The sequence below is a fragment of the Trichoplusia ni genome, chromosome 2, assembly GCF_003590095.1.
Source record: "Trichoplusia ni isolate ovarian cell line Hi5 chromosome 2, tn1, whole genome shotgun sequence".
NCBI classification, from domain to species: Eukaryota; Metazoa; Arthropoda; class Insecta; order Lepidoptera; family Noctuidae; genus Trichoplusia; species Trichoplusia ni.
In genome coordinates this window covers 19,966,869-20,111,047 of record NC_039479.1, presented here as the reverse complement: position 1 = coordinate 20,111,047, position 144,179 = coordinate 19,966,869, and the positions used below count along the sequence as shown (strand labels likewise).

Here is a 144,179-nt window from a genome sequence, read left to right as displayed (position 1 = left end):
TTGAACTGGAGAAGTCTTGCTTTAACACTTATATGGACAAAGTAGAATCATCTATTATAAGGAACCCAAAGTCTTTTTGGTCGTACATTAAAAGTAAAAAGAATACCAACACTTTTCCTAATGTTATGCGATATGGAGATGAGACTGCATCTACTGGAGAAGGTATTAGTAATTTATTCGCTACATTTTTTAGTTCTACTTATAAAGAACCAGACCCATTAACACTCATGGATTTCTCAGAATTTAGTTTAGGTGAGTGCTCAACATGTATAAGCTCTATTGAGATAAGTTATACTGAAGTGTTGGAGTTACTGAAGTCTTTGGACCTTTCCAAGGCAGGCGGACCTGACCAGATACCTCCTATTTTTATTGTTAGCTGTGCAAAAAGTATTGCTGTACCGATATATATTCTTTTCAAGCGATCATTGACAGAAGGTGTAGTTCCAAACATATGGAAATCAGCTTTTGTAACTCCCATCTTTAAAAAAGGAGACAAGTCAGATGTGGCCAACTATCGCCCTATATCAAAAATATGTTTGTTTGCTAAAATACTTGAACGAATTGTGCATAATAATGTATACACAGCACTAAAGTCTAAACTTGGTGAAGAGCAGCATGGTTTTATCCGAAAGCGATCTACTACAACTAACCTAATATTGTCGCATGAATACATTACGAAAGGCATGGATCAGCAGGCACAGGTAGATGTTATATATACTGATTATAGTAAGTGTTTCGATCGTATAGATCACAGAGTTCTTTTGGATAAGTTAATGAAAGCCGGTATACACGGGAGTTTATTCCGTTGGTTCTCTTCTTATGTAGAAAATCGTACACAGGCGGTGGTGCTTCGGGGATATAGTTCAGATTGGGTTTCTATTCCTTCAGGAGTACCACAAGGATCCATTTTGGGGCCACTTCTATTCACGATATTCATTACCGACGTTAAACTTTGCTTCCAACAGTCCTATGTCCTGCTGTATGCAGATGATATGAAAATACATAAAGTTGTGCGGGACCTAGGAGACGTCACATGTCTACAATCCGATCTCGAACGGTTTGAGGAATACTGTAGGTTTAATAAGTTACAACTTAATGTGTCCAAATGCTTTCACATAACCTTTTCTAGGCGAAAGACAATAATAGGTGCTGGATTTAAACTTTACCAACAAAATATTAATAAAGTTAGCAGCATAAGAGACTTAGGAATCATACAAGATAGTAAGCTCGTATTTGATCAACATATAGACGTTATTGTTAAGAAAGCGGCGAAAGCGCTGGGATTCATAATTAGAAATACCGCTGACTTCCGTACTCTTAAGCCAGTTAAGATTTTATACTGTTCCTTCGTACGCAGCCACTTGGAGTATGCCTCACAGGTTTGGAGCCCTCAATATTAGGTATACACGTCTCGTATTGAGGGTATCCAAAAGAAATTCTTGCGTTATCTCGACTACAAGGCAAAACTATGGTCTGAAGATTACATACATCGTTGCAAAAGGTATCATTTCCTTCCGTTGGAAATTAGGCGTCAGATCAATGATGTATGTCTTCTATTAAATATTGCTAATGGTACAGTCGATTGTTCAGAACTTGTAGCTAACTTATCTCTTAAAACAAATCTAGTTGGTTTCCGTCAACGATCACTCTTACATGTACCTTTTGCAACGACAAACTACAGACGTAATGCTTTTCTATTAAGGGCAGCTCGGAGCTTCAACGTAATACCACGTGATTTAAATATTGATCTGTTTTGCACAAGTGCAGGCACAGCAAGGCGTCTACTAGCCAAATCTTTTTTCGATGCTTGAATTATTTAAATATTCTTCTGAGTCTTATGTATTGTATTTTACTGTACTTAATATGTGGGGGCTTGTTATTAGCAACTAGTTAAAATTATAGTTAGTATCTAAATGATGTTATTAGTCTGTAAGCCTTCCTTGAATAAATAAATAAATAAATAAATAAATAAAATTGCCACAACTGCTGTCGATGTAGAAGGGAGATGCCACAACGCTTTGTGTGTTATAGGGCCTCTTACTAACTATTTTATTCTTTTACGACTTCTGTATTAACTAATTTTATTCTTGTGTCACGGGGGGCTTCGCAAACATTTGAGTCACAGGCACGAAGCCACCCAGAGTGGACCACACGAATGCTTGTCTGACGCGGAGATTGAACATGTCGCTCTCCGTGGGTTTTGCGTGGTGATCTCAACCATTTGGCTACCCGTACTAGGCTAGTCGATATGGTATGGTTGAAGGTGACATTGGCGTAATATTTTAAATTAAGGAATATGGCAAAATCATTACAGATTAACTTAAAAACCTCATCAAAATAACCAGACACCTATTTTGTCATTTTCAACAAATAAATCAATTTCGCATTATTCCCGAAAGACACTCATTAATATCAGAAATGCAATTAAAACTATACTCAAAATAGAGCTTTATGATTTTTCGATTAAAACCTCAGAGCGTTGAATAAAAGGTGCTGAACAAAGGCCGGGCGTCGTTTTGCTGCGGTTTCATAATTTCCTTATTTGCAGATGTCGAGTGACTTCTTTTATTATTTTTAATGCCACCGCAAAGCAAGGGGTTTGAGGACTCCACAATATTTACATCGAAAACAAAGGTTTGTGTAGTTTCATTGTCTTTAAGAATAGGTACTTTGATTTGAATGTTAGTGTAATTGAACTATTGAGTTTAGATTTATAATATCTTGATTTTGATACATAATATGGTAAATTGTCATTGAAACTTAGGTAAAAACAGAAAGCATAATAAAATTATGCTATGTCTTTGTAACTAATATTATAAAAGCAATTTTAACCATTTGAGTTCAATTACGTTTAGTGTTGACTTTTATCTAGTGAAGAATTTAAACAAAAAACTATTTGCAATATATTTCAAAATGTATACAGTATTGAACACAAAATCGTTCTATTTAAAGCAAAAACTCTTCCAATACTGACCTTCTAGATCAAATCCAAAACAACAAAGACCTACATTACCTAGATCGGTCCTTTGAAAAGTCCTTTCAAATAAACGCGTTAACTTAAAAACCAATGCGAGGGATCTATTTGTGTCTCAGAATAAATCTACTTTACGACTATCAGTCTTGACTATCTGGCAATACCAAAATGGACTGGGCAAATACGACAACGAACGAAATTGAATTTGTTCTGTGGCGGTTGCAGTTGCGACGGCGCCCGACGTCCCTCGGGTGACTTCGGGCGTTCCCGTCGAGAATACGATTCGTGACGCGTTTGACCGAACTGCCCCGATTTGGAGTACCGTCGTTTGTGATGGGGATTGTGAGTGGTTGAATGTGAGATAATCTTTTGATGCTCAAATTATGTGAAAGCAAAAGAAATTAAAAAATTGCGGAATGGTTAACAAAATATTACTCTCAAATAATAATAAATGGCGTGCAATTGGGGAGGCCTATGTCTAGCAGTTGAAGTATATGGGCTGATGATGATTAACAAATTCGTAACTACACTCGGATTTGCATTAACAGAAATATGAAAAGCTGAGTTCGAGACTTTATTTATTTTCTTTAAAGTATAAATTTCCCTTTAGAATGTGGATATAAAAAAAGTTTAAGACATTTAGGGCACTATATTTTGATAGTAACTGTCGTGAGAATGATTCATTATTAAATGATGTAACAGTTTACTCACGCGTATTTATCGGGGTAGCCCGACTAGTTTCGGACCCAACCGGAGTCCTTAATCATGGCGGGATCGCGAGTCGATTCGGGATCGAATCATGAGCAGACGCGGCGGGTTCGACTCGCGCGCTAATAATTTAGGGCACTAGCCAATTTTCTGTATAAAAAAAGTTATCACACAATTCTCTAATAGTTGCATGACATAACAAATGCTACATAGAAATGGTTATATTTGCTGAAATACTTTTTGAAAGCAAACGGTCCAGTGCATTGCCCGTAAGTATACTTGAAAGCCATTTCTACTTGATACGCTTATGCGATTTACAATAGTCGTTTTGTATATTTACAGCGCTTTTACGAAATATAAAGGACGTTATTTCATATTCTGCATATGGCATTATACTATTAAACAATGGCAGTACACAAAATTTGCAAATATTATATTCAAATTATAAGTATACGATAACAATGAAAAGAATTTCTCTTTAAGTTAGCAATAGAAATCAAATTTTCGTAGCACCGCGTAGTTCGTAACTGCTACGACAAGTGTCAATATGAAAGAACAATGATTAAGGTAGGCAAAATTTCCAATAGCTATATATGTGCACCATTTCGTTAATAATAAATAGTTTTATTTAGGAATGTAGAGTCACTTAACCAAAAATAAAACCAAAATCAAAAAAAAATGGGTCCTGAAAATAGTTGGTTAGACTACTGAAACGTGTTTCATATTCGAAATTGCATTGAAACTGTCAAACATAGTTTTGATCAAACAACTCGACACACGTATTCCAAACGGTTTTATTGGCCAAATATTGCTGCCCCGACGACACAGTTTGTAGTAATGTTTTCCACGATTTTGTTATTTAACTATGCAGTCAATTTACATAAATGTTTGTGAATAATAAGAATTTTATTTGTGATTTAATAAAATATAGGTATTTAAAAAAATGTTTTTGGATAGCAATCGTCAATAAATCATAATGTCAAAAGATAAAGGCAGATTATTCAAGCCAGCTTATACAGCAGTATATAATTATGTAGTTTTCACTGTATTTCTAGCAAAAACTCACGTTTTGAATAAAGAAAATTTATCGTTTTGTATTAATTTATAGTATTATTTAGCACATTTGACTATGAAATAAACAGAATATTGTACGAATGTAACCAAAAGACATAATATTTATCCATTTGATAATTGCTCGTATTAAAATCTTAACCTCTTAGCAGTAAAAGCAAATTCTCAAAACTTACCACTACATAACATACCACGTAGGTATCTATAGGTAATATAACATCTTTAAGTGTCTCCTTAGAACGGTGTGACGTCATCTCCCCTCTTTTGTCAAAGCAATCGGAATTCCCCGCACGCTCGAACAATGCTGTAACGAGTGACGCTACATTCTGTCATTAAATGGGAGTCGAACTCGAGACATATTGGGCATTAGGAGAGACATATAGGCGCTGTGTTACGAAGATTGGAGGTGAACAATCTTATTACTACAATTTATTTGAGGCGTCGCCCTTATTTAGAATGTAGGTTATTTAAATGTTTTATATTTTTGATGTCAGGAAAATATATTTTTTGGTAATTTGATGCATGTTAAATGACGAAGCCTGAAAATACAAAATGAGAAATGGTTTTTTTTAATGAATTCTACAGCATTATTTCTAAGATACTATATAATTTGCTTTCATTTCAATGTTTATTTCCATGAAAAAATATGTCTAAATAAAACATCACACGTACTGTATCAAAAATCGATTACGTTATGGAGTCACAGTCTTATGAAAATATTTCATTGTATACTTGGAACAATATTTAGAATATTTGACTCTATGACATACATTAATCTATGACATTAATTTGGCTTCGAAGCAATTTTAGATGCCTGGAATTATTTAAATACTTATATCATTATAATATTGAAGCGGAGACAATTTCAATAAATCTTGGCATAATGCTCATTCCCTCTGGTCAGTTAAAGTACCAGCTGGCCGAACTAATAGATAACAGGCCACAACTTAGTGCCTCATACTCTGTTGCATCGTTAATTACACTACAGTACTTTGGTACAGGTTCTCAAACTATCATGTATTTAATATGCAAATGAGTATTTCTCGGAATGATTCACTTACCAGTAGGTACTTAGAACAACGTAAGAAGGTTAATATTATTAAAAATAAGTGTTTCGCCATTCATTTCACATATGTTTATAAGTATAAAATATTAGCTGTTACCAAAGGTCCAGCAAGCTACACATCGAAAACACGGGAACATAAAATCGGAATAAAACTATCATAATGAGTTCATACTGAATATTACTATTTGTGTACTAAGTTTCGTCCCAATCCGGTCAGTGGTTTTTGTGTGAAATAGGAACAACATGAAAACTTTCCCGTGTTTAATATTAGTAGGATATGTAACTGCAAGAAAAAATATTCCCGATAGGACCTATTATAATTGTTTTGCATCTTTTTTACCACCAATTAGTGTAAATTTTGGTTTGTTATAAACAAATTGATTTGATTTGCTAGATTTCGAGCACGACTATATAAATAACATTAGATATACCTAACTCAAAATAATCAACCAATAAATGCAAACAAGACAAAACAAAGAAACCTTGAGAACCGCTGATCTAAGGTATGCACTGGCCCGTCCATGCACTATTACGTTAAGCACATACTTTATTTGCCCCGACTTTATTGCACAAAGCTAACAGCTCTGAGACTCGCCTAAAGGAATCCTCAAGGGAAATTTATGTGTTTGATTAAATTAAGGTATTAGAGCGATTCCTGGTTAAGTTTAATGCCTTGATCAAGGTTAAACAACATTAACTTAGGTCAGATCTAAATGGATTATCATATTACCTACTAACATGCATTCGTTCCTCAAAATGTGTTTGCGTATGATTTAAAACTGATATTATTTTGTAGTAGTCACAAATACCTGTCTATCCAAGGAGTAGTTGACTTTAAGGAACAGTGTTCGTAATTGAAGTTCTACTTCATGTACCCAAAGTTGAATTCATATTTTTCGTCTAAAAAGAGACAAATAGTTGTGAAAAGTCTACAATATTTTTGTAGTGTGTGACATTAATTTGGCTGCAATTCGATGTCGTAAGTTTGTCTTTCTATTTCTATTGTATAGTCTACCTAAGATAGTACTATTTCCTCTGTTTTATTCTATTAATGGTAATTCCAGACCAAGTTATTATGATCAAATTAATTCTAATTTTGTATTTACACATCTTTTGTGTGATTTGTCTTTAATATTGACTGGTACTAAGGAAGTGCAACGTATTAATTAAGCTGCAAACTGAAGTCTCTCGTCGTCGGATCACAACATAAGGCATAGAGGAAATACTGTGCTTGCAGTTCTAAGAGAAATTTTGAATAAGGATTTGGTTTTTCAATGGTCAGAAATAGTTGAATATTAATTCAATAATTGGCAAGGCATATTTTGCTTAATATAATGAGTAGTAAATGAGATTGTTTAATTTATGTATATAAAAAGATATAATTTTAAATTTACTCATATTTTTTTCTGTCTTTCTGAATATTGAGATAGTGAAAAAGGTACATGTATTCTCACTCCGCCATTTTCAAAATTTATTATAACGTGTTCCCCCCGACACAAACTTAATTTGATACCTTAGAATAAGAACACACACCTTCCATCCCAGTTCAAATACAGAAGGATTACTTCGAAACCAGAACTAGCAGAACAAACACCATCTAACTTCACTACCAAAACTTACCAAAATTTCCCAGTTCACGTGCAAATAGCAAATCAGCAGAATCGCAAAAGTACCACTTACAACGCACTACGTACTTCGTTCGAAGGTTTGACGGCACAAGCACGTTTGCTTTACGACTTTATCAAAAACCATTGAATTATTTCGATGCAACTTTGGCAGGAATGTAACAACCTCACTTTATTAGTCCCACGTTTGTAATAAAAGTCGTCGCGTAAAAAATACTTTATGGGGTCACCAAAATATGGTACCCCACGTTTTATAGCGAAGTATCAGTGGCCAGGTCTAGCCTTTAAGGATTTTACGTAAAGCCGTATTTTGTGTATCCACAAAAGTAATTTAGTCTTGTAATAGACTAGGTTTATGCTGTTGTGTATAGGTGTTAGCTATAAACTTTTTTCGTAAAGGGATTGTTTTAACATAACGTTGCAAAATTCTTATCCTGGACGAATACGTAGTTGTGTTAAAGATTAATTGAATGCAGAACCAAAGTACCTATAGGTGAATTTATTCGTATTTTAATTGCTCCGACTTAGCAAGATTTTTATTTAAATGTCCTTCTATAATTATAATCTATGCATCCCCTTGAGAGTGTTTTATATGACATTAAAATTCAATAAAAATGTATTATTTTATTTTACAAATGATACATTTAATTAATATTTACCTCAATTATACACTTTAAAATGATATTAAATTGAAATGTTTACTATATACAGTAGACTACTACTTCATAAAGAGCCATGTCTTGAGCACTCCAAAATATAATAATTTATCAGTTTTATTATGTTTCAGCGTTTTTATAGTTTCTAAGGCTTCAACATCGCCCGGCGAGAATGCAGAACTTAAAACAAGAAAACAATACAAGTCAGTGTATCATACAAACAAACGTACATTCTAGAAAGAACTGCTACTTACGTATAAATTGATCGCCTTGATGACATTTTTTTAAAATACTGGATCTTTATTTAATGTATAACTAAGGCTCAATAACATTTTGCATAAAACTTTGTTTAAACTATAAACATAATTACATTCCACGTAACCTGACCCCGTTATCTGTAACGTAAATACGTTCAGAATTAGAGGTTTGAGTATATTTAGCGCAGGCTCTACAATTCCCATGGTATTACCATGTTGCCGATGTTTCTAATACTAACGCGTATCTGTAATCCATTAACGAACATGTAGGTGATGCATTGCAGGGATAATATTATGACGTTGTTTACTGATTCTGGGTAAGGCCTCTTTTTTCGGAACCTGTATTTAGGAGGATTCCTTTTTGAAAGACTGTAAAAGCTGGAAAAAGGGAAAATGAAGAATTATAAAGAATCCTTAACTTTGTTTTGTATTAATTATTATACTATTTATTTTCAATAATATACATATAATTAATAATTGTCTAACAAAGGGTGAATCAGAATTAAAAAATAAAACAGTTAATGTTTTGCTTCACATGAATACAAGCCATGCTCAAATATTCAAGTGAATCCTTTATTAATAATTACAAATTTTATATTAAAAATAAACAAAATATGACATTAACACAATATGGAAAAATATAAAACGTATTTTGAGTTCATAAATTGTTTTCATTAGTAGGCAGAGCATTTCAACTGTAAATTACTTGACAAAAAAACAAAACAGAAAATTAAAAAGGACAGAATAAATTCTCAATTAAAAATACAATGTTGTAAAACAGACCCACACATTCGAGGCATACTTTATCATCCCCAAAATGAAAATATTGAGGCATACGTATATCAAAATTTAAATTTTCGATCACGAGTATAATGTTGGTTGTACGTTTAAATTCTAAAATGCAATTTGTGCCAGAACAGGGCAAGCCGGGTGAGGTCTGAACTCCATTAGAATTTATGATACATGTAGGGGTCGAGAGTAATTAAAAGAGCCCGTAGAGGGAAATAACACACTGAAATGTTCAGAAGTTATGGTATAATACTACTTTGATAACTGGACTTGTTTGTTGCTAGGAGCTCGGGCAACTTTTAATAGAACAATTTTTGATGATCATTGCGTTAAATGTGGTTATTATGCTGTAATATAATTAGGTTTGAAACTCATTTTCCTCCTACACGTCAAACAGTTTTGTTCTAAAGGTTAAAATATTTTTTCTTTTGTCTGAGAACACTAAATGCAAAAGGTAATTATTTTACAAAATTCGCAATGATTGGATGAAATTACAACAATATTATTAAACCTAGCAGCACCTTGTAATTTCATCCACATTGCTTGCATTCCCGTGCGAATACGAGGGAAACGGAAGTCTGTGTTACTCGCTACATCCTGGTGACCTTACGGTTCTATGCCCGAGGTGCAGGTTTGAACCTAACTCAGGAAAAGTAAAACTGTGACTTTTAAAAGACATATATAGGTATTTCCTTTCAGCCACTGACAAACGGTCAAGCAAAACATCGTGAAGAAACCTGAATTCCAAATATTGGAACTTGAAAAAATCTGCTCTTATTATTATTTGTTGCTCGACTAAACCTTCGATAAATAAATTAGTTTTTAGAATCAGTCCAGGGATCTGAAATTTCACCAAAAAAATACGTCATATTGGCATCTTAAAGTATTAGTTACGATAAGCGATTTGAGAAGTTAAGCTTCTCAAATCTGCTTGAGTATAAACTAAGCATAATTCACCCAAAATATCATAACTTACCTTGTAATAAGGTTGAAATAAGATAGTAAAGCCAATTTCTAACCTAACCTTTGTATTCAGTCAGTAAAACTGTATTCTTATACATGTTTAATTTCTGTTGTTAAAAGTGGACAATGAGTTGAACCACCTGTAAGAATTTCTTATTTAATCTAAGCACCTATTGTCGACCACTCAAGTTTAGATATAGAAGGAGTAACAGTTTGAAGAATCACTGAGCAAACGTGTCCAAACTTAAACGAATACTTTAAGTGAATGTTCACGTTTCGTGTCTTCTGAACTTACGAATGATAATACTTAGAACGTTCTACCTCTTTAGGGCAATTTCACCAACTATATTGAAAACTGAGTTTATAGAAAACAAGTTCTGGATAATCGCGTTTAAAGTTTAATAAAAAAACGATCTTGACCCACATAGTAATGATATATCCTATCATCAGACAGCTGGGCATAAACTTCTTTCTTTTAACCCTCCGTACCGTTCATAAATGCAGACGTTTAAAATGTCAATAGACCTTTACTGTCAGTTTGTCGAATGCAAATTCTAGTATTGAACTCTATTGAAAGGGTACCGCGACCAAGTCTAGCTAATCGCGTTCAAATGCTCCTGTGAAATCCGCTCTTTGTGGTGTTCTGTTAAATCGTTTAAGCTTAGAATTTAAGATTCGAACGCTGTATCGGTAATGAGATTCAGATCTCATTGAGATTGTTGGTTTTTAAGCGTCATCTAAACAAGGTTCTTTAGAAGTTATATTTTGATGTTTTTGTACCATATTATGTTGAGTTAATAAGAAACTAAAACACTTTTTTCCTGAAGTCGGTTAAGTTATTTTTATTCACACACTAGACATTTGGCAATGTGGATTTTTAAAGATATCATCATCACCCTCATCATCACAGACAGCTGTCCACTGCTGAACATAGGCCTCTCCGTTCCGGTTCATTTCCAAACATATGTCTAAAATAAATTAATAAGTAAAGGATGGAAAATATAGCAATAAAATAAAGGCACCTGCAAACGTTACCACTAAAAAAAGTACATATAACTATATAGTTGCTCTCGCCTCGTCTGTTTGGAATCCTAACTCTGTTCATTAGTGATACATTTACAGCGGCATTCCTTTATTTAATTTTCATTAAAATTATATCTCGTATGTGTAATTTTCATAATACTCTCATCTGAGGCAAAATTTTCAAATTATTGTTTCGTCGAAAGAAATCTGGTCTGTAGCACTTCTATACGCAATTAAGAGGCCTTTATAGGCAGCCGTATGGCCTTTTTATTACAGAACGTTTAAATAATTTTATGAGATTGCGTTCCCGAAATTACCCTATTAACTTTTTTAAACAATCTCATTTTGAATTTAGCTCTCCCATGATTTTTTGCGGGATCGCAAATAGTTGGTGGATTACGTATGTAATTAAAACTCTAATTTATCATTCTCTTTCGGCTTTATAATGTAAAGCGCAAAAAGGGAACAATCAACTGAGTCAGTCTCATTTCCAAGCTACTGGATTTACAAATAATAATCTCTGAGTCTATAACAACATTTTCTGAAAATCTGCATTAAAAACGTATTATTCAACTATGGGGTATCTCACACATTTTTTATATTTTCTCAGACAGATTTAAAAAAAATATTGAATACCTGCGTGCCGAATAAAACAGATTTCTTGAAATAATAAATCGCAAGTTATCAAAGTTAGCAACCCATTTATGTATTTTGAAATTGACAATAAAAAAAATCTTATAAAAATGAACATGAAACATTTTACTCCGTAGTAAATTATTATCTGTGTATTTCTTCAAGTTTCGTTCTGTATTTTTTACACAAAGAACCTGTTGAAATAAATTAATGAGAGCGTCGATAACGCCTCGCCCTCTCACGAATCGAAACATTTCATTAATGATGAAAATTTTAATGACGAGTAGTGTTTTCTTTTTATTATTATTTGAAAGAACAAAAATGGGTGTTGGAGGTAGCACTGTAATTAATTATTGTTGATTTTGCCGAATACAACGCTATTAAATTTCATTTTCCTTTTAATGTACTGTGCATACTTATACTTGTACTTCACTCACACACAAATAATATTTCTTTAACTAATTGAAGTGTTGTGTCAGAAAATTGACGTTTTAATGATCCAGGGTTTAAGTTGTATTTTTATACTTTAAATATTAGATTTTTCACATTTATTTTTCATATTTAAAAAAAAATAAGATATCAAAATATAATTATCTCATAACTCGTGTGGCATCAGTCCAGTCAGTACACTACATACAGACAAGTGATGTTATGAAGTACAAGTATCATTGTTTTTCTACTTCACCACGTGACACAAAAACCAAAACGAAGAGCTCTTCCTCTATACTAGTTAGAGTTAGAGCTATCCTCATATACTAGTACCGTCCTATCCAATCCTCAAAAACCCTCATAATTTGTTTAAGAGTTTAAACGCTCCATAAACTAGCAAAAAAGGAATAGAAACGAAAGTATAGCCGATATTGCGGTTCCGCACAATCGTAAGGAGGCACACATGACGATCGTAAAAAATGTGAAAGGCATATTGAAATATTTCCTCGCGACCTTTTTCTGGGCAATTTTCCTCGAGACTCGACGTAACACCGAAATAAATCTGACTCGCAGCCCGTTACTGCTTCTATTTGTGTGTTTATGAGGAGATCGGGGTTCCGTTCCCAGTAATGTTTGAATCGAAATGTGCTCTACCTGATGTATTATCTTGGATTCTTATCATGTATTGTATCGACGTTTTTGACCTTAGCGGAGCTTACTATTTAGGTCTAAAATCGATCTAAATGTAGCTGTTGAGAATTGGTTTGAGTGATTTACGTATATATAGGCCTATATGCTATTTTCTTTTTTTCACTCTTTAAGAAGCTTTTTTCATTGCTACGAAAACGTAAACTATTTCACGTTATTTCTCACATCATTACAAAAAATATCTCGACTATTTTTTTCGTTACATTCTTAAAATAAATTTACAAAAATATCAATACATTATTATCTTATGGATCCCGTAGCACGATACCAATCTATTTCAATCCATTTCACAAAGCTTTATTTCAACTGTGTCCGTCCAAGATATTTTATTTTGTAGCAACGCGACGGTATATGAGAGAAATTTTGCATTTTATACAATTGCATTTCACCGGAGTCCAGTACTTTATGAATTTGATTTGTTTCACAATTGAAAGAAATAAATCATGGATCCTTCTGAATACGTTATAAGAATTGTTAACCTAGTTTGTTTGAAACACTATAATACGCTGTTCCTTTTTGTTGAATGAAAAATTAAAATGAAAATGAAGAAGAAATTATTGATTTTGTTTTCTATTATTATACTTTTTGTAATGAGTTCTACATTGTTTAGACAAGATTATTTTGCTTGCAGCTGATGAAGCCAAATTAGAACCAAAGAACATGTGAATTAATAATTACGTATTGAAGGATACAAACTTTTATATTATTGTTCGATGCGCTTAAAATCTGGTTTGATATCAATTGGCAAATTACTTGAAGTTCGTTCTCTTCCACCTGCAACTCAAAATAAGAAGACTGAAAAAAGTCCACGCAAAAATATCAAATAACAAAAAGGAACTCCAATTCACACTTAAACAAAAAGAAATCGCATTTTAAAACACCGGGCTTAAAATTTTGATCAAAGTTGAACTTCTTCCAGCGTTCTAACTATTCGAAGAGATTGCCCGGTTGGCATGATTGTCGCTGTGATACGAATTTTTATGCAGCCTCATTGTTTGACCTATAATACGTGGCGTGCTAATGCAAAGTTTACCGTCCCAAAAATGTTAATGTGACTAGAAAACGTTCCCGAGAAGTGACTATTTTTATTACTAAGTTTTTATAGTGGTACTAAACTATAATCGGATTTCTATACCGCATTTATAGTCCAAATTTGAATAAAATCCAGAAGTTTATAGAACTTTTTTATATAATACCTTTCCCTCATTCTGAAGTAATTTTATTGAAGAGAATCTCATAAAAATTAAAATTAAAAAGTAAATATTGACTACTATAATTTAGCGGTGTATTTAGCTTTTTTTCTCAAACTCAATTTAGTAAGAGAAAAATAACAAGAACGCAATAAATGCCTTGAAAAATTTTTCAGTGAAAAGTTTTTGATTAGGCGTTTTCTCATGTTTCAAAACGGTATTATTTGAACTAAGATTTAGAAGTCTGTTGATATTTAAACGCTTTGACTATGAACGTTAAATAAGAACGTCAAATATATCTATTAAGGCTAGTTTAGACTCTCACCGTGTATCACATTAACTCTATTTTTAAATCTCCCGGTAAGTGGTCAAAATTCAATTTAATGCTTATTTATGTCAGTGACCACTTAGCCGAATATTTTGTGATGTTGTCAACTAACAACAGTCGTGGTTCAACAGAAAATCCAAGTGACCGAAAAATCTCGGGGTTCCTCATTCTCATGACCCCATAGCAGGTTGTACATCCTATGATTCTACAATATTGCCTCGTCTACTCCACAGGGACGAAGATCTTTTCACACTCTACAAAAGTAATTTTCGCAACTTCGTAACTTCCTTCCATTAAACCAGCCCTAACAGAGGTGAGTGAGATGCGTAATCTTTAAAACAATGACCACAGCTTTAGAAGAAGAATCTTTTTGTTTTTATTTGTTGTGGAATACAATGGGAAGCCGTTAATAACAGTGTTTAGACATGATTACCGGCAGCTTTATGTTTTATATAAGGCCCATTATTCTAGTGGCTTGCTTTGTAATATATGGCCTTGAAATAATCTTTTTGGTTTTGCGAATTGCGGTTTCTGTAACAGTTTTCGTTTGTTTGGGAATTAAGTATATCAGAATATACTTTAAGGATCAGAATTGTTTGTACCTTCACGAGACAACGTATGTCTTTGAAACCCAATGACTTTAGTTTACAACGACGAGTGCCGGTGTACGAACATCTTAGAGTTTGGATGGAGATTGGAGTTTCTTGGATACTAAAATCTTCGGGTATCGGAGAGTTGTCGTGTCATTTAGGATATTGGAGACTTGAGACGTATTGTGTATGCTATGGTCTGTCATATGAGGTAATAAACATAACATTCAGAGAAAGTTTAATAAAGGGCATCTTAAAAGGTTATGACACTTTTTCATGTCTCAAAGTTATTTAAGTAAGTACGAACAGTCAACAGGCAAACAATTTTACGTCCCATATTAGTACAGGAACAAGAAGCACGAAAATGCTTTTATCCCTTGCAAGGCGAAAACTATCCGCAATTAACTTTCGATTGCTCGCAGGATAAATGCCCCAGTAACAGTCCATCGTTAAATTGACGGGGCGTATGTATCAATTACCTAAATGGATCTCACGGGTCCGCTACCGTGCCACGAGATTGCCAAATCGAACTGGAGAGATCAGTATTCAGAGGCGGCCAATTATATTTTTTGTTTCCAAATGTAAAATCGTTCTTTTTTCATTTTTTTTATTACCTCGTATCGTGATTCCAAAGTTAATTATTTTACAACCAACCTTTTTAAATTTTTAAAGTGCCAATTACATTGGTACGTTTGGATTTGGAATTGTAGTGAAAGGATTAGCCAATCAGCTTGGGAGCGTCGTTGATTGCCCAAGGCGCTGCAGACGTAACAAGAATACAAATACATCAATGAAGATTCCTTTGTAGAGTAGAAAATGAAGTGCAGTTTCTGAAGACCGGATTTCACTGCAGTTGGTCTATAAATCAAAGTTTTTGAGAGTGCTATCGGCTTAACCCTCCCTAAACTGGTTGTGCCAACGGACAGTCGTGTACAGAGATGCTGATTCGTGCTCAATCCAACTGGAATTGGCTCCGTCGACAGTGCGGATCATGTAGACTAAACTGGTATCGAGTGAACTTGGAAATTGAACGTTTCAAGCTAGAGGTACATTTCCTTGTCATGCAGTAACTTCTTGTATAAGGTAAAGGGCATTTGATATTTCAGTTTAGGTAGGCTAAAGTTTAAGAATGAAATGTTTTACCTAAATGCCTAGTTTGTTCAGTTTAAATTCCGGTTTAAAATGAAATACAAAATGAATCTACATAATAAGCAAATTCCCTTTACCGCAAGTTACGTCTGTGGGTGACAGCATGACCACATTAAATACCTATGCTAATTCTTCGGGCGTAGTACAAACCAGCAGTTTAGTGACGATTAATGTTGAATAGCTGCAAAAACTAAATTTGTGTGACGTAGCTTTTGTCTTGCTGTGCAAATATCATTGTTAATGCTATTTTCTTTTTTACTATATTGATTGCTAAATCTTTAATTTCAGCAATTCTGGTTTAAAGTTCATTCGGAAGAAAAACTTTTGGAATCATTATCAAAATTGTCATCCTTTCCACAAAACGTTTCAGCTGCCTGTTCAAAATGTTCACATAAAAACACAAACTCTAAACAGTTCGTGTGAAAAATGTGATGTTAAAATACGTTCCGTTCTCACCGTTTACGTGTGGCGTTAAATTGAAGGGAAAAGCACATCAATTACATATGCACACAGGCCCAGAGGTCGGGGCACGCAACGCTGCCACCTAGACCGTTAACTAATTCGAGCAAAACTGGTTGAAGCGAGATATTACTGGTCGGAACCGGTTTGCGTCGGTTATTACAAGATCGCACCGGACGAAAGCGGAGACCCGGGGCGTTTTTGCGCTTGAACGACTGCCGTTTGAGGAACGCGGCTGATTGCTTTCGAATTTTGAATTGGATCGTTTCAATCGCTTAGATAAAGAGAGGGATTAGTTCGTTTCTGTCTTTTGTTTTTATTGGAAATTGTGTACGTAATTTGGTGGGAGTTACTTTTTTCAGTTCATTGTCTTTTTTGTTTGGAATTTTATTCTGGAGCTCAATGATTATCTTTGCAACAATACGACCTAATCAACTTTCTTTTGCCAGTAAAACTTAACTTTTATTCAGAATCTTATTCACCCTTTATGGAGTTCATTGTTTTTACGCTGTCGTTTGTTTTCTTCTTCACAGTTTGGTACACATCGTTATCAGTATTCGCAACGCACAAAAAGGACCAAGTTTGTAGCTCTGAAACAACTGTCATTACGCATGTTTTTCTTTTTCTACAATGCCTAGAATAAAGAACCATTGTCAGAACACAAATATCTCGAATACAAATTAAAGCGTTCGAGTCAATAATTCTATTGATCATTTTCTATTACATGGACATCATGTTGTCTCATACAAATCCAGAGAATTCTTCTTCCCCGCTGTCAATTCAGGCTTTTTCACTTACCTTATTGTTGGATGGAACAAAAGCTTTTGCTCCTCTTGTTTTTGTTTCCTAGTCTATTGTGACAGAACCTTATCGACGAGCTGTGTGAGAGACTTATTGTGGACCTTTTAATTATTATTTCGTACGTAAGCGATTGTGTTGTACTTACGATGTCTGGCCGTGACGTTTTGATGGGCAATCTTTAGTGTGTGTACAAATTCTAACACTATTTTGGGTGTTTTACTTTTGACGAAAATGTTTCAAAATTTTCCACAGTCTATGGAAGATTGGATAAAGTATAATTATTTTCAGCGTTTTGAAACCACAACAATAACTCTTCACACGTTTCATGAATAAAAAGTGTGTGCATTTTTTTCTATCATTTCGTAGTGTTTATGTCAGTTTTTATACCAATACATTTTTTAATTTGGAATATTTTTTTGTTGAAACCATCACCGCACTAAGTAATTCTACAGTTATGTCGCGAGAATGTCACATGCACAAAGACATTCAAAGACAAAAAATAGGTTTGTTTGCTATTAAAATACATAACAAAACAGTATTCTTAAATTAACAGCGGTTTTTTCTTTTTGTTTGATCTCAACAAAATATACTTTTGATTCCGGTCTTGTCTGATATGGCGATTTCGGGAACTTGATGTAACTTTAGTGACTTAGTACTTCTTATAGTATCTTAAGTCGAATCACATGACGATGTGCGTAGGCGTATTATATTCCAAAGATTTACCATCTCTACGAAAAATGTGGAGAGTTTCAATAAAGTTTCAAGGTCCACTAAATCACACTGATCTTTTTTGAGGGTCCGTACCCAAAGCGTAAAATGAAACCCTTTTATTTAGCCTACGCTGATTGTCCGTATGGATATCAGTTCATCTGTCCGTCCGTTTGTCATCGTGCTGTATCTCATGAAGCATTATTGTCTATCGACAAACGAATGTTAATTTTAAAGATTATGTTGTTTTTTTATCCGCTAAAACAACAAATAATAAATTTAGAAATCGAGTTGAAGCGATGGTTATAAATAGTAATAAATAATAGAAATAATGATGGGTAAGGAACATTCAGTGTTGCGAGAGCAACCTTCACTTGACCGGGTTCATTTTTATTTTTCTTCGCGACCTTCAATTTCTTTTTCTCACATAAAGTATTGGAACTGATAACAAATATACTAAATCTGTCGTATCGAGTCGCAATTAAGGTTTCTTAATGAAAAAGTGTTCACAATAAATCTAGTCTTTTAATCCTGATTTATTTCTGGCTCATTTTCCACAAAACACCTCCCATGGTCTTTGCTACTTCTAAGATAAAGGCGCTATTTATAAAATTTATTAATCCTTGTGTATTACGAACTGGTCAAATGCGAGAACAAAGAGTTCCGTCTAAATGAGTTCAAGAACAAGACATTTGCAAATAAAATGTTAACCCATCAAATTTATGACCGTTAGATGGATACCTTGCTTAACGGTTGAAGACCCTCGATTTTCATTTTTGTTCTATTTTAGCTTGATGACAGACAGGGAGACAGCGAAGCCTTAAGAATAAGGTCCTTTCACCTCTTGGGTACGGAACTCTCAATACTCAGAAACAGCTATGTTTTTGTTTCCAGAATCTTGAAGGTGACGAAAATAACTATCGGGTGTGAAGTAAAAATAATCGTGATTCCGATTAGAGCACATGTTATTTTCAGTTAATTCCTATTTTTGTAACACCTTTTAAACAGACTGTGCCATGTAATGAAAGTGGTATATGTTTTAACTATTTTTTCCAATAACATATTGATTATCTATTAATAAGTAATTGGGTAAATTGCAATCGAGTTTTATCCGAAAAAAAACACTATTTTCACATTTTTTTTTGTACCAATTTTATTTTTTTTATTCTGTTACAAACATATTTCGGTTTTATAACCAGCCATTTATACATAAAGTTGACAAACACATTTTAAATTTCAAATATCGTGCTCTTTTATAGATTGAATTTGATCAAAGCGTGTCCCCCTTACTGAGGTGTAGGCAGTCAACCAAAAAGACTGTTTGCAGAAGGGCACCTAAACCGTCCGATTACGCCCAATCACTGGGACAGTCGACCTGATTGAAGCGTGCGCTACCTGCTGTTTACATTGCTTGTTTTTTCTATAAACAGAGCGCCGTGTTTAACTATAAACGTTCAATGTATTTCGCGTTGGGATAATAGTTGTTAGAATTTTGTAGTAAATATTAAATTCGGGTCAGATATTGGTGTTTTTTGCACCGGCTTAATAGCGTCGTGGTTATTCTCTTTGTAAACGACTTAATTTTTTTAATAAAGATGTAAAGGTATGTATGTAAAAAGTAGAAAAGTTGAGATAAAAATTAGTCTAGTAGTAGTTAGTTAGTCTTAGTTAGACTAATTTTTTATTTTTATAGGTGTTTAGTTTAAATTTTTAACTTAATTTTTCAAGTTTTAAATTCTGTATATTTCGACTTAATAAATCAGCTCAACTTCGGTCCGAAACTAGTCGGGAAATCTCAATAAATGCACGTGAGTAAACCGTTCGTAAATAATTACTGTTAATACTGGTAGAGTAATATCGAATCTCTACATTTTATATTGACCTAAGCCTCCAGGGTTTACGGCATCAACGGAATTCATTTAACCTGATCGCCTGGCCTGTGTACATATTGAATCGCTCACATTCTGCTCCGATTAACACTGAAATTAGCATACTGCGTCCAGGAAACTTGAGTCTCGGTAAATGACCATAAAGTTCCGTATGCAGAGATTATTCAGCTAACAAAATTCTCTATTGGTTATAATTATGAAGGTAAGGCAATCTAGGTTTGAATAAAATACTGTATGCAGTGTACTTTTTAGTATCCCCCAAAGGTTTGAAACTACAACAATTTTCAGAAGTTTCAAAGTTTCAGCTCGGTAAGACATAAATATCTTGTACCATTCATTTTTATACAGAACTGCTAAAGGATGATCCTTAGCATTTGATATTGAATGTCAAAAAAAGACAAAGATCACAATCTAAAAATAAAATTCAATCGCAAATCTATCAGGAACTATTAACGGAAAATCGATATTTCTTAGTGATACCTTATTCTTTCCGAGAAGAAAAACAAACTGACACTATCAAAGAACTTATCACAAATCCGTGGGTGGAGCTAGGGAAGTTTAATTTAGAATAAATCGATTAGAAAGCCAGATCAAATAACATTGAACAATTATCGAGAACGGATCGCGATTGGCAAATATTTGCCGCTGTCGTATTAAACGCACACAGATGCATTCGCTAGATGGTCAACATTAATTTGCAGGAATGATTCGACGTTACAGTAATCTACTGTAATGGTCGATAGTAATAATCCGATTTTATTTTGTTTGTCAGATTTTTAGTTTCGAGCAAAATTTGTTATTCTTCTTTGACTAATGTAAAACAATGGCAACTGAAAAATAAAAACATGAGACTGCTAATCAGTTTGACATTCGCAGGTATGATGCGTAAGTTAGTAAAATTAGCTCCTAATTTGTCTTAAAAAAGACATGGATAGCATTTTCGAGTACTTTGTGGGTCTATTGTGCGTTGTGTAGTTTTAGGAAATCAATCCAGCCAGTCCCAAATCCATACAGATGTACAGAAGTCTCCTAAGACATTCACAGGCACTGAGGAAAGGGAGCTAAGTGTTGCGAGAGTTCTTGCTCGGTTGTTTGCAACTCTAGTGCTTTCGAAAAGCACGTGACAAGTATGTTTCGAAATCAAAATACAAAGTAACTCACCCCACGCTTGCATATGCAGCCCATAAACCCTTTTACCCTCATAACAGTATAAAAACAAGCAACACCATCCAATGTTGTGTTCCAGCAAAATTTCCGAATCGCATACAAATGAGGCGTTCAGACGATCACAGGATCCCGTCTAATCCAACATCTTGAATATTCAAGTGGCAATTACGTTAATGGCAGATACCTAAAGCAACGGTGCATGGTATTTCATACGGAACACCTTTGGATAAGGATTAGTTTGAAACAACGGTTTTGTGTTGAAATGAGAGCTTATTGTAACGTGTTTTGCTTTTAATATTCAAAAGGTTCGAGCCAATGTTCGGCCGTATAGGGATTTTAAATTTGAATATTTTGTTCGGGTTTGTAGTCGAAAGTGATTAGGTATGCTTTGTAGCTAGACCGTGAATTTTGACATGTTTTGATTGCTGGTCTAAATTCACAAATATGGTAAAAGTATTTTTGGCAGGCTTTTTTTGCACTTCCTGTTAGTTTCAGATTTTTTTTTAAATAGATCCAGTCATGTGCCAAGAGTCAGAATGGTGACATTGACGGTTTCGTACAATAAGGCTAAGCAAATTCAAGTTCAACCATGATGATCAGTCATCAAATTAATGACCATACCAGCGTTGGTTGTAAGCTATTTTTGAATTGTTTGTAGTTAAAGCGGCTATGGAAATACATGATATGTGATGCAACTGCCTAGCTATCATTATTCATGAGATACAGACTGGTAAAAGTCGGATCGCCAGACTTCGAAACCTTAATAATAGGATTTTTACCTTTTGAATTCCAATCCCTAAAAATTCACACTTTCTATGATGAATTAAATAAAATGAAAATTAATTTTCAGTAATAAAAGTCATCGAAATTTTGAATTGTAAACAGCTCAGTTTGTTTTAAATATAAACTTAACTAGCAGTTTGATCTGAAAACCAAAACTAAACACCCCAAGAAGACTAACAAACCAATCAACTTTTAATTTAACTTTCTAAACAACTTGCAAAGAAAACAAATTAGTTTTCGATTAAAATTAAGACAAGAAGTTTTCTTTACAATTTCTAATATGATTTAGCAACAGAAAATTTTCCTAAAATATTTCAAACTTAGTAACAATAATCGAAACTAATTCTTACACATCAAAAGATATCAAAGCATCCCTAATCCCAAAAGCAAAATACTAAACAAAATCTCAACAATATACGTAGAAGAAATTAGCGAGACATCCAAACTCTACAGAATGGGCGACAGTTGAATAAATAAGTTGTGAACGTCTGAAGAACTAAGATAACACGGCTAAACGGTAAACTAAGTTAGGGACTTAATTGAAGCAACGCCCCCGAATAACTTGGGAATATTAATATTTGTCAAGGGCGAGGGCAGAACAAATACATTTCTCTATAATAACGTTTATTTCCACGCAAAAGTTCTACACGAGAGTCGAGTTTGCTGGGAGCTTTCATTAGAACTCTATCAAAATTCAAATTAAAGAAACACCCGTTGGCTTGGCGTGGAACTGTTATTGTCCGTTTTACTGAATACTTAAGATAATGTCGGATTAAAGGAAATGTGATCACCGACCTTCTTGGTTGGGGGTCCCGCGCTGTAAAGCCGATAGACGTTGACAGCTCTTTGTGGTAATTATGAATTTGATAGTTATTTTTGTGAGATTAAACTTTTGGCTGTGATGTTAATAAGGTTCAGTAATAATATTGCATTTTATGTTATGCATCGACTCTTTTTTTTTTACTTAACTATTAGGTACTATTAGGTTGATTCTAACTGGGTTAAATCTATTATATTAAAGTGTTCCCACACCATAAGACTTTGCTGAAACGAAATTTAAATTTTGAAATAACAGTAAATCTTCTTGCCAATGCCCGTCTTACTGTCAATGTCTTACTGCGCTTTTCTGCATTTTATATGCTGATAAGTATGTATATTACGATTATTTCCAAGTGTGATCATGCCAATTAATCCTAAGTACAAAATAATTCTGTTCATTGTTATTTGAACCCAAATACGTTAAGGATTAAATTTATAGCACAATATTTTGAATTATCCGCCCGATTAGATGAAAATGCATAAACTGTGTTACGAGAGTAGAGGGGAATGATTCTATGCTTAAAATTACTGAAACTTTTCAACTTAACTGTCCATTATTATTTTGATTTATTCAGTAGTTATAGACATACCACATTTTTCTAAATTTTCAAAATATTACTCATTTTATTGTTATTACTAAATCCGAGTGGAATAGATTTAGGTAAATAAAATACTTTATCAATAAACACAAATGTTCAGAACTAAAAACAGCCTGTCAAATGAGAAAACGTCTCAAAACCGACTGAGACTTAAGAAAAGAAAAAAAACATTTGCTACGAAATATAAAACCGTTCATAAACGTGCATCCGCATAAGCTCGCTAACACCGGCCATTCCACATTTCACCTCATATCCTTAACAAACACGCACATAATAAACTACTTCATTCAAAGGGAGCATCCCAGCTCCCTAACGATCTCAAGACTGTAATGTTTCATAGTCGTAACAGTATGAATTTCTTTATATTCCCCGGTAATACTATGTATGATCTGTCACCATCAGGGGAAATCCCAGCAACTTTACAAGAGAACACCCACCTTGTACGTAACAAGGAAAAATGATGATATTCAACGGAGCTGTAACGTAACACAAGCTCCTTTGAACTGAGCGAGTGAGCGAGAAGATGTTTATACCTCGCGGGATGGTATTATCAGCTCTAAATATACCTATGTAAATACAAGTTAGGTATATTGTAGTTTGTAAATGGAATATGTTATTGGCTTTTGTTGTTTTGCCCGATATTTTTTTTGGGAGAGAGGTCAACTTAATTTGCCTATTTCATCTCATATCTATTTCATCTCATCAAAACGAAAATCTTATCAGACATAGACCTGATTTGGTAAATCATATAAATAACAGTTATCCTTATCATGACGTTTAATAAAGTATTTTTTTATTAAGTACTTTTCTGGCCAAGTGACAGGCATCTCAACAAAAAAAAAAACACTGTAATGTCAAATTTTCCGATTAGTCATGTGTCTTCGATATGACATCTTCATACATACCAGCGATCCGAGATTGTCGAAATGTGATTTAGCAACACGGGCAGGCTTTCCCGATCGCCCCGCAGTCGTATCGTACACTCTAAAGCGCTGACACTGTAGGAACAAATAGCCATGTCAACCACAATGCGTGCTACGTCACGGTCTTCAGTCCATCATGTTCACTACAGGTTTTGATTTTCCACGCGAATTGTGCTGTAATCGATTACCTTTGGAAACTCGTATCGATTGTGGCATACTAGAGATGTGGCTTGTCGATCAGTTAATGGGATGTTTTGTATAAAACAGATTGAAATTTTGATAGGAATTATGTTTACGTGTGAGAGGGAATGTGTTTATCAACTTTTTAGACTTGATTTTCTCTGAAACTCAACGTGATATAATTTTTAACATTTAAATGAACCTTAGAATATATTCTTCAGATTTCGCCATTTTTTACTAATTTAACTTAAATTACATTTACGGATTTTTTCACGGTTTAATGTTATATTTTATTTCCCGACGTTTCGACACCGTTACAGATGCGACTGCCCGTGATCATGATACCTGCAAAGGTTACCTGCAAATCCGTAAAAGTAGTTTTATTTCAATGTGTAATATTCGCGTAAACCTAAGAAATCACTATAATTTAACTTATTCCTAAAAAAATCATTCGTCATAAAGAGATTGATAATGTTACTTTTTATTAACGAAACCAAAAGGCCTTAAAAAACCATTAGGCGTCTATTAATTAGGCTTTTAGGTCCATAGAACCAATAACCAGTCCCAAACAATTCTCAACCCCTCCAATTATTCGACTATAATTATGTAAGTCAACATTATTCGGCAACAACAAGCCAAAACAAAAAACGGGAGATTCAAAGAGATAATTGGGCTGATATTTCAGCCTGATTAATTGCATTTATAAATCAGGAGAGAATCTGGGGGTTTTAAAATAAAAAGGTAAAACAAAACCGGCTCGATTTGCCTTGTGACGCAATCCAAAGTTAGTTAGTTTTAATGTTGGCAATTAAAAATTAAGCGCAGTGGTTAGTAGGTGAAGTTGAAGTTGTAACGTTTTAGAACTAGTATTATGTACTGTTTTAACTTAAATATGTAATTTGTTTGACCTAGTTTTTTTTTTTATATGTTTAAGTTGCGGATGTGTTTGAAAATATGGATTTTCAATTATTTTGTTTTCGTTAAAAACGATCTAGGTCATTATTCAATTTATCAAAGGGTATATTATATATTGATCCTACAGTACCTATACGTTGCTAACAGGTGCACTTTCTACTTCCAAGCTCTCGTAGCTTGATTAAACGGCAACCCAACCCGAATGAATATATCAGGTGTCGGCGAAAGACCAACAACTTTAAGTGCTTTCAAATATACGTGGGAGTGGCTTCCCATCTCATCATCAGGGGCAGTTAGGTACTAAAAGTACTGATATCTAGCGACCTAAATAGGTATCTCGTGGTAATTGGTGCCTATAGCCTAGTGGTGTGACCGCTAGACTGCTAGGTTCAAATCGCGGCACGGAACAATATCGTTTTTGATTAGTAAGCGAATTACAAAATAAAGTATAAACCACTTGTGGTTAAAAAAAACGTCATGAGGAATAAAACACAACTGAGATTTTCCAAAAAATAAAGTTAGCTCAAACTCCAGGTTAAACGAGAACCAGGCATAAAAAGGAGGTACCAGACATAAGTAAAAGTGATGTAAGTAGTAAGTTCACAGTGCATGCGGGGGACGAGAGAGAGAATGTTGTGGTCCTATTTGGGCCAGGCCTAGATCAAATGGTGAAAGCAATAATGAGAGTTGAAGAGATAAAATCACAGCTACGACTTTAAGACACAAATACAATTGGTACTATATCTTCTCTCAAGTTGACTATTGTTCTGTAAACTGAACTGTGACGTAATAATGACCTTTAAGGGTGTCTGTATGTAAAAACAAAAACCCCGCAAAAAAGCAATTACTTTAATTAATATTAAAGTTAATTGTCTGTCCATATTAATTAACCGCCGGCAAAGTATGGTGTTATTGGCATTACACGGTCAAAAACTCGTATTAAATTACCAGTAGGTAATAAACAATAATTAATAGACATTAAACTTGAATGTTAAATTAATTTTGAAATCGTATTGGGAACCTACCACCGCATCGGTGATTCACTATCGAACCGTGACAAATTGGAATTGTTTCGCTTACATTTCCGTTTTTGCTTAAATATCGCAACACCAGAATTTAATTTACAAATATATTAATCAATGTATTTGATTTTGTGTGCTCTCGACTGATTGATGTAGTTTTTATTCAGCCAATCAATACAAATGCGACGATATGTTTTGTGATTATTGCAATGTTTGTATTAGGTTTTGTGTGCGGTTATTATTGAGCAATATTATATATAATATTGAAGGTTCTAATAATTCTCCTTTTCAATCTGTGAAAATTGATAATGTCCTTTTTACAATGCATGCATCTTTTCAAATCAACCTAAGCGAAAGTTACGTTCATTCTTCTTCGTAAACAATTATCACGCAGTGGAAGCTAGACGCTGTTACGCGTGTAGTGCGAGTTGTCACTTGTGCTTGTATACATCCTGTATTTTCTGAGCATGTCATCGATTTTTATTAGCCCAATAGGTTCCTATGTCCCTTTATTTATAAAATTACTTTCAACAAAAGAATAAAAAGTTTAGTTGAAATCAAACTCGTGACACTGAGGGTTCCGTAGGTGTTGGGTAATCCGATTATTATTTTTTGTAGTTTAAAATTACATAACAATTACAGTTATCTCAGTTCCTCCGGTACAGCGTGCTCACAAACGGATAAACATACATCGGAGTCTTCGTATTCTATTACATATTTACCGTTGTTGTTGTACCTCGTAAACGAATATCAAAACTGATTTCATAAAATACTTAAATAGAAATACGTCTTCAAAAGTTTTGAAGTTTTAAAAATGCTTTTTGAACACACCGCTATACTGTACAGCGTTTAGGTTAAACCATAAATAAATGAAGAACATTACCTGTGTCTGTTGTCAAAGTATTTACATAAAATGCGGATCTAACATCTAGACCAGGTCGTATTAAAATATATCACATTCTTGAATAACATTACATTATTGTTATTTATAACGAGGAAAATTTTGTGTCATGTAATGTAATATTATTTTCTTTAAGTGCTTCTTACTGTTTGACTTTAAGCATTCATGATTTCAATTTTTTCTTTAAAAATAAACAAATCGATTTTAGTTCAAGCTCTGCCCAAAAATCCTTATGATGTCTAAGACATTATGACATCGCATGCTATATTAATATTTAATATCGTCTGACAACATCAGTAGGTAACCTAAAACCACTCCTGTTTCCTTACTTCAGTTTTCCTGAGCAGAATATTTATATACATGATTAACAAATTGTGAAAACATTCCCAGAATTAATAAAAGAAATACAAACAACCTTTAAATTGAAACCAGAACGAATACTTGACAGAGGTAAATAAATCGGAAAACTACGAGCACTTCATTTCAACAAAGAACCGAATGGTACACTCAAAAACAAAACAGAAACACGAATAATATTAGTTGTTTTGTGTATCGGTAACAACTTTCCACCACTAAGTTTGGCAATTAAAATTAATCACCGAAACGGTATACGTTTTTGCCTGTACACGGTGCAGTTTCGGGTTCCGTGCAACTTCAGGAACGCTGATTGCTATCTGAGTGCAGAATGTGGTGATTTACAGAATGCGTTGCGTCCGGCATTATTTGTTCAGAAACTCGTTACTGTTCGGTATTTGTCTGAAAAACTAATAGTGGATATCTCGTCATGAACGCTTGTTTATCGTGTAACAGTTGCTTTTGTATTACCGTTTAGCTATCGTTGAGGTGTTTGTTTGTTTTCGTTTTAATGAATTCAACATTCAAGCGGAAAATTGTTTATTTCAAATAGGAAATAAATTAGTTTCTAGGAAAAATCGTTTTGTTTTACCTACTCTTGGGCAGATGTGTGGACCTGATATTTTTGAAAATGTTTTGAATTACTCTTGAAAGTTAGTAAAAATAATTATCTACTTACCTAACTATAGCTTATTTATACGATAAGTTTTAAGCCTTAAAGCAGTAAGCTGCTACTAAGCAGCAAGGATTAAGAGAGAGATTAAAACGGGTCAAATGCGAATCGTATTCAAGACACTCAAGGTTCCGCACTACAAGCTATCGAAAATCAAAATTTACAAAAATGAATTTTCCTAACAAATCCATGATATTTTTGAACGTGTCAACCGCCGATTAACAAAAATACAGTCTATATAGTAACAACCTATCACAGTTCATGATACAAAACCTGGCAACAGACAAAGCTTTGCTATAGAGTTTTGCTTTTACCATTTCGGTACGAAACTTGAAAATGCAAGAAACAGGAATCCAATGTTTTAAAGGTAGCAATCTCAAGTGACGCGAAAGCATACACTCTCACTGAATATAAAAAATACATTATATTTAGTAGAAAGCTAGTTTTTACTACTTTATCTTAAGCTGAACTAGAATACTACCAGTAGTTACGCCGTTTATGGCAAATAAAGAGGTTTGTTTGCTCTTACTATTTTATGACGAACTGCGGGCTAGTGGTGTTTTGAATTTACAAGTTGAAGCTTCGCTCAAACGATACATTGAATCGGTTTTGAATAAATTTGCCTTTTACTGGGAGTCCTATCTGGTAAATGTAAAGAGAATTGGAGATATGGTTAGGTAATAGTATTGAAACAAGACAACAGTGAAATAATATTGAAAAAAGTTTATGTATTGTATTTTATTTATTTTTTTTATTTTATTTATATATTTTATTTATTTAGTTTAGATGCTTTGTTTAAGAGTGTCCGCATTATTGATTTCTGACCTTATGTAGACATTTGTGACATTATAAATAACCTGTGGAATAATTTAGATTTGGAAAAGTCGGAAATTTTGAATAAAACATTACCACATTGTTTTGTTGCCCCAATATCCTAACTATAGCACACGTTTAGCTGTTGTTTCTTTATATACAAGGTTAACATTAATCCTGAACTATTTTATTACCAAGACATTCGAACATTCACAGCTCAGTGGGACAGTAAAACAAAAATAATGCCAGAAAGCCGGCCTTATTAGTCGTCAGTAAGTTATGTCGGCATCTTTATCCAGGGTCTATCCAGGGCCTCTCGCGTGACTCGTAACCCTTACATTAGGGGCCAAAACTTATCTTTTTGCTGTGAGTCGGTGACGTCAATGTAATCGAAACGGGTACCGGGACCAGAATGGTCGCCAGGGGAACTGGGGATCAGGGCTAGGGAGACTGGATGTGGCATGGTATTGAAGATGATGAATGATTTAAAATCAACGATAGACAACACGCCGAAAATGGTAGGCAAAGTTGACAACTGTCACTTTTGCTTTATATACTCCTTAAACAATAATACAATAATATACTAACCTAGATACTTGTTAATGCGTTTGGTGGCAAAACGATAGCCTAATATTTCAAATCTAAGATTTCAAATACATGTTAAATTATGATCGCAATAGCCGGAACAGAGCAGTATAATGCTTTGTTGACAACCTACTTCCATTACAGATAAATCATTGTATTGGTTTGTTTAGCGCCTAGTTACTTGTTTATATTATCACTCTAGATTTTTTGTTCGGGTCCGTCTGCGTCGACGTCGTTGATTGCGAGAAAAGAAGGGTGTGTTCTTTTTCTTTTATTTAAACAACTAAACTTATTATGCTATCTTTGTAAATAAAAAAGTCAGGTTCGATACATCACTCAAGAATAACTCAAAATTAGGAGAGTATTTCTTATTTTTCCTTGACCTAAGACTATGAAAAATTACGCATACATTGTTTTTAGAAACTGAACATTGCCACAAAAACTTCGCTGGTATAGCCGTGTATCCTGTTAAATAAACTTCTCGAAAATCTTGTTTCAAATGTCACTTCTAGCATAAATATATCCTTTCATCGAACAAGAATAGAGAGGTAGAAGGCTCGGGAATAAATTCAACAAATCCCGAGCACGGCCACCGTTGATCTACATCGGGATAAACTGCACCAATACGTCGTTGAAGCTTACTTGTCAGTGTTAAAGGCTGCACGCGATTAACGCGTTCCGAACGCGTTCAATTGCGTTATTTACAACCAGTTATTCTCAACGAGTTCTCTCTTTGAAAGTAGCGGTTGAAGTAGAATGGATGTTTAGATGGTGTTTATTGGATTTTGTTGGTAACAAAGATAAGTCAACGTGTTTTCAATCGGGTCTGCTAAAACTTGATTTTAGATGTGTCCGTTCTTTTTGTATAACGAAATGTATAAAAACAGTTATTTCAATTTTAAGTAGTTAAAAATTATTTCAATTCATTCCAGATGGATTTTTGAAGTCGATCAATGATCAGAAAAAAAATATGATTCTCAAAAAATATGGAAGTTCTACCTATGTGACAACAGTAATAGTGGTTGCCAATGTATTTCCTGTCCAAACCAAATTCAATGTTTCAATGAATGTATGAAAGACACAAGCAATTGTTTCAACGTACTTTCCGAGGTAAGAAACAAACTAAAAAAAGTGTATTAAGTTTTCATTTGTTTCGTTCCATCAATTAAGCCGTGACATGGTCTTAGTTCAAAATTCACTGAACCCGAACTTAATTACCTTTAAATTAGTTTTTCTTTTTATTTTACAATCCCTTGATAATAAATAATAGCAATCATTCAACGTCAAAGAGAATTTAATAACAGACGACAGATAAAACACCAATTATTCTTTCTTTTTAAATTCAAGTTTGGTATGTCAATTTGCTGAAAAAAAAGATGGCTTTTCAACTCCGTTTCGTTACAATGGTTTTTGACCTCGCCACGCCAAATTTTAATGAGGCCGAATCATACAAATATTATTTTTAAAGATAAAAGAAAATAATTGTATTTTTTATTAATTGCATAAATTGTTGATGATTGTATTTAAGAATTATAATTTTATTTGAAAACTAAATTTCTCATTAAAAGTCAGGAACATGCCTCATTCAATATAATTATGATATTTTGTTTCACCATAATTTGAGTAAGTGCACAATAAATTATAGAAATAATTGGAGTACAAATTAAGATATTCTTAGATTAAGTTACAAATATTAATAGTAATATTTAAATTCTATATTTTATAACATTCATCAGAAATAGCTTTTACTATTAATTAATAATATACTTTTTAGTCTTGTGAACTAATCAAATCAATTCATCCAATTATTTATTCGGTTCAGCGTAATTCATAAAGCGCAACTTACTATTTCGCCCAAGCCCTATACTTTCATGTTCTGCATATATGAATGTAAATTAAAAACATTAAAAGCGTATACCTTGCCCTCACAAATTAACACCAAATTATTAATGTCGTTCACAACAATATGATGAATTAAAATAACAGCAAATTAAGCGCTATCACTCACTTAAATGCTTAATTAAAGCGCTGTTGGTTTGGTGCGAATTACGAAGCTTGAAATGCTATTTCTGTGTTACTGTTAAACAAAGTTTGAAGCAGCCATAAAGCATGAACTAATTTGTCAAAGTTCTCAGTACCAGCGCCCAGAGCAGATCATTGTTTTGTTATGGACACCGCATTTGACTCTCGAGATGTGTGAAGCAGTTGCAGTCATTACTTATAGTTGGTAGTTATAATCGGTAGGTAGAAATCAATTGATCGTTAAGTTGTGTAGAAAATTGTCGTTTTAATTTATGAGTTAGTCTTCAGACTTCCAAATTTCAGATGAAATATCATAAAATAGTCCTGGCTTTTTGGAGGAGTTGGTAACAAATATTATGACATATTTTATATCGCAAGTAGCAACGTATGCAATTTATGAAAAAATAACTTGATTAAATTATTAAATTTCATGAACGAACAGAAATATCATGTAGAGACTAAATAATTTCATTAAAACTGTCACTGTGTTTTCTTTTACAATTTTACTCTCATATCCCGAATTCCATGAAAGACAGCAACATACAAAACTAAAATTAAATTCGCACTCCAATCCAAAACTTCATCAAGGAGTTCTAAAAACAAATGACAAACAGTGGGAACTGTATTAAAAGCGAAATCGTTACAGGGAACGCCCGCGGACTCAACGATAGTGCGAAGTAGCAAATTGTACAAACTTGTGCAATTGAAACTCCAATATTATAATTTGGGTTGCAACGGCGTTGTTTTTGCCACAGCCCGGCCATTAAACGGCTGTATCTTGGTCGAACACTCACTGAACTCGGCATTTATAAAGTCTACGCCAGTCGCCAGGGAAAGTAGGAAACTGTTCAAGGACGCTGGCTTTGATATTTGTTTTCATTATTTGCAGAAGTATCGCTCAAAATTATTACGTTGCCATTGAACTTAGTTGGTATCATTTTTATAGGAGACATCGATAGAATTTTTCAAAATCAATATTGATGTGACATGACTTAAGTAATCAAAAAAGTTTAATGTATTCCTAAGTGGTATATAGTTCACCGCGCCAAAACCACTACGGTGCGACGTATTGTGCAGTCGATCACCGCGTAGGACAATTATTTGTGAGACGCACAAAATATTGTTCTTTGTCTGGATATATTTGTTAATGCAAATATCTGTATAAAACCCGCACGATACAACGATTAAATTCCTTATTGTGTACCTAAGTCACTTTAAAAAACAAACATTTCTAATTCAACTCGTAATTAATGCACGCATCATAATGTGTTACAACAATAAAGTCGTCAGCATGTTCACCTAATTTCCACTCAAATTCAAATTACGTAAATTGCGTCTTTTTCTCGGAATTACGATCATATTATTACGAGTATCTAATTTTCTAAATTTAAATGGTAATGAATCTGCTATTATACTGTGTCTATCTAGTTACTAAATCCGTTTCATAGAAAATGATAATGCGATTCGCTGAAACGTTCATATAATTACCTCCCACGCAATTTGTCAGCTGTTAATAATTGTGATTTGTGGATTTAAATAGAAGTTTGTTACAGTCTGATTTGTTTTAACGGTTGTATGTTTATGGTAATCAACATTTTGACCCTTTGAGTATATATTTTTAATTGCCGGAAGTACAGAGTATATACGAAAAAATAAACATATTAGAATCTAAACACACCGTTTATGACTGCACGGATAGCTCTATGATTGAGGTGGCCAAGCCAAACTCACTGAGCGCGACGTGTCGCGCGTTCGATCCCAGCGTTGGACAAGTATTTGTGTAATCTACGAATACTTTTCCTGAGTCTGGGAGTCTTTGTGCATGTGATTTGAATGTTTATGACCCCCGCAAAACATGGACTAAGTTTTTTTTAAAACAAAAAAGAGTCGTTTTTTTTAAAACCACAAAAAAAATCTGTAGGTACTTATGATTCAAAAGTATAATATATTTCAAAACTTAATGATAAAACCTTGGTGTAATGCCACACATTCACTCACGCACACATATCTATCCATCTTACACTAACCCAACACACACACACTCAATGAGTCATTTAAATCAAGATTAATAGGACAGCTTGAAGCGGTGTCGTCGAGTGCATAACAGCCGGCCTGCAGCTACTCCCACCGCACTTGACAGGCCCGAACAAATCAAACGTACCGCTAAACGACCTCAGCTGACCAGCTTCTGTTAACTGAGCAATTTATACTCTTCGTATTAAGTGATCGTGTGTTTAAGTATTATTTTAGTAGATTTTTAAAACATACTTGAGAGTACTCGAAGTGATTTCGTTTAAGATTTTTGTATTCGTTCTCATGAAATGATTAAAACATGGGTGTGAAAAATATTGTTTTTATAGACACTGTTGTATATTCGAAAATGATGTTTTGTCGAACGTCGTTATTTTGTCAAAATTAATGTGAAAAACCTTTAAGACTTCAAATCACTTAAATCCATAGGACATATCTAACTATAACGACTGTAGAAACAATTATTTGAATTAAAATATCACAGCATAATACTTGTAAGACTATCTTTAAGTAGTTTAAAAAGAAACACGATTATACTCTTTTTCTAAATTAATAATGCCACCACTTTCTCTATAAAAAGTGGACTTAATTTTCTGAAAAACGCTCTTAAGAAAATGGGGACCCGCACTTACGTAAATTACGCTTTATGGGTTAAAAAAATATAAGCGATTGTGGAAAGGCTCTTAGGAGACGAAAACAAAAAGGTGTATACTATTTAAGAAACATTTATTTTGTAGATAAATTAAAAAATAAAAATTATTTCTTGGACATTGGGGCACTCTCTGTTTCCTTACTCTCGTATCCCGGTGGGACGGCAATCAGACTTAAGAGATATCAGATCAGTCCCACGTTTTTCATTCTTCCGCTTCCTTGATGACCATGTATCCCTAAGTTAACGTAAAAAAATAAGTTTCTGAAAAAACAATAGTGTGTTTTGTAAGAGTAGTATTGTATAATGAGAGTTAAATTATTTTTCAATTACACAAAGCTGTTAATTGAGATTTTTATTCGAAATTCATCACCTTCGAAAAAAAATCTCGTACCTCGGATTTTAGTATTTTTTATAGTTTCTTTCAGGACACGAAACGTCGTCACAAAGCGTTTATGAAAATGTTCCTGTTGAAATTCCGAACTTTTCACATTATGCCAAAGAAGTGAAGTGACAGCTACGACGTAATAACTTTCTGCGAAAAAATGTTCTCAGTACAAGAAAGCGAGATCTTCGGTATTGAATATAAAAGTATCTCAGTTCTTTTTGAGTTCATTTTGTATAACTACACGTTTTTACGAATTATGACAAAAATTTGATGAAGGACTTTTTTTACTTACTTGCCCTAAAGAATTTAATCTTTATGCCACTGGGATTTCACTACATTCAAGTCGCTTTCACAAATTCACCCAGACTTAAGACAAGGATACGTGAATCACACGCACTGCGCAGGGATCGAACCTCAACCACTCGGTTATCCGTGTAGCTTTTTATAGGTCCTATTGGTACTTACTTGCGACAAGATCGAACTTGCATCTCGTTCATGCATACGCTGTGAGTCCACCACGACATTGATACTTATCACCCTCCAATTAAAATACATATTCATTTGGGACCTGACGACCGCTGTCAATGGTTGTCATTCTTTTGTTTAACCATTTACAATTGTTTTATGCAGATTTTTCGACAGCCTATCTAGAAAATTAGTTCGAAATGAAATAAAATCATTTATTCTGCAAGTGGGATATATCATCACTTTGACATGAATTTTTTGAGAAAGCTGGAGTCTGCATTTCCTATAATTTCGACTAGATACCATGAGATGAAAAGTCGAAACAAACTCAGGGGTCGTAGTCTCTTTTAAAGACTAGACAAATTTAAATGAGTATAATAAAGTTCCAGAAATATACTAATTTAAAATTTATATTCAGTAGATAACCTATAAAATGTAATGTTTGATATATTTCGCTTTGAAAATGTACCCTATTTACGTACAGTGCAATTCAGAGCGCTTAACAAAATGCCCTAATTACTGATGCTGTGATAATAGCAATTTTCTTGAATACCTATTGTTGGAATGGAATATTTCAGCTGAAAAGAGAAGGGCTGCAGTTTGTATTGAACCATGACATTGAACATATTATAATATAATAAAAGGACTAATATTATTGATTTAGATATTTAATTATTTTACATTGAAAAGAAACCTAACTTAGAAAGTAGATCTCAATTTTAAGAAACGATTTGTAATTAAATACCTACAAATGATATCAATTCCAGATCTCAGACAGGATTCGAACCTACGACTACTGGCTAAATAGACCAGTCGCTTCACCAACTAACCTAACCTAACCTAACAAAATCTGCCAATTACATGGTGTCACATTTAACAGTGGTCTTCTAAACCCATATTATGCACTTCGCCAGGTATAAAGAAAGAGGAAAATAAGAAAAACACACTCAAATGATTTGCCGATAAGCAAATTTATTTCAAGAAGTATTACACATATCTTAATCATTACGATATGTCAAGAAGTCTTTGAAAAATCACCAAAATTATACACGTAACAATACATTGTTTTATTTAAATATATTATGGCAACACACAAATAAATATAACTCTTTCTTAAAAACATTGTCAGGGTAACATTTCGTTTTAATTGTTGACAGCATTTTCGTTAAAGTTCCGCTTTTTGGAAACATTTTACTTTCCGTTTTAATAAAGAGGAAATGATTTTCACGAGTTTTAAAATTTCAACCTGCTCGTGATGTCACTGAAACCGCATTATGATTTCAGAAAACAAACCAGCAGTTTATAAATTACATTTTTAATTTACAAAAAATAATAATAATTGAAGCCTCTTTAAGTAAACAATATATTTTGTGTTACAATGACAATAATTTTCATTATCATAACATTGTTTTAATATATTATTATATATGTAAACATTTGTTTTCTGCATCTGAAATGGACAGGCTTTTTTTTATTTTTCGTTATGATTTATTTTATTTCCCATCACACTTACTTTACTTTTTGTCTAAAGTTACTACAAAATGTTACCCATTATAGCTTAAAACAGTATAATATATTATTCGCAATAAAACCAACAACTTTAATCAACAAACTCTTCAACGTATTAAAATGACCTCGACTTTAATTAGAAAACATCGCAACAAAAGGAGCAGAGTTGATTAACATTCAATATTTTTCTTATTATTTCTTCACATATATTAATATTATATACAATACACAAAAAATCTAAAGTATTTTACTAGGGCATCTTACCCTAGAACTGACAACACCACCATAATTATAATATTTACACTTATACAATTATGAATGTCATTCATAATTTAGAGAATTATAAATTTTATAGCATCACAGTGTATTCATTTTCATTTAACTTTATTATAGTAATTCAAAGTTTATTTATTAAATTATTAATTTTATAGCTAATTATATTCAAGTTGGAATGTAGGGCGCCATTGTCTAACTAAACTGCCAATTAATTAGTTTCTTAGTCCGGTTCTAACACTAAAATATAATAAATTAAAACTGTAATGTTAGCTAGAAGGAAAACACAACTGTAAAAGGTTTTTTACTATCTGTAAAAGGTTTTTTTTACTATTTTTAACTCTACGGAGGGGTTAAACAATAAATTAGTCAGTAAGACACGTCGTTAACTGTTAAACAGCCCCCTTACTGATTAGTTAACTGATAGAAAGGGAAAATATCGCTTAGGCCCAATTAACTAGAACCATTTAACAAACGGTCGAAGTAATTAATTATTATAGCGAATTCTGTTAGATGGCTACGATATTAACGTGAAGGTAAAAAACTTAAATACGATGTACAGTAATAAAAAAAATGGCATTATGTAAAAATTAAGAAATACCTTTTAGTAAACCTTTACAATAATTATCGTGAGGCAGATCCATAATTTTTCAAGAGTGATTTGCCTACTCAAGGACTCCGATTGGATCCGAAACTAGTCAGGCGCTCCCGGTAAAATGAGTCAACCGTTCAAATTCCATTTTACAAAAAAAAAAACGTAAAAGTAAAAAAGAACTGCATTTCAATCTTAAAATATATTTTTTCATGAAATAAAAATACTAGACATATAAATATAATTTTTGGTGGTTAAATATTGTTATGGAATATAAAGTAAAACTGAACTGGTGCTAGTGAAGAGTCGGGCAAATATTTATTTTCTGTGTCTCACAGCATATTTGCATACGGTAGTGAAACGTTTGCGGTTGGAAAACTTCCGAGAAGAAATATCTTTGAGAACATACTTACGAGTATGAAAAATATGGTATTTATAAAAGTGTTGTAATTTTACCCAACTGCGCAGAAAAAGAGCTCTTATTTTGTGCTTACGATGGATTTTGATGTTTGCCTGAATAGGGGTGATGACAATTTTTTGAATGGATTTTACGCGCGACGTCACGCATGTGGATAAATTTTACGAAATCATTACGTCACAAGTCTAAACTTTAAAGCAGTTTATTTCTTTCGTTCAAAAAAAGGCTAAAATACCTACCTGTCCAATATTTATTTCAGTGCCTTAATGGGACTTAATAGATTTTTCCTTTTTACATTCAGTCATCATCCCTATTAGTTTCAATTTTAACATTTCAAATATCTGTCAGTCTGTTGATTGCGACCGATTAATGCTAACCCAGTTCATTACACCAAAATAAAATTTATAAAGGTATTTCGATTATTGTCTGCTCTCCGGTCAAATTTATTTTATTAAACTCATCCTTTGTAAATACGAACACTGTTTTTTCTAAACTAAACATAAACACCAGAGTCATTTTATCATGATAAAACAAAATGCATTCAAAAACATTTCAACTTCAAATTGTATTTATTATTACGTTATTGAGCCAGTTTCAGAAAATATAGATATATTTACAATTCGAAACATGTATTTTACAAAGAACTTTATTACAATTTTTACTCAACAACTAACACCAAGAAAAAACATCGTCAATAAAAAATAAATACACATTATCAACAGTCATTAACTAATTATATCGCTGTTTCCCATAAAATAATTATATTAATAACAATTTTATAATTTAAATTGACTAGAAACTGTAAAAGAAATATAAAAGGTATTCGATCTAGATAAAATAAAATAATAAAATTGAAACTACACATATTTTTAAGAAGGACACTTAGTTTTAGGGGTAAATAAAAAAACTAAGATTATTGATAAAGTTATGTACTTACACTAGATTTGCTCAAGGTTTAAATATGTTTTATTTCTTCTATCCACAGTTACCTAAATTATAACATTACCTTTTAAATGTTTTTCTTATTAACGTGCCTACAATAGTTGTAGACATTTTTCAATTAAAAAAAATATATAACACAAAAAACGTTCTACTCTTTCGGTGTGACAGCGTGCTATGTTATGGAGTTTATTGCGTCGTTTCTTCTTCACGGCTAGAGCACTTAGGAAGTGGTGAAGGACGGGCAATAAGATGTGCTCTCTAAATGATTTTTGACGTTCAAAAAGTCTTACTTAATAGTCTAAAACTAAATACTTTTAAAAACGAATTTGATTGGATTTGACTTGAACGGTACCTGTCCCAGCTCCTTAAATTTTAATATTTATGTAAAATATGGCATTGACTCTTAGACTAAACAACACTATTTGATACCAGATATGTATCTGTATCTAAAAGGAATAAAATGACGTATAATTTGCGCATCACTGCCCTACACAGACCAAAATAAATTTAAATGCATTAAAAAAATATTCGTTCAATAGTTCATGATTTTAAAATAATATTTAATATGAACTGATCAAAATTTCAGCAATAGTTTTCAATAAACACAAATCAACACGATTGCGGTCTTCCTTTGTATGCTATGCAAACAAATGGGCCCTGTTTAGTATTCCTGATTTAATGAATCATACTCTACGTATTTGTGTGACCGCGTAATTAATTGTAGTTATGTCAATGATATATTTGACTGAGGCTGGTATAGTTGTTAGGCTGATTTTAATATTTTTGGAGAAAAATATTCCACCAAAAAAAAAAATAGAAATCGTCAAGTGTTTATAAACGTCGTTTATTACTAGCGACGAAACTTTAACTTATCAAATACTTTGGAGTCATTGGAAGAAAGTTAGCTCGTGGAACAATATAAAAATACAAAAAATAAATAGAAAACTAATATAGAAGGTTAACAAAATTAAAGAAGGAATAAAAGATAGTCAAAATGTTTGAGGATGTCTTTTACAACAGGCTACCGATGCTAACTTCTCGAATACATTTGAGTAATTGAGTCAGTGTTAGCTTTTTAAAAATGTAATTATTTTTCCATAAGCCGAGGCGGCAAAAAAAATAGAAAACTTATAAGGAAGTTTGATTATTGAAATATAGAAGAAGAAATAAAACATTATCAGTGCTATATACAATTTATAATATATGTATACCTTCAGATTCTTATGCCTATAACAGAATAGTGCCAGTTTTCAGAACATTTATTACAGCTTACAATTACTTAGATAGATATATCTCTTTTTGAAAGTGAATATTTACTATTAAACAAGTATTTTACCTAATTATCGATTTGAGTCAAAGGGGACATGTTATTACAGTCTTTCACAATTTATTTCGATGTATATATACAAAAATATAAAACATTTTGTCTGTAAACTGATATGAAAAAGATATGAGTTATGAGGGAAATTCGCGAAGAATTGTCAAAACTTGTCTCTTGTCTTAAGCCTCTTATTAAAAAAACAATCAATTCAATTCAAAATCAAAAGGAAAAACGTTTTCCAATAATCGACTTCATCTTCAGTTTGCCAAAATAATAAAACTCATCTTTTCAATAAAAATTAGAGTACGCGAAACTAATCTTAAAATCGAGGCACGCAATCTACGAGAAAAATATTCACTATAATTATTCTGTGCGTACCACATTTTAATTCTAAATCCGTTTAAAATAAAACATTAGACCAACCCACTGAGATATGGAACATACCTTAAGCCGTATCACAGACCTAATCCTAGATAGTAAAAAAATATTCTAGAAAATAAACGTGTAACATGATCCCCTTGGCTCAAGTCGCTTCTAGTATATCTCAGGTTAGACGCAGCTTTCCCTGGCGTTTGCTAGAAGTGGCGTTCTAGTTGTGACTACCTCTCTCCGCCTTGAGAACGTACCGCTTGTTACACTTCGACGATCCTCCGCTAACGTTCCGATACTCTGTGTAAAAAGGGTGAGGTAAGTTAAGCTACGACACACATGTCTATGTTGTACAAGCTATTTCAAAAAGTAGATCAAACCAACGCATCTTTTGATCAGACAAATACAAAATGTAATTCATCGAATCATCGTAAGTCCATGAACCTTAAAATGAAATATACATTATACAGACGGATATTACCATGTCATCAAGACAATATCGATAGATATTATAGTAATTGGCTATAGCTTAATTATCTGAAATGCACCATTAATTTCCAATTCGTCTTGCAACACTTCTAGATCATTAACTCTTAATTGCTAACTGTTGAGGCCAATTTGGACAACTTCGCGAGCAAGATTAAATGTTTTTTTATCAATTTTGCCCTATGCAACAAAATTTTAGGATGATTTATATCCATCTGACATTATTTCTGACCTCAAAACTGTGAAAGACAGCATGAAACAAAGAGGCCGATATCTGTATATGACAGCTTTTACACTCTTATCTCTATACGGCCAAAGCCAGGAAAGTATTTTATAGAAACGTGACTACTGATGAACATAATAGTGGTGTATCAATTACTACAAAAACTAAACATGATACAAATATTAGTCTAATGTGGAAATCGAACCCTCCTCCTCTAAATTAGCAGTCACTGTTTCAGATCACACAAACAGGTCAATGTAATCAACTTAAAAGTTCAAGTAACATCGATATTCCAACTCACATGGGCATCAGAAGCTGGTGTGATTGGCGTGTGTGGGGTCACAGGCCTCATATCATTGTGATGCAGACTTCCAGAGCTCCGAGAGGCTCCGACCGGCGGCGACATGACGGCACCGTAGGGAGGCGGCTCCGGCGGCCGCTCTAGATCACGTGCGCTGTTGAAATCTGGGTGAAGGTGAAGAGGGCTGATCAATATACTTGATAAACGGTAAAATTTTACAAATATATTTTTAGATAAAGGATAATTTGAAATGGGAAGAAACGTAGGTATAGGTACTTTCTTAATGTTATACCAGGACAATAAGTTTATCACACTTTTTATTTATTTATGCTGCAGACTGAGTATGGCTTCGTTTGACATATATATATGTACATAATACAGTCACTTGGTGCTCAAAAAGGATGTTAGATAGGTAACTCCTGGAAAACTTGCTCTTGACGTCACTTGTCGGAAAAAATTGTACCTACTGACAAGTGACGTCACAGGAGATATCAAATTTCAATTTTAGGTTAACTTTTTTTTAAATTATTCACTAATAAGATTGTTTTTGTCCAACACCCAATTTAATACCATAGGCTAGTCCTAAATTGTGTATCAGACTTCTGAATCATCTATGCTTAAATATATCACAAATTGCGTATTCATATCACACCACAAAATGGTAAACAAACCATGAGAGCTTATAATAAGCAACTAATCCTTAACAAAACAAAATCACAATTCATGTTCACTTTACAAAACACAAACGAAGCAGCCTTGCACCAAGCAGGTACCGTTAACAAAACACTTTGTGATAAATAAAATTCGATCTACCTATATTACCTTTACCCAATGGCACCACATCAGGATTTTTATCGTCAGGCTGTACTGGTGAATGGTTGGTGCTTTGTATCGCGCCTTTGTACGCCTTCGCCGTCTGCATAGGAGCTAAAAATGAAGTAAAATAAATGATAAAGCATACTATCGACCAGAGGTGAACTACGAACGAGTTACGAGATGGTTTAAAAATATTGAGCTGCATATGCAAAATGAACACATCATTTTGCATTTATCGTCCTTTGAGTGAATGCCGTTTTCATGTTTTTTTTTACTTGCTTTTGTGAGTGCAAATTATTAATCCATAGTACATATTTACTGGCCACTTGGCCAGTCGGCCACTTGATAGAGGTGACAGAATGGTGGCCAAGACAAGGCAAAAGAAGCGTCGGTCGTCCGAGAGCAAGATGGATCGATGACATAATAAAGGTCTCGGGTCGAGTCTGGATGAGGCTAGCACAGTACCGTAGAAATTGGCACGAGAAAGGGGAGGCCTATGCCTAGCAGTGGGAGGATTAAGGCTGTGGATGATGATGATGATGATGACATGTTTACAGGCACTTTCCTACATTTTTGTTTACTTTAGATCCCTGTTTTTTTTTAAATTCATCATGCTCCAGAACTTGTGCATCAGTATAAATTGCCAGCGCAAAAAGTACATATTTCATTTTTAGCGTTAGTGTAGTGAATAAAAGTTGTAGATATCGATGAATCCAGTGTCGATGTAATGATACGATTGTCTGACACGACATTTACAACTTAGGTCTTAAATTAACCTGGTACACGGCTGGTACAACTGTTTTTTCTCTATAAAGGTAAATGGTTTTATTGCGCAGTATTTCCGTCAGTCCTATGTATGTGCTAGATTACAATAAAATGACTCAGATGTTATGGGCAAGAAAATGTATGAAATATATTATGCAGATATTTTGAAGTTGTTCGTCAGTGGAGGTACTAAGTCAGAAATAGAAAAAAATATTTTTTAAATAGCACGGTGTAGTTTCCATAGTTTGCTTATAGCAAACAAGATAGTGGGATTTAGAATATAAAAAAAGTGAATTCGTATAATTCTGAAAATACTCTCATGTGTTCATGTTTTTCGAAACAAATCCGGAGTAATCCGTACTAGTAAATATACAAAACAATTAATAGAACAACGCATCATGTAGGTCATGGCTTTGTAGGTTGTATAACTCACAAATATTTGCCTAACACAGATATCTCTTACTTGTATCATATCAAATTTCCAATCAATATATTGAAAAACAATAGGGTGTTTGACAAAAAAAATGTTTAGTCCGTCAGACAGAATCCAGGAAATTGGATATGTATTTTTTCTTTTATCTCGTAAACAAAAAATTTGGAGGTTACAGCGATTTAAAACCGAGTGACGTCACTTACCAGTAGACTTTTTACTAGTAAGTGACGTTTTTAGCCACCACAACCAAACTTTAGTGCTTTTCACTTCCTGACTTTTTAATATTCTAATAAAATGACAAAAATGATTTTTGCAATATGTATGGCGGACTAAACAGATTTACATTCTAAGATTTAGTCAAATACCCTATTATCAGCCCACAATGAAGCATGACACTCCAAGCATCTTCCAAGTCAAGTTCGTCACTGTGCTGTTGACAAAGAGGTTAGAATGTTTGTTCGCATAACACGTGACTCCGTCCTGTTAGTGTAGGCAAGGTTGCCATTCCACGCCTGTTTGTATAGGGAATATGCCAAGTTTATGCTCCGTAACTGACGACGTTTCAATTTTCGATGTTCAGATGGATCAGCTGTCTGGGTAATGTTTGATTTTGACAGGTACTGATTTTGTGGTCGATGTAAATTGTTGAGGTAGCTTTCTTGCAAGAGAATTTTTGGGGCTCTGTAACCCAGAGGGTAAAAGTGGAACCTAATTACTAAAGCTCCAGTATCTGATAATCTGTCTGAGATCAGGTCGTTTCTCATGGACCAATACAACTAGACATTTTTTTAAGCAACGAACGGTAAAGCCAAAATCTTGATGGGATCTTTCTTCTGTTTTTTTTTCTATAGAGCATATTTTTACAAGATCCTAAGAGTCACCAGTCCGGTTCGCTCTTATAGTTTATATTCTTTGGACATCTAATACCCAAATTATTCACGAAAGACGAGCCATCACGATTTAAATGAACATCTAGAAAAAAACACCGTTATTTCGTTAAACGAAATGTCAGAGCTCACTAGTAATTATCCGTAAAAACTGTTATTAAATTACGAAGTAATTAATAATTACAAAGTTTAATTGAATTCTTTGAAACCTAAGTTCTTGCCCTTGTAAAGTTAATAAGTCATGCAAACCTCCCACTGACTTCCAAACTATTCACTGCACAAAAATAGTATTATTATATTTTAGTTCATAAGAACCATAACATAGATTTGCTTTTACAAAACTGAAACATTCTGTTAATATTCACATTGATTACTTTTACCGTCCTAAGATCCTTCCTATCAATACCGGATTCGGCAACAGCCTGTAAAACTTAATAAAGAAGACGCGTCAACAGATCGAGCAATAAATTAACAGTTCCATTACGTGCGCAAACAGTCAAACGTCCAAAAGACGATTTATTTAATAATATGGAGACTTAATAAAGACGTCTCCGCGCCCGACGTCCACCGACAGACTGAACATCTGCAATTTCATTGGAAATGCAAAAGGACATAAATCACATTTCAAATGCAGTGAAGCCCATAGCCGGGTCGTCCGAGGCGTTCAAAAATTCCAGTCACGCGACAGAATCCAACGCTATTCGCCAGTAAACCTACCCACTGAAGCAATTTCGATTTATTTGTGGTCGAAGGTACGAACCTTTATATTGCTTTTATATTACTCTCAAAATAATTACCTATCCGAAACATCGATAATAAAAAACATTAAGCGCGTCACTACTCTACAAGTCTACCCAAAATGTTGCTAAGTTATTAAAAAGTGAAATTTATTTTTTGCGTGAAGCCATAACAGTTAAGTTTTTAATTGTATTATTTAAAGGCGTTATGTATTAAATTATGGTGACATTACGTGAAAATGACTCAAAGAAAATTGCTTTGGCACTATCCGGCGACAATTTTGCCGTAAAATTCAAACTTGTGTCGTTTATATTCTAAGTTATAGGCGTTGCACACGCCATGGCTCAGTTAAATACTGTTATTTGGTAGATTCATGGCATCTATCAAAATTGGACACGCTACGATCATGTACACATAAATGATTCATCGACCTTTGTCAATTTGAGCAATCATGCTTTATGTAAAATATTTTTTATGATACTCTGCTATCCATTTTACTGGAACGATCATCTGGAAATATCTGTTATTTTGGATGTTCGTGAGCCGAAGGAATATGCGTGTACTACAGATTTAAAAAGTCTTATGACTAAGTTTCTTAAATGAATTTTTAATAGACCTAAGCTTTTCGCAAAAAAAAAATACAATTTTAGTTTAGGACAGAGTATTTTTTTATGGCAGGAACGATCCTTTTTTCGCCAAAGTCGATTGTAATCTTTTAGAAAAATAAAACTCCGTATACCTAAAGACTCCACTATTATTACAAGAAGCAAACTTTATCAAAATACGAAATTAAGCAAATTGGGGTACATAATTGTATTGTTTTCTGTACTGTTGTAGAGTGTACCTTATGTAGAGAAAAAAAAATCTAGGCTGTTTTTGAGGTAAGTGATGTTTTCTTGAAGTCGATTCCCGCGCCAATGAATTTAATAAATAAAATTAAAAAATGTGTCGGGGGATGTTAAAAACATTTTAGGCACATGCACAAAGACACTCAGACTCGACACAAACATTCCTGGATCACAAATTCTTGATGCACGCGGGGATCGAGCCCGCGACACGCCGCATACATTTCAATCTCCTTTAATACATACTTTGGGACATACCTTCATATTGCATCGGCGGGTGCTGTCTTCTCCTCGCTAATAACGTGATGATTACAATGGCCACTAGTGTTCCAGCAATGCCAGCAATTATACCTAACGCCCAACTTGCGTCAACACCTTCCACTTTCCCTGACTTGGCTTCTAGAGGAAAACAAATTAGTTAAAAGTATGTTAATATTATATCCTTAAATGCGTTGCTACAAAGAAGTGTTTTAATTTCTTTCTTCAAACAAATGCATATTTTTGTTTCAACAATTTAATCATTTTTGGGATACAGAAGAACGCATACGAATCTCTTGTTGTAAATGTCTAATTGAGCAACTACGTCACTACTGAATGCTTTACGCGGTTAATCCTAAAAATATATTACGCACCAGTATGCAAAGCCAATCTTGCTAAAGTATTGATTCTCATCATATTGGTTTCTGATCTTCCTCTAGCATTGTATGCATAGAAGACAAGCTTCAAACTCTTCCCTGAACCCAGACCTCTGAGTATCCACGCTGGCAACGCAGTGGACACATTGGCTACTAAATTCTTTGACTCCCATACTTCCACGATGTATGATGTTTGGAGACCGCCATCATAACCTAAAAATGAAAAGTAGTTAGAACGATAATATATATTTGAACGATAATACATAATTGTGATATTTTTAGGGTTCCATGTACACTTATTAATAGGTATATGCTTTTTGTTCATCCGTCTGTAATTGTGACTGTCAAACTATTATTATTATCACAGATGATTATTTCTGTTGCCGCTATAACAACAAATAAAAACGGTACGGTCACAAATTTCATACACGGTAATTAAAAAAAACCTTTTTCTGGTCGCTGTTGGCAGTCCCAGTTGGACTTGAACGGTTTTCTATCAAAGTGAGCTAACTAAAATGTAAACCATGCGGCATAATATATTTTCTATGTAAAAAAACTACAAGTAGGTATGCAACTTCTAAATGCTAATGGGTTTGTACGAAACAAATAGGGAATTAAGTCAATATAATACATTTGTATTAAAGTCAGTTTGAATAATTACATACTGTAACTAAAATGTGATAAGAATGATATATTTATCAACAGGTTTAAACATTAATACTATTAACAGTGTAATCTGTTTTGTTAAACTTGTGTAAAATAGTAGTTCTGTATCATAAAGTGTTGAATTGTATGTTCATATCCTGGTATTTCGCAAAAAAAAAATTAACACCATTATAATTTTAAAAATTTCTAGACACTAATTTCATTAAAGGGAAAGTTTGTGACTATGGAAATTATTGTGTAGTTTTCACTCTTAAACAGTTTAACCAATTTTGAAAGTCATAGTTAGCTATATAATTTGTTAGTCAGAAAAATACCCTGAATTTACTTTTATTGAATCTACTGTTATTTTACTGTGTTAAAGGTAGGTAAAGCTATTGCAGCATCAACCGTGATTCACGGGTGTGAAGCTGCGAAAAAAAACTAGTTATCTTTTTTGAAATATTGTGCGAGATGAAAATAACTTACCAGCTGCACATCGTATTTCAGCTGAATCATCAGTAAGATTTACAGAAGAGCAGTTACTCAATGGATCCGGTCTCACTGCTGGGAGCAGGGAGTATCGACATGGATCCATCTGCTGTCCTGCCAGGTTTGTAGCCCTGCATGCTAAAGATCCATAGTCTTTCTCAGATGCTGGCGTGTATGAAAGGATCGATCGTCCTTTTCCATCGACTGTAAATTTGTCCTGTCAAAAACAATAAATATTTTTATCAATATCTAAAAAAAAATTCAGTATAAACTTAAAAAAAAGTTTCTATGTTTGGAACGTTGACAACTTAATTGGAGAGTACCAAAAGTTATCGGAACGTCAATTTGCTTAACTCCTATAAACCACTTATGGCTTTTCCGTAATCCCACAAAAAGGACAGCGGGTGTACACAAAGTTTGAAAAAAAAATATGACCGTGAAACAAAGGATTATTCATGACGAGCGCTGTTCGCATGTCCATAAAAGAGAATGACAAGGATCGTACGTGTATTTATAAAAGGGCATGTTTTGTAATGACAAAATAACGAAAAAGAACAAAACGGAATCATGTTCAGATAAAGTCAGACCTAGACAGGTGGCGTAAACAATACCTGTGGAATATGCTGCAGTTATTAAAAAATAGTTTTGAAATGCAAGGATCTTAACAAATTTAAATAATATTAAATTTGCTCTCTGCTTCAGTACAATCATACCCATATTCCCTTTGAGCAACTAGTTGTAAAGTTTTGACTTTGAAACATAATTGTAAAGACCAGAATTGAGTCGTTTATTATTTAATTAACTGCACTATGCACATTAAGTACGTACATATTGAAGTTCGTTATACTCACGGCTTCAATTTCCAAAGTTCCCATGGAATTATTGAGTGTCCATTGAAAGTTCTTAGGTGGAGGGAAAGCGTCCACTTCGCAGGTTACTTTGGTTGGTTCATTGATCGCTGCTCCAACTATTGCCGTTGCGGTTGCCACACACACCGGCTTGTCTGTCAAAGGATTGAACTCAATAGAACGTTGATTAGGGTACACTAGAGAAAGTTTCTCACATTTTGATCTTCACGAACTAAAGTATATTATTACATTCTCCACATTATAATTTTGTATTGTGTAAAAGTTATAAGCTTCTATATATCAATTTGTGTTCCTCAAATCAACTGTAACACTATCAATCAATACTGCATTGACTTCGTGCACGCTCGATTATATGATTTGAATACCAGTTGCACGGGTGACAAATGTATGCACTCCATCACATTTAGGATCTATTCGATCACTGCCTATCGTCGACCAGGGTATCAGTCATCGTGTCATTACTCATTTTCAGGTCATACTCTGTCGATTTTTAGGCTAACACCACTTGATTGATCGTTCGAAAGTATGACAAGTTTAATTGAATCAAGCTTAGAACATTTATTTCGAAAAGGTCATTAATTTTATTCTGGATAAAGTGGAGTTTAAGTCTAGGCTTCAATATTGGGGCGTTAGTCAGAATATTTATTCGTAAGGATGTTTTTATGTAAACATTCTACATCGTTTTCTGTAAAATTACCTTAAACACGTTTTTCTAAATAAATGACTCTGAACTCCTTTCAACTGGCTTCTAGTTTCAGTTTCATTCAAAAGTTACTGCAAAAGACCGTTACACCCGCCAAAAAAAAAGGTATTTTGTATTTATTTTCCCAAAGAGTTGAACCAGACAGAGTTTGAGTTTGAAACTACATACATACCAGCCTCGTATTCATTTTTGTTTCGTTTTAAATAAAGCCGTTATGGAATGAACTTTTCTATTTTAGGTACAAAACCTTACAAAACTTTCAATTTGTTTTTTGACGGTGCTATCAGGCGGCTGTATTACTCTGAGTTGTTTTACAGATATTGTTCAGTTATTTTAAGATTATTTTTAAAGTAAATCTTAAGATATCTGCTTTGAAAAGGAAAGTATTTTTTAATTTCGATATAGCTTACAACGTTCGTGTTAATTATGACGACAATGCCCTTTGTTCGCAAAATCGAAAATTTATTTTCAAAGAAACGGAAAGGTCAAAGCTTACATTTATGTGTACATTTAATTACGACTTCCTAATTACACCGATTATGAAAAGGAAGTATTATAAATAGCACTGATAGGTCGGAGGGCATACCCTGTACTATGAGGTCTTGTAAAAACATTGCAATCTCAAAGTGAATATACGGATTATCAGACTTGCAGTGTCGTCTCGCCTTGACAATGGTAGTGGCCCTGTTGTAGGTGCACTAGTCGTAGTAAGCAACCGTTTTTTTGGAATTATAGATGTTTGCATTACTCGCGGGTGTTTTTTTTTAATGTTAATTTCTGACACATCTTCTAAAGCTGACAGAAAACAAATTGTACAATATACTCGTGGATCAAACTACATATAAATAGTATTTCGAAAATGATTCTGACAGGCAACAAGCGGCTTATTATTTTTTTAATCCGATGAGAGATTTTTTTGTTGTGATTGGTATGGGCTTTAACACTCAATTGAGTATTAAAGCTTATAATAAGTACTCTGTATGAAACAATTCATTAAAAAAGAACAGAAATTTTGCGCTGATTAACTGATAAGTTACGTATTCATAAATTCTATTCTAATCTGTGTTAGAAATTTCGGAAATCCAATTCCACTTGTTATGCAGACAGTATTTAGAATTCAGCTTTGAATCATAAACAGTGGACTACGAAGCTCTGCATATAAAATCAAATCAATCCGGTGTTATTCAATGAATTTGCAAGTTATGCGTTACAGTGTAGGTGCGAATTCAATTTGCTTTGGCGATGGTGTGTGAAGTCGGAACTTGGTATATGAATTGATGTATCACACATTTGGATGCAAATACTGACAGTAGGAAGCGGGTTAGGATTGTAAATCTTAGGTCACGTGCGAGACAGTGCTCTCAAATGTGAGCTATGTAGTCGGCCTCGGTTTGTCCGTAATACGGCCTGATTGTATGCATGCATGTAGTCTTGGGATGTCTGTTAATTGTTCGAGTGGAAAGTGAACCTATTGCTCAGAATACTCAAGTTGAATATCAGAGATAACTTCCTCGTCATAAAAATGGCGCTGTGCACTTTTACTGGCATCTAATCAGTAAACTACCTGAATGCTTTTATATCCTCCAATTCTCAGTATTTTCCATTCGACCGATTCGTCACGTATTTCAATCGAAAATTCAATCATCCAAAAATTCATAATTTGGCTTAAAATATACGAATACCTTTTGAAAAAATGGATGAAATGTTCAACCAAGTAGAAAAAAAAATCAAACCAATTTTCGCATCAAAAATGCTGCAAAAGTGCTTTTAAACACGAGAATAAAAATCAACGCTTAATTCATGACTGTCAATATCTGAAACACAAATGGAATGGGTCGTCCGTGATATATTGCTCTGTGTTGCCAATAAACTGCGTATCATTGATTGCCAGAATGTTTTATACACATATTTATTGTTATGAATTAAAAATACCCTATAAATATGATTGATAAGGATTCTGATGGCACACGGGTGCTCGTTGTTCCTGGAGTAATGTTGAACTTTCAATATAATTTAGGACCCCATTCTTTAACGATTTTTTTTTAATATTATATAAAAAACTTTGCTGGCAATAATATCACTACATAACTAATCAAAGTAAATCAAAATTGTATTTTTTAAATAGAAAAAAAAAGACTCAAACAACAATAGTTTGGTCAATCCGATTAATAAAAAGAAGCCACACAAAAATATTAAAAAATATACAAAATAAATGCTACTTCGACGTAATATTACCTACACGAAATATGTTATTATGGGATGCAACCAGATGTGACTGAATTTGCGGCCCATTCTGAACCGACCAAGTTTCAGCTTAGTTTAAATGCAGCTAATAAAGAGAGTACCTGCTCTGATAGCCTAAGTTTCGTATCAGTAATCCAATGCGCACAGTTGCAACTAATAGAAGCTAAGGTGGGATCGCACCACAGCCTTAATCTGGGTATTGAACTCAAAAATAGGTTCAATGCGTCAGATATTAGGGTGATCACTGCATTTGTCTTCAATGTTTTTCAAACACTTTTCGACTAAAGCAGATTTGCTAATGACAGTAGTTGAAAACAAGGAAAACAATAATATTGCCCACGGTATGCCTTGTCAATGCTACCCAAACCCGTAAATAAAAATGTAGAATTTGCCGACAGAAAGAGCCTATATACATATCCTTATCATACACATAGTAAGGGTGGCCATTTTTCCGTTCCTCAAGCCTCTATTACCGGATGTTATATTTCAATATATCACGTGATATTTCAATATTTACGCTCAATCTAGTTTGAAGAGGGTCATATTTTTCATAGTTGTCGCCGTCACATCTACAGGTAGGCCTTATTTAGGGCGTAGACCCAAAGGGTTTTATCTATTGACACTTGGGGTAACGATGATGGCTAAACAACGCTACAGGTGGTTTTAGAAAAGTGTCAACCTTTGGGTTCGCCTTTTTAAGGGCAATGAGTCGCAAAATTTAAGGCACGTAAAAAGGACGATGGTCTTGTTAGGGGAAGTGAAAAGGAAGGTGTGGGGCGTCTTTTCAACTAAAGTGCATCACCCTACATCTTAAGGTGTAAAAATATATTACGTTCACGGATAACCCAAGAGCGCTTTTACACACGACTTTGTATTCACAGGTTTATAACATTATTTATGATTTAGATATGGGTAAGTGTTATTATACAATGTTTGTATTAAAAGTATATACCTAATAATATACCTTAACTTTCACACAACGCCATCTATTCTCAAACTAAGCAAAGCTTGTATTAATAAGTTTCAGATATTAAATCTTACTCATTCACAAAACATTTATATCGTATTAATATTACTACTTATTACAATATTCTCTTTTACAATTAAACGCACATAAAAATCAATCAGTGGTGTAAAGCGACCATGTAACTGTGGTTTGCGGATTAAACCACGTGTATGGTTGAAACCTACGAGTGCATATCAATAAAGTTAAAAGTTTCAATATACGCTATTTCATTATAAACTTATTACAGATAAAATGAAAGCCTTTGATACCGATTACCAAGTCATTTAACTCCAACTACAAGTTTTGAATTGCCCTCCGCCTTTTTTTAACAGATATCCTACCGAGAACAACAAGGATATAAACTTTTCATCACAATCTTTCTTAAACTTCTGTACAATATTGTAACCAATTTTAACGATTTCCCCAAGGAACAATTCTTGGGCCTGTATTGAAATACGCCTTGAATAATTAACAAATTGAATTACTTATTTTTTATATAAATAAAGAAATACTTACAGATGACTTGAAGGTTGACAGGTGGAGACTTTCCATCACCTTCAACGTTAGACGCGGTACACGCATATTTACCAGCTTGACTTCTGTTGACGCCTTGTAGCGCTAAGTGCGCTGACCCAGCGATGACGCCCGCTCGCTGGTTGTGCGTCATGATTTGACCCTAGAAACATCCTTTTAATTAGATCATTTTACTTTAGCCATAGCAAATTATTCTTCTTTTAAATATGTCGTTCAATAATGGCATAAAAATTTGGAATGTAGTCTTGACTGGGGCCATATAAAAAATATAATTAATATTTTATTACAATACCGTTCGTCATAAATAGTTATATTACATAATAATAATTAATATTTTATTAAAAATGATAAAATAACCTTAGATTCAATACAATAACATGAAACTTGAAACTGTGATAAATTATCTTCTGAATGTTTTGATTAAAGATCAAGGAAAACTCCAAATTAAATGAAAACACGTGTAAACTTTGTAACGAGATTTAGAGGTCACGTTATTTTCAAAACTTTTAAGGAACAGTATTAACGATCATCGACTTTAAAGATTAATTTATGTTTTGAGTAATTAATTTTGCAAATAAATATTTGAATCCGTAGTATTAAGTAAGATTTTGTCGATACACATTCTATTTGTTCATAAAATCCTTCAGAAAACAAAGCCGAAGATTCCAATTCAATTTCGAGGCCGGTTCCGCCAATATCACATTCCGACAATCACGTTACAGGTGACAGAATTTGATCGATCAAATCAGGGCATGTGGAAAAATAAATTGTACTTTCTTGGTCGGTCCGACGTCATGACAAAGAAAATCTATGGCAAAAGTCTTTTTGACGCAAAGTCTGTATAATTGGGTGTTCTACGTATTTTGATATGCCTAGTTCTGTTTTGTCTAATGTAGGTAGTGTAAAATAGACTTTAAGAACTTATTAATTAGAACTAATTTACTCATTCTCTATTTTTGGTGCGTATATCAATTCAACCAAAACAAACCACCATTAATAGTAATACGATGGAATTATATAGACAATATTGATGTATACAAATTCATACTGTACCGTTGGTTCCTATCTAAAATGATCTCATGTCAAGTTGACAGGTGTCAGAAGTAGCATGATAATCATACTAAGTACAGTTAATGTCATGTCAAATTGCCTTCATGTCAGATCGTCTTCGATCGATATCGTTTGTAAATTAAGTAAAAGTAAGAAATATAATGTGACCCACTTTTTTGTGTTATCGTTAGATGTAACTGTTCCTTGGTTTCCTGAATGGTACAGATTTCCAGCTAGATTTTAAATTATTGGAGTAAGGAGGAAAGAATATAAGGAATTGAGTAGAGAGTTTACTTCATTCGTTACAATAGTATTAGTTTTAATTTTATCATATTGGTTCATACTGGTTGTTTGAGGACTTGTATTACGGCAATGGGCATGTCACTTGTAAAAGCGAAAATTTTATGAACACTTTAATTTGACATAGTTTACTAATGACTTTATTTTATATACCTCTTCTTAAATCTTCTTATAAGTACGAAATTTTCTATTCTATTTCGATATAATCAAAACCAGACAAACAGATTATTTACACGCTTTGCATAATAGATTAGATAATATGCTTTAAAGCAAAACTGATGCAATAATGGGCGCGAACTACTCATAGCTGCTTCCTCGGTTCCACAAAAACTTTGCTTAAGAGCGTTTAGTAAAAACTAAGTATTTATATTTGTTACTTACATCATGCTCCCATACAACTTTGTATGCTGGTGGATTTGATCGGACGATGCATTCGAAGTACACGTCATCGCCTTCCTCGATGTCATTAGGATTCAGTTTGGAGCCAAGCTGCAAACTGACTATTGGTACATCTGTGGACAAAACACATTATTAATATTTTGTTGTATATTAGGCTCACAAAAAAGCTCTACTAGGTTATTTTATCAGAACATCGTGATTGGCTCGAGAAATTTAATTTTGAAATATCCAACAATGCTTAAATGTAAACAAAAAGCGATACCGAAATTAGTAAATTAAAAAAACCAAGAACACACAAATGGTACTTGAAATGTTTCATATCACAATATTTTCAAAGTATTTTTTTTGCACCTAAAATTCGTCTGAAACATTAATTACTTAATTTGTGCAATTAATTCATCGCTTGGCAACTCAACAGGTCATGCTTCAAACATCTAATAAAAAATATAAAACAAGACGTAACGAACTATTCTGTATGAAAACCAGTGTATTTTTATGTTTCTTTCAAATTTCGAATATCCATCGACATGGTTAATCGTTGTACTGACTGAAAACGTTTCGTTATTTTTTTAATTGCTTTTTATTCTTTTATTTTGTCAAATGGCAATTTCAACCGTTAAATAGTTTACTAGTTTAAAACTATCAAACTGTCAGTTGCTCCAAATTGGAAACTGGCAGTTTACAAATTTCCACCAAAATTAACGTTATACCGTCTACACATGTATCATAGTTACTTGCACAAAGCTACCATAGATTTAGGGGTTGTATTATAATTTTAAACAATTCATCATCGACCTAACCTTTTCCCAACTATGTAGGGGTCGGCTACTAGTCCAACCGGTTTCAGCTAAGTACCAGTGTTTTACAAGGAGCGACTGCCTAGCTGACCTCCTCAACCCAGTTACCTGGGCAACACGATACCCCTTGGTTAGACTGGTTGTCAGACTTTTCAAGCTTCTGACTACCTGTAACGACTGTCAAAGATGCAGGAATAACAGCCGGGACCCACAATTTAACGTGCCTTCCAAAACACGGAGGAACTCGCTATGACAAAGATGGTCACCCATCTACGGACCAACCGCGGCAAGCATAGCTTAACCTGTGATCAAATCAGTTATGCGGTTATAGCTTAGCCACGAGCTCCTCCTTACTAATTTTAAACAATTATTTAAATTAATTCACTAAAAATAACATTTCACATGCTTTCAGCATACTCCATTAATTATGGGTGAGAAAAAATAATAATGAAAAATGCATAAATACGTACCAAACTACCCTTTCATTTTACAAAGGGGACTAACCAGCATAAAGGCCATCCGTCTCAATGTCATTTAAAATGGTCGGGAAACATAAATTAGGTCTACAAATCACACGTTCAAAAGGTTTTAAGCCTTCAATGGAGGGTTTCCTGTACGTTTGAAAGGCGGTGAGGACTTACAGTGCAAATTGAGCGTGACACTGGTCTCTATTGTGGTGTGCTCGAGTTTGACGTGGGCCGCGCGACACGTGAGCGTCCGACCGTCTTGGTCCATCCGCGGCGTCCAGCGGAGGAACGAGATCGTTTCGTTTTTGTCGTCTGAGTTCTGTTGGAGAAGAATTTGTTTTTATGTTAGTTATTTATTAGGTATTCAGGTTATATATTTTTTTAAGACATCCATCCATATTAATAGTAGTCAAAAATTGAAAAGGCAATGAGATTTCACTCACTTGAAGTTTATTTGCTGTCAATTCAGTAAATGTTAGTAGACTTGTTGTTACCATATTTGTTATCAGAGTAGCTATTGGGATATATCTGGGGGCACGGCAGTTCCCCAGCCAAGTTAAACTTTACATCTATCCCTACCTTTTGCGTAGCTGTAACGGACATCTGTCGATCATCCATCCACCACGTGATGACGGCGGGGGGCCGGGCGCCGACGGCCTTGCAAGCCAGCTCCGAAGTCTGGCCCACTGAGAGAGGCTGCTCTCGAGCTAATATCTCCACGAATAGAGGACGTACTGTAAAGGAAAGATATTTTAGAGATTTTTTTAAAATCAAAATTCAATTATTTTCTAGGTATTTTGGTGAATAATCTATGTATGAGGTGGATGACTGCGTGTTTTAGAATTTGTTTTATAATTAATCAGTAGCATTTCTTAATGCTAGTATTATAAAAATATTGCCGATTTAGTTCTCAAGTTCTCCGAAATCGTCTTAACTAATAATTATAGTTATACTATAAAAATTGTCATACAAATAAACAAAAAAAAATGCCCTAAATGTACGAAATAAATAATTTCAAAACAAAGTTCGTCTGAATTTGAGAACAATTTCCCGAAATATACCTACAAATAATTGCTTTCAAGACACATCCGTATTAACCATACAACGCCACATCCCAACATGAAGTTGAAATCCAAATTGACTACACGTTCATCAATCACATTCCTACATTGTAGCCCTACTTCGGGCATACACAACATTTTCCCTATCCTAGTGTACCTTAAATACTTTATTCATATAAAATGACGTAAGGATGACATACTCTGTACCCTCATCATCATTACGATGCGATTTGGTCGACCAAAATTTTGTTACGACAGTCTATTCTAACCATTAGTACTATTATTAAAATGCTAGCTTTAGCCCCTTGTTTCTCCCGTTTTCTTTATATTTTCTTGTTCTAGAAAAATCGGATTCAATCCTTTAATTTTGGTGTACATTTTGTATTTGTTCTTATCCATTGCCAATCTCCTTTAAATTCCAATAAATTCACTGCATTTTATACACATTGTCCCAATGCACGTAAAGATATAGTACTTTTAACAGTACAAAAAAATAAACTTCAGAAAAGACTCGAAACTGAAATTCCTGATTCAACGCACCAATTACCAACTAAGCTAGCAAGGAAAGTCCAAAAAAATGCTCTGTTAAAAATAGCATTACATGGTAATATATTATGTTCGCAGAACTCATTTATGTATATTATTACATAAACATATATACCCTTTTTTTTTTTTTTTTGTTTAGGCGGGGGAATCCTCATGTACACCCACTCCCTCGGGGGAGGAAATGGGTAGTGTCAGACTTTTACTGACTAAACCTGAACCGCCGTGCTACGTCATCCGCGTTGTTGTGTCGGTGTATGGCAATGCGTTGCAATATTTCATACAAAAAACATATATCCCCTGCCTCATGTCCATACATGGAAATTAACATCAGCAAACACAATCAGGACACAAGGAAATTCGAGACAACTCTGAATTAACCGACATCTCTTTAGGGAAATATGAGGTTTATTATACCTTATTTCGTCTAGTTGGACATGTTGACCTTTATCTGAATATTTATAGTTTTAAGCAATATCAAAATGAACTATATTATTCTGTCCGTATATACTGTATTCATATAAATTTAACCGCGCCTGTGACAAACATAGTAATCCTACAATTCACAAAATAACATTTTACGTTACAAAAAGCTTTACATACGGAACGAATAACCAAATAAAATGATAGCACAAAAGTATTCATTCTTTTGTAAAAATAATAAAACGAGCTAAAAACATATGAAACAGCATTCTCAATATGGTTCGGTTTGTAAAAGCGGGAGAATATAATTTTTATCCGCGCGCTGGATACGAGTTTTAGAATGCATAGAAATAAAAACCTAAAACTCGAGTGAGTCCATTAAAATTGATCTGTAATTCAATGTTTGCAACGTTTTAAGCCAGGCTTATATTTCATCGGGAATTTGTTACGTTCCACGCGCACATACAGGCGATGTGTGAGAAATCGTCCAACCTTTAAAAACGTCGGTAATCCATCAATGCGAATGAGAGTAGGCTTCCAAAATACACTTAGTTTATTTGACGCTGACCTTTTTCGTACATAAATATAGAACAATGTATAACAATAACAGTAAATGTCAAAATTAGAACTCAGCAACACTTATATTAGACCAATAAATCTATTCCACAAATTAAATCGAAGCAGCTCGAACAATGGGGAACTAAAACGCTAATGGACACCATTAACGGCGCGGATAGTTGAAAAAGTGTTGAAAACAAAAATAAGATCGTCCACTAAAAGCTTTGTTGGAAAAAGGTGAGCTTAACGTGCATTACTGAACGAATGACATCATGGGTTATTATAATGGAGAATAATTTCCTGTTCGCCGACGTGGCAATGGCGTCACGACAGGACAATGCTACACAAATAAAAACTAATGGCCCCTTAGGGGTGAGCGGTGACAAAAGAATCCTGTCTGCCGACGAACCGTCATATTCCGAGATAATCCCGGAGACTAGCGCGTTTGATATAGGTTAATCGCACGGATTTACGTGGATTCAGTTTTGCAATAACAGAAAATGAACGTTGTCGTCGTGTAATGCGGACGTTATGAAGCTTTCCAACTATTCTGCGGTATTCAATGTTATTTTTCTCCAGTACAACCGTTGCCTGAGGCAGATTGGGGAACCAGCGCGAAAAGGGCAACACTAGATTTGATTAAATAAACTGTATTTATTCCTCTTTGTAGCCTTTTATTTTCTGAAAACGAATAAAAATGATTTTTTTTTTGTGTAAATGTGGTTTTTACTTAGAAATATATTTCCACTACTTTTATGTACGGAGGGACATAAAAATAATGTAAACGTAATATTGTGTTGTAGGGATGTTGAATCGGTTATTTTATTCTTATATTTTTTTATGATAAATAACGTTAATGTTAAGGAAAACAGTCCAGGTTAACATAACAATAACATTATGAAGGGAACACTACAACAAAAGTCACTATCATATCACGTGCAATTACAATAGAACCACTTTTTTCTTTATATAAATTATGCGTCAGTTAAAATACACCCCTGGCACTCAAGGAATAAATATCAAAAAGCCTTAAATCTGTAGTCACGTTCGTAACGAATCCTTCTGTTTATTCTCATACATATAAACATCACGTATGGTATGACAGACTGCGCTGTCAACGTTCATAATGTCCAAACGCGTTTAGTTAGACAAATGACGGAATATTAGGTAACTGACGTATACACAGTCCTGTGTATCTAGATAAATTGTTGGGTTGCCTTCGTATCTTGTCGTGTACCTATATAGATCACGTATTTTATTTGCGGTCTAAACTTTCTTTGTTTCGTTTTCGGTAAAAGCAAAACCTTTACTAAAAATTTTGTTAATAGGTTGTATCTCTAGAACTGGGAAAGCTAGGCTGTTGAAATTTTCTATCAAATATATAATCGAGGTCAATTAATACTTGGAACGGTTAGAAATGTGATGGATGACTATTAGGGACCATTGACCATTTGTAATTAAGTGCGTAAAAAGTTTTAATACTTATCTAACGAGATTATAAAGGCGAAAGTTTGTGCGGGTATGAATGTTTATCACTCATGTACGCAAAAACTGCTAGACGGATTTTGATGAAATTGAATACCAATTCTAATTTTAGCCCAGATAAAGACATAGAGAATACAGCACATAAGATTTATATGGATAAAAAGTGGATCATACTTTGCAGCGATAATTGACAATCACGCAAGCAAGACTAGTACTTACAATAAATCTGTATCTGCACGTTGATCCTCAACGGAGGCACGAGCACCGTGTTATCTGCGGTACAAGTGTACACAGCTTCATAGAAGTCTCTCGTTAGTTTTGGTATCCTCAGCTCCAGTAGACTGAGCCGGGATCCGTCGTCCACTGGAGCTAGTGTGGCTATCACTTTGTCGTCTCGCCACCATCGAATTCTTGGCATTGGTTTACCTGGGAAAATGGAAACAAGTAAATATACAACTGATAAAGCAGGCATCTACGAAATTTTTTTTTTTACGTTGGTTGATGTATTTTTGTGACTAGACCAATTTTAATAATTGTATGGTACACTTAAATTAATGGATATATTACACATTGGTATTTGGAACTTAAAGTGAACTGTGTAATAATCACTTACAGGTAAACTCTGTATATGAAAAGATCGACAGTGGTTTGAGTACCTTATTTAAAGTTATTTTAACACATTTTTACATTACAGCATTATGAAAACCAATTATAAAAACATCTTGTTTCATTTCTATATCTGAAAAAAAATATGTCCCTTAGCTATCTCTTCTGTTAGTAAAATATTTACAACATTGTTCAATGATAATAATCTCGTCTTCGTTAGCTTTAGTAATAACCCAAAGAAGAGAAGCAATAAAAAAATCCAGCCGAATTTCGTCAAAGCTCCAAGAATACATAATCAAATATTTAATGCGGCAAATTGGCTAAATTGATGATTAGCAAATCTTTAGGTTGTTTGATCTTCCTTCAATAATTTATTATCAAATTTGTATACATTACAAAATGAGGCGAATCTTCTGGTTAAATAATTGACTAGTCTGCTTTAAAATTGGAGGGGTGAAAACGATTTTTTTTTCAGTAAAAATTCGATTCGACTATTATGAAATTTTTTGGAAGAAGTGTTTCGGAGAAATACATGTCGCTTAGGGGCTTATTTTGGTTAGACAAACACAACATGACTAATAGAAAGCGCACTCTACATAAATCTTCATAGTTCACAGCCCAAACATTGAATAATAAAACCCGTAACCTACTTACCGAAACCAGAATTTCATGACGTCCATAAAAATATAAAATTTAATACCTAACTAAAGGGCTGTAATTTAATATTTCTTAACGCGGGGTACTAAACAACCATTTTGCTCTACAAAATTATACTCGGTGCCTCGTTGACGTTCGAGCTAAGGATAACGTTGCTCAAAGGTGCGAGACTGCGAGTATTTTTAGGGATCCGTACCAAGAGGGTTAAAGAAAACGCTATTACTAAAGTTCGACTATCTATCAATTCTTTCACAAGGATGTATCTCATGTTAGATGGTTAAAATTTTCACAAATACTATATTGTTGTCGGGGTTAAGCAATGGTTGGTACGGTCACATAATATGTAGTTGGTTACAAATTTCTTTTGCACTTTTTATTAGTTTAGCCTATTTGTACGGGTCTCGTCGTGTCTCGTAACCGACTCTTGCTTGACCGGTTTTTGTTCTTTAGCTGGCTAGTGTACCCTTTATACCCTATTTCATTGAGTTAGCATGGACGGTCGACTGCAAACTTTCGTTGCGAAGCGACAAAGGTAACTACTTTAATTTGAACTTGTACTAGCGCCGTCACTTTTCCCTTGAAATGTCAATGTTTAACTTTTTCTACTTTATTGTGTTTGTGAAGTTAATGCTGCTTTTTATTTAATTTGATACTTTAATTCGTATGGAGTATATTTTATGGAAAGTTTTGGGGAGGTTTTGTCTGATGACATTTGGCGGACGGACAAGGGGCGAGGTAATGATGATATAACTATATAAGTCGAATTAGATATCTTTGACGTAAAATAATAACAAGTACACGGTTTTGCTTTGAAAAATATTTACGATTCGAAACGAGACATAAAAATAAAATTGGTCAATACAATAGTACTAACGTGAACTTCCGTGCGTGAAATATTAACGATGTTAACCGTTTGTAAATTGGAAAATGTTATTGTAAAATTTTAAAGGCAGAAGCTTTTGCAAGCCGAAGGCAGAACGCAGTAGAGCGAATAAAAATTCGAATACTGGAACTACTTTCTTTGTTTTTTTTTTAAAATATAATTGAATGCTTATAAGGAGAAGTTAGAAGAAGCTGGAGAAGGATATATGCCAAAGGTCAAGGACAACAGAATGGCGTAAACAATGAAAGGTCGACCATGGGATCTAAAATGAAGGTGATGATGATCATAGTGATACAGTTGGTGACAGGGTGACAAACTATAACACTGTTTTTATAAAACCACATACAATTTTACGATGATAAATAAATGAACATTTCTACTTTACCTCCACTGACAACGCAGGTGAGTTTCATACTGGTATCTTCTACATAAGGACCAGCTACTCCTATCACTTCTTTGTCAAATTCGTCAAAAATCTTCGGCTTTTCTGGAAGTTCTGTAACAAACAAATGTGACGTGAACCATAATTCCTTTAATATAAGTATTTCGTTACTATTATTGTATAAAAAAGAAACGTGATCATTCTCATATAAGTATTCATTTATACATCGTATACCTCAGGTTTAATAATTAAAAAGAAAAAACACTTCGCAGAACCAGTCTTTTTAATTTTCCGTTAAACATTTCTTAATCTGTGATACTTCGACACTTCGTAATTTGAAAAGCCTCATCCATAATCCTAAAATAAATAACAACTTAATCACACAACAAAAGTAACATAAATACAAGCATACACCAAACAATCTTAATAATTGAACCGCCACTAATTAGGCAACAGAACAATGTTTACAACCAAAAATAAATTTCACTAACAATTAATCATATCCATCCATCATTTGCTTTAAATAAACAATGCATCATTGTGATTAGATTTTCCATCATTCACGAATTAATTTTCCGAGTAATCAAGTCAGTAACAGAAGGGAAATTAATTAAATTATGAACTTTGCTAAGAATTACTTACGTAACTTTATGTAGAAATTTCCAAGTTGAAAACATGCGATATGAATTTTACATAGCTGATATATGAATCACACGCTTCTCTGTACTTTTGAAATTGTGTTCAATTGAATATTTACGTTTTAATGTCGTGCTTTGTTTTGCTCAAGATTTAATGATTGAGATACTATTTATCGCGTCATATATAATATCAAAGCCAATGTGTTACTTTGGTATATTAGTAACACGAAATTGAACAAAGAACACGATAATAAGACCAAATACCGCAATTGTTATTTTTTATTCTACATTTTTTTAAAAAACTTTGTAAACCTAAACTTGCATATACTTATAGAAAGACAAATAACATTTACAAAGCACCAAAAAAGACAGCTTCACTCTTGTTTAAGGCGAGAATAAATAAAATACTCTGATTAGGTACGGTATCTTATTAAGAAAATCTCACTAACAGACATAACCCTGTGATTTGTTTAAAATTAGGTATCACATATTTTCTAAAACCAATCTGAAAATTAAATCCAATTACAAAACTACCTAGCTAATCTTAATAAAAAGGAAGACTAAATATTTGTAGAAATAAAGAAATCGAATTGGAATATCAGACATCAATCTACACCTTATGATTCCAAAAATCTAATTATCAGGATAAAGAGGGTCTTATCAAATACAAAGATAAACAACAATAGCGATGAATAGAAATTGAATTATGACCATAATTTTAGTCGTTTTCCTATTAACAACTGAATTTATTAGCTCAATTATATTCTAGGAATTCAGATTTTTAATAATTAACTGGTTTTTTTTTCACAGAATATTAAGCCAATGAATTATTTGCTGTAAATATTCGAAACTTCAATCATTTAGACGATTAATGCAAATAATACCTAAGCTTTAATATATTATGCTCCCAGAGGAACGGTAAAGCCTTAATCTCGTTTAAAATCGCGATAGACGCAACTTGATCGATCCCCATACCTTCGATTGATCAATCTTCGTGTACTTAGCTACTGAGCTACAAACCCAGTTTCAATTTACATAGTGAAAATGCGGATCAGAAGGACCGATAAGACATTTTTTTTTTCCAAAACAGCTTACTGTCTTTTTGGATAAAAAATTCCGAAAAAATTATTCAAAATTTTGATTGACTGATTTTTTTAGATACGAAGCCCGTTTTTGTACCACCAGTAAATACGGGACCCTAATTCGTTTTCTATTATTCTTCGTTGTCTACTTTTCTATTAATAAAGATTTGATCAAAACTTTCAGTGTTTGCGAGTCCTATTCGCACTTGACCAGTTTTTTTGCTGTCGATTTTTTTTTCAATTTTGTACCTAAAAGCATTATTTATTTCAAAAGTTGATCGAAATCTGAGCAAGCGTGTTTTACTATCTTTTACGACAAAATATTTTTCTTCATCTCTCCGTTTCAAACAGTTACAATAAATATCGTACATATTAAATAGCTCCACAAAGATTTGTTCCAATACCAACGCTGTTGACATGAGTGGGCGTAACGGTCTTCAGCAAATATTTACCGGACACACTTGTTATTTGTTCCGAGTGTTTGTTCGTGTAAAATTGTATTCATAAACGAGTAACGTCTGGAGCAAAACTAGTTTCGTAAGCGAATATTGGCTCACATAAAAGCAACATGCGCTAAACTTGTTTGTATATTAAATAGTCTTTCTAACCACGAGATTCTAAACTGAAACTTTGATATTAAATATTTAATTTGAGGCCTCCCTCCCGCCTGCTATGAATATTATTACATCATCTAAATATACTGTGTACTCGTATGTGATTTATGTTGAAATAACGGGTATTTAATATTTTGGGTTGTAATATAAAATTATAGCATGGTTTTGATAACATATTGTATTATAGACGGTGTAAATTAGACAGGATTCAATGACGAAGTAAGTAGAGAGTAGTGCATATTACAAATAATTTGAGACAAAACTTGGTAACACTGTCAAAAAGTGTCAGAGTGAGATTACGAGTTAATAAATAGACTTGTTTTTAAATGGCTATTCGCCAAAATGTTCTTCAAAATATCTACGACGGAATGTCATTATTTTATCGCGGGAGGTTTCACTTTCAAATCACACACCTAGGTTCAGAAATAGCATTAATGAAACAAAATATTTATGATTCTACGCTGGGATCGAAACAATAAAATATAAACTTTCCATAAATTCAAATCCTCGTGTAAATTTTGGTTAACACTTGTAGTCAACGTTCCACTTCACAGAAAACCGGCATGATATTATAATTACATACCATCAATTATTGGGCATACATTTTGAAATACACGATATTCCGCTATTCATATTAGCTTCGAAATAATCAGATTATTTGACACCTAATTTTAATTCCAGACTACATTTTGCGATGGGCCTTGCTTTAACAGAATAAGAATAAGAATCATTTATTTGCCATAAACATGTGTATACATACATGCACACGCAGGTGCATGCATGTAGGATGACATTATATTAGGTATGTGCTTAAAAACATGTTTGCCACTTGCCATGGCATGCAAATATTTGTATAAAAAAAAACTTAACGGTCGTGAAATCATAAAAATTGGATACAGATGGGGCCAGACAACGTAACTATTGAATATTAATACAATATTTGAAACCTCCTTTAAGCAAAGGCTTGCTTACAGAGCTCTTACGATTGGCAAGCCAGTTTTCACTGGCTCGTTCTCACCTTAAGCCCATATTGTAAAGCAAAACCTTCCTTTTCATTTTCCTCATTGAGCTAATTGAGGCCACTCCTTATCACGTCACTCATAAAATTGAAACTCGTCATATGGTCCCATTATAACCAAGTTCACACGTTTAAATCAAGACAGTAAACATATAGAACTTTACCTCCATAATCACACGTACAGTTACCCCACCGTGGGAACCTAACATCTGACCCATTCTCTTTTATTTTACAGATTGAAAACGTTACAACTGCGCGGCAGATGAGGTCCAGTAACGAAAAAAGACACGCACGCCTACTGCCTCCTATAATTGAGTTACCCTACATTAAACTTTACCCTCGGTTCGTATATTGCTAAAATAAAAGCCTCGAAAGACATCCCAAATTAATGTAGCCCAAAATCGTTTCGTCGTTTGAGATTTTAGATGGTATTCTTTTGGTACGCGATTATGATGTACGAATTGTATTGGTTGTGTTTTATCTTACGTACTTGTGTACTAATAGTAGTAATAGGCTTAATAAAAAGTTTATGTGGTTAACAGCATGATATACGTTTGTTTAATGTCTTCATAGCCACATTTTCTAGAAAGTTAGCTATTAACTAACACTCTAGATTGTAAGTGAAAGTGTATGACATGAAAAAATAACGGTCAAATGCGAGTTGGATTCGCGTCACTGATAGTTCCGTGTTAAAAAAAGCAAGCGTATAAAACAATCATTGAAATCTCATAAGGTTTAAAAAACGTTACAAATGTATAAAACATCACTCCCCCGTTAAATTAAGTTAAAGTAAATCTTGATTTTACTTCAGGAAATAAGTCAAGTCAAAGTACCGCAAACTTCTTCAAAGCACAAAATAAAAAGTGCGACCATCTTAGAATATTTTCATTTTAAACAAAACTATATTTTTCAGCTTTAATCAAAACGGTGGGCAAATGTAAAGTAATTTTTCTGGTTTCAAGATATTTTTACATCAAACATTCTTTGAGAATACTATGGTTTGTAGTTGATATAAATTGCTCGTAATATTTTTCTCTGGCTTCTACGTAAAGGGGAAAGTGATTTAACTTTCACAACATTTGTGGGGCTTGGGCAAAATGTCTGTTAAGTAACACAAAGACTGATAGATAGAATTACGAAGGTTTAATAGGACTTTTTTAAAGAGCAGGGTTTGGAAAAACCGTTTATCAATTTCAATATTAAGAACAATCTACTACAAGAAACAAAAACCGGTTATATGCGAGTCGAACTGGATACAGAGGGCTCCGTATGAATAGCCTGAAGAAAACGAAAAGAAAGAAACTTAGCAAAAAATATTGTCACCCATTGAATTTATGACTTTACCAATTGTTATTCTAATAAAACGAGCACGTTGAGATTCAAATGAGAACTACTTTATTTTAATTTTTACACAGATAAAATATAGTAATACAGGCTGTTAGTTTCTTACTAGTGACAACAGATGTCAGTAGCAGTATATAAGGTTGATTACTTAGATATAAATTACAACACTCCCACTATATCTAATAATCATAACCATAAGCAAAAAAAAACAAATATTAGGTAACATTTTACACAATTACCAATCCTAACAACTCCATAAAGGCATAATGTTTCTTAGCACACAAACTTTTAGTAAACAAGTCAGCGGGCATGTCAGCAGTCGATAAATAGGATAATTTTACTATATTATTTGAAACACACTCTCTGGCAAAATGATATTTTTCATCTATGTGCTTAGATTGTTTGTGAAATACTGGATTCATCGACAACTTCTGTGCACTCTGATTGTCATTAAACAAACTTAAAGTATACAATTTATTTGTGATTTCAAACTGCAAAGTTCTTAAATATATTGCTTCTTTACATGCTTCTGAAATACTCATGTATTCAGCTTCACAGCTTGAAAGAGCTATTGTTTTTTGTTTCTTACACTCCCAGGATATTACACCATTGGATAACAAAAAACAATAACCAGTATATGACCGTCTATCATATGTATTGTTTGCCCAATCAGCATCAGCAAAACCTTTAATTTCTTTGTTTCCATTCTTACAATATTTAATACCAAATGATTTAGTCTTTTTTAAATATTTTAAAATTCTCTTAGCATAATGCCAATGCTCATCAGTATGATTAATATTAAACTGGCTTAAATAGCTTACAGAATAAGTTATGTCTGGCCTGGTTAAAACCGACAGGTACATTAGACTACCTATAAGCTGCTGATAGGGCACTTGTTTAGTTACATTTTGACCAGTGTTTACATTTAACTTAGTCTCCATTGGAGTTTCAACAGTCTTCCAGTCTGCCATTTGAATTTTTTCTAATAAACTCTCAATATAACTTTCTTGATTTAAAGTAACAGACCCTTCCTTTTTATCAAATTTAACATTCATACCAAGACACTTTTTTACTTGCCCTAAATCCTTAATTTTAAATTTATTAGACAATATTTCCTTCAGGCTATTTGTTTCCTTTTTATTATTGGAGAAAATGAAAAAATCATCGACATATAAGGCCACTATAGTTACCATATTCTCAATTTTCTTTGTATACATACAATGTTCTAATTTAGATTTCTTATAGCCATTTATAATTAAACAACTATCTACCTTTTTGTTCCAGGCCCTGGACGCCTGTTTTAAGCCATAGATTGCTTTATTAAGTTTTAACACTTTCTTAGAGTTATCTGGGGAATTAAAACATTCAGGTTTTTGCATGTATATAGTCTCTTCTAAGTTACCATTTAAAAAAGCAGTTTTTACATCTAAATGTGTAACATCAAGATCTAATTGGACTGATAATGAAAACAAGAGTCGTAATGTTGTATGTCTAACAACAGGCGAGAAGGTTTCCGTATAATCTACTCCTTGTTTCTGGGAAAAACCTTTAGCTACAAGTCTGGCACGGAACCTAACCTTACTTTCACTATCATATTTCTTACACAAAACCCATCTACATTTAACTATAGTACTGTCTTTAGGTGCATCAGTAAGTTCCCAAGCATCATTATCATCAAAACACTGTAATTCATCCCTTATTGCCTCTAACCACTGTTCCCTATCTGGTCCTTTTAGAGCCTCATCAAGTGAAAGTTCACAAGCATTTTTAGTAACACTACTTTCCAAACACATATTAGAATGACCATACCTGTCCGGCTTCTTTCTTTGCCTAGAGGAACCACTTCTTTTAACACTCACAACACTTTCCACACTGTCATCAGAAGAATCATCTGGTACATAAGTCTCATCATTATCATCATGAGAAATTTCACTTCCTGATTCATATGACGTGTCTCCCACTGAATCCTCAATGGTTTGTGATTGTTTAGTTTCCTCAATCTGGACTACACTTTCTGTTTGTTCAGCATTTTCCATTATGATCACATCACGGCTTGTTGTGATATCCTGAGTGCTTGGATTGTAGACTCGATAACCTTTTACATCCTTTGAGAAACCAACTAGAATCCCTTTTACAGCCTTTTTATTCCATTTGAGACGCTTCTCTTTTGGAATGTGCATCATCACTATACTTCCAAATACCCTTAAGTGGCTAATATCTGGCTTTACTCCATTCCACATCTCAAAAGGTGTTCTATTCAATTTTGCAGCTACTATCCTATTTAGCAAGTATACCGCAGTATTGGCTGCTTCAGCCCAAAAGGTTTCATCCATTTTAGCATCAAAGAGCAGACACCTTGCTTTCTCCACCACAGTGCGATTAAATCTCTCTGCCAGGCCATTCTGTTCTGGTGTGTATGGGTTACTTTTCTGATGAACTATTCCAGCTTTACTTAAAAAATTATCAAACTCTTTATTTACAAATTCTTTCCCATTGTCGCTTCTAATAATCTTAATTTTTCTGTTTAATTTATTCTCCACCTCAGCTTTGTATCTTTGAAAACATTCAAAAGCTTCATTCTTGCTTTTCAAAAAATAAATATAGGTGTAGCGACTATAGTCATCAATAAATAAAATAAAATATCTGGAACCACCAAGCGACACATTCTTGAATGGCCCACATACATCTGTATGTATTATGTGCAGGAGATCATCACTTCTATTTCCATAATGTGGATAGGGTAAACGATTTTGTTTCCCTTCGCAACACACTATACATGAAGACTTCGTTATTTCTGCCTTTCTATCAAGTGTAAGACCTTCCACAGCTTCTTGCATTTTACTTAAATAGTTACTGTTGACATGACCAAGCCGGCGATGCCAAGTTTCACTCGAGGACACCACTGCAGCCAGCCTTTCAGGCATTCTCAACTTATAAACTCCATTTAATAAGTCAGCTGTAGCAACTAGCTCATTACACTTATTCAATATTTGACAGCCATCATCTTTAAACAGGACCTTGTTGCCTTTTGCGATCAATTGACTAACAGAGATGAGATTCGTGGTCAAACTAGGTACACATAATACACCTTCAACAACCACATCATACTCACAGTTATCTGTCAATGTTGTTAATCTCACATCGCCAGAGCACTTGACAGACACTTTTTCCTTATTCGCAACAATAATTTCTTGGACTGTATGATTGTTCGACACATTTGTAATCCAATGCTCATTCGCTGTTAAATGGCCACTAGCACCTGAATCAATGTACCAATCATTCTTTGAGAAACAACCATTTAGGAACATGGCACTGAACACATTTGTCTGTTTACGTTCAATGAATTTGTTATTCGATGAATCTTTTACATCCTTAGGACATTGATTACGATAGTGTCCCGTTTGTTTGCATTTGTAACATTTGATTACTTTCTGTTTTGACCGTAACGTTGACGTTGACGTCTGAGTTCTTCCGGTATTGGCGCCATATTTTTTTTGATAACTCGCAAATGCTCCGCTAACGTCGCCACTGTCTTCCTCTAAGTCCATCAATTTTGTTTTAATGGCGTCGGCCGTTATATTAATGCCCGAATGTTCAATTGCCATTATCATTGGCGAATATTTTTCAGACAATCCAGCTAAAAGCAATGATCCTACCCACTCATCATTGATATGAAAGCCCGATCCACTTAACTTTTGGCTCGTTTCTATGATCTGAGTAATGTAGGACGTCATAGATGTACAATTTTCAAGACGAATTGATATTAAAGTTCTCAATAAGCTGATCCTTCTGGTAAAACCGGAATCATCGAATAAATGTTTCAATTTTTCCCATAGTTTCTTCGTATTTTCGACATCCTTGATATGTACATATAGCGACGAGTCAATCGTTAGAATCAATTTTGCCTTGGTTTTCGCATCGGCTGCGGCTCCATCTGGATTCGTGACTTTGATACAGTCCGAAGTACCTTCCAGTATTAGAAAATTCTCCGCGGCGAAGGCCCACTCCTGGTAGTTCTCGCGACCTTTTAATTTCGGCACGCTCACAACGTAATTCGAACTCATTTTCACCAGCACAGTGTATTCTCAGTCCACACAAACTTATACAGCACTAACTTGCAAGTTCTTAACGAGAAAAACACGTAATTCTGGGCCCATAACCTCTAATAAAACGAGCACGTTGAGATTCAAATGAGAACTACTTTATTTTAATTTTTACACAGATAAAATATAGTAATACAGGCTGTTAGTTTCTTACTAGTGACAACAGATGTCAGTAGCAGTATATAAGGTTGATTACTTAGATATAAATTACAACAGTTATTTATCCAGCTAGCTGCAGAAATTAGTATTATCCATGAAAATTTTAACTTTATCCATGAAAGAGTCCGTTGTCAGCCAGACGGAAAGAAAGCAAATCCTATGTTGTGGGGTTCTGTTAATACCCGTTACGTTCGGAATCCTTAAAAACAGCGCAATAGCATCGGGCACATAGCTATCCATCATATCTAACTATCCACCAAAAAAATTACATTCAAATCGGTCCAGCATTTACTGAGATCAGAATGTTCAAACGAAAACAGAACTCGAGCTACGATCAAACCTATCAATGATCAACAAATCATGATTTTCACTCAAACATCACACATTAATACGGATGTATTTACAGATTACATAATTCGACAAGGCAATAAAACTAAAAGAATTATTAGCCAATAAAACTGAGTTTGGACCGATGCCAGGATGCAATATGCAGCCACAGACGGTGGAGTAAAATGGCTTCTTTATTGAGCTCTCTTTTTTGCTTCTAGATATAATTCTTGGATTAGAATGTAAAATGAAGTTGGTGTGTATTGTTCTCTTAGATATGATTTTTAAATTCATATTAAAACCTTCTTGGTTATTGAAATAAATGTTTGTTTTGAAATTAAAGCGATGACTTTTGTAAATTGAAGTTAGTGCAAAGTATCAATTAAGATAGAGGAATGTAAATTTAATTTCTACAAGTAAAAGTAATATCATCACACCAACTAAGTTTAATCGTTTCCTAACAAAACATATTCTGATGTTGGGATTCCGTACGCAAAGGAAATAAACAAAACCCAGGCATCCCTGTATTTTCGCCTGACATCGGGCATATTTTTTTGTTTCTACTAAAACAACATATGCTTAAAACAAACGAAGAAAGAACTCCCTTGCTTAACCTCAATCTTGGTTAAGCAAGGGAGTTCTGGTTATAAATTTGTAGGTTTTCCCCCTTATCTTATTTGTCAATCAACCAATTACTACGAAATACTCATTATAGCGACTCCGACTCGCACTTAACCGGGTATTGTAATCGAAAATAATATACCATAATACATTTCTGATTCATTGTCTACTTAATATAATTCTGTACCTAATAGACTTCTACACAACGAGAATCCCAAACAATAATCCAACCGACATTTACATCTAAACATTCCATAACTCCTAAAACGCAACTTCATCATGCCGGAGCAAGATGTCTGCCAATAAACCGATACTATTTGGCTGCGTTCCGATACCACACATAAATTTATAATGGACATGGGAACCAGGTGACTTGAACAGTCATAAAATATTGATACACCAACATTCTGTGGTAAATAAAGGCTTATTGATAGAGTTTAAGCCGTGTACACAGTCAATATTGGAGGTACTAAAGGCTACATACTTGATACCGGTTTGATATAATTGGTTATCAATATTATTGACTCTACTCAGGAATATTACTTGATGTATCTCTTTCCTTTCTCTATCCGTCTCTGTCACTCACTCTAGTTTTGGTTTATGTTTTAAGCAACTTACTTTGTAAATGATTGATGTTTGATGTTGTTGAGATTTTTACAGTTTTTCTCTATAATTTTAAGTGTATTTTCTTGGAAATCTGTGTTTCTCTGGCCTATTGATAAAAAACCCTACGAATTGCACTTGACCGGGTTTTATTATGAGGACTCCTTGGAAAAATATTTTGAAATGGCGCGGATTTTTTTCCTCAAAAGGATCTAAACCAATTTTTTGTTTTGGTCTCTTGTTATTGTGTATTTTTAAGAAGTTTAGTATGGAGTGTTTTAAAAAATCGATTGTTGCAAATCTGTCATTATATTTTCATCTGTAAAGCATGTTCAAAGTAATTAATTTATATTTTTTTTCCGCAAATGATATTAAATCTTGGAAAAAGTAATTCATTTTGATATGTGCTCATGTGTGCTTGGTGGTTATTAATTCATTACGCTTTTTCGTAAATTAAAATTTCTTATTAGCATTTTCTAAGTATTCTGTTTAGGTAGGTATTTAAATATAGTATTGTTATTTGTATAGGAATAATAAGATTCCTGTGAACGTTATAAACCAATCCTAACCCTAATTCTAGGGCTCTTCACTCACGTTATTATTGAGTCAATACACTAACAATGTTGCTTGACCATATTTGCTATAAAGGTATTAAAATCTATTATGCCTAGTAACAACATTGTATTTCTTAATGGAGGATGTCAGCTGCCTTTAATATTAAAAAAAACTAGCAGCACTCAGAGTTCAGAGGAAAAAGGCTAAAGAATCTCAATTTTCCAGTAATAATGGTCACCCATCAAATTGATGACTGTAGTTTGATCTCTATGTCATGCTTTTGTATCGAAAACAGAAAACAAAATTTCTTTGGAAAAAATCAATCTAGCTATCTCAGTACATGGAACACAGTCTGGTGGTAGACAGATAGTAAGTATATAGGTTCCCTTAGTAATAGGGTTCCAAGCCAAACCTGTGAATACGGAACCCTAAAAAGGAAGTCATTTCAAATAATTTCAAAATAAAAAGGAATCCTGTACTTCTGCAGTTTCCAACGTTTGCTTTAACAATGTTGTGACCCCTTTGTTAACTCTGGTCCGGAAAGAAAATAAAGAGTTCACAAAGTCCCCCAAGTTGTTTCGGAAAATTGCTTCATATTTGCACTCACCGGTGGAATTTAAAAACAACGTAATTCTGATTTTTTCTTTGAATAATACAAGCTAACTGTTGAATTTTGCAAAAAGTTTTTCCTTGATTACTTTAAGTAAGTTCCGTTTCTTAGTTTTAGTAGTTAAGAACTATTCTATTTATCTGTCCTAAAAGTGCCAGTAGAGAATTAAAAAATAAAAATAAAGTCTTAAAAATACATTCAAATTGAAAACTGCCATTTTGAAGTCCATTGAAAAGTATTAGGTGAGCTCTATATGGCCAGAGGTAAACTAATTATAAAGATCCTAAACGATATCAAAAGCATATCGAAATAAATTTCATTTTAACAAGTAATGACACAAACACATAAAAGCTTTATCAGCTACCAATAAAGTATAATTGACCGTAGAATATTAAAGGCAAGCTCACAAGAGCTGCCTGCATTCGAATGCGATCGAAATAGTTGCTATAAATGTTAAATGAACGATCCTAGACAGTGCTCGCGTTTGTACCGAAGCAGGGTGATATCTTGTCAGACTATGAATATTGTACATAACTGTCTACCTAAAAGTGTCACTGGGTGTATCTGCACGTAATAATGTAATAGTATGCGCTTCCTACGACCTCAAAGGCCAGATTTTTACCGTTGTGTGAGCGAGATGCAGCTCTACAATGTAGAGCGCTGTCTCGTTTCCATGACTGCTATAGTTTTACTTTAAGAGATCATGGTGCCGGTGTACTGCAGTGCTATTGAGTTTGGTTTGAATTTACATTAATACTGTTAGCTAAGTAACCAAGGTATTTGTTGGTCGTGCTTATTATTTTAATAAGATCATATTTACTGATATTTTCAATGCACACTAACGAAATGAGAGTATTGATATTTTAATTAATTTGCTTCTATTTCTGAGGATTTTGTATTAACTAGTATCGTAGTAACTAATAACAAAATAGTGTTTTACGTTGACTATGACACTGAAACTCAAAACGCACATACTTCTTGAAATATGAGAGTGCAACTTTAAAATTTATAATTTGGAATGATAGCTATCATCTTCATTTTACCTTCAAACATTTCTTTACATAAATCAATAACGAGTTTTAGTATCTATAATAATACACCTGAAAACGATAACTTCTGATGGTCCTTAACAAGTCCTAAATAAACTACTCAAAAGTTGTTAAAAGTATCTCAGATGATAATTAGCAAAAGCCTTGAGCGATTCTTGGAGCTGATCTTGAATAACATCAAATACTGTTACGATAGAGCAATTAATCAGTCTCTACGTACAGTTCGTACTGGTCCTTCGAGCCGAATATCGAATTTATTTAGGTTATCTTATTTAGTTGGAGAGACAACAATAAATGAGTATTTGGTAAAGGATTGCGAGCAACTTTTTATCGTAGATATGATATTGGTAGGAGTTTGAGTGCATTCTCGTAGTACACTTTGGATAGCTCATTGTGTTTAAGTAATGTGATGATTTACACATTATTTGTAACAATTTTTTTTTCTAACAATTTCTCAAAAAACGTTTCGTATCAACTAATTACACATTAGGTATACTTTGTAATTAAAGAGCACAATTTTTGGGCATGTCCTTAATTGCTACAAAAAATACTCACCAATAACTTCCAGCAAAATCTTATGGTTCCTCGTGGGCGATATTTTGAAGTCGACACGACAGCGATACATGGCTCTGTCGGTCGGTATGACGTCACGTATCCTGAGGGAAGACGGCGTGGCGGCGTGCCACCGCGCCCGCCCGCCCAGCACGTCGTCCGCCCAATGTGCTGATGGTCCTTTTATACGGCCGTCGTAACTGAGGACAAGTTTGTTATTTTTTAATTTCAATTCCATTTCGTTTTGTGGAATATGTTATCCAGATATTGATTTACCCTGTTCCAGAGCTAAATATGAAAGTGGATCGGTATTGAGTACGATTGTAGGTAAGTCTTGATACACGAAAATGTTTTACCCGATTTGGATGATTTTAGTTTAAAACATTTGTGAGTAAACGGAAAAGTTTCAACCGAGACTACGGAAATGATGGCTGCACGTTTATATACTTGCTGAAACAATAATAAAAAATTTTGTATTCGAATAAAAATTAAAAGCAATAATTGTATTTCATAAACTCTGAATAAACCTTTCACTTTGAACTTACAAAAGTTCAATGCGTTTTCAACGTGCTTCGAAATGAAAACGTTTTCACTCATTAATATTTCATAAGCCACTTCCAGTTTAAGGCGAGTTCAGCCCTGTCCTATTCTTTTATACAGTCACCAACATAAATCAAAATGGAGGATCAAAGTGTAAGAGCGGGACGATTTTTATAAATTGCATAATTATGCAGTTTAGCGTAGAAAACCTTGGGGACAAATTTTTATACCTCGCATTTATGAGCTCAACGTCGGAGGGTATCAAAAGACTAAAATAAAATTGAAAAGGCAAAAGACGTGAGGAAATAGGGGTGGGAAAAAACATCCCGCAGTTGAAAAGTAAGAATATGAATAGAAATTAGTGTATTTAAATCCTTAGTAGCGGAAGTAATCCTGACAAACATTGTGAATGCGAAAAAGATTTTGTTTGTTTTAATTTCATGGATAACTCATTAAACAGATTTCTTAGTTATCTTACTAGCGTTAGACAATATTTTAGAAAAGAAAGAATATTGCCATATATTCCTACTAAATACGCAACTACACAAATATTACGGCGCGCCGTTTATAGTAGAATACTTCTAATTAAAAATATCTGTTACTTAGCCAGACAGCCGAAAAATTGTGTGTATTAAACTACGAACTAGAGAGTACGAAGGATATACATGCTTTATATTTAGAGTTATTTCATTCAGTTTACGTGTCATCAAAATCACCGTCAAATATAGTTTAAATAAAGGCAATTTTGCTGTCCAAATATTGCCAGTTTTAGCACTAACGTGCAGTCATTCTAGATATGAATTTCAAATAGTAATTTTAGAATGGTAATCACGACTCACTTCTGAACAGCAGATATTAAAATAAATATTTGTCCAAATAACACGAGGGATTCCAATCACTGACAAAAAAAATACAATTTGTTTTTTTTTATGCTGTTGATTAAATACTAAAATTTTAATGGGTATAACTCCCATTGGGGTTTTAAACCATCATAGAGGCGAATGGCAATGCAAATGTGACCTTTTTTCTAATAAATTGTCGTCGTTACGTTTTGTAGGTCAAATAAAGAACTGTTTTATACTTAAAACAAAAGTGTTTTATTTTTTGTGTTGCATTTGTTTATTTGGACTTTGTATGTATAGTGACATAATAGTTGGTTTATATTTAGTTAACACACAAAGTAGGTGTTTTCATGAATGTCATTGGTCGTGTTAGGTATAAATATTAGTAGTCTAAAAATAGACATGAGTATTGATTCCACTTATTTTAAATTAAAATTATGTAGTTTTTGATAGAACATTAATTTGAAAGATAACCTTGAAATTAAAATCTATTACTACGAATAGGTTATTATATTTATAGTTATTGCTTGAGAACATTCAAAACTACGATACTATTTTAATATTTTCACCCAGAGTTTTGTCAACAAGTACTGTGTATTATAAACATAAGAGTAAACAAACTTCAAATCAATTGTAAGCTTTATCTCAACACAATAAAATATAATATCCCTTGTAGTTAGTACAAACTAGTTAACAAAAAAAGCTATAATAAAACACAGAAACAACCGACACATAACAACTTTAAACGGAGTCGGCTCTCCAATATATCGGTTAAGCGATTAATCGGATTCATTTGACATTTAAAACTCACAAACCGATTTTACCTGTCACATAAATACCGATGCTCCTATCCGATTGTTTCGATTTGCAATTGTGTTTTAAATGTTATCTCGATTCTGATGTTAATGATGTGAAAGGGGTTTGTTTTGATAGACTAATGATTAATCTTATTTATAGGATGGTGATCGTTATTATTAGTATTGAGTTACAGGCCGATCTCATAAATTAAATACTACTATTTTAGTTAAATTTCGAAATTTTAAAGCCAGTAATGCGAGCGACTTAGAAAAGAACGTAATTATAGACGATATATAAAATATGCTACTCGTTAGGTATTATTCTCCCTTATTATATTTACATGAAATATAAAGTGACATCTCAAGGGACCAGACGTCAAAAAGTCGTAATGCTATGAATAATAATAGTGACTCATATTTTACTTTTACGCACAGTCAAACTCGCCAATCCTAGGAAATCATTAAACAACTAAACGATTGACAATCTACATGAACGACAAAAATTTTCGTCATAAAGAAGCAGAAAGAAAAACAAGTGTCAGTGCGAGCTTAATCGCGACAATTCCCTTTGAACCAGAACAAAAAACCGACAATGGTATCAGCATTCATGCTCGCCCGATCACACGGAATATTCATGATGTGTAACGAATACCGCCACTAATCGCAATGCCACGAATCTTCGTTAAAAGGAGACTCTACAAAATGCTTCCAAAAACGCTCTACAAAATACTCTACCGATTTATTTTTTACTTGGTTTTAAAGCAGTCGATTTTAATCGGTCTAGACCGTTTTAAATTAATAATGTATGAGCTAAGCTGGTTAATGAGGGATGTAGTTTTAGCTTTAATATTATTAGACAGTGGTTTAGAGTTTATTTTTGTAGCGTACTAGAAAGTAGTACAAAGTTGTGAGGTTTTTATAAAGCTGTGAATTAGTTTAATCTCAGTTAGGAGTCTGTTAGTAGAAGGTATATAGAATGGTAAAAGTAAATTTCATAGGCGTTGAAAAATGACTCTTCAATCTTAATTTGTCTACTAAGTTCCTTTTAGTAAATTCATTACTTAGGTAAAACTCCAGCTCCCACTCGTCCTAAAAGCTTTTAGTTAAATATACTGAAACTTTAATTTCACTTTTATGATAAGTAGGTACAAAAACCTAAAAAAAAATCATAGTCAGTTTGACATCACGTAAGTTTCAAAATAAAAACCGGGCAAGATAAATCGCGAGCCAAAACTAGCAATAAAATACACCAGACTCATAAATACCCAATAAATAGACAGCGAGACACTTACAAAAACAAAACCTAATATCGGTGGCATACGATACAAATACGGTCTTAAGATTGATCAGCTTCACCGCCGATCTTGTAGAAATATCCCATCCCTCCCATCCTGCTACATTTCCCACGTCCCAGCGAATAGTGACGGATTGCGATATATGTATTTATGTATCTTCAACTGATATTCGGATATTATATCGATGTTGATTGATAGTCTTACTCGATTATAGTTATGTTTTTCGATTGACGAACTCACTTACGAGTAATGATATGATGAACGGAAAATTTTGTCGTTTAAAATGTTCTATCGTCGTAATAATGTTGGCCTTTGATGAAATGGTTTTAGTTTGAGTATTTACATGCGCTCTTGGTATTAACATAATTATTATCTCTAGCTCTAGTGTTGTTTGAGACCCTATGATTAATGAACAAGTCTTCGATACCCGACGATTTTAATCTATCCCAACATAGCGTGGGATTTTTGGAGTTTTTGATTATGAAAGTTATTCCATTTCGCATTGCCATATATACAAAGAGTCCACTATTATTTACAGTTATTAACGTTATTGTTGTTGTAATTGAATCTCTTGCCGTACTATGTTCATTTAAAAGGTCCTTTCATCGAAAAGTTTAACCAAAAAAATCGTCATTCTTAAAATTGGACACAGTTATTTTTACATATTTTCCACCGCTTAAAACATTCTACCCAACTAAAATCCACATTCACATCGGTTATTACTTCGAAATCCATTGGAAGTTTTGCGGAAATCATTTTTCAAAACCAAAATACGTACACTTTGTTTCAGCTTGGTAGTCACTAGCGGCACTAGCGGCACTAGCCAGTGGCTCACTATTCACTTTGAATGCATGATTGATAGCGAAAATTCCAGAATTTATGTCGATATTTTCGCTATCCGCCTTGTTCTGTTCATACTAGCCAGAAATAAATGATGCGATCTCAACTGCGAGTATGTGTCGAAGATAGAGTGCTGTTTTAGTATATTTTAAGTTGAAATGAATTTCTGTTTTGAGTTTAGCCTTCCTTTTCGTTCAGTAGCTATAAGGTAAAAATAGAATGCTGTTACTACGACTTCGCTGTCTTGCGTCCATTTTACATTATGCTTTATCTCATGAACCGTAATATCTGGACTTTATATTTCTGTTTCTGCTATGGCAATAAGCAATAGTACTAAATCGATGAATAGTCAATCTTTTATTAGGATCTCTTTTCAGTCACGGGATCACTTCATGTGAAGAGACCCGGTCCTTTTTAAAGGCTTGCACGGTGACACAGGTCCAACATGTAGAGGCCTTGTTGAGAACTCTAATCTAAAATGTGATGGGGTGTCTACCAGGGGCCATCCACCCCTGCTCTATTAAAGAACAAACATGGACGACCCAAGGTAGCTACAAAACTATTGCAAATTGTAATGTGTATAAATAATAAGGGCTATTGGTATTAATAATGTTAAATGGAATAGTTTCCTTTAAAGCTATGGAAAACTATAGCACCTGCCTTTCAACACATAAAAATGGAATTAAATTGGCAGGCGGTGACTCGCCGGCTCAAAAATGGGCCCCCCATCATACCGCCACGATAGGTAGCGAGAGGCAACATCAGTGAGATAGGCTAAGGGTGTAGAGAGGTACGACACCGATTTCACCATCGCGGGTCACGGACCCGGAGCGGGTTTCCTCGTTATTACGCCATTAGACACTTCCAACCCCGAGCATATAGCTCTAGCGACCCCTCTCTAGCCAGCCAGTTAAGGCAAGAAAGAGCTGGGAGTCCCCGTAAAGAGTGACCCCCTGGGGCATTTAGGTTCCGTTGTGTCGCTACTCACAAACAGCTCGCCACAAGCTGCCCTGCGGATGTATGCTTCTACATATACCTTCAGACACATTTTTTATTTATATCTCAAGGTCTGAAAAAGCATACTAATGTACCCTCTGGTCATGCGTTATTCCCATGGAGAGAGAGAACGACTAGCCCCGAGGGGGCTATTATTAGGATTATTATTAGTAGCTTATTATTGGGGTCTTACAGGCTGAGTAACAATAACGTTTACTTAATAAGTTAACTCTATAATTAAGGAGGTTGCTTTTCAAGCTCCTTATTAAACAAAAGAGTTGCTAATCACAGAATTTAAATCTGTAAACTTATTAATTAAACTAAATTTCCAAAACCATTAACCGAAGCTGTTAAAAAGCGATATCATTAAAAACGTGTATAAATTAACGACTCGAATAATCGCTCAAACACGTGCTCATAACATTAGTGTTTAGTTTCGCTCGTTAACAAAAACTAATACAAAACCAGCATATTCATACTGAACCATATTTAATAATAACATCAGATAAAATTTGTCAAAGCCGCCTAAATCCTGTATAATCTGATCGCATTTTGCCGTCCCAAAGCTCGCTGAAACTAATTTGGCTTTCACATTCACAGCAACACCATGCATAGCAAATGTTGGCTTGAGCGGTTTATAAAATATGCATACATTGTCAGATTGTGATTTGACAATGAATCTTGGTGACAGTCTTGATGATGTGATGGTTGGAGTTCAGTTTGATGTTCAGATGTGAGGTGTAAGAAATTGTTGATGTGTGCCAAGGGATTTGTTTTTTTTTTTGTGACAAGCATATACATCATCATCATATACATGCCCTTGTATAATTAGAAAATCCGTTCGAGTAGGGCTAGGAATCGTGACATTGAGGATTCCGTACAAATAGGATTAAAAAAAATGTTCAAACAAAGCGGTCACCCTTCAATTTTATGACTGTAACAACCATTGATTGTCTTCGATCTTCATTTGTAGAATTTTTTGTTAAACGTATCGTATATAACATATCTATAAACAATGTAACCTAGCTTTGATGGTCACGAGACGCAGCCTGGTGACAAATGGGCAGAAAGACAGCGATACCTCAGTTAAAGGGTTCCGTTTATAGCCTTGGGGTACGAAATTATAAAAAAGAAAACGCCAACTAGGTGCAGGGCGTGCTCCAATACACAAGGCAATTTACATTTACAAAAAAAAACAAACGAAACAAACCTAGTGTTGTGGCTTCAATAAGGACCGACTGAAAACTTAAAGATCGTTTCAAATACGATTGTTCTACTTAGCCGGATAATAGCCGGCCTAATCCAAAACGTGCTAATTGATACGCCAAAATAAACCCTATTCGTGATCATTAGAGCTCATTGTGTTTTAAATTCAAATGGAGATTGGACGTTCTGGTTGAGGTAACAGAAGTTAAGTGGCAGGTGGAATTATTTCTATTCTCATTTTCTTCAGAGTATTACAAGGTTTGAATTAAAATAATAATACAAATCGTTTTCTACGAAAGCAATGTTGGTATACGGCAAGTAATTTACAACGGAGTGTCGTTGAGTAATTTTCATTACTCTATTTTTGTAATTAAACGAAGCTGTCCCTTTAATTAATTACTTTGTAGTTGCTTTATGTATAACTGTGACTGGTTCGCAAATAGAATTAAAAACAAACGCTTTGCTTAATTGTGTCTTTAACGCCCGTTTGTTATCGTTGATTATCAGGAATGCCGAGGTGTTATTTAGTTGTCTTTAGCACGAAAACAATCCTTTGTAGTCAGCTCAAGGCTCGGTGGCGTTGTGTTGGGATTTACTATTTCATTGCTTTTTCTATCAATTGACTTTAAGTAAGGGAAGAAGGAAAAAGAGGCTTAAAAAGAAGGACAACAAAAGAGGTTTTATATAACATAGCTGCTGCCCGCGACTTCGTGCCCGTGGGTAGAAGATATAAGTTATGATTTATACCTGCCCTGCATTTTTCACATTTTCCATTGTATCTTCGCTCTTATTAGTTGCAGCGTGATGGTTTATAGCCTAAAGCCTTCCTCGATGAATGGTCTATTCAACACAAAAAGAATTTTTCAATTTGGACCAGTAGTTCCTGAGATTAGCGCGTTCAAACAAACAAACAAACTCTTCAGCTTTATATATTAGTATAGAGTATAGATCTAGGAAACTTACCGCCTAATCCTTAAAACCAATAACGAAAGTAAAGACAGAAATTACTATTTCCTATAGTTTTCCGTGTAATCCAGGTACATAAGTTATCCGAACTCTTATCCCTTCGAAATCGCATGTATTCATTTTCCCGGTATTCCGGGTACGATTCTCGATCCAATCCCGGTGTTATTTATTTTAGTGTGTACCCCGCTGTTGTGGTCGGAAGATCTTTATGGCTGTCATTATTTACTTGATAGAAGCTAAGTGTGACTAGGCTAAATTATGCTACGTAAGTTTGTACTATGTACAAAGACTCTACAAAGTGTTTGAAAAAACTGCTATTTGTAGATTTTTTTTTCTTTGATAAAATGACTGCCGCACTAAATAGTCACATGCACAAATATACTCAGACTCATGACGAGCTTTCGTGGATCACACAAACCCTTATTCAACGCAGGGATCGAACCCGAGACACGTCGTGTTTAGTAGGGTTGGCGTAGTAACCTCAAATATTCGGTTATCCGTGCAGTCTGTATTAATTAATTGTAAGCCGTGGTAAATTGTTTAAACTCTAATCCGAGGATTGAAAGCGTTGTAAACGCTGAAGCATATGATATAGACCTAGTTCAACATCAATGCTTACTTAATTGTTTTCAGTCGGTTATGGTTTTTGACTTTATTTATTTTGTAAAATAACATAAAAGTTTCTCAAAAAACAATTATTTAAAATCATAAATAAATACAGGAAGCATAACAATTCAAATTAACCTTCACCAAACGAGCTTCAATCAGAATCGTTGCACTCTACTTTCTAAAGAGAGAAGTACCTAAAGAGGAAACCTATCTTACGCAACAACCGTTTAATAATTGGATACGATAACAAAATGTGGCGATATGAGACTATAATAAAATTTTAAAATTGCAGTACAATCCATAAATCAAACTGTTCCCAACACTAACAATTTACCCATGACACACCCCAAATCATAACTTACCTATCAAACGTCAAATTTAAACAAAACCCAACTCACCTATACAAGGGCACATCATTCTTGTACCAGACGACTAGCAGGAGCACATCAGAGGCCTGTGTCGAGCGAGTGTCACACGGCAGCGTCGCGTCGCCGCCTGCCACAGCTGACACTTTCACCATGTCTAGAGACTCCGCTATGACACTCGGCCCCGGGCGGAGACCTGTTGACAATTAGGGCTGAGTTAGACTTATCGTGTGTGCTTTAGAACTGTAGGATTATTAAAATTAAAGTTGAAATTTCTTTTTGTGGATTTACTGTTGACTCTGAATTGGAACAATTATTTTCTCATACTAAAAAATTGTTAAAATTCCAAAATTTAAGAATAGCAATTTAATTGGAGATTCTAAAAGGTTTTCTGAAATCTTTTATAAAAGCTACAAGTAGCAATTGATTTAGTGATTGGAATTTTAATAGAGAAATTCAAACACTATTGACATTTAAAGAACAGAATTAAAAGTAGCGATCAAAGGTCAATTACAATTCTGTTTGAACCTTTTTTTCGTTCTAACGACTCTACATTTTTGATACGAAATTTTCATTTTGGCACCTCCTACTGTAAAAAAACAATCATCACAGTAGGTTTCAACAATCAATTACCCGTTATACTACAAGGTCTCTGAAAGCGTGCAATGAACCACTTCACTCCTATGCGTGCTGCATGCCTATTACACAAAGGAAAGTTTTGTTCATTAGGCATTAATATAAAAATGGCTTCATACTCCACCCTCATGTTTGACCACGAAGATTGACATCTGTTTACCATTTATTTAACCGTCTAGCTACTGTTGGAACTAGTAAAGAAGTTATATTTATTTTTATCTTGATTCTCATTTTTCTTATGACACCAAGTTTGTAAACTTAGTTCTGATTATTCAATGATTAAAATAATATTCTTAGATTTAAGGATTATATTCCTTGTATCGCGGAGATTTCACGAACATCCAAGTCATTTTGCACAAAGACAGAAAGTATATTGGTCTATTAAGATTGTTTCTACTAAAACTATTGCTTGTTAGCTCTCGGTATTAACGGATTGAGCTTAGCCATATTTAGACTGCTCAACAGATTTGATCAGCTTATTTAAGAATAAACATCGTTATTTGTATTTTTAGCAGAAAATAACTACGTTATCAATAGAGGACAAAAACTACTAAATCTTTAACAGAAACAATTCAATTCCACAAACAAGGTTAAGCACTACTTATAGAAAATAAAGAGCAAAAACTAAAATAGAATTGTACGACTTAATCCTACAAACAACATTAAGCTGTCCGGCAAACAAAAAATAATCTAGTAAACCTCCTTTATCATTCTACAAACGAATAAAAAAAATATGGGTATTCAAACAAAATATTCAAGCAGTCAATACAATATTAAGGCATAAACTGTTCTAGCCAAGAACGCAGAAAGAATAGTAATAGCTCCATACGAAAGCAGGCGATCGAAACTTGGCACAGAACACTACAGGTTTACGTCGCGTCGCCCTAGTTAATAACTCTATTATTTTGCTGTCGAAAAAAGAAATGAAGCAAAGCCGATGTGGAACATTGATAAACCTTTTTGAGTAATAGCAAAATTTTTCGTTGTTTCGCTACTTATTTTTGTTTCGGAAATAGAGCGGAAGGTATTGCAACGTAATTGATTCTGCCTGTTTTTTTGAAATGCAGTGGAATAGCGTTCCGATCAAAGCTTTGTTTTCTTTATTTAAAAACATTGTCAGGCCTGTTAGTAACGTGAAAGTGTTTAACCAATTTTAAAGGTATAATAGGACGATTTGAATATATATTTTAGTTGCTAGGTGCTATACATTATTGAAACACTTTAAGAAAGTTCTGGTAGTTTGCAAGCGTCATTAACTTAATAAGTGTTAAAGACTCACAGAGTACAAGTACAAACCAATAATGCTACGTGTTTTGAAGCGAGTAAGAAAATCAAACCTTAAAATGAATATATCTTGATAAGAGTAGATATTGATTTTGTGTTTAAAAGAAAACAATCTGCACTAAATTTACAAAATTATCACTTTTTTAAGTGCCATCTTTGAAATAAATTAATTCTGTCCGAAAAAAACTTCAAATAAATTAAATTAAAGTGTTTTTTGTCGTAAATTTGAACTTTTGACATTCAAGACCTCAGGTAGCAGGTAGTAACAATTACCACATCAGTTCAAAGGTTAAGTACGTTATACGGTATATTATTGTAAGATCCTGAGAAAGCGTATTGTTTCTATATACAATAGAATCTGAAGAGCCTTCGGGTCACTGACTTCTATTTAAAAAGGGTACGCAAACGTTTATTAACTGTAATTATGCGCACGCTATCACAGTTTTAAAGTTATGACTGTTTTATTATTTGTGAAAGAGTTCTTATGTTGCGCCACAATTGTAAAATTCATTTCACTAATTATTTTTCAAGTTTAATCTTTTTTATTTTTGAAATATGAGTTTAAAATAATGTTTCGCTGAAAAGTTTAAGTATTCAATCAACATGAAAATCTTGAATAAAAAATGTTTATATTATAACCGGTCTATTATTTTAGCGTAAAATTTTGTGAATTAGGTTACGTTCTTACTAATATACCTGAATTTATACTATACTGTTTTTTTTTTTTTTTTTAATAAATGCGGACAACATCACATACATTGTTCTGAACCCAAAGTAAGTTGCTAAAGCACTTGTGTTATGGAATTCAGATACAACGAAGGTACCACAAACACCCAGACCCGAGACAATGTAGAAATGTGAATTTTTACATTGACCCGACCGGGGATCGAACCCGGGACCTCAGAGATAGCGACACCTTGAAACCGGTGCGTACGCCACTCGACCACGGAGGCCGTCAAAACTGTTCTGCGTGAATGTCGCTTATTGCGGTTAAAGTAACTTATATCCTTTTCACTCTCAGTGTAATGATACTAAGACTAAAAACGACATAAGTTCGTTTCAGAGGTTAAAAAGTACTAAACATCTACAATTGCCATTAAGAAGAAACTCCAAATAAGTTGAGAAATGGTAATAATCGTGATGACTAGTTACGTACCTTTAACTTCACTGATATTTGGAAATTAACCTCACTAGACCTACAACACCCTAAATACATCTGTATACATAATTAAAGTTCTATTTTTAAGATACTTTACCTGTGCTACTTGGTAGAGACGGGAGAGTCGTATATTTAGTAATTCATAAACGAACTCAAACAGTAATCCAAGTAAATTACGTGACTATATGGTTTAAGGTAACAAGACAAAAACAGTTTATATACCTACGTTCATAAATAACATTCCACGCTCCTTGGAAACAGTAAATATAGGTAAATATGATATCGCGACAACGAAGTTAGATGATCAGCGGGTAAAATATTCGCGAGTCGATTTCCTTCGGTAGTCGTTCGCGAAATTCGAATTGTTCGTTCTCAGTGAATACCAAGCGCGATCGTGACAAATTGCCCGATTAACAATCCAGAGACGGACGAGATGGCGTGGCTAACGATGCTATATATCAAAGGATTTTTCTTAACGCTGACGAGTCTTTTTAAATTTACTTGTTAAATATTAATGTGGTTTTATGATGGTGTAGGTTGAATTGTGTGACGTGAGTGTAATTGAGGTTATTTGATGGTTGAAAAACTGCAAAAAAAAATAACAATGAACGATTATTGTTAATTTTTTTTAATTTTTTAAATATCTATGTAAGTTACAAAATACTGTGAAGAATAGAGTGTAAATAAATCTGTGATTGATAATAAATGGACTTCTTTAATAAAAGTCATAAATCAAATCCAAAGAAATATAAAAATCATATGTCATAATGTGTATTAAAAAGGTCAGGTAGCTAATATTAATAATTACATCCTACATTCCCAAACATTTCATCGATGATAATAAAATCCAACATAATAGGGAACCTTAGTACCTTTCCAAACATGAATATACGAGGAAATCATAGAAAACCCAAATAGATATAAATATATTAGGTAATATGTAATATTTTACCCAAAATATTGTCATTTTAGTACCACGCCCCATACTACGTCGAAATTAAATAACTGTAATTACATTAGTGACTGCGAGTGAGGCGTCAAAATGCGGCGTAGTTTCCACTTGTAGCGCAGGGTAATGGTGTACTTATCATATTATATCAGGGTGCGAAAAAAGAGTTTGTATGAGTGGCTCTGCATAATAAACTAGCTTTTATGACATCTTCTTCAATTCACTTTGATTTGATACAGTAGAGGTACAACTGTAAGTCTACACGTACTAATTTTGATAAAACGAATACCTAATATTTTAAATTATAGGAATAAACTAAGTCAGTTGATCTAGGACAAAGTAAAAATCCCTCAAATTTAGAACGTCCTCTTTGGATTTGGTTGAAAGAAAAGATAACAACTATATTGCAGTCATACTGATCTGTGATTGAACCGGCAATCTTGTCAAAACACATCGAAACTTAACCGCTAGGCCATCAAACCAGTAAAATGTAGAGCAAAAATAAATGTGCGAGCAATACGCACAAAGCCCGACAACCTATTAATACTATTAATGGAGTTCCCCTCAATAAATGTCTGTTCACCACGATAAACTGGTGAAATATTTCTGCCTTGTAAAACAGGACGTGGTTTATATAAGTGCGTGCTAATTTAGTGTGGGAAACTGACAATGCTTGGTTGGCATGGGCTTTTCCGGTATGTGATTAGCTATTAAATTAAATGAAATGGTTCTATCTTAGTGCAATTGTTATGATATTGTTTTTGATTATGATATTGTTTTTGATACGTGCTAAAACGTCAAACTAATTTAAAAATCGTTAGATCTTTTGTAGTCAGGCCATTGTAAAAGTTTGTCATAGAGAAGTAAATGTAGAGTACACTACGTTCTGAAACTCAACTTTGATTATCGTCCTAAAAGTAATAGCGCCAGTAAGACTAGACTGGTCGAAGTGAGAAACACAGAAAACTCACGGTAGTTACTGTTCTGTTATAAATAAAAAAAGTCTGTAGTATAATCGCCAGTTTATATTAAGCTGTAGCAGAAACAGAAAGAATAAATTTAATGAGTTGTTACCACTCAGTATAAGAAACCTTTTGCTTTTTGGTACTTAAGTATAAGTAATGATGGGCAGAAAAATAACAATGACACAATTTATTTTTCCTTTCTATGACTCTACAAAGTTTCAAGTCAATATGTCGAATATTACCATTTCTATCAATATTGTTGTCACTCACACGAACATTTCGTGTTTTTTTTAAGTTAAAATCTTTACCAAAGATTTAGTACTGAATATGAAATAGCAAGGTTACCTTAATAATAATAGATACGTCTATTAAAAATATAATTAGTTTTTTTACTTTCCGATGGCTAGATCTCATTTTTTAACTGTTTTTACAGAGTATGACATAAAAAGGACAATTGATTTAAACCGTAACATATGTAGATAATCAAAAATTATCTATTTTCTTCTTTCTAAAGATAAACTGTCTGTGGTTAGGGAGTTTACGAATCTAGCAACTTATACACAGAAGTCATGCAAGACTAGGAAACTAAGGACTTTGATCAATCATTTTTCAGAACAAAAGCCAACTGTATTCAATTTTGTTAATTAGACTACGTCATCCCTATGTAACGATAAAGTCTTAAGGATATATATCATGACGCTAAGACCAATACACAACGTGGAGACGGGGCCTAAACATATTTAAGGCAAATAGATTACGAAGAATACTCTGTCAAACAATTTGTCATATTTCGTAAACAATTTTGGGTGAAAAATAATATGTTTACTTATCGTAATAGTATTATCATGATAAAACATCTAGAAAAGAAATATTTTAGAAATTGCTTTTGGAAATGACTCCCTTGTGATAGTAAGAAATTATGTTTCAAGATAAGGTACCTAATGATGTTGGTATTTAGGTATCTATTCGCAAAGGGGTGGTAGAAATATTGCCCAGTTTTTTAGAAATATTACGTACTCACGTTTTTTTATAGTTTTTGTAGTATTACTTGTTCAATAAAAAAGCGGCCACATAAGGTTTCCTTACAAATAGGGTAAAAAAACAAATTGAAAGAATTGATCAGACCATCTTCTTGACCTTGAGTTAACTTTTATATTTAATATCTGCCACAGCAGCAACAGACATAAATTATCTGTAAAGAAATCAAATTTTGATTCAAACGATGAGCATTTACATACGCTGGGTAGATCCTGTTTTTAGGAGAAAGTAGCCAATGTTATAGGCCCTAGCTAATAAACTATGCTGACCACTTGTGGTTGCAGTGAACACTGTGACTGACAATCGACTTGTGGTTGATATGGACATGCTATACAGTCACGAGCAAAACGAATATTGAGAATTCATGTGTAAAAAAAATCTCTATGGTTAAACCTCTTTCTGAGAAAAAACCTTTGCCACATAGAGGGACATGTATGGGCTAGAATTTGGTATTTTTAAAAGGTAAAATATGATTCAGACATCATGATTTGCCCGACAGTAGGATCTCATTCAGCAATCAGTCATTACTGTCCCACTGCAAGTAGAGATCTACCTTGCCTCCTGCCATTTTTTTTGGTTCTTGGCCAAGAGGGGCCAGGTCAATCTTCGTCAATGACTCCTCTTCATCTCCTCATCTTCTTTTGGGCCTAGCAAATTTCTTTCTATCCTTAACCATCTAGTGCAGGGCTGCCCAGAGTTTATTCCACAGCCCACACAGATTTTGTCCAAAAAGATTCTTTCAACTCTCAATGTTAGGCATAGTTATAGACACTTTAAAAGGCTTCTATATCGAGGTTCAAAATTTTAAATTATATTGATTGTCCATACAAACCGCCTCTGTTGATCCCGTGGGAAATACAGGCACGATAATACGGAATATTTATTCGAAATATTATAACATTACCAGTTATAATGAGTTCCATATAACGTGTGCCTTCAATGAGTACAGCCTCAGGAGGGATGACCTTATTTCCAGCGTGACGTAGACTCGTGTTAAACGTGTTTGTAGGGTAGTTCCAATTTGATAGAGACTGTTCTGTAAATCTCGTGTTTAGCGGTTAGTCGTAGTGTTATTTGGGTATGTGGGTGGAAACTGAATTTAATTAAATACTTATTCTGTATTAAACTAACAAGGTTTTTGAACAATTCGTTCAACAAGTTCTTTTTATACATTTTTTTGGACAAGACTCAATTATTATTTATGATTTTAACAAAGTTATGTACCCTTTTTATATTTTTGTAACTACCCAAATTGATATAAACCCAGGGTAAAGGCCTCCCCTTCTTATTCCTCCACTTTCATATAAGATTTTTTTCTGAAAAGTTTAATAATTTATATCATAATAATATGGATATTGGAACAGTAAAATGCAACACTGACTTTTCAATTACAGAACCGATGGACACTAAATTAAATTACCACCTCAGTTCCACTGCGCCATAGGCCCTCAATCCGCGTAGTGTCATCCCCGCCTGTCGCCAGTGCCCGCTATAAAAACTCTTACAGCACCTCCTCAGGTATAACAAAATTTATTCTGTCACATTTATTTTCTAACATAAAAACGTTATTGGAAAAACGTGTAAAGTTATGAAGCAACGTAAGCATAAAGTGAAATCCGGATCCGATATTCGGTACGTACCGGATTCCGATGCTAATCGCCTCGTTAGTCACAACGCCGCACGGATTATCCCCCGTGAAATAATACCGCTAAATACAGGGTTTTATGCAACGTGCCAAGTCTGTCCATAGCTTATATTCAGTCAGTCCTAGTTGGTTTTATTTGCGTCACAGCTGATTTCTGTTGAAAAATATTTTTGGTCGAAATTTTTATATCGGGATTGTCCGCATTTTTTGGTAGTGATATTGACAGTTTGTCAGGCAATGTGTTTTAAACTGACATTATTGTTTGGTGGGAATACAGAATATAGGAATATTTTTTTAGAATTTTGTTGTTACTCAAATAACGGGCCTTTGTAGCCGCCGGCCATACAAGTTGTACAGGTACACATAAATGGGATTCCTTAAGACTGGAATGAATCACAGATGTTTATATTTGTATAAGCCGCTTGATATTCGAAACCTTTATTTATAAATACATAAAACATCATTCAAATCTTTCCCAAACTCCACTCACGAGGTACCCACGCAAAATTTGTATATGTAAATACATCCTTTTGAATAACCGATGACATTTAATAGAAAAATAAAACGAGGATTGATTCTATAAATCTATTAAAAGAGGTTGTCACTGTTTAGGTAAATACAAGAGCAAAACGAATTTCGAATTTAAATTTTCAAACGCTAACAGTACTTAAAAGCCAGTTTATTCGAATCGCTCGTATTTCAAAGCCAACCAGCCCATGATGTGAAGAGCTCAATAATATTTTGTATTATTTAAAAATGTTGATAGCTCTCATACGTTTATATGTAGGCGGCATGGAAGCATTAGCCAATGATTCCGAGTAAAAATATTTTTTATTTCACCTGCTGCGCCCCTAGCTATGTGTTCCTGAAATAAACGAGATTGGAAATGAACTCTGATGGGGAGTAAATAAACCTAGCATTTTCGTGTATAGAGTTTTGTTTTGTTTTCATTTTCGTCACAGTTACTTAATATCATTTATATCATTTTATGGGTAAGATAATAAAATCTTTACGAAATCCTATTTTTAACATTTTTCGTTTTATCTCCTTGTTTCATTTTTCTCATTTTTACTAACTAATTAGCAGAATTGTCGCCACGCCAATGACCGCGGTAGAGAAGAGACTTGAAGGGGTTTGATCTCCGCATTTTTAGATTTAAAGATTTTCTGTTCTTTCTGCATGTGTTGCGATGGTTTATGGATATAAAATTTCTTAGTATAGGATAAATAATCCTTAAACTCTCGTGCTAATAAGACCTTAAAGAGCCTTAATAAAAACAACTGCGTAACCTTAAACCTTATTTCTATTTCAATCTACAAATTGATCGGCACAACAAATTCCATTGTTCCAGTGTGTAGGCGGTCTAAGTTCGCGTGTACAATTCACCTCTTATTTCCACAAGTACGTATCGTGATACCTACGTGACGTGAACTAAATTGGAAAGGAAAATTCACCAAGAACACGTAACGTCTGAATTGTGACTTTGACAACGGTAATATGCGCAAAGTTTCGAGTATTGGCAGTCGGAAAAATGATTGTTTAAGGGTAGTTCTTAAGGATTACGGAAATTCTTCGATTAATATGCCTAAAACTTAGAGTTGGATAGGACTTAACTAGTTCAAATTAGATTAAGATGCGAATTATGAAACCTTAAAGAAAAGTAAAAAGTGAACTGAGTACAGGTTTTCTTTTATAACGTGAGTAATATTATCAAAAATAACTATTTTTAAAGTAGGACTCAACGGTGCGATGCTACAGCGTAGCAAGTCCAAATTGCTACGAAACCGTAGCTACTCATATTCTATGACTACTATGACTCAGAGATGAAGCCACATCTCTAAAACGTAGTAAAAAAATATGACACTTGAAATAGGGATTTTAAATAGAAACATAAATATTTTTTTCCTTACAATCAAAAATCGCTGTAATCCAGACTCTATAAAAAACTCTTTGAGATATAATGGCAAAGCAAACCCAATACCACAAAACTTTTGTTTCCACGAAATATAATATTCCAAAAATGTTGTTATTCGCAAAGGAAACAGAACTCTGGAATGCCTTTCTCATTAAAAATGACGGCAAAGGACTCGCCCAAGTCATTCAGGCAGGGACGAATTGGACGCAGGGGGGATGTTACCGTAGCGCAGACAAAGGGTTGAATTCACTACATTTTTTTATTACACAATGAATCTTAGAAACGTACTTAACTAAAACAATACCGTCTATTCAGCTAGTTTGAGATAAGCAGCTTTATAAAATTGAGATGAATAAAGTTTAGATCGAAATCCGTTCGGATTCGCAGAAAACGGAATTTGGATTTATTTGGAATTTGAGTTTGAAATATACAATTTCAATAATGTTGTTTGTTATTGTTTAATGAACAAACTGTTTAATTTGGAATTGATACTAACACTTAAATTAATTATTGTTTATGACAGACGTTTTAATAGGTCCATAAATCTATCCAATGCAAAACTCACAAAACATTTTTATATTATTTTGAAACAGCATTTTCCAAAACAGATCAAAGATTGTCATCGCAACCCAAACAAACATACCTCATATAATATACCATACACAAATACGCTGAAATGTGTAAGCAAATATATTTCATCGAAAAAACTTAGCCGGAGGCATCCGAAAACTCCAAGTTTCCTTCGAATTACATTTTCAAAGTGAAGTGAATTCCCCCTTTGGAGGTAAAAGGCAATATTTAACGTAGACCATTCAGCCGTCGAACTAAGCCGGTGTGCAAAATACAAAAATCCACTGGAACATTTTACTTGCAGTGTGTAGTGGCCGCGTATATTTTAACCCATTCAATAGTTTCCTGACGCGGCCAGTAGGGTAGAAAAATTCGCGGCAGATACGTTCTACTCAGCCTTGTGACGTAGCGGCGTGATGCCAAAAATAACCCAAAATATAAACTGTACTTTTTGACGTGTTATTTTGCAGATAACAGTGTCAAAACATGTTACTATATAGTAAAATTGAGTGGAAAATTTTGCATATTTTTAACCCCAGTCCAAAGCTAACTGCTTTGTCAACCACAGTGTCTTTTCGTGGAAGGAAAAGGCTTATCTAGAGGAGGAGATTTTTTGCGTTTATATTTTTTTCGAAGGTGTATTGGGATCGGATTTCAATCTTACCGGAATCATCTGAATACCATAGTTTATATCGACAGCTTATTTAACCTTCACAACCTATATCATATTTAGTTTTGCACTGTGGAACTGTCTATGGAATGGTCTGGACCAATGCGTTTACATGCTTTAAGAGGCACGCATTCAGTACTCAATCTAGCGATTTTAAACAGAAAACCTTGCGAGTATTTTGTCTTGACCTCTAGACCTATATCAATCTAATCATAATTTATGCTCTTTGTTAATATGCATTTCCATTCGATGAACATGAACACCAAACAATCTGATTAAATAATAACTACATAAAACTATTTTTATGTCTATTTTCAATAGAAATCAGTTCTGAAAACCTCCCACCTACCAGCTGCTATTTTCTAAGAGCTTAAAAATAATCGTTAATTACTTGCTCATAACGTCCTTTTCACTTTACTCGGATGCTTAGATCGATACTAAAAACTGAGACAATACTAAAGCATTAATAAACTATCAGGACGGTTGAGCAGCTGGTCGCCTTCTCAAGTAAAGAGTGTGGGACTAGGGGCGACCGCCGCTCGCGCACATCTGGTGAGCGCCACAAAAAGATACCGCGTCATCATCCGCCTTGCCAAGCACTCGCGATATTAAAATTTTTGCTAAACCGCTTTTCATTTGCAAACAGTCTGCTATTTCAAATTTCATAAGAATTATCTCAGCGCTGAATACAACTTCAATTTACTAAGCCTCAGTTTATTAGCCAAATATAACCATCAAGTCCTCAGTCTAGCCTATCAGTAATTATATCTAACTACTTATTATTCTGGATTTCAGGCCTGCCTGAACACTCGTTGGGATCCAATTCCAGAAAGCCCACGTTCTGTAGTTAGCTAAGGTACTTAAATTAAAACATTTTGTCTTTAGCGAGAAGATCCTTTTTTAAATTAAAATTCCTTAACCTTATCAAACCATTTTGAACTCTAAGTGGTTGGGTTCACATCACATACGTAAAAGGTGGCCGAAATCCGTGCGCCGACGAATTGTCACTTTTTATCTTGGGACAATACTGCAATCACTCGGTCCACTGAACGGGTTAATTAATGAAATCTATTAACTTCTCTACTCCTTAGGGACGGGAATTGCTTGCGGATTTTTTGCTCGGTCATCCTATCTAGCCAATTTCCAGCTGTTCGCAGCTGTGTCGGTTTTCATTTTAAAAGTCCCGCATGGCATGACACGGTGCAACACGGTAGCCTCGGAGTCTCCCAATGAAAAGGTTCGGATTTTATTTCTGATCGCTTCCGAATTGATTGCGGATTTATTTGATGTTGTATTTTAGATGGATAGTAAACTGGACTCGAGGTATACCTTCAAGATTTGCAGAACTCAAATGATATTAGTGATTCGGAGAAGGTTTATTTATTACAGTCAAGTAAATTGGAAAATGTTAATTGTTGTGAAACAGAATGCCGAAAAGGTCGTGAGAAATTCAAATTAAACATTTTTGGAAGGATTACAAAATCGCTTTACTGTCCGATCCTTTAGAAAGTACTTTAAAAATGGAATCGTTTTATGTTCTGCTCTTTTACGCTTGAGAGACGTAATTCAGTGAATAAGTTTCTTAAATACAACTGGCCTTTAGAATGTCTCACTACTATACAGCTGCCTTTTTAACTTAAGTGGAAAGATTGATGTGTAAACGAATAAAAGAACCACAATACCACATCGAAATTTTCCTCAAAGCACATTACAAGTCATAATACGTCCATAACACCGAAACGTAATTTGCATTAACTTCAGATTTGCCGAGTATATTTAATATTCTTTCTCCGTGCCCAGATAGCTCGCAGATTAACAAAAGTATAACGACAATGTACACAAGATAAGATTCGCAATTAAAAATAAAAGCCTCTTAAATGTGAAGGTACATTGATGGTGGTTTTATAAATATTCATGATAGAGGGACGTGATGTTGGCATGTTACCGTCAGGAGTTACTTCGTCTGCCGCGTGTGTAACCCGTTTAGGTCTAAGATATACAGGTCAACGATACGTGAGGGTTAAATACTTAAATGTTATTTGTAATAAACTGTTTTATTTTAGACGGTATCCCGTTTTTTTTCTAGTTCTGGTTTAAGTATACAATTAAGCTAATATGTGCTTGTTTTTTTTTTGCCAGGGTACTACTTTGCAAACATTAAAAAAAATATTTTTTTGGTAAAAGTTTAGTACCGTAAGAGCCATCAAATAACGGTATGTCCTTACCATATTCCTTTAATATTTTAAAATTAAAATATATACAAAAATATCTATTGTTTGCCATTGATATCTTTTCCCAAGTTAACTACATTAGACACAGCTTACTTAAAATCATTAGAATTTTACTCATAGCTTTAAGTACGCTATTTCAAATTTCGAATATCTGTATTAACACTATAATATTACCACATAAATAATTTCTCATCAAGAATGAGTTAATTCCTTTAAAGTTTCGTTGACAGGATTATAAATAAGGTTTACTTACGTTCTAAAGCTCCGGCAGTACAGTCAGTGTCGAAAGTTTATGAAGAAAATCTGATTTGCGTTCCTCCAATTTGATAAATGTAATAATTCCTATACTGGCACGTTTTCAGTAGAGTTTGGATATGAAAACTACATTTTATTTCATTACCAGTACTAAGTTACAGTGTTAAGAAAATTTTAAAATCTTTTAACATTTGTAAGAGTTTTGTTACTGACAGTACAACTTCATTTTAATTAAAACATTTTAATTTTGTCGTTCTAGTTTCCATTTAATAATCTTGTTTGTTTTAATTGTTCTGTCAATAACATTAATTAGGGGTTTCGTTTCGGTTCGACGGCTTTAGTTCTGACGTGGCTACTGATATTTTAACTTATAGAGGTTTGTAAATAGATAGGTTTTGGATGTGTCGGATAAAGTGGATACAATTTTTAGAAATACATCAACTTGTGTGTGTTACTTGATCAGGGGAACACAATAATTATCCAATTTTCTTTCATTGAATTGTATGTATGTTTTATGTGTTTGTTTGTGGAAAATGGTGTGGCTTACATAATTGCTAATTTATATGGTTTTGTTGGGCCAAAAGCCTTAATAAACAAATCTATACTAATTTATAAAGCTGAAGATTTTGTTTGTTTGTTTGAACGCGCTAATCTCAGGTCCAAATTGAAAAAATCTTTTTGTGTTGAATAGACCATTTATCGAGGAAGGCTTTAGGCTATGAAAGATCACGCTGCGACTAATAGTAGCGAAGATACAATGAAAAATGTGTAAAAAAACGGCAGTTATAAATCATTACTTATATCTTCTACCCACGGGGACGAAGTCGTGGGCAACAGCTAGTTAATACATAAAGTAGTATGCGCTCAACAACTTTGTACGTTCAAACAAGAGTGACCTTAGCAGTCACCTAAGGATACATGAAAGGTAGCCGTGAAAGGTACCAGTAGTCACCGTAGCCGAAATCATCTAGAACATATTATGCATACATACATAAGTAGTATTTTTTAGGTGCAGATCAACTGTAATACTTTTTCTGCATTCCTCATAGCTATGATTATGAAGTAGAGTCGACACAAATTCAAAAGTCACTGTTTTTACGTTTCAAATAAAATAACATACCATTACGTTACAATTAAGGAACTGTATACCTAGGTATATGTATATATGAGAGTTGGTTGTTATACGACACACGCCTCGATAATTTCGGCATTGTTTGCGGTTTCGTTGTGTAACTATGAGCTAAACGGTATGTAACTTGTAGAATTTAATCTATTTTGAAGTAGCTAGAGCTTCTCGTTATAAATAATTACGTTGTATCGATAAATACGAATAAATTACCAAGAATAATCAATATTTTTAAGTAAAATTTCAAGGTCTACAAGTGACCAACGTTTTTATACAATTAAATTATGATAGATTGTTATTGTTATTATTCTATTATTAAAAAATCAGGTCTTTCTTTATATTATTGTTTACGCAAAAACGAGTTAAGCATCGGTTACAATTTTACTACAAGTATACATAAAGAAAAAAAATCATAAAATTCCGGTTAGGCTCTAAAAAATCATATTTAAAGTAAAAGAATCACGCATTACACGACAGTATCACGAAATGCCATTTATGATAAAGCAAAAAAAAAAATCTCTTTAAAAAACATCACCATTCCCCGCAAACCAGTTGCAGTACAACAAAACACAAGAGTCGCAAGTTCGCGTCACGTATACAAGCGTTATCAAGGATCGCTCTTAGTTACTGTATAGAGATCTCTTTCTTTAGATTGGCGAGAGTTTATCAGATACGTGCCTTTCCCTCTAGGAAACAACAAATTGCCAGTAAAATGAGCAAATCATCGCATTTTACGTGGAACGTGAGACACGCCAGTACATTGTCACGAGAGATTAAGCTTTGTATATATTTTTTTCTTTTTAATTGCATCGGTCTGGGTTTTTTTGATGTCTGGATTTTATTGTACAAGGTTCTTTCGTTTGTATCTATCTTGATCGTACTATTAGTGGTTGTAAAGTTTATTGGTGATTAAAAGAGAGGTTTGTTTAATAGTATAAAAATGTACAAATATAAAAATAAGAAGGCATTTTATATTTATTATATGAAATCTTTGAACATTAATCTTTTATCGGCCTATTTGAAAAAAAAATCATTTTGATTTAGATTTTTAAATACTTGATGTTTCTAAAAAAAAATCAGCTATTATATTTGGTTTTTTAATTAAAAAAACATATCAAAAAACTTATAGTAGTTTATCAAAGTCAAGAAACTTACAGAAATCATAGATCTTCCATCGAACTCCACTGAGGGGAAACTTGTGAACATTTTTTATTGTGATCGGATTTTTACATTTGAGGGTCACGCCGATAATATTATCATAAATATGCAAAGAAACCCTCATTTTAGTTTCACCCAAAATCCAATGAAAGCATATCGGATTTACATTCTTCAATATAATGAAAGCTTCGGAATCCCTTCGAACGATTCAAGAGAGGCTTGACCCGTACCTTCATTATTTATTTTCTAGTTATTCTGACTTTACCAGTTAGCAGTTTCAGGGGTCTCAAGCACTTATTCAATAACTTTTTCATATAAAAAAATACTAGTTATTTCATTAACAAGGAAAGTTTGTTCTTGTAATTAATCAGATAAGTCCATCAACGATTCTTGACTGAGAACAAATTAATGAGTTTTAATTGATCTGGAATATTTCGGAAAGTTGTTCCTATCTTTGTTTGTCTTGTTAATTATGTTAAGAGTTCGTTGACTTTAGTTCTTAAGTCTTGAATTATTACGGTATGATTAATCGCTGTACTGCGGAAAATAATCAAACTTGAAAGATCTATTCCATCGAAAAAGATGTTTATCTTCCATAATTTAAAACTAAAATGAAAAACCCACGAGAACAGTCTCAATATTACCAAAACGATTCCGAAACCTTTAAAACCACAGAACAAATTAAACTTTAACACTCAACAAACAGGACCGAAAATAAACTCGAAACCAATCAAAATTGAATCAAATAGTGACGTCACATCAATGGAATTAATCGTATAAACCACTACATGAGAGAGGCGTCTTCTATTCACATGATGTAGATCGATACCCGTTCCCAATGAAGACCTGTTACAGGATTGTTAAATTTATTCGTGGGACCAGGAAATTAGCATCAAAACCAATCCCTACCGTTATAATTGGGCTTTTGTTTATATCGACAGGGTGTTGCCTCGGGTGAAGAGACAGCGAATGTACTAATGTGTACTTGTGAACTTCCACTATAAGCTGTTCGAGATAATGTGATTGATACTTCTCATGCGTGAGGTAATTATTTGCTTTGTTGTAAAGTAAATAGAGAACAAAGATTGAGACAGGAATGGGTTTAATAACCTCCTGTATGTAAATTGAAGTAAATGTTTGTGTGTTGAATAGGTGTTCGAGGAAATTCTGAGATTGATCTCGATGCTAATAGATTCTAAGATATTAAAACATTACCTTTGTAAAAAATCGACAAGCCGTTTCTTTTGTTCTTTTGGAATTTCAATGCTACCTACTAAATATCATAAAAAAAACAGTAATAAATATACCTTCAGGTTTTGCGACATTTAAATTAAACTGTGAAAATCTATCGCGGGTTTTTATATGCATGCTATTAAGATGACAAATTAAACATTATGCTTTCAAGTTTATCTAAATACGATCACAATTACCTTTAATGAATAAGCCTCCACGCTATCTCTCTTGGCAAGTTCACAACCTAAACGTTTGTCGAATGTTGCTTTTGAATAATGGATTTGACGGTTGACACAGCGAAGCTTGGCTTCATGATTGACAGCCGAGATTGTGAAATTGATTGGACTTTTGACAACAACGTGTTCCCGCCAACTTTTAAAACTGATGACGATACTCAAAAATCATCCATCAATCTATTTACCGAATCTCCAAAAAACGGACGAACAAAGACCGTCTTAAACACAGTTTTATCAATGATAAGCGATGTTGTAAATTTCTCGCAAAATACGGTTTAACAAAATCCATTCAGTTTAAAATTTATATTATGTTGCTAACAAATTGTCACCGCGCTTAATCTGCGGTCTCACACGACCATAAATTTTAGTCGTAGCTTCCTTAGATATATTGGGATTAGTGACGTCGTGCTATCAGCAGAAGCAGCTTTCAGTACCCAGGGTGTTTACAAAGAACTTTTTCCTCTATCTTCTGGGTATTAAAGTCGAAAATTGTGTAGAGCTCAAAGTTTTCCCTTTGCTTCTTAAAAGGAAAATGTGCGGATAATATTATTGTTACATATTAATCTTATATTACGGAATGTTAATTAGTGCGCCTTTACACTGAGTACGATGCCTCGTCGAGTGAACAAAATTGCTTATTCAACAATTGTTATTACTTTTCCCTGGGGATTTTGTAGGTTCTTTATTTTAAATTAAAGAAATGTTAAACAGGAATTACCACGTTGAAGGTCTTAACTACCTGGATGTTGCCTCATTGGTCGTAAGCGTTTTGTCTCGAGAAAAGAGATAATGTTTTTCTTTTAAAATAATTCTAAGAAGTGCTTTACAAAGCTTGTTATGGTAAGAAACATGAAATATAATAAATCTTATAAAATGATTCTGAGAGGAAAAGTAAATATTACATTCATATTTTAAAAAGCATTTTTGGATTGTGTTATAAGTAACTTACATCACTTAGTTAGATTTCGCAACAATATATTGAAAACGGCGGTTAATAAAGAAATAAAGCTTTTAGTAAAAAAACTCAAACCATACCCAATAATAACAACCATAGCATTAAAAAAACCTACCTTATATCGCCATACAAACATTTCCAAATAATTTCTCATTCAAATACCAAAGCAAAGGCTCCAATTAACTGCAACGGCATTAGGCCATCGACACACAGACACACGCGCTTACAAGCATTGTTCAAATCATCTTGTGTGAACACCGCATTATTCTGCGATGCGCAATGGTATGCGGTCGCTATGCTGATAATTTACAGTACAATTATTTTGCGTATACTGTACAGAGTGTATACTAAGTTGCCATTGATATTACGTAATGTTCTAGAAGCTTGATAATGTTATCAGAGCATAAATTAGGCCTATCTTGAGACAGATCAATCTTGGTTCTCAGTATTTTATATAAGCCAGTTTGCGTTTCGTGGAAAACAAAATACGGGGAATATACGAGTATATACCTACTGGAGTATTTTGTTGAAACCTGTATTTTAATGTACGTATGTGTAAAAGGATTTTTCACAGTTACATTACTCTTGTAAGCTAGTATTATGACTAGTAAATAGATGATATAAATCAATTTTGTCCCTAGTAAAGCCCTTTGTGGCTATCTTGGACCAATTTTAATCCGATCACATCGCTCTCCACAACAGATACAGCGAACAAAGTTAAAACAAAACTAATTTGAAATGGGATAATTTCTTCGAAAGAGACACACACACAGGCACGTCAAATTCATGACACTCCATCAACGAGGGTTAAAAAGTATCAAAGTCATAAACATTTTCAGCGATAAAGAAATTAATATGGACAGAAATTGAATCTAGACTAGTCCCAGAAAATAAAGAAGACTATAGAAAATGACAAACTGTAATAAATATGGAAACTAGAGCGTTCTTTTAAAGGTCACGCGATAGGCGCCACCGGTGTTCGCACGTTCCACACTTTTTATTGTTTCGCATTGTTCCTTTTGAAATAAATCTACGACGTCAATACGTGGGTATAGAGGCAGAAGTACAAGTAGTTGGAACTGAAGTCACGTGACCGTAGAACAGACTGCAAACTACGAAGTAGTTCTGACAAAGTTTTCGGTAGTCGCGTTGTAAGGAGGATTCTATCTGATGCTTAATAGGAACGTGTTAGCTACGACTACTGTCACAAAAGAATAATATTGTGTGACAAAGAATATGCGATGATGAGGATGTTAGCAATAATTAATTAGTTACTTAGTTTCTAATTGGGAAAAGGAATTCCACACATAAAACTAAAAGAACTTAAGGAACACTTCTTTAAATGTGGGTATTTTAAGACAGCACCTATCCCTTCCCTACTAATATTATAAATGCGAAAGTAACTGTCTGTCTGTCTGCTACGCTTTCACGTCTAAACCACTGCACTGTTTTTAATGAAATTTGGTACAGAGATAGAGTTGACCTTGAGAAAGAACATAGGATAGTTTTTATCCCGGACTTTTGAAGAGATATGTATATAGAAGAATATAGCCGACATCGACGCGGGCGAAGCCGCGGGCGAAGCCACGGGTGAAAAGCTAGTTTTTTATATACGCAAAAGGTAATCGTTACTCATCACTAACATTGTTTGACGGCAAAAATCCACATTCAATGCTGCAGAAATTAATTCAATTAAAATCTTAAACAGTGTCCATAACAAAACTTCAAAACCAAATACTTCAAGGCATTGGTTTGAATTCATCTTCTGTAGCCACTACTATGTGAACGTTTCGGACCGTTGCGTGCGTTCTATATGTATTTTGCATGAGAAAGAGCTACTTTTGACGGCAAAAAGGTGCGTGATCTCAGTAGGATTTGCGACTAAATTTATAGCTGGTGCTAACTGTTTTATTAGATAAGTCTGCTAAGATTGAGAGGTTGATAAAGATTGACAATTCCACACAGATCCGTTCAGTTTTTTGTTTATTTTATTTGTGGTGTAAAGGAAACGGTACTATTCAAGTATTTTTCCCATTTTTATGATAATCTCTTTGTTGAAACGTAGGATATGCGTAAGTTTCAGATATGTTTGCCTACTTATTTTGTTGAAACATGTTTGTAATCAATTTGTTGTTTTATTTTGGATATTTCACTTATTGTTCCTATCACATTTGATACGTCTTATAACTTAGTCCAATCGCCGCAGTATTTAAAAGATTCAATATAACTTTTTTTCTGATAAATTAGGTATTAGTATCCCTTTTATTGTATCGATGCTTTTAAACATGATGCTTTAACAAGAGAACTAAAACCTCCGTGCTCTAAGCTTCCTCAACATTAAAATTTCGTTATTGACAAAACCCTCTTCCTTACAAGCAATGAAGACTAATCAACTAATGGATAAAAGCACATCTCCGCCATTCCTGAGATTGTATGGTAATGATATTCATACAAATGCATCTCAGACTTCCATCTTAACTTATCATCAAACAGTCGTACACAAAGCTTCATTATATTCCCCAGAACTCTCCTAATACTGTGCAAATTGGATGACGTCAGAACGTACATATGTAATATATATATATAATATAATATTACTGTATGTTTATACATGATATAAATTCATCAGGCGCTAGTGAGTCTTATGATGTTGTAATTCAATATACACGTTAATTATTTAGCAACAGTCGAGAGAAAATCTCTTAACTCGCAACCGAAAATATTATGTTTCGGTATGTAATTTATGGAAAGTTAGTTTGCCGTGCTTACTATCATCTGTACGAGTAAGACAGTTGTTGTTGTTGTGGGAGCGAGACATAATGCAAAGTGCGCTGTCTCACTTCTACGGTTGAAGAGCACGAAATGTAGGTATACATAAGGTTTTTGTGAGTTAGATCTGCAAAATACAAATATGACTGCCGTTTCTAGGGTTGTGCACCCGAAGGTTAAAAACGGATCCCTATTAATTCTTGTCATGTCAGGTTATACACCGTGATTTTTAGTCGTCTTACAAAAGCAGCCCAGTTAATGTATCCAATGACTAGAACACGTTCACGATAACAAAATAGGTATTTATGAGATTTGAATAAATGTAATATGCAATTTTTATTCAAAATTATGATGCAATTCGTAGTTTTTTAGAAACACAGCTCTGTTGCGAGCGCGGTCTGAGCCTTGTAACAATGGTGAGGGGCGCGGGCGGCGGCATTTTTATCATTTTTAAGAGGTTTTTTCAGATTTTTCTTGTTTAATTTTTCTTCGAACTTATTGTCTTAGTAGATGATAAAAAAATAATAATCGCGCCTAGGGGTATTTTACGTCGGATACATGAACTGGGCTCCTTTTGTAAGACGACTAAAAAATCACCGTGTATACGTTAATTTGACTCATCATTCATTACAGTCTTCTTCGAATACACTTTAAACAAAATCCAAAATATGTAAGTAAGATTTTATCTGCGAAAAAAAAAATCAACGGGCACATTAATAAACCCGATGTTCACATTTCAACATAAATTCCAGGAAACGTTTTAAACGAATTAAAAATGTTTCTACGAAGTAATAAACGTGAAGTATTTTAAATTTATTGTCAGTGAACTGAGAATTTACAACATTTTATTCTCCTCCCGTGTAACGTGTGGACTGTGGGTATGAGGGACTTGGAATTAAGCTGTGCTTACAAGAACAGTATTAGCTTTCGTAAGTATATTTGTGTAGAAATGACAAAACAAAAATGAAACAAACATAAAGTTGAGATGTAAGTGTTATTATTTATCGAGAAAAAAACTTACTCACAGATAAATAGTCCTATATCAAGCAGGTTTTATAAAAAATGAACGTTTGTACCTATACGCTATCCTTATGTGTTTTGCTGTTAAATATGTACAAAGTAATTGACGAATCGATTTTGCTCGAGTTGCTTGAGTCTACCTCAACATCTTGCTATCTGTGATATCGGATTGTATCGTCTCTTTAAAACATGTAACCGAGGAAAATTGAAAAATAGGAGACAGATTTTTGTCTAGAGGACAAAAGGGAGGAGAGTAAAATTGAGTGTCATCAAAAGGAATTATTTAAGTGGTTTTCATTTAGACGTTTATTTTTTTCCGCTTTACAAGCACCGAATGGATTTCAAGAGTGTGTGGTATGAGTAGAGTCTTAGTTTCCACATAACCGCCTAAAATCAGGCACATACTAACGTAAGTAGGTTAAACCATAAGACTCTAAAAGGTATATTTACCGTAAAAGTGTGTTTACTTCTTTATGGCGTAATGTGTTTTATATGGCATGGTATGAAATATTCAGGTATACCAAGTTTCTTTATTAAACAAGAAAGTCTACGAAAAATCGCACACATAATCACATTGTTAATATTTAATGTATGTGACTTTTATAGACGTATAAGCTTTTGTAATAATTGTTTCAGTGTTTATTCACGTACATTTTCGACATTGCCAGATTGTTTGAAAATAGCTTGTCACTGTGTGTTATACTCATATTGAGCTAAGAACTAGTCAGGCAATTCCAATAAGGCAGATAGGTAGAGAGTCATTTTTTTCCAAAAAGACATTTGTCTATTTAGAAGAAAATATCTTCGGATGCCAGTAAACAAAAAATGATATGGACTGATACACTGATAGAGGTATAAAAACGAATGAAGTTTAAATAAATTTTTTATTCATTTTCAAATATTATTTCATAATGTATATGAGGTTTTAATGGTTTAAACCCGTCCTGCCTCACGCCAACATTTAGGTTTACCCTCGGATAAAAATATCTCACATAAAAAAAATCTGGAGAATTCGTGAATTTCTTAAAGACCACCGTCGTTTCCTTCTAAGAAACAAGCGGGAAAACTGTCATCAGTATCTATTTAAACATATTGTACAGAAAAGGAAAACCAAAACAATTGAATGGCACACTTATTTTTACAAAGTTCTTTAAAAATAAAACTACCCACACATGAAATACCTCATACACCTAATTTCCGAAGAAATCCTACTCAATTTCTAAATCCGTTGGCTTCCCCACAACCATTAAATAAAACAATAGTACACACGTCTATGTAATCGCAACCTCGTGGGTGAGATAAGACGTGATATATTATGTTTTTCTTATAGAAATAGGCACGGAAATAAAGAATTCCTTTTCGAAAAAATACGAGTGAAATGGAAAAGAGGTTTAATTTGAAGGCTGTTTTTGCTCGAAGTAAATCATAAAAAGGTCTCTATAAATCTTAGATTAGAATAAAACAAATTGTCTTAGTAATGTTTGTTTTTATACAAAATGATAAGATTACGGTTACTTGGTAAACAATAATGAAACAAATTTGTATTAGAAGTATGAGTTCTGAAAGAGGAGAGAGAGGACGAGGAGCTCGTGGCTAAGCTATAACCGCATAAGTGATTCGATCACAGGTTAAGCTATGCTTGACGCGGTTGGTCTGTAGATGGGTGACCATCTTTGTCATAACGAGTTCCTCCGTGTTTCGGAAGGCACGTTAAATTGTGGGTCCCGGCTGTTATTCCTACATCTTTGACAGTCGTTACAGGTAGTCAGAAGCTTGAAAAAGTCTGACAGCCAGTCTAACCAAGGGGTATCGTGTTGCCCAGATAACTGGGTTGAGGAGGTCAGATAGGCAGTCGCTCCTTGTAAAACACTGGTACTTAGCTGAAACCGGTTGGACTGGTAGCCGACCCCAACATAGTTGGGAAAAGGCTAGGCCGATGAAGTATGAGTTCTGAAAGTAGTTGCTATTGTAAAAGCGAGACAACGCTTTCCAGTGCTTAGCGGCGTCTTTTCACCTATCTAGCTATCACGTTTCATACAAACTTGTAAGAGACGGTCGGACAGATAGGCAAACAACAAGCATTATTAATGGGGTTTCGTTTTTACCCTTTGGCCAAAAACCTTAACAATGTCGCTCCACCTAAACAATTTTAGAGTAGAATAGCTGTTGCCCGCGACTTCGTTCCCGTGGGTAGAAGAAGATTTAAGTTATGATTTATAACCGTCCTGTTTTTTTCACATTTTCCATTGTATCTTCGCTCCTATTAGTCGCAGCGTGATGGTTTATAGCCTAAAGCCTTCCTCGATTAATGGTCTATTCAACACAAAAAGATTTTTTCAATTTGGACCAGTAGTTCCTGAGATTAGCGCGTTCAAACAAACAAACAAACAAACTCTTCAGCTTTATATATTAGTATAGATAGGAACATGTTTTTTTAACATAATTGGTTGTTTTTTTTATAATATTTAAATATGACGACTAGCTATCGTATAACAAAAGTAACAATAACTTCCACATACAGGCGAAACTGCTCTATAAAACAACGCCCCAATTCATACTCTAGAAAAGCACAATAATGAAATCCCATAAGCTTTCGCCGAAGCACCAATTACGCGGCAAAGGTTCTAAATGTTGATTGCGTGCGATTCACGCGTTATAAGCGAAGGTCGTCACACGTGATCGTTTGTTGCAATTAATTATAATATCTACGACTCTACTTTTCGGGAAACTCGTGGTTGAGTGGAATATGTATGGAGTGGAAGTTATGTTGAGTTGTTGAGGTTGGTTGATAGATGGGTGATTAAGAACTAAACCTGAAGTTCATGTTATATGTGCCTCAGAAAAAACGTCAATCTGTAGGAATTTCTGACATAATTATGATATCATTACGAGCTGAATCGGGACCATCACTTCAGGATTAAAAAAAAACTTTGTTCTTAACTTAGGTGTATACCAAGGTATTTCGAAAGAACTCCTGCAACAAAAAAATATGTCTTGACACTTCAGACTGAATTATGTTCAGATAAATTTCAGATGAGTATTAGATAAGTGGACAGTTCCAGTTCCAGCAACAATATTTAAGTTTTTTAGTAGACGATAAATGCGGAATCCAGAAGATCAGAATTAAACAAGACTAAAAACAGCATGAAAAAGACGGAAGATCTATGGCTATACGCCAATTAACGCAGGTCAGAAAAGTAGATGGCGTAAGTAGCGCGGCAAGAATTACAATGAGGATCATTTAAATTCAAAATGTATAAGACGTTTCATTAGCGCGAAAGAGTTGGCTTCAATTCTCACTGTTATAAAAACTATTGAGATATTAAAAGAAACGTGGCTTTAGCCGTACTCAGGATATTGTAATAAACATAATATTTTTTTTAAATCTTAAGTAAACTTGGACTGAATATTAGTTTTTAATATAAATTTAATGTTATTCATTCTGACCAAACGAGTTCTCGATTTTAATTTCTACATATTTATATATATTGTACTAAATCAGTGAAATATAAAGCATTGACTGCGCAGGTCAGCCAGTAAAATATCGCCCAATTTTAGTTACCTGAAGATCTCACTACAAACCTTAATCAAACCTGCTCAACCTGTTCACATAGAAAAAAGGCCAAGAAACATGTTGAATTTATTCTAAAATATAGTAATTCTACTTTCAAATAGTTTCTGAAAACAAGACCTAAATGTTTCTGCGATATTTGTATCATAAGTCAAAGTAATGGGCTAGAAGAAATGTATGGACAAGTTTTCCCTTTGATTCTTTTATGCGATGTAAACATCAACAAACTTCGTAGCTGGTTCAAAGAAATAAATGCTCAGACTTTTAGGTTAAACTACATTTGCTATTTTCTCATTTTTCATTAAACTTTTTTTTATAAAATCGAAACAAACTTGGTTACATTCTTGTCATTTTATTAATAATATATATAAGTCACGTTTTTATTTATTTTTTATTTTGGTCTTCTAATAAAATTTTTGGATACTTATTTTTTAACAACGGTTCACCCATAACTTATTTACAACTAGCTGAATAGAGTTTTCAAAACAGCCTTGTACACTAAGCCAGTTAAGGCTTATCATCATTCGTCATATAAAGACAACACAAGGTAATGCAAAAACCTAAAACATATCTCTTACAATTTTTATATATTTAACAAAGAAATAAAATACAATATATCGCAATAAGGATTGAATTTTCCAGTACGGGAGTTTTAACAGCACTAATTTATATAATTTATATATTTTCATCACACACATAAATCTCACACACTTTCACTACTTCTCATACACACTTACTCACCTACACCTTCTCACGCATAACTCTGTAGCGAGCATGATGTAGCAAGCAATCTTTTCCTAATTTTTATTATTTTTCTTTGTTATTATCTCTTTTTATAATAACCATTTCGTTTTTTTTTTGTTTGTTTTTCTTTTTATTTCTCTCAGTTATTTGTAGAGTAACCGACTAACACGTCAAAGTACATAATTTGATAAATTATGGATGTAAGAGACTAGCATCCACGACACAGGGAATCCTAGTGTGGAGGCTAGCGCCTAAATGTATTTAGTTTTAAGTTACTGAACAATACATTTTTTATATTTTTTTTATTACTTCATACGTAATAAGAAAATCCGGTAACAAGAAATTATATTTAGGAAATCTGTCATCGTTGCTCTGATGTAGGACACGAGATCGTGATAATCTGAATAAAAACTCATGCGTTCGCTAAACGTGACTTTTTGGGATCCTTTCCTCCTACTTCGAATATTTTTATTTTTATTTTTATTTTTTATGTTTCCTCTTACTTCGAATATTTAAAGTTTTTTTAGTATATTTAAATAGGGAGGGTTGTGAATTTTTGTTATCATTCTTACATTCCTACAATTCCTACGTTTATGCAAAATTGTTGAAAAAGAAAACCGACTTAAGATGTTTGGTCTTTTTTTTTTAAAAAAAAAATTGGTTTTAAAATTCAGTTTTAAATCAAGCAACCAGCTGGAACAAAAAAATAGGAAATTAAAAATAATATATAATTAACATTGTTTTGAAGTCATTTGCAACTTTAGTAATATAATAAAATGACATAACAGACATAACTGACATGTGGTGACATAACTATTCAAAATAAAACGTGTCAAAACTCCTGACTATAGCAATAAAAATAACAAAAGACAACTGAATAATTAACCTTTCAATCAAATAAAAACAAAATCCGCTCAACCGTTCAAAAACTATACTGCCACACACTCCAGCATTAAAAAAATTAATGCTGGAGTGTGTGGCAGTTAATAAATTTAATTACAAAACACTACGTGAGCTACTTACTAGTACTGACACCCTATATTCGAGCACAAAAGTGAAAAAGAAAACAAAAGTTAACGTAACTAAATAAAAGGATTTAAAAACAACTGGAATAGACCAAGATATAATTTCCCACAAAATTTCGAAGAGATCATCCAAAGAAAGATTACGCACACCATATTAAAAAAATAACGATACAATTATCACAGCATATACTCATAAAATATCAAACAATATAATTCCCATCAACATTTATATCTTCGTCAATATGCAGTAATAAATACACTTCGTAAGCAATAAGCGTTACGATTTGGGTGAAGCATCGCGTGTAAATAATTATGTTGTTAATCGCAATAAGGCTTTCATTTCTAAGGGCTTTCCCAACTAATGAGTTGAAAATTCAAATGCCGTGGCATCTTATCTGGTAATTAATATGGCAAGACTTTGAATCGTGAATGCAATTCTGTGTGCGGTTTTGCTGTTTCTATTTCAAGTGTCAAGTGTTTTATTTAGGAGTTTTTAGGTGATGATAAATTATTATTTTGTAAATATACACACAAACCTGAATTAGTAGGTTGTCAGAGCTGGAAAATTTACAGACAAAGTATAGAATTACTAAACCTTTTTCAATCGTGATATCCCAAAATTTTCCTACTCCCAAACATCCACGAAAACAAAACAACTCACTTCTCGTGAGAAAAACACGTAACATGATGATATAGGAACCATACAATATACACGAGCAAGTAGACACAAAATTAACATAAATAAACTGAGCCCAAGGGAAGAGTTGAACGAGATAGACTATGAGCATGAGAGACGAGACTATGAATAAGACATTTGTACATTGTTCGTGAGAAACTAAAGGCCTACTACCTACCACCTCCTTAACTACATAGTTCCGTCGCGTTTGCGGAAGCGAGACATGACTCTATCACACCGCACTTTGCGTACGGCGCCATCTCTTTTCAACAACCGTAACAATACTGCCTCAAGGGGCGGTGCTAGGCCCCCTGACGTCTTAATTGAGTGAGATATTCCTAGGACGTTAAGTACTAGCGCTAATTGAGAAGGGAAACGGCAAATGCGGAGTGGACGTTTAACGCAAGTTTATTTCTTGCTGAATAAGGATGGATAGACGATTTAGACTACAGGTTTATGTAGTTTCAGATTGTCTTAGCTAATATTATATAGCGTTTGTGATATCATTGGCACAATTTCTGAATTGAAATACAATGAAATAATGATTAAAAAAAACTACGATAATTTATCAAAAGTTATAAAAGTAGATGTGCTTGAAAAATTTTGAACCAAAACACAATAATCTTGTAATTTATATTCTTTCTGATATAATATTAAAAAGCATCGCGTGTTAACTCAGACACGTCAACTTTACAAACACGAATGAATATGATAAAGTGTATTATGCTTATCCTATAGGCCAGGAGACAGTGTCACTATATTAATTAACTTTGTATCAACAAAAATATAACGACTCAGTATTATTTACTGTAAATAGTTCGATTCAAAATTAAATAAAATAGAAAACACTTAGATTTTAAATTGTAGTGATTTAAAAATCGGCTACAAAAACAAAACTATCATCATGACCTATCTATTTTATTTTCGTGGACGCCATTGTTGCCATAGACAACTGTAAAGGTTTTTCATGAATCCATAGACAGAGTTGGAAACTTCGTGTTTGCTGTGTGGTTAACGAAGCTTGCATTACAAGAAACTTTAATTATTCTGCCCGATTCTCGCATCTAGTTACAGTTGAAGTTTATAGAGCTTCCCAACTAACGTAAACTAAATATTTCATACGCAAATACTAGTTTTGGCTATTCGGGCATATAGACCACCTGCTAACTTCTACAGTCCATGTAACATACACTTTACACGTTTCAGCTTAAAATACATCTGAATAAAACAAATAAATGTATATACCTATAGTAAAAATATCATTTTTTTTGGTTTAACAGTCTCTAAAAGAAAAATTGGATGAATAAAAAATTAGAATGTTTGTCTCCTGAACTATTTTATATTTAGGGTGGCTCATGTTATTTGCCAACACTCGCGTTATATTATGAGTTACTTAAACCAAGGATTATAAAAGAATTACAAAATGGAAATTTTACTCCACCGTATAATAACATACTTATATCTTAATTTATTAAGGAAAATTAAAATATCTAGTATCAGTCTCAAAATCGTCTGTGCTTTATATATACAGATGAGTATTTTACTTTAGCAGAACTTAAAATTAAGACGTCCAGATTTCTCTTTCAGTCATTGGTTATAAATTATACCAGCCAACATTTCAATCTGCTGGGCAAAGAGAGATCCCAAATAGAGAAGGATTCATTTTTTTTAGTAGACACAGATGCAAGATGTGAAAAATTAATACCTACCAATTATTTCTCGTAACATGCATGTTTTCATAAAATAATCTAGTGGACCGTGTACTTTCGAGACTACTTTGACGCGTACATATTCGGGGTAACCTACAAAGCCCCTCTGGAAGGGTGCCCACTAATTGTGTCAAGAATAGGAAGTCTTGAGGCCACCTCAAATATGTTAGAAAAGTGAAATATACCCTCCGGCTTTCTTTCCCGACATCGGACTTTATTATGGTCTTATTTTATGGGTCAGGTTATGATATGAATGGATTCTGATAAAAGCCTTGAAACCTCAATTATTATTACGGGCATTCTTTGATCTAGATTTCAGATAATCTTGAAAAAAAAATACTACTGCCTTCGAGGTTGTATCTATCAAATTTTTTACTTAATTGGGGATCATACTTGCGACCTGTTCACTTCAAAAGAACAGTCATAGTAAATCCTAATCTAAATATAGTAAGTACTGGATAGTGAATGACAGATTTGAAAAGTCCATAGATTATTTATGACCCTTTACTGAGAATCCACTAGCCGCAGAATCGAGTTTCACGAATTAGAAAAAAAAAATAACCGCTCAAAAATACAAGCTCGGAATACGGAATGAAGAGCAAATAATCGGAAAATGTAAATTGAAAAAACCGAGGAAAGTTTTCCAACGTAATATGTAGTGGGATCACTTGATGACGCTGTTATTATAGGGCTGGCCCAACGACCATATTTTGTCGTTACGTGCCACGAATGTACTTCGGTTATGCTCGACTTTTTTCGGTTCCAGTAAGGACGTTTCCAATTGTCTGTTTCATCCTTTATTTTTCTTTTATATTATTTTATAATCAGGTTTGTTTCGAACAAAAGTTTCAATGCTAGGATAATTTAATGCAGTTCGAAAATTCTTATCGAACAAAACCTTATGCAATTCAGACGCATTTGTACTCAACTTGTGAAAATTCTGTCCTAAATCGGAAAGTAAAAAAAAGAATAAGGAAATGAAACCCTTAAGAAATCTGACCACTTCCAATTGAGTGACTGATTTCCAATCTGAGCAAATTGCATTATTGACCCTAATCCCTGGATTTATTTCGCACAGATTTCCAGCGACAAACCTCGAATCTCGAAATCTGTTACAAAATAGACGAATTATTTGATATAATCGGATCGGAGTATCAAAAGCTTATTTGTATCTTATCCGATAAAGAAAGAAATGGGTTATAATCTGATTGCTAAAAGAATGAAGTCTTCCGAATTATTTCGGACTCGTATATATAACAGTGGTACGATTTTGACCTTTTTGCATACTTATGGATTTATCAAAACTTTTGAAAGCACTTTTTTATTATTTTTAGAATCATCTCAGTACACGTCTAACTAAGAACTAAGAACTCCAAAGCGTGTATAAAGTGAGCACCATTTTACACAAGATATTTTACAAAGTAAAAGTGAGTCTGTAATGAGATTTTTCCGTTTAATATCTACAGAGGACACAAATTGTAAGAAGACATCTACTGGACTTGGGCGATTGCTATAAATCTTCATTAAAACGGTCTTGGATCGCTTGCTATGTAAATTGGTGTCATGAGACTAACTTCAATCTCTTCTAGAGAACCAACCGAAGTTTCTTAGAGCGGATACTTTAGTATGTAAACTTATATCAAACGAGATTAGTAGTTACATTTTTAAATAATTGATTTGCCTTTCTATTTTGAGGATCTTTTATAAAGACTTTCATTTTTTTAATTTAGCTGGATCAGTAAAATTTTCAAGTACGAAATAATCTCATTATATGAACCCGAATAATATTCCGTTCTAGATTTGCTATAAATAGATATAAAATACGAGGTATCAATAAGCCTTTATCTCACAAAACAAAATTATAAAGTACTCAACGATGCGAAACAAGAAACTTAAATCAATTTATCTTTTATTGCTTCTCTCCATCAAATTGCCGTCAGCAGAGTAATTCTACTCGCATTCGCGTGTAACATGAAAACTTTACCCGGTGCCGAATATGTCACCGAACAATTCACACAGCCGGCTAATTTAGGAACGGTGGCTAATAGACACCCTTGTATTTGTTAAGGAAAATTTCACTTCGACTACACCCGTCTCTATTTCTCCAGTAGTGTGTGAACGAGAGAATAAACTGTGACTTGCCGAATACGAAAGCCGGCGGAATTTTCGTAACACGATAAGGTAAAGTTGTACAGACATCTAATTTGGAATATATTCGCATGTAGGATTAATTTTGAAACATAACTTATCGGTACGTGTTGTTAGTTTGTAACATATGACATTTAGTAGATTTATATGAAACCCGTGGAGCGGATTCAAGAAAATGTGTTTGAATATAATATTCTGAGAATTCTTTGTGATATTTAAATAATGTTTTTGTATTCCTTTGTCCAGTTATTGTAATGCCTTCGGGCTTACAAGGTCTAAAAATATCAAGATCCTTACACAATACATAGTTTCTTTAAATAAACACAATCGTAATAAGATGTTACATTTCTTCTTGCTTGAGTACAATTTCTTGGTTTGTTATATTCAGTAATGTTTATAATTGGATCATTATGAGCCATAACGCTCTAAATTGTTTTTAATAAATAGAACGAGGGCGGCATATACCTATGTTTTCACTTGCTTTGCCTTTAATTATTATGTGAAGAGCAATTGCTTCCACATTATTATTTCTTCAAGCTTCCCTCATCCCGCTTAAACACGGATCATGCGCTCATTAAGAAGCAAGTCATTAGTATCACAGTTTGTGATATCATTATAGTGAGTTTTGGTTCACTCGGCTCAGTATTCGTATGTAACTATAAACTGGAAGAACCAAGATATTCATTATCATGCGTTTTGGTTTCACGTATTAAACTTTGCTTCATTGTAAATTATTGTTGTTTCGTTGCTTTAATTTTCATTAATATAAACTCGATTATATGGTAAAGGCATGCAGGTTTACAAAAAAATAACATTATTAAACATTGCAATATAAGTTTTATCATATTAATATTATTAACCCTAAGGCTAACAGAATTAAGTAGAAAACATACGTGCGTACACTGAATATTACATTCGAAATGCAACAAAATATAACAATATTTACGCAAACGAACTTCGGCGTTTCCCAAGGCAGTGTACTTGGTCCAATACTGTTTGTAGTCCATAACAGATACATTCATAATGCCATGTACTGCCGCGAGCTAGGTCCCTTACATTCTATGAAAGGAAATATTATTTTGTATTTTTGCATATTTCTGTATATATACAAAGCCTATACCCTGTTTATTTATATGTGATATATTAGATGGCGCATGATATTTTGATGGTTTGTCGAACTAGCATGACGCCAAATAATTTTCGAGTAATATGATAATCGTTCTATATTAATGAAATATTTTTAAATGGAATTAGTTTATTTTGTTACTGACGCTTTTGTTTCGATTTAACTAGATATGTTTTTTTTCGGTTCAGACATTGATTTTTAATTGATTTTTATTTTATTTTTTATTATAATTTCGTTAATTTTTCATACACTCTTACACTCACAACATTGTCTCCTTAAACGAGGATCGGGACAATCCCAAAACAACTGTTTTTAACCACTTACTGGGGCTGTTTGTTAAACTTTTTTATGTAAATTATGAGATTTTTTACTTTCATGCCAACCAAGTCTAGCTAGCAAATTATCATTTTGTTCGAAATATTTTGCATTCTGAACTCAAATTTTAAACTAATTATATAAAAGAAGTCAAGCTTAATCGCACAAAGTTAACTTACAATAAATCAGTTGTAGATTTTTGATACGGTCTCAAATATTCATAGAACGAATGTCAGTTATAAACTAAAACAACAAGTTGACACGATGTAAGCTGGGTAATTGACGACCACGCTATATAACCTGTTTACTGCAATGCGGATCTATGGACCTAGTAATGTGTTTGTGTCACATTTTTTCTAAGCCCTGTAATGTCAGAGAGATACGAAGCAGTATTTATAGATGCGGTGTTCTTGGCCTTAGTGTTTTTGGATGTGGTACTTTATAATATCTGAATTAACGTTATATCGTAGTGAATTATAGCAATTTCAAATTCAGACACTGATATTATTACTATTTGTTCTCTAAATAATGAAATTCATGAAACTATATTTATATATATTTTATACAATTTGAAAGCAAAGTTTATCTTTTAAAATACTTGGGAGACGTTGTATTTTCGAAAATCTGCAAACTAAACTCAATGTTATCGATGTGCAATATGCTTCGTTAAAAAATACAAAAAAAAACTAATGGATATTATTTTTTAAGCAACTATGAATTTTGATAACATCGTAAAGTGTCACCATAATCTGAAATAATTTATCTTAGTATTAACATTATCGACAAAAAACGAGTAGTTTAAAAAAAACACTAGACTTTCCGTCTCACCAAATTGAAATCGTAATAGGTAAAATTTCTAGATATTAATCACAATGTTTTTTCCATGAAACACTATAAAACTAACACTAAACTGTTCTATTTCTATCCCCACATCCCCCTGTTTACCTAGGAACTCCAAGTAATCCCGCTCAGGCTAAACTTTACTACACGTTCGAAAGCTTATGTCAGCGGCACATTCCATCGGCGTTCTTATTCCTGGGATTTTGCAGATTACTATCTTGTTTTGTACATGACAATATACCCGGGACGGGATTAGTCTGAAACCGAGACTTATTATGAATTATGGCTTGGAAAAGTCCTCTGGTTGTAGTTGTATGTTTCTGTTTATACTGTTTTCATTGTGAATTGGTTTTGTAGACTTTTTGGTTCGTTGATCAATGGCAATTGAGTTTGTTGAGAGGGTTTCCTTTCGGAGGTCAACAGTAAGTGTTTTTAAACAAAGTTTTAATAATCTATGTATTTTGTTGATTATTCTAAGACACCACTGATAAGAAATGTCGAAGAAAATTGTGATGAAACTTGCATTACGAATATCATAATATTGAATTGCAAACCCGCAGTGAGATAGCGTGGTGATCGCCGTTCACTATTTTCCTATATAGAAAAAGTCCTGTATCTAGCGGTCGGAATTTATAAGCAGTTAAAATTATTATTTCATTTATTATGAAAGAAGGTTATCTATTTTTTTAAATTTGTATATAGATCATTACTGGCCTATCTGGCAGAGATTATTGTATGTGATGTATTGCCATCTGATATCTGATATCAATAAATCAATATATTAGTAAGCATGAATATCCTCCTAATGCATTGAAATCAAGCCTCAGATTCAGTTCTTGGAATATCAGATTAGTGCATGAAACGCAATAATATCAATTAATACATGTATTATATTAGTACTATAACTAATCATATGAAACTACTACCCAATAATACAAAATCCTACCTAACCTTAGCAGGAACACTTGGTAGTGTTCACCAGGGGTGATCAATCTAAATAACAATATTTTTGTTTCTAGTAAGCCTAAAAATGGAGCTGTAAAAACTTATATCATCAAATTGTAGAAGGAACTATAAACATTTTAAATATTAGGTTATTTACCTCCCCTCAAACTTTGACAGCAAATAAATATTTAATGTTTATGAATATTATTTTATAGCCTTGCGAAAAATAAACAGCTATTACTATTTTCAATGACTTCTACTTTAATGATTTGAAAAGAGTTGTCTTTACATTTGCTATCAGCAGTTCCTCTGATATAGGTATACGAACACGGCGGTACTGATATATTTAGAGCGTAGATTTCACGGAACCTTTTGCTATCTCTTGAGGGTACCCAACCCTTTTAAGGTCCCTTAAAAGCTCGTTTAAGAATGATATCGACTTTGTTCCCGGCTATATCAGTAATTTTATTGCACTTCATAATAAGCTGTTATGTAAAAGTATAAAATATGAATATAAGAAATGTTATGTTTCTAGATCTCTAACTAATTTCGTTTAAGGTCTTGCTACTTTAAATTAAAGATGATATCAAAGTAGCTACAGATTCCAGAAGCTTCGAAAATACTTCTTTTAATAATCCTCGAATTATCTTTAGAGCCAACCCGACTAAACTGGATTTTATATTCCAAGGCAGCCATAACGGAATGGTCGAACGGTTTCATTAAATTTTATACGGTACCAACTAAAACCTATCTTGGTACTTTTATTAAGTTAGTTATTCGAAACTTAAGTACAAGTCTGTTGGGTTATCGCTTCAAAAGTTTTAGATTTTATGTTTTCTCACGGGTGGCCGGTAGAAAAATATTCACAGTATCTGCAGAGAACTGCTAGAGAAAATAAAGTTGGGATCTCTAAAGAAAATGTGCTCGCGTTATATTATTGACTAGTTTAAATTGTGATTTTCTGCTTCCAAAGCTGGTTTGCATATTTTTAACTTTGCTTTGCTTTTATTTTATATTTTCTTTATGGGACCTTTATATTTTCAATGCTGAATTGTATTATTTTGTGGATACCTAAATGTTGTTATGTATGTTTGTTTCTTGTTTATGGAAATGACAAGATAAAATTCTCATGAAAGAAAAATATGATATTATTTTAGTAGAAATATCAATAGTTTTTCATATTTGTTCGAGTTCCACTCTTCGCTTAAATGTTGGTTAAGTAGTGGACTTTATGAATGACTTTATCAATGAAAAATTATTATAATTCCTTCCGCGAAGCGGAATTGCTATTATAAATAATTACCACTAAAATATAGCTCAGAATCCCACTAACGTTTGGAATAGATAACACAAGTAATAATTGAATTATTAAAACACGAGCAAAACCGACATTTGTTCCGCCATTACGCTCTCAAAGCTCATCATAAACGCCATACAAAATTTACAAACGAGGATATAAGCAACAACGTGTGGTCAGAGTATAAATATTTAATAAAAAAATGTGTTTTTCTTTAACATGCAGAAACGGGAAAGTTACTTTTAACGTTGAAAACATTAACAAGTACTGCTGGCTCGTTGCCTAATCAAAATTCAAGGAATATTCGCAGTTAAGGCATAGTGCTGTTTGTAGATTTTTTTGATATAAATAATGTAAATACATAGTGCCTGTTCGTACTAATTGATGAGTTATATTTTGAATGTTGATAAGGAGAGAGAGTCACGTACGGTTGTAAAGAGTATGCATTAATCTGAGTGTAAGGTTTGAATACTTTATCGAACTAGACATATTATAAAGAGGGACCTATTTTTCCTTTTTAATTGCCATCCCACTGCTAAGGGTGACATGACGTGTTGAGAATGTAGCTGTCGTATATGTTTTTCATGGAACAGAAAAAAATGGTTTTATTGAAGATCCTGGCTACAGGAGTTGCAATGACGGGTGGGTGTGCAAATTTGTCCATAAAATAAAATTGATATTTTTTTCTTTTGATTTTGTTTACTTAACATTGTATTCAATAGATAACAAGTCACACGGAAATAAAATTACTTTAAAAATTCTTCGTTAAAATTTTAAACCAAGTATAAAAGTTAGAGATTTATTTTCCATGCAACAACAAGTCTACCGCATCAGCCATAAAACACATTAAAAAGACATTATATATGTCAACTGCGAACCTCGTATAAACAGCAAGTTGGTCGCCAAAACTTTTGTATGAAACTCCAAACAAACAACCATCTTTTAACACCGAACAGAAAGCACGGAAAGAATATAATTTGTACCGGATTCACATATTGTAGCGCAACTGTATACTCTAAACGTACTGCAATAAAGTGTATATTTCAAAATAATGAATGAAGTTAACTGTATAAAAATGATTTAAATTTAGACTTTTTAAATCGCTTCATTTGTTAGTAAGGAAATAAAAAATTGTGGAGTCAAAAACAGTTGAATTAGAACCTCCTTATGTATAGGGTTCCTTGCCCAAGGAAACGGTACAATTATTAAGGCTTAGCTGTCTATCCGTCAGTCAATGACCAAGCCGTATCTCAGGAATCGTTAAAACTAAACGATATAAGCAACGGTAGGTAGAGCTAAAGATGGGGCACTTCCCCATTAAAAAAAAATACCTAACCATTTTTTAAGGTACGTTTGTATCTCATTGTGCATGTGATTTGAATCACAGTAGTAAGAAAATAAAGAACGTAAATATCAGAGAAAAGAAACTCCATACTCACATTACAACCAATATTAGACACAAAATAAACCAAACAACTAAGTCACCAGAACAAGTAGAAACATTCATCAACAAAAACCAAGTGTTCCCATTCAGGAGCTCGCCCCGTAACGTGCTCAACTCTTCAAACACTCACAAAACTGAACTAAAAAACCTACAGTTAATTAAAAGGATGAGCTGCAAAGATTTATTTCAACAAAAAGTATTCACTACTTGAGTAAACAACTACTTGTATTCAACACTTATTGCAAAAATGGTTTGTTGCAATCACTGTAATGAAAACAAGCTGTGTTTCTAAGTATTATATTCAGTGGAAATTGTTCGCGTTTGCGATACACACGAGTGTAAAATTAACCGACTCTTTGTAGATATTATGTTTTGGTGTAGTTTTAACTGGTTCTAGTCATGCAGTTCAGAATATTGGTTCGTTCTTCCTACATTCTGGACTCAGTCTTTCTCTAACCTTAAGTTTTAAGTCTCTTCTAAGTCTTAATGGGGATGATGACTGGGTATAAAAAGAAAAAATCTAATTAGTCCCTCAGTTAGATAATTGAAAAGAATTAGACACGTATTTTTTTCCTTTTTCAGAAAAACTAGAATTGACAAAGATTAACTGCTTTAAAGTTTAGGAGGGGGGCTTGTGACGTAACGATATGGTAAAATTTATAATCAATCGTGACGTCACGCGTAAGTTTCATTCACTGTAATTTGGACAATTTATGTTTGCGGGACAAATTTAAAAATACGTATCCATTATTATACAAAAAACTAAAAGACGGACACTGCAAAAAAAAATTGTCATCATCCCTATTCTACTTAAAGCAGACATATTATTATTATAGGGTATTTGACTATGTCCTATAATATCATTTTGTAAAGTCCGTCAGACGGACTTGCTAGCAAAAAGCGTACTGGTAAGTGACGTCACACGAGATTCTGAATCACTGTATCCCCTCCATTGTTTATTTATGAGATTAAAAAATATATACGATGAAAATATACGTTTAAGACTAAACAGATTATTTTATTCAAATACCCTATAACTACCCGTCAAAGATCTGCTTAATGCTTTATTACTTAGGTCTAACTGTAACAACAACGTCCAGACAAACGATTTTAATATTTATAAAATATAATAAAACACACGTTGCTTACGAAGGCCGACTAAATATACTTTAAATTAACATATTACAAAAGTGCCGTGCGGTAAAATTATTCATATACATGTCTACAGTTCACGTCGCTAGCAAACGCCATTGTGGTGAGCTGAGTAATATGACGGTTTAGATTTATATTATTTTGATGAATTGACATCACGGATTTGTGTTAGTTGCAGAGGTTGCAGGTGAGAAGTCTGGAAAATAACATGATTTTCGAATTAAAGAAACGTGTTTGTATTCAATTTTGACCAAACTTGGACCCGCAAAAAAATGAATCTTAAATCATTAATCTGTCTGAGAGCAAGCTTCGAGATCTCATTTTTGCTGATTGTCCTTTAAAGGGACAATAATATACCATGTGAAGAGCAAAAGCGAATTATCACTTTCTAAACATATTAATGCATATGAATGCAACTTAGATTTAGGACGAACGAACAGTGTTTTTAGATTTTTTCGCATCTTAGCTATCTAAATTTTTTCTTCTAAAACGTTTATAGAAGTCGACTCGTCATCTATTTGGAGGACTAATGATTTCACACCCATAAATCCAAATCAAAATACGCTGTAATTTGAAAATCATTATTTTGCAAGTACTACAATTTTCCGTATAAACTAGTAGCACAATATTTCACTCAGAATACCGTACAGCCAACGCTTTGCTTTACAAATTTACGAAATCAACTCCATAGTTCCCTTTGGCGCACGTTGCACCGCTTACAAAATTCACCTATCGTCAATGTTTCAGTACATTTGTAACACGTTACAGAAGCACGCGATTCTGAGGCCTACTACCACCGCATAAGGTATTAGTAAGACTGTCGTCTTTGTGCGAGCAAGACGACAAGATATAAAGTTAATAGCGGCATCTCGCTTTTACATGTACAAGTCTTACTTTTAGGCGGTGTGGCAGGAATTTTGAACTAAGTTTTATAAACCCGTCGGTAAAGAAACGAAATGGTAATTTTTCAATTACCCTTCAAGTGAGTTCAAAACTGTGTTGCCATTGTTTCATAAGCAAAATTGTAAGCCGTGATTTTATATAACTTTTTTGGTTTCGTGTTGACTTTATGATTTTTAAGACACTTTGTGTCCGCGCTTCCTTTGTGGATGAACTTAACTTTTTTTGATTTGGTCAAATAACTTCAATTGACGATTTCTTAATAAGTCTTTACTAAAGTTTTTTTTTATTAATGTCACTGAATGTTATGTAATGTATTCGCGAACTTATCTATGAAAATTAAAATATGTATTTGTGTCATAAAAAATCGTAAACACTTCAACATTAACCTTGAATAACACTTCAATTTATTTATTCTCTATGTCTCTTGTTTGGACTTCCACTCTATTCCTTATTTTTTCCCCGGATTATTGTTACCATTATTTTGTTTATAAATACAGCAGTTACTTAAAAACAACTATCAAGCTATCACTGTTCATAAGATACATAGCCTTTGACAAACGAACATACAAACAAAAGGATAAACCGACAGACGGACAAATAGCGGAGTCTCAGTCAAAGAGTTCTGTTTTTACCCTTTCGGTGCTAAACCTTAAAAACTATCGACGTCAAACAAAAGCTAGGTCTAATACAAATTTTATTTGGTGGCCTAAATTATCTGTCATATTTATGGCTTAATATTTTAAGAGCCAGCCTTAATGGTGCTCATGACCCAGACAGGTCACGATATCATATGATTATTACTACTCAATAATCTATAATTTATCATTGATTTCCAAGTTATTTCCGAACGGGAAACCTTCGAGTATAATTTGTATCCCAAAGTAATTTCTTGAGATAATAATTATAATTACTGCCACTGAGGAACAATTAATTTGTTAATTGAGTTAATTAACGACATTAATTGGTGCTTAATAGATAAGGTTGTATGTGTTTGGTTCATGTGATGTTGCTACACTTTGGAGAAGAATTAACGATTTCCTAAAATAAATTCCAGTATGGAATTTTTCCTCTACTTGTTAATATTAATTTGATTTTATATTAGTTACTGAACGTAAAAACAATATTCAATTTTGATTGACGGTAAATTAATGTGTAGCAATCAATATAAGTGTTGTGTAAGCTAAAAGTTACGAACGTCGTATCGTCGTCTACGTCGCCTATGTTACTGGGCAACACGATACCCCTTAGTAAGACTGGTTGTCACACTTTCAAGCTTCTGACTACATGACGTAACGACTGTCAAAAAATTATAAATAACAGTCGGGACCAACAATTAACATTCCTTTCGAAACATGGAGGAACTCGTAAAGACGAAGAGGGCCATCCACGGTCCGACTGTATCAAGCGTGGCTTAACCCGTGATCGACCTACTTGTGCAGTTGTAGTTTATCCACGAGAATTCTCCTTACATTTATCAAATAAAGATACCGATAATAAATAATACATCAAATGAAAATATTTCATATCCTAAAGAGTCTTTAATCACTATACGAGTACCCTATATTTTATGAATCGGTAATATTAATAACTGTTACAAAATAACGAAGGTTGACAGTTCGTACTTTCCATTCCTTGCATAGAAACTCTATAATTTTGTTCCACGTTAACGCCTTGGCACTAATTACTACTCCGATTTAACTTCCAAGCGTAATTTTATGTATATTTTTACAAACGAGGTCGCATAAGCGATTGTTAATTATATTTTGTTAATTAATGTATTTCATATCAATGTAGGTTTACAATGTATTCCGTTACACTTTACTACAACGTTTAAAATCTGTCTTTAGTTTCTTTCATCAATATGTCGTTATTTTTATTTGGTTTTATTTTCTAAATTTAATAGCAAAGAATAAGATCTAAACTGTGGTCGTGTGAGTCTTTGTGTCCTTGCGCATATAACATGAATGTTTGTGAAAGCCCCGACACAAGCAATTCATTCCTTAGAGAGTTTATATCCAAACTATAATTGATCGTAATCATGGTAAAAAAGTTTCAGGTCTTTTTATTTCGGAGCGACAACACTTTTTCATGTCTTGTGATAAGCAGTATTATAACTATTTGTATTTTGTAATTAATTACTTTATTACTCATAGTCATATCACTAAAAATAATGTGTTGTCCGACGCTTTTGTTTTTTCAAAAACCCTCTCGGGCGTTATCTAATACCTTTAAAACTTCATTACAATCTACCATAAACATACAAAACGGAGTAAATGTTTTGAGAAACATTACTAAAATTTTTTTTTCTTTTTTGATAAGAAACGAATATGATCGGTTTTCGATAAAAAACATACAATCACAGCGGCACAAAGTTCCAGGTCATTTTAAAGTCACAAGTACAAATCCCTTATTATAATTTGACAACTTTTAACATATTTAAGGCAAGAAGCCCTTTTCGTTAAAGACACGCGAGTATCTTTGAGAAGTTATTCGACTTTGCACATCGTCTACATCTTGTTTGAACTGCGTCTGAATTAATGGGCTTTGAAACAACTTCAATCTTCTTCAGAACACGTGTTTTAGTTAAGAATAAATTTGATTTATTACTTTATATTAGTCTTGGTTACTTGTCCTGAATACGAATCTCGATTTTGAGTTGATAATTCTGGGAATATTATTGCTGTTATAAGGTTAGTACCTAGATGTTTTAGGATTCGTCTAACTTATTACCTATTAAATTATTTTTGGAATTAATTCAAATACTTGTTCTCTTAATTGGGTAGGAGTTTTTGGAAAATTTTTAGCCTTCTTTATCAGAAAGCTGTCATATTTTTCGGCTGTATATTTGTTTGTTTTTTGACACCCTGCGTATCCTAAAATACTTGATACTTTATACAATGAGATGTGTGATTAGGTTTGTCTTAGTTGTGATCATAAGGTCACTGTCTGATTGACTCTTTTGTTTTTCTGTATAAATAATAGCGCAGGTCTTCTGGAAGCGATTTCTTCAAGAAATAATCAATATCTTTAGTACAAGGCTTTCGTATTATGTGTTGCTTTAATTTGTCTGTGAATTTAAATGGTTCAATAAATACATAAGTAAATAAGTCATTCCTCAATAAAAACTGTAGGAAATATAAAAAAAAACTCTAATATAATTTCATTTGAAAAAGTAAAGATTTAACCAAATAATGAATGTTTTCTTTTAGCATCAAGATTACTAGCTTTACGTCACCGAGGCTTAACTCAAGATCTGAAACGCAAAAGTAACGTTGGTTATGACATAATACGTAAAGCTTATATAATCCAAACGTGTTATATACTGTGGACCACACACGCCTAACATTTTAGCCTCACTGAGTGCTAAGATGGCCCTAATTCATTTAATATTGATGCCACTTAAAGTCCCTTTTACTCCATTAAGTAATAAAAGCGTGAATATAAGAAAGCCTTACAAGTTTCCTCATCCGAAGTCATACTTTTCGTATAAATTTTAATAAAGCAGAGTCTTGGCATAAAATCAGTGAGCGTCCTGTTCCCGCGTATTAATTAAATACCTATGGAGTTTTCGTTCCATAATTACGTGATAAAACCTTTTGCGGGTTGATTTATTAGTTGGTTGCGAAGCTTTGTTGATCCATAAATTTCCTTCGCTTGTGATTTTTGGTCCTCCTTCGCTTAAATCTAGCTGAGCTATTTTTACAAGTGGTCTTTTTGTACTTGATTTAATTATTCCCTGTGGAATCTTCTTTCAATAAGACAAATTGGTGGTTTCTCGTCAACAAACTATGGGTTTTAAAAATATGTTCAATTACTGCAACAAAATGTAAGCTGGCGTACCGACAAAAGCAGTATTCTCCTAAACATTGCGGGCTTGTCTCGTACAAGAGATTTTATACCATATTATATTGTAGGTACACTAGTGCTTGCTCTAATGATAACATTCTTAGCGTAAACGACTATTAACACTGGAACACTCAACATACTCCCGTAGTCTTAGTACTGTCGAGTTCATCCATGCACCCTTTCAGGATTCAAAAATAAACGAACAACAAAAGAAAACCAAATATTGTGATATCTATAAATATCATCAAACTTAATTTTATTAACCATATTATTAATATGTAGCAAAATTATTTTTCTCAGTAAAAAGCATCGCATTTTGAACTGTAATTGTGTAAAATAAAACTGTATCAATGGTTTATGTTATTTATTCAGCTTTTTAGCTTAGAAAATATCAATCCTTGACATACTAACTTGAGTGATTATCGAGTACCTACTGAACTTGACTGTACTTAAACAGCTTCCGATAACTAAGCGATACTTGGCATAAATAACATGTATCGCAAACTATATTGATCTTACCCTCCCAACCTCACACCAAACAGGTTTGTAACACGAATTAATGAAACTAATATTGCGAAATTAACTCAAAATTCAGATTGTGGCGTTACCCAACATATCATAAATACTAATTAGTTTTATCGTACAGATTTAATGATTTGGTTTTGTCGATGCGAACTTAATTACAGTAGCATTTAGTGATGTGTTTATTTTGCAAAAGGTATAGGAATAAAATATTACGTAAAAATAAATAAAGTAGCAATCATGCTGCATTGCATGCAAATCAATATTGACTTTCTATAAAAATAACCTTCTTTATATCATGTCATAAGTATGTCATTAGGGTCCGTTGCCAGAGTCAAAACGGAACTTTATTAGGCCCATCCATCCGTCTTTCGATTTGTCCGTCCGTCCGTAGGTCATTCATTCATTTATTTATTTTTACTTCTTAGACGTGGAAATATGTACACAGGAGGACTTAATGTCTGATGCATTCTCTACACACGCGAATGAACATAGGGTGATGCAGAGATAGTAGAACGTGGTGAAAACTACTTTTTTATAATATAAGTTGTTGGATTTTGTTATTTGTTGCCCAACCGATCATTTATTTGGCCTATTTGTAAGGAAACCTCAGTACCAAGAGTCCGACTCGAACTTGATCGATTATTAATGAATACGTTTTGGTATATTTTAAGTATTTATGAGAACAACAATTAAGTTGACATTTTAGGCAGCTTCGGGTTTACGTCTCGACTTCTAAACATTGATGAAAATAATTCCGTTTTTAATATTTGAAAATAAACGGAACACAGAAAATGATTGGTTTGAAAATAAATATTTGCGATTTATAAAAATGTTTCAGATTAATAACACAACACTCGCATGAAAAAAGTTTTGTTGAAAAGCATTCGTACGCACCAAAACAATGTGAAGTATCAATATATTCTGTGATTCCACATGAATTTAGCTCAGCCTATATTATTGGGTTACAAATTTATTTTCAGTTCAAAGTACGCGAAGAGTATTGGATATCTCTGGAGCTTAATATTGTATGGAGTGGGTTATTACCAAAATAAACCGGTAAAGTGAGTCTTATGTTCAACTAATATGTTTCTGAGGAATGTTGTAAATGGATTTGTAGGCATGTAAAATGGGCCGAATTTGTACAATAGATGTGTAGAGTAAGAAGAATAACAAGCCTTTAGTACAAAATGAAGTGTATTCAAAACAATCGTTCTATCTGGTTGAATTAACACAAATAACTACAAAGTCCACTCAGTCCCTTCATTAAATTTCAAACACAAATACTAGGCGGTCTAAATCAACTAAGGTCAAAAGGACCAAAGTTTCGCCATATTGTTTCGCATATTCTCGTAAATTTTACAATGACAAACGAAACCCTGAATCCATTTGTAGGGGGTGAATTAATATGAATAATCTTGCATTAATAAGACCCGGATAGTGGTCGACCGTGCCGAAGATCAGAAGGACCATAGGAAATTTGGGGGTTGTATCTCTATAACTATGTGAGTCATATATCAATCCAATATTGTACGAAATCAATAAGATATTAGATAGTAAAACACGGACAATAACCCCAAATGCCGTTAGACCGGAATAATCCTTTGGCCTCTAATTTGGAGAGGACCGGACGTAGCGCGTGTTTGTAGAGGTATTTCATATTTTAATGTAGTGTGGTGTAGTGTGCTGTCAAAGAAAAGCATGGTAAAGAACAGGTCCTTTGTAGGATACGCTTTGACTTTTGGAATTTTTAGTTTAACAAATAGTTCTTTTAACATAAACACCCTAGTCATTATGTTTTTGTATAGATGCATTTATTAGTTAGATACTGTTTTTGAAACGGATCCTCTAAAAAATACCTCTCCATAAAATCATAGAATAAAAATTTCTTCTGTCTGCTATCTAATGTTTTCCCAAGAGTCTAAAGTCTTTCAAGATTCAGGTCGAAACAGTATTATACATTAAACGACATCCAGTATAGTTTTGAACATAAGTAGGTAAAACAAAAGCAAAAACAAAGATAAATCTAATTTCTTTTTTGCAAAACAATGAGATATATAATAATCTTAAATTAAGGATAAGCTTAACAATCAAATTAACTTTTCCATTACACTAATAACTGGGTGAAAGTTCTTTAATGCTTCGCGAGCCACAAATTATTGCCACAGGTGTCAGGGGACTCGCTAAACTTTATTAACTCCGAGCCTATAGAAAAGTTTTGTCTTAAACGAGGCCAAAGTGACTTATTTTTTATGGTGTTACCGTTTCCGTGAAATGTTTCACTTAATGAAAGTGTGCATTTTATAACCTAGTACCTTCTTTACGCTATATGTCTTCAAGTTTGTGTAAACGATTATATTGAAATTACTCGTATTTAAAGTCTTCAACCAAATCCTTTAAGAGAACATGACTGTAATATATCTTAAAAAAAGGTTAAATAGCAAAACTAGGAATAATTGAACCTGGTCCTTTTATTCCGCCTTTGGTCCTTCGGTACATTTTGTGTTAACTGTCTTAAATTAAAAGGTTTCAATGAATAAGGCACGTTATAATTTATCTTACTCTTAACTACACACTGTAGAATAATTAATAACAGTAATTGTAGTTTGACCTCAAAGCGCGTGTGACCTCACATTACTAAACACATTCTACGGTCAGACTAACTAAGGGCGCTGTTATTAACATCGGCACTGAGTTATAATGGAATAGTAGATGCTATAAATCTTTATTAAATGATTATGACCTTTGAACTTAGATGTGAGTGGCAGAACGTACTGATAGACAATAAGGTGCAAAATCGTATGATTAAATTTTTTGAGTTCGTTTAATGTGAGATTATAATAATATTGATGTTGTAAGAGTTTTTTTTTAATTATGTTTATATTTTCGAGTATATTTTTAAACTATACGTATTGTACTCAATTGAAAATATACTCGTTTAGACGGCTCTATATTAATTCAAGTAAGATCTGTACTAAACTGGAAAGTTTTGAAATAACATTGCGTTTTGGTAAGGAACTGTATTCTTATAAATACCCTGTAATAAATGTCAACATGCATCGCTTAACATACAGAAAATATATATTGTTTAAAGATATTATATCATCATACCAGTCTGCTTTCCAAGGTTTATTACAAGTAACAAAATTCTAGCAACAACGGACGTGTAAACAGTGTTAAGCAGTCGGGTGGCTACGACGTAGGCGTCGTAGCAGCTACGCGACCTACGTGATCGTAAGTTCATGTTCAAATGTCGAATTTAATTTAATCAGTCCAATTACATTACCTGTATCTAAAAATAATAATCTAAAGCAGAACTTCATTACACTCGATATTTTTATTGAATCGTACGTTTCGAATGTAGATTACATTAAATAATTCTACTATAGATCAATCTCGCTCAATCCTATGACTCAGGATGAATCAACTAAGTGTAGACAGATAATTTATATCGTGACAAACTGGCTTATTACAGTTACATAAAAAATAAAACAGATTATCATAATATGCGTAGCTCTCGAAAGCAAAAAGGAAATCTCGCTCCAAGCTTGGATTAAAATAATAAAATGCAGAAGACAAATACATCTGTTCATGATCACAAAAGCTACAAAGAGGTAAACCTGCGGCGAAATAAATGTATTAATTTATTACTGTCTACATTTAGTAACTTAATTATATTGAATAAATTTCCACTTAATGTATATAAATGTCCAATACAGTATCAATAATTTTTAGTATACAAAAATAATTGCATTTGTTTTATTTTCAAGTATAAAAATAAACCCAATTCAAAACAAATACAAATTATTACTTTATAACTTAACGAGAGCAGATATCATCTCTTCAGAAATTTCTAAGAGAAAACAACTGCACTCTAAAACGAAAACTACATCACTGTATTCTTATAAGCATAGTCTCATGCTGAATATGGGTACTAACCTGCAATATTGAAGCATCCGAGCAGCAGCGTCCACAGGGACAACACGCGAGTCGGACTGGCTCGTAGAGAGCTCTCCATTTTACATTTTCCGACGCACCACACAAATATCCCAAACAACGAAACCTCTTGGATTACATTTCGACAGGGATTCCCGTTTACACCGTCGCTCTTGAGCGTTCTGTAACAAAGTAATTTAGGATTTTAGATTATGTTTGTCTAATATGTGAGTGAAAAATTTGCGATTTCTGGTATTATTACTGGATGGGAATCATCAAATGATTACTACGGTTTTGGGTTGAGCGGAAGGTAGAGTCAATGGTTTACTAACTGAAACCCGCCCATTTTTGACCAAACGTGGACACTTAAATAATAATAATAAATCCTGGGACAACTCACACACGGTTATCTGATCCCAAGCTAAGCAGAGCTTGTGTTATGGTAACCAGACAACTGATAAACTTACTTATATATTTCTAAATACATACATATTATAGATAAATTACACCCAGACACCAGAACAAATGATCATGCTCATCACACAACATTTATCCTGGGCGGGAATCGAACCCACGACCTCCGGTATAGCAGTCAGGGTCACTAACCACTAGACCAACAGGCCCGTCACTTGCGTAATATTTCTTATAAAATTTATGAATATCATAGTAACACCTTTCTTGTGATTATGAAGATATGGTAATAGCAAAAAAATATATACCTAAAGCTTTAAAATGACAGCAATCAACACGTGACTTAATTTTTGAACTTTTAGCCAATTTCAACGAAACGTCATATGAAACGTCCTAAAATTAAAAACAAGAACAGAAAGAAATGGGCGAGTGTGTTCAGTTGCGAAATAAAGTTAAATGTCATCATTTTTAATAAAATTACATTGGAAAATATACTGGAAAGGTGCATGATGTTATTACGAAATACTCTAGAGATTTCCACGCGAAACATTGACATGAGTAAGCGCTGACTTAACAAAGCATGTCAATGTATAAATTCTGCTCTTAATAATAACACACGTTGACAAAATATTATATTTATTTAAGACTGGACGTTGGATTTTTATGGTTGAACATTTTCGTTAGTGTAATATACCAATACAAAGAAAATATAAATAATTGGTATTCCGAAGGGATACTTCAAGCTTTTTGAGACTTTACCTAATTGCCTTGAAAAGGTCGAAAACCATGTACTAATATCAGTATTACTGAGTTAAGTTGTATCTTCAATATATTGTGAGTTTTATAATACAGAGTAGGTACTTGAATCTTTTGACAAATATGAATTTCAAAAGTACAAGGGTCATAGTTACATTTTTGCAAGTGACAGCACTTATCGAATCTTTCAAGTGTATGGGAATGTCATATCATTTGGAATATACTCAATCCTCAGATATATGTAATTAATATCAGCCTATAGATCTTCTACGGCTGGAAACCCGTCTCTTATCATATGGAGAAGTTTTGTGCATATTTTCGCGATTTCAGGTTCCAATATTTGGAATCCAGGTGTCCTCATAATGTTTCAGCTTGTTACTGCCATCTCAACATGATTAAAAATATACATAAAACTATCATAGAATTACACTAGAACTTTGACTTTGGATAGAACCTGTACACGAATCCATATTTCATAAAACCGCAAGGCTTCGACCACGACATAATATATGTTAATCAGTATCTACTATACTCTCACAAAACATAAAAAGGCAGGGATCGTAATTCACTAATAAACAAGTTTGTATTAATATTTTATGGAAGTAAGACTGGTTGATTTGGTGAAGGATGTCTGCGTATAAATATTAAACAAGGAGGTTTTATTAACGAACAACGTATATTCGAACAGTGGTTTCTGAATTGAATTTGTCAAAGAATTTGAACAGTACAATAGGTACCTTTATATTTAATTAGTACTGTTGGTTAGTGATTTCTACAAGTTTAAAATATTAAATTTATTGTTTATGACTTCATTCTCAGATGTTAAAATATATTGAAATGTATGAACATTCCGTTTCGGTTAGGCACTTCACGTGTTGTTACCGTACAGAATAGAATAGAATAGAATATTCTTTATTGTACACTATGGAATTGGAGCAGTGATGTGCAAAACGTCAACAGTGTTTAGTTCAAGTGCCCATTTAACACTTCGGTTTCAGTTGTAGATACTGTTTTTTTAATGAGTATTTGTATTTCTCTGTCCATTAAGTGACACTTGTTAAAATAGGTAAATAGTCTGTTGGATATAACAACATATTTTGTTATTAATTCTAATCAAAAATATTTTTAGGAGTTCTCATATTTTTCATTACCAAGTTTATATAACGTTTGGTGTTGGGATCAATAGATAGGGCTTCAAGGCATCGATCTTCATATTTCCTGAAGAACGCCTGACAATAACCATTCGTCTTACCAAATTGCCGTCCATGTAGCGATTTCCAAGGAACCATCGGGTCCTAGAGATAGGTAATTTAGCCGTCGATAAATATTGGTAGGGAAATATGATACAGCTTGCTGTTTGATGCTTTATGGTAAACTGTATGATTTTTGGGATGTTTGTTTTCAAGGTTTCGTACCAAAAAGGTTTAACGGAACTCTGTTAGTGAGGCACCACTGTCTGTACGTATGTCTGGCACCAAGGATATAGGAAGACAAATAGAGGGGAAATGATGTAGGAAACCTGATATTTTTCTGATGATGAGGTAAAGCAATGGTTATTGAGGTTACAGGTCAGAAGGAGCAGTACTTAAATTACAGAATGCTTATTTCTTTTCTTTTATTTAATTCATGTGTATCTGGCTGTACGCGAACATTGTGCTCTTGTTATAAGTAGTGTTATGACTTAGCTACCGAATATAATCTATACTAATATATAAAGCTGAAGACTTTGTTTGTTTGTTTGAACGCGGTAATCTCAGGAACGACTGGTCCAAATCAAAAAAAAATTTTGTGTTGAATAGACCATTCATCGAGGAATGCTTTAGGCTATAAACCATCACGCTGCGACTAATAGGAGCGAAGATACAATGGAGAATGTGAAAAAAACAGGGCAGGTATAAATCATAACTTATATATTCTACCCACGGGGACGAAGTCGCGGGCAACAGCTAGTTCTTAGATAAACTTGAAGACCTAAGTTCAGTCTTAAATTAGATTTTGTTCTCAAAAAAATAACGAAACAAATTAGTTTATAGAAATATTCTTGCTTCTTTCGAATCAGAATCAGTTCGCGATCCTTTTGTGAATAAATTAACTTTGAACTTTAAGTCTTTTGTCATATTAAACTTAACATAATATATATCTTGTTCTAAAATAATATAAAGAAAATACTTTTTTTCTCTTAGTTATTGTACTTTCTTAACTACATAACTAATTTTAAGTATAATTTTATAAGAATATTCAATTAAATTTAAGTTCTGACTAACTTACAAAATTTAAAGTATGAATATAGTATACGATGGTTTATTTTAGAATTTAGAATTTTATGTGAAACCGTTACACATTAGCTGCTGTTAAGTAAATGTTCGTGGAAATGTTGAAAATAATTTAGATAAAATCAACCAATCGAAATTTGTATTCGATTTCTAGCCACGACACATGATTTTATTGGTTCTGTTTTCATTTGAAATTATGTATATATATCTATCAATTGTCTAGTACTTATGAATGTTGTGTTAAAATTGCGGCATATTACTATATTATATTATCGCATCCAGGCGCAAAACACATGATCGACGTCAAACACATATAAAGCGTAACAGACACGACTCTATATTATGTGTAGAGTTTCTACAAAGTACTAATTATTGCACAGCGGTGTGTCAACTCGATATAATTTATATAAAGCATTAGCGAGCTAAGTTTCTAAGAGGCAGGTAAGCAGAAACCACAAAGTTCCACGCCAGCTCGGTTGACCCCACTTCAGTTGAGAACAGAAATAACTTCGTACCTACATCGCTTGTCTCGTGAAGGTTGTATATGTATAGAGCCTACACCCTGCAGATATCAAGACGAGAATTTGTGTGGGCTAAGATAAATTATTTGTACTTATATATTAATATGCAATGTTAAGATGTACCGTCTTCAGTGTTTCATACCTTGAGGGCAAAACGGAATATTATTTCTAAGGCTCCGCTGACTGTCCGATAGTCTATCTATCCGTCATTTTGTCATCAAGCGGTCTGATGAAAAGTCGTATTTAAACAGATAAAATTTCCACAAATGATGTATGAATATTCTTGTAAATTTAGTAAAAATGTATATTTCTTGTAACCAAGGGATAGTAAGGTTTTACTTTGGTTTTTTATTACCATGGTAAATGTTTTATAATAAGTGTTTCATTTTTAACCGACTACAGAAATACAGGTGGTTTACAATTCATTATTTGCCTGTAGATAATCAAACTTCTCTAATATTTTAGGCAGACAACTCTATTTATTTTTAAGCACAACTACTGCACGTTACTGATAAAAACGAAAATCATGCCAAAATATAAAATGAAAATAGTTTTATCAAAAATGAAAGAACCACTATTATCTGAACGCTGATTCCTATTTCTAAACCAAACAAACAAAAGCGAGCTTTGAAAAAAAAACAATTGACTTTTAAAAATATGCGCCGGCACGCCCCTATTTTTAATTGTATAAATTAACGTTTTTAAATATTCCTCTGATACTGCACTGATTTTGTAATACATTTTTACAAAGAAAGAAAAATTATAATCTCTTTCATCTTAATGATTTTTTTTTCTCTCTTCATTAACTTTAAGAAGTCGTATTTATTATTTAACAGAATCACTTATCTAAATAGATGAGGTTAGAGAGATAATTTATAATTGATAAATTTTATTAAATTGTTAAATTTAAATTAAATTATATTTCTACTTTCAATTATTTAAACTACCCTTTTTAATTTTATTTGATGTATCCAACTTAAAAAATCCTACAGAATGACAACTCGAGACCCTGTTATTTTTTAATAATCTGGTTTAAAAAAATCGACTCAACCATTCCATTGTTTCACACACACAAAGACAGGTCAGGTTTTCACACACATGCATAGTACGTACGCTATTCTCAACCCTTTGAGCGCTAAAGATTCACAAACGCTCAGACGCGGCCACTTTTCAAACGTCATTGGTCGTTGTTTCCTTTACTTCATTAAGTATTTTCATCACAGCTCCAGTGGCGTCGCGTTAAAAGTACCCTCGGGCCGCAGTTGGGAACGCCGCTTTTTCTTGAATTTTTAACATCGCCTTAGTGCTTCGGTACTATTCATAAGCGACACCGTCATTTAATAATGCACTATATTCACTTAAGCTTTAAGTGCAAAATGCAACGGCTCCTTTCTATCTGTAGTTGTGTATTCCATAAGTTAGCTGAATGTGAGCGTTGATGAGTCATAATGTGATAAGTTTTGCGGTAGTACCACTTTTAATGGAAAATTATTATGGTAAAATCCGTTGCTAAAAGTTTATTAATTATATTAAAGTTATGATGAAAATGAGCATACAAATACCCTGCGTTATATCTACATAAAATATTTAATCTGCATTATCAATATTGGTATAAATATTTTGCTTTATGGTTATGAGCACGGAGGTTAACCACTAAACTCTTGTTCACGTATCTCTTAGATCCGCTCGAATACTTACTTAAATAATTTAAAAGTAACATTTTGGGTACTGGATAGGGAATCGTGGAGTATTTTACCCAGCAGTTGAACTCAGTATGCAAGAAATAATAAAACATTTAATTCTTTCAAACTACTCGTAGTATTTATACTTCTGCATAATGTTTACATCGTCTGCAGATATTAAACTTAGCATTCCTTTTGTGTTATTCAGATCTGCCAAACGCACCGCTTGTTAAGGGGACTTAAATTATAAAGTCGCTACAATGTTATTACGTGTCCCACAGCAAGCTGCCCGGCAGTACCCGGCTACACAGCTACGTACATAATGCGAAGACGATGTACTTTGTAAGTAAGATAATGGGCGGCTGTTGAATGTAATGATTTCTTACGTGAAAATGGACCTGCAAAATATATTATGACAGATATTTTCAACATCGCTTAGAACCTTTTTTGGGGCTTTTTAACAGGAATAATGCTGTTTTGTTGTACATTGTACGTCTTATTTATGAATGTTTTAATTTTGATTTAGCTGTGTTTTGTAGTACACGTTGTTTGCTAGTTCGTGTTCGATTGGTGTTGATATCGGTAATACGTTTGTTTTGTATCGTGTGAAAATATTGACTGGGTTTTATGCGTTATTATATGGGTTAGACATGACTATGTGTGTATGGTAGTCATAATATTTATTTATTGCCCTTTTATTTACATCGACTACTTTCAACCTGTTAAAATTCTCCAAGTTTTATTTATGTTATTTATAGTCCACAGTAATCTTTATACAAATAGAATTTCCCGGTACTTTCTCATGTTGAGATAGAGAAGGTATAATAATGAAGTAAATATGGACCTCTAAGCCAGTCTTTACCCAATTAGTAGCCAAAATCTCTTCAGTAACATTCAATCAATGTTTCCACTCAAAGCTTAAGAGAAACAAAAGGTTGCCAGCGATATATTCCCGGGAACGCTGAAAAATGGGACTCGAGGTAAAAACAATTAATGCAAGATATCTTTTGTCTGCATTATTGAATCGCGGAAATGCTGAAATGCATCGCAAGTTCTATGCAGACTGTATTTGGACGACGAATAATTGCGTTCGAGCCCCAAAAGAGAATACGAAATTTAATGCGACCTCAGCGAAAATATTGGAGCCTGAAATTTACTAACAATGGAAATAAAGATTTAATATTGACGTGAATTTAAAGTAATCGAGTTCTTTATCCTCGCCTGTGATTGATTCTTTTTGTAAGATTGTTTTGGTCTTATAATTTGATGTGTTCTTTTTAGTGCTGATAAATTATCTTACTGTGTTGCAATAATTTATTCATATCTGGTTGTAATGAAATAATTGTATTTTTATGATAATTAATTTGATTTTTATTTTAAACGTTATATTTTTGGATACATCTGACATGATTTTCATGTTAATAATATATTTATATTATTAACGGTATCCTTGTTTGACGTAAATACTAAAACATTGTCGTCGATTGTGAAAGCCCCCGAAAATACCTGCATACGTGGGTTTTTTTAACTATACTTATGATCAGTTCACATTTGTCCAGGATTATTTTAGGTAAAATATTGTTTATCTTGTTTATCTTTCCTTAGATCTAAAACTTTACTACAAGATTTATTGTCAACTCAAAAATGAGGTTCAACCTTACGGCTGGGAATATTTTTCTCAAAGCAATCTTATTCAAGAAGTCCACACTTTAGAGCCAAAAAATAAGATGGGCTACCGTAAAATTTATCTTAATAGGTACCTGCATAAAAATACAGTGGAGTGAAACCTTTTTTAGATAGCAAACACAGTGCCCGCCCGCTTCGTCTCTATATTATCACTGAGTAGAATCTCTTTATGGCTGGCTGCTATCTATGCGTTTAATCCACTTTCTCTTTTTATCTTAAGACAAGTGGAATGGGTCGCCGTCCTTTGTCCACGATCCCTGATAACAGGGTGACCTTTTTTCGTCTAAGGTTTATTAAACAAGAATACACCTGTGCAGTGTTGAGACAATTGCGAGATTTCATTAAATTCAATGGAGGGTAGCGTAATTGGAATTTTTGACAAGTTTTTTTTTGTTATCTTGATGAAATTTAGCTCGGCATAGACTCAATGGGTCGCGGTGATAAGCTTAATTGTTACTTTTGCACTTTAATTTAACGTGTTTGGTGAACAATAGGGTTTCAGTATAAAAAGATTTTAGGAAAAACAATACAGATTTAACTGTTAAACTTTTGGGTAGTAGTTATCTATAAGACGGCGGGTCTTTTGGCTATCTGGAGAATCAAGAGAGTTTCGGCAAATATTTGTATGGTAAAACTGTAATGTTGGTTTTGCTAGAGCGCGAGCGATGCGATATTCAAGTGAAAAGGTAAAAGCTTCGCGCAAGTGAGATTACGTTTGTAAATGCTGATAAAACAAAGTAGTCGCTGTTCAGTTTGGGTGAAATATAAAATCTATTGTACAAAAAATATTTTTTGTAATTCAAATGATATTTGAATTTCGATTCTTCAGCATGTCAAAATATTAATTTTCTATTTACTTATTTACGTTTAAATATTAACACCACGATGTGTCAAAGTTGCAAGTTACAGCCCACAAAAAACCTCCTACTCCTACGGTTAACGTTGAACAAAAAAGTATTAATACAAAATCATCGTGACATACACCACGGTGTGTTAAACACGCCGACATCTCAGCACGTCATTTTAAATGCTCCGCGTTAATTCTATTTATTAAGACATTCCGCCTCCCTCCATAAACTCACCTTCAACAAATTTGAGTGTAAAATAATTGAATAACGTGCATAACCTTGTAACATTTTGAGATTTGACGAAATGGAGGCGACGTAAGGAATAGGTATTTAGGCTGCGTATTAATCCAGTGAAACATGTATACTTAATGCCTTTGTATGTTGGAGGGAAAACGCAACGGTACTATTGAAGTAATTAATTACTGAGTAACAAACATGACGCGATGAGACAGTGTCAATTAAGTTAGAATGGTTAGGGTTGTGTCACACTGTGCTTGCGGATAATAGGATTTTGACGTCATAATATTGTGTTTTGTTTGACAACATTTCGTGAAAATATCATCATCCGAAAATTTGACAAACTCAATAGAAAGAACATTAGAAACGCATGATTTTTGGTTACATGTATTCTTTTGTATCAAGCTTGTAAACTGTCTTAAGACCTTTGCTAGGTTAGTAACTACAAGTAAATCAAATGAGGAGTACTTGTAGTGTAGGTTTTAAATATTGTTTTGAACAATATGTCTTCAAAAAACGTTATCACGCAATATTTTTTCAAATTTGATTTAGACACGTGCCACTTACGGTTTTGTTGATATATGCTTAGTGCTGACTAGTACTTACTATTATTATTCTCAACAAAAGAAATACTTTAATACGATTAATCAGATAAAACCTAGTGATAGAAAGACGAACAGACAGCGGAACCGCAGCATTAGAATTCCGTTTTTACTCATTAAGACGTACGAAATGCTAAAAACCTATCCATCGTTATCGAAACTAATACCCATCTATAAAAACAAAAGGTTTTGTATAAAAATTAGGTATTCACTCGAACACAGTGTGAGGTGAACTTAAGGAATTATGCGAAAATTCGTAACGTAAGCGTTGCGTTCGTGGTGGAGACGCACCTGCGGTTGACAGCCTCATTTGTTTGCTAGTGCTGAAAGCTTGAGCCGCTCTTGTACGCAGTTATCAAACGATACTACCCAACTTTGTACATTGCATGTTTCGTATAAAGACGTTGTTGCCTTAATTGCGTTCGTGTGTTGTGTTTGCAGCTAGGTTGGGCCCTTTTGAAATATTTTATAGTTTGATTTTAAAGAAAATGTCCCTTTTGCTCAGCAGGAGAATGTATATAGGCTGGTATGAATTATTGAAGTTTGAGTAATTAACATAGATTTAGTAGAAAGTTTAAACGGCTAATTTGAAACCATTTTAGGTGGCGATTTTTGGTTGTCAAACAATCTTTTTTTTTGTTTTACCGATTTTGGTGTACATATTATTTTGTAAATTTATAAATTACTCAACCGCACATCTGTTGCAAGATTGAAATGAAACATAGCCTCACTCATTTTTTTACTAATGAATTTTCTATGAAAAAATATACAAGCAAGTACTTAGTATACTTTGCTTTCAAATCAAGACTTAATTTATAAATCTTAATTTACGGTATCTGCAAAAGCTGATAGTTCAAACTGTTGTTTAAGTGGTGCCACATGACGAATGCTTGAATTATTTATAACACGTAACTTCGCTCTCACTTATGGAAACATAACTTGTGTGTTATTGATTTTTTCGAAGAAAATTACTTGTTAATATTGATTCTTATTAGGTGCTTTAGAAGGTACCTAGCAACCCACATATCTACTAGTAATTTTAAGTAATTGCTTTTCCATAGCTACACAAATTAAGGCTTCAAATTTATGTAATATTTAAAGGATTAAAATGGTATAAATTGGCCTGTTGGTCTAGTGGCCCTGATAGCTATTACAGAGGTCGTGGGTTCGTTTCCCATCCAGTACCAGTATCTGGGTGTAGTTTCTTTATATTACGTATGTATTTAGAAATGTGAAGTTTCCTTTTTTAGAAGTGTGTAAGATTGATGCTATTAGTACGACTGCTGTCTGTCACCAGGCTATCTCATGAACTTTTATAGATGACAGTTAAAATTTCACACATAAAAAAAAAACAAATTCTTCTTAAACAATGGTACGTTCATATCCTATTCGTAGTGTCAATATCACGAGCCCAACTCGCACTTGACCGGTCCTTTCAGAGGTTTTTCACATTTTTTTTTTTAACTTCCACTTAATTATTCTCCACTTATAACTCCCGATCGAAATATCACAGGATTCAACCATAAACAAAAGAACTACGGTTGACTCAACAACTTAGTTCGGCAAAAGTTTTTGCGCGACCCGCCTGTCTGAAACACAAAACAAAAACAACACGCTCTCAAACCAAATATCATGGTTCGCAAAATGTCACATAACCTTAAAACTGTGACATATTGAATTAAAACACAATGGCTTTTATGTTGGCAACAGTGCCTGCATCCGACGACGTAATATACTTATGTGTGTATTAATAGGTAAACTTATGCTAATAGGAATAAATATAATTAGGTTTAGGTAAGGACATTTAGAAGCTGATACTAAAGAGACTTACGTAGAGACACGAATGACGAACAAATTGGAAATATTCAACGAGCCGAGTGATAAGAGTCATGTCAGTGAGTAGGTACTATGCGTAATATAGTGAGGGTTCGATCCCCGCAGAATTATGTGGTCCACAAATACTTGTTCTGGGTCTGGGGTGTTCAAAGAGTATGTAATAAATATAGTTGTGCTAACCATGTCTATGGCAAGAACTTGAATTGCATAAGCTATCCCATAAAAAATATCCTATAAATTTTATTGAATCATGTGTCACATTGCTTTTCACTGTACCTAAACGATTCAATAGAATTAAGGTCAAAAGCAATTCTAAAATCCAAGAGTAAATCAAATATTTTGCGACCTAATACCGTTTCGCCGAACAAAACAAAACACAAAAGCCATTTGTTTATACCACTTTAATCTCTTGCCGCCACTACGGATATTAATTCACTTAGTCTCACGCACATCGCCTCAAAAAGTTCAGCTCCGCCCGAGAAATTTATCGATTTATTCTAAAAGCTACGACATATTTCGCAGCCATTAGGTAACCTCCACTTAAACCGGTGTTATCCTGTCCCGAAGCTTTCTCATTTGGCAAAATACCGTCGAACGTTCGGTTGGCAGTCCCGACTTCTCGAG

At 33.6% G+C, this 144,179-nt stretch overlaps 1 protein-coding gene across 1 annotated transcript; it reads right to left on the bottom strand.

Moving 5' to 3' along the window:
- Positions 1-40,665: 40,665 nt before the first annotated feature.
- LOC113508589 (nephrin-like) lies at positions 40,666-133,061 on the bottom strand. The gene is made up of 16 exons (XM_026891712.1): positions 132,707-133,061; positions 84,724-84,886; positions 76,238-76,434; positions 62,963-63,073; positions 60,651-60,857; positions 56,941-57,095; positions 56,536-56,680; positions 55,080-55,210; positions 53,331-53,490; positions 48,844-48,995; positions 47,990-48,209; positions 46,856-47,071; positions 46,482-46,622; positions 42,562-42,666; positions 41,740-41,903; positions 40,666-41,029 (listed from the first exon to the last, which is right to left on the bottom strand). The coding sequence occupies exons 1-16, from the start codon at positions 132,783-132,785 to the stop codon at positions 40,910-40,912; spliced, it is 2,466 nt and encodes an 821-aa protein (XP_026747513.1). The 5' UTR covers positions 132,786-133,061; the 3' UTR covers positions 40,666-40,909.
- Positions 133,062-144,179: the final 11,118 nt, after the last annotated feature.

Coding starts and splice junctions, on each gene's coding strand:
- LOC113508589 (XM_026891712.1), bottom strand. CDS start 132,785: ATGGAGAGCTCTCTACGAGCCAGTCCGACTCGCGTGTTGTCCCTGTGG. Junction 55,211..56,535: donor TGTCACGCTCAATTTGCACT/GTAAGTCCTCAC, acceptor TTTTGTCCACAG/ATGTACCAATAGTCAGTTTG. Junction 48,996..53,330: donor TGTCAACCTTCAAGTCATCT/GTAAGTATTTCT, acceptor ATCCTTTGACAG/ACAAGCCGGTGTGTGTGGCA.